Raw genomic sequence first — 144,179 nt, 5'->3', positions numbered from 1 at the left:
TACAAGTAGAAATCACTCAACTCCACCCAAATATATTTTGCGCAATGTATTATTTAGATTTTTATTGCCCTTCAAAGATATCATTTTTCAATCGGGTGTACACTATCCCACGAGGTATGAATTACTTATCCACCCGGTGACTTTACAAACCTGTTTTACTCGAATGAACGGCACTTTATTCACCAAACAAGCGGATTTAAAAAGAAAAACCCAACTAAAACATCCAGAATGTGACAAAGGCAACACAGCCCTCTACGCCTGTTTCGCCAAGACGTGGCACACATTGCGCTCACTTATCTAGAGTACAACTAAGCTCTTCTTTTTTCCCATTCTTCTTCTTCGCTAATAAAACCTTGGAAGTTTGTTTTGCTTTAGTTCCAAGGATTTAATTTTCCGAGAACTCTGCCCATCAAACGTTGGAGTGGAGTGGGGCAAATCCCCTACCCCCCCCCTCCACCCCCCACCTCCCCTCACCCTCCCACCTCCCCTCCCCCCTCCTCCGCCCCCCACCTCCCCTCCCCCCTCCTCCGCCCCCCACCTCCCCTCCCCCCTCCTCCGCCCCCCACCTCCCTCCCCCCACCTCGCCCCACCCCCACCCCCCCACCTCCTCTCCCCCCACTCCCCCTCGCTTGCCAATGCGCTCTGGGAAATGCAAAGGGGTTGGCGCCAGCAAGAAGCAGTCACCCCCACGCCCATCTTTTTCGCGTCTCCTTCATCCCTTCCTCATCCCTCCTCCTTCGCTCTTCTTCTTCCTCGTATCCCCCACCCCATCACGCGGGCTCCTGGTCTATCTCTCTCTCAGTGTTCTTCCTAGTGGTTGCAGTAGCAGCAGCACGTAGAAACGATATCGGCAGGCGTAGTTAGGACCTTCGTTTTGGTTGTTAACCTCTCGGCGTTGCGTTGCTCAGGACAAGCTGTGTCCTCGTCAACTCCACAGCACTCGCCGGACGATTAAGTTGGGTACTCGCTCGGTACATGGATTTTTGCACACGTGCAAGCCTGTAAAGATAGCTTACTCGCTGCACGTATCATCATCACCCCCACCCACCCCAGCCGATGATTGCATCAATGCTTCAAGCGATGTACTTATTCAACGATGGCCCAAGAGTTGCTCGACACTTATCTGACAAATCCACCGCAGGACATTATTGGCTGCTGCTGCTTCTTCTCTCTCGCTGTCGCTACCACCGCCGCCGCTTCTTCTGCTGCTGCTGGTGGTAGTGGTGAGACTCAAGTCTGCGAAGTGGGCAAAGCGTAATCATGTTAAAGAGGCAAGTAAGTGAGAGGGGGGTGGTGGTGGTAGGGGGTGGTGGTAGTGACGGGGGGTGGTGGTAGGGGTGGTAACACCCCTCTGGGCAGCCCGCTGAGAGAGGAGAGGTCACGGCAAAGACAAAGAGGAATGGCGTCCGGCAAGCTGAGCCGCCACCACCACCACCCCCACTAACCCCGGCCGGCGACGAGACGGAAAGCAGCAAGGACATCTCGACATCACGTACTCCAACACCACCACCACCACCACGCCACCATTCACCAACACTTTGACCACTCGCGATCTCCATCGTCCCCGCCGCAGTCGGTGACTTCACATTCTCGTGTGTCCCTCCCACGCACTTTGCTCGTCCCGCTCGTTCCGTCATTGCCATCCGCCACACGATTTGCCACTCGCTACACTATTTGTGATGCGATCGCAATCCGGCACCGTTATTAACACGTGTGTGTGTGTCCACGTTGCTAACACTCGCCCACCTTCACCCAGCACACTCACGAACCAGCCCAAACAACGAAGCCAAAAGCTACGTTAATGCCACACCACATAACCTTCATCTCAACCACTCATCATCATCCACTGTCCAGACATCCTCGACGTTCCCCTTCACCACCACCACGACCACCACCACCATCATCATTTCCTTGGTGTCCACACACCGACCACATGGATGGGACACGCCGATGTATCATGTCAATGTGAAGAGGGGCTACTTTGTGGTTGGCGGTGTTGGTTGCTGCTGCCCTCTGACCGTCGTGGTGAGTTGCGTTGAGTTGACGAATTGTTTATTGTTGTTTGTTGCTCTGTCGACATGTACTCTTGAACTTCTTTCGTGCCGTACGTAATCCACCCGTGCTAATCGGAGGCTCTCTTCCTCGTGTGTTTTAGAGAAGTTGGTCGTCGTTCTTGGGATTGCGACTTGCGAGGCTTGTGTCACCGATGTTGTTGCTGCTGCTGCTACTTCGTGTCCCATGTTCTGTTGCATCTACTGAATTGTTTATTTGTTGTGCCATGGGTATTGTGGTGGGTTGTTTGCGACTGCTGTTGTGATTATGATAGTTTGTAAGCAAGCAAGCAAGTCATAAAATTTGTTATTGCGTACTCTTGTGAGTTAAGTCCATCAGGAAATGCGTATTGATCACACATTGAAGTAAGACTCTCTGGAACAACACAAGTTGTGTTGTGTGACTGCTGATGAACAGCGATTGCATCGAGTCCCGGTGTTTTTGTGACTGCTGTATGGCAGGAATTGCGTTGAGAGAGAGTCGTACGATAGAGATGATGTCAAATGTTCTCCTATTCAAGATGCCTGTCGTTACCTTGACTGCTGCGTTGAAAGAGCTTCGTGCCCTCGTTGTGTGTTGGTCCAGGTGGACCGCGGATGTCATGGCAGAAATTGCGTGGTCACATCGTGTAATTTGTTATTGTATTGACTTGTGTTGTGGTATTAATGGTGACCTGTGTGGTGGGTGAGTGGGTTGTGCGCTTCTGTGATAGTGATTGTGTAGTCTTGTTTTGTTTCTACTTCTGACGGCGATTGTCTTGGCTTTGTTGTGTTAAGCGTTGTGTCGATGTGACGATAGCACAGAAGTGTGTAACCCATTGAGGATTGTAACGAGTGTTATATGCTGTAAATCAAGACTTAAGAACCGGGGCCCCCCTTCCCCTCCGGCTTACTAAAACCATGTAAGAGATGTCCCATATCCACGCTTTCTGGCCAACGATGTGTTAGCGAGGCTTCTGTTGTACGTTGTGTCAACTTGTGTCGTGTCTTTACGTAACTTTTGTCGCCGAAACGTGGCGCTGACGTTCGCATGCACGGTGTCCATGCCGCATGCTCCGTCCTTTTCGCAAAAGCTTCGTGCCCTGCGGGTTGAGAGAATCCAGAGTTGTGTGTGTGTCGAGTGTTAAATGTCGTGTTGTGACTTGTTTAGTGCTCCAATGCCCTTGTAACTCAGTTTTATAAAATATTGTATTGTAATGTTAACGTTCTTTTGACGTTGACTCTTTTTGGTGTTTCCACATTCATATGACGGGGACCAGGCTATCCTTAATACGACAACCAAACATCAGTTTACTCCGCCAATATCTTATTAGTTATCGATATATACAGTTACACATAGGGTATTATAACTTCCAAATGCAAAGACAAGTTTTCCCGTAAAACGAGCCTTGGGGTTGGTGCTCATAATACATTTAATCGGATCGACTGGTGAAAATTCCACATTCCTTTGCCGAGAACAAGTCATATTACAAGAAAGTAAGTGTTGTACTCTAGTGTCAGTTTAAAAATATATATGAATTAAGTTTCGGCACGGATAAACGCCCTTCCCGAGCCCTGTAAGTCGTCAAACCCCCCTCTTTCCCGCCAACTCTGAGTCGTGCCGCGACCCTGATTTGCGGCCTTCCCTGCCCTGCGGGGAAATCCGCCACGCCTTGGGTAGGGAGTCTAGGCAAGGGCGGTGTGCAGGCTGGAGACCGAGGCCCACGAAGCCGAGCTTTTGGCACGATCTCGACTCACGGGTGACTTGAGAGAGTGACCGAGTCACTGACCGAGTTTGTCAATGACCGAGTTAGTTAATGATGAGGGAATTCACTTACTAGAGGGAAACTCGTACGGGGGACGCCCTTTGTGTGGGGCCCTGGGCTTGTGACCTCTGTGCGCAACCTTGGGCAATTTCAATTCATTTGTCTCGATTGTGTTTTTTTATTATCTTCTACCGTGATGAACAATGCGCAATGGCATGCATAGCGTTAATGTGTTCTTGTGTTTAACCTCGTAACGTATTAATTGCTGCCGCCTGAATGACCTCGGCACTGGGTCCGCTTGCAGGTAGAATTTTTTTTTACTTTTTGAGTTTTAACCTTGGCGCTTTAACTTTTTATTTTATTTAAATACTCCACTGGCAACAACACTACACTATAATAATTATAATAGTTGCCAATGTTCATTATCCCACGGCCGGCTAAAACAGCTGTCACATTGCCTTGCCCTTGGGTTTTGGCAATTCCCATGACTAAGAATATAGTACAGCATAAAGCGTTGAGTGTAATTAACGCTTTTGTTAATCCGCAAATGCTTCTGAACATTCACGTTTCGCCCACTATTTGTGTATTTGTTGTGACACATAACAGCGCAGTCTCGGACACGTCTGGCAACATCACAGGTTGATGTTTAAAAATCATCCTATTTTTACGGTAATGTAATTACTGTACCGTACTTACAGGGTGTACAATTTTAAAGGCACGTTTACATAGTTTAATGAAAATATTAACCGTATTTATAGAATAAGTCAATGGGTTGACACGGCCACAAACTTAATGCACCATCGTCCCAGCGTGGACTTATATACAATACTGTACAATTGATATTTACTGTATTGTCTAATTGCAGCAACGGCTTGCAGTTTTCCAGAGTTAAGAGACGATCACAACATTTATGTATTAACTACATCCCTATGGGTTGAATACTATGCCCAAGTAAAAAGCCACTTCGTTATTATACCAATGTTTACGCGATCTAACCCAAACAAAAACAAACCTCTGTTTATCCACATTTAAAATGTGTGAAATCTACACGACTAGTATGTCCAACATTGTGGAACTGCTCCACAACTACCGTGGCTTTGTCTTTATGTGCAGGAGAAGACGCTGTCGTTATGCATGGTGCATCCTGTACAAGTTGGGTCACAACGGTGGTGATGATGGTGGGTGAGTATAAAGCAGAAGTGGTGCTGGGTTTCTTATCCCAGCTAATTATAAGTTTGAATATTCACTGAATTGTGACGTTAAGTAGCCGTGCATTGATGGTGTGTCTCTAGGCGTGATGTGGATGTTCAACTTTGACATTGAATGTGTGCTCCAGTAATTAAACGCCACAACGTTGAGTCGGTGTGTTAGGTCCCTGGGTTTCCAAATAACTTGTTTTGCTTGAATAAGTGCTGCGTGTTGGTAAACATATTTGGAAATATGTATTACTATAGTAATAGCTAACCTCTTTGAATATATCCCATTTAATACCAGGATAAGTATGTATACAGTACCTTATTTTTTTAAACCTAATGCATTTAGAATACAGTACTGTACAGTAGACTACATGTTTGGTAGCAGAGGGCAGTGGTGCAAATTCCATTGTTGCAATTTGTTCCTATGCTCCCACATCTATGCTACCCATGTGAACTGGCCTGCACAGACGAGCTTGGTTAACTACGGTCAAATAACCTGCATGGTGGGGGTGGCCCTCATTCAGCAGTGGATATATAGAGGGCTGCACATGTGCAGTAGAGAATGAGAAATTGAGTTGTGTTTATATAGGGTGGTGCAAAAGTCAGGACACACAGGGTTCTTTCATTTATTTTAACGCTGGCATTAAATCATTTTAATTGTTTGTTCTTTAAGTTAATATTTGATCTGTTATTGTTAATATCTATTTTTATTCTTCATGTGGGGGTCACCTCAAAGCTGTTGACACAATTCTACCAAGAACCCTGAATAAATGGAGACGAAACATAATTATGAATGTTCTAATATTTCACCTGTAAACTTAAAAAAAATCATAAATTTAAAAAGAGAATGAATGCATGCGTTAATGTTAATGTATGTCGTTTTGAACATTTGTTAAAATTAACGAAAGAACCCTATGTGATTGGCTAAAATAAATATAACCGGACGTGTCCTAAATTTTGGGCCACCCTGTATTAGTGAACATTTCTCCTGCCTCAAATTGATAGCAGTTTATGACCCATGTGTTTTGCAACAACTTTAAAAACGTGTAATGTCGACAGTGTTGTTGGAATTTGTTGAGGACACGTGGGTTTTACAGTGTTTGACAAATTCAACGTCTGTTTATATGCAACTCGTAGAGAAAGATACAAACGTTATATGTATGTTTCATCACCCAAATGTAATGTTTAGGTCTATGAACAAATTAGGTTGGTTTTAAAGGAAGACTAAACCCAAAAACATAATACTTAAGCTGTGCTTTGACAGCTTTCCAATTGACTTGATTTTCATTGTTGAACAAAAGAAGTTAAATATTTGATTAATGAAGAAACCCAACTGGCATCACTGACTAATCCAATTCATTGTAAGTGTTAATTCTCTGGTGTAAATACACGATAGCACTGAAGAAGAACCTGACCATACTTTTTAATGTTTTTTGTCTGATCTACAAAGGGTCAAACTCATGTCAAACAGCCTGGTACACACAGCCTAGATCGGCTGTTCATAAGATGTTATCTTTGTTTAAACAACTTTGGCTTTATCTTCTGGCGTTATCTTCATTTAAACAATCTCAAACCAGTTTTCACTTCTCTGTCGTAAATGGTACTGCTGAAATGTTCATGCAGTTACAGTAGTTATTGAACACTGTCTTGTACAATGTATAGTTATTCAATACGTTCTCTGTAATTTAAAAAAAAATTCTGCCTTGCCCTTTGCTATTTCATTGGTTTGATTAGGCCACAGGTTTCTTGTCGAGTGTAAGTGAGCTGTTTTATTTAAGCTCGAATAGTGGTTTTGAGGTAGACTCTTTTGGCGTATCTTAGTCCATACTTCAGTGTATTAATGGTATATAATAAAGACACTTAAAATGTACAATTCTTCTAAAACATGGAAGAAACATAGTTTATACAAATTGAGTTTTTAGAATGAGTTGTGCCACATGTAAATATTGCAATTAAGCTAGTCGGAAAAATATCTGCTTACAGAAATAATTAATTAGCCCAAAAAACTTTTATTTGTAGAAACGAACATGCTTAGCGTCTTGTTGGGACCAACATGAATGCACTATTTTGATAATGAGAAAAATGCTTAAGTATTTAGAAGGTGGGCTCTAGTGAAGTTACTGCGGTATGTCTGCTGTAATTTTAAATACTCCAGAGTGCTCTGAAAGTCACTTGTGTCTGTTTTCTCATTAACTCCTGTTGGGCAGCCAGTTACAGCCTAGATGTGTAGCTAAAAGATAGGCGATATTTGTTTTGTGGGCTGCCTCTTTAACCTCAGAAATGAAATCTTTAAAACAAATATTTACACAGAAAACCTACACCTGAGTGTTTTAAGACTTTCAGAAGGCTCTTTTTTGGGATGTTAGGCAAACATTGAAAATGTGAAGGCTGGTGTTAATGAAAAGTTGCAATGCAGTTCAATTTCGCTTGCAGCGAAGTGTGCTTAATGTAGCGTCAGGATGGCAAGATCCTGGGGGAGTGACTTAACAGCTGTGTTTTGCATTTTTTAAATTCTTCACGAGACAGATTGCCCTCTGGGGCTAAAGATCTGTCTGTAATCAGTAGGTATTTTTTTGCTGGAGACACAATCAGGGAATCTTTGTGCCAACATGTGTGCTTCAAAGCTCTCACTTTATTTTTTAGAAAAAAAGTCAACATCAGCTAGTATGTGAATTGGAGAAGGAATTGCTATTGTTACATGTGTTGTAGAGCAGTTAAAACAGAACTGCGGCAACTGATATGTCTAAAAAAACGTTGGTTATACAGCAGATGGGTGACCTAATGGTAAGTGGTATCAACACTGTCAATTTGCGAATTGATTCTTGTCACAAAGTTGATTTTCAGGATTTGTCCAAGTCCTCTGCTGCATTGTGGACGTTGTAAAAATAATTTTCCATCATAATTTCCTTCCTGTATCATAGTCAAACTTATTTTCTTCATATGTAACATAACTCTTGTAAAACAAACTAACTGCAATTCCTCCTCAAGTAATGGTCACTCTCGTCTTCTGATAAAGGGAATGAAACTCAGTGGCGTGATACAGTTCTCCCAAATTTGGGACGTTGAATCAGATTGTCGTGGAACATATATTTTGTTTTCTATTTACATGTTTATTTATGAAGTGCTCATTTTAGGCTGGCATGGGAAGAGAGGAGACAATGTTCCCATGGCCACGAGGCAGCACTGAAAAGTTTGTGTCTCATGTCTGAGGAGTAGAGGCCGCTGGCAGGGATGGTGTGCGAGCTTCTGTGTGGAGAGCGGGTGTCCAGCTTGCCTTGGCGGGGCGAGCAACTGTAAACATCCTCGACTGAAAGCTGTGCTCCGCTGCTGTGAAAGGGCTTTCAGTCAGATGTTTGCGTTTGCCGCGTGTCAAAAATCGTCTCATCGGTGACCACCCTTGCGCTGCGTTTAATTGCTGTCTCGTCTTCTGCCGATGGCGAGATGTGGGATGATCGAACGTACAGTCATAACGAAAAACATTGCTTCCTGGTAGAGGGGAAAACATATACTGATGTTCCGTTTTCATTCTCTGTCTCCTTGTCAATTGCATACATTTCCTGTTGATGCCATCTATTGATGGTATCTGCTGCTGACGGATTTAAAGCAAGCATCTCAGATTGCATGCTTGCAATGCAACACCATGCCATGCTTGGCTGGAGTTATTTGTGGTGTACTCTGTGTTCCGGCCTTTCAGTATACAGTTGCCGCTTTCTCGAGGAATAGTGTGTCCTCTGTGGCCTGTACTTTTTAAAAGTATGCTTACTGATGTGGGGGTACATTTTTCTGGGCAAACTAACTTGTGTTATCGTGTATGTTGTGTTTGGAAACTAATTTCCGTCTCCATGTTTACTTAGTGTTTTTTTTTTAAGAATGTATGTTGGAACATTCAACGCAAGTGACCACTCCTACAATCTGTTATCCTTGGAAATTATCCACTTAATGTTGGTGTATTTGCAATTTTGGTCCCTTCAAGAAATGTAACATTCACTGGGAGCGTAGCTTTCACTTGCATGCTATCTCTGTGTGTTCTAACCGAAATAAAATGCCTTGGGCCACCCATATAGCAGCACATGTTCAACTTTGGCATGAAGGCATTGCGTAACGTTGAGTAATGTTACATGATGTTACCCAGTAAGTCGAAGAGCAGCGCCATGACAGTTAATTATGTTGTGTTTGCAATGCCAACACAACATTCCTGAGGCCTTGCTGGGAGGGACTGGCATCTCTGTTAACAATTTTACATTTCTAAGTACTAAGTTTATATAAACAGACCTCCAGTGTTAAAATTTACGTGGGAAAGGCGTGCACTCAATGTTCAATCAGCTTCCATACCGTGCAAGTTTGTGTTAGTGTCTTGTCTTGTGCGTTCAGAAAAACAAGTTTAGGTTAGCGTATTTCAGTTTTGCTATCACAGTGGTTACATTAGAGAGTGCATAAAGTTTCTACAAGTTAAATGCAAGCTACTATATATATGGAGGTTGCTTCCCCCTCGCTTACAGGGTGCTTGTGTTATAGCATTTTGTTGTTGGAGTTTGACTGGAACGCAAAGATCAGCCAAACACACAAAGCTCGAGCTCCTACAGATTCAGGGCCACCTTCCAACATACATTTAAGCCAAACATTCACACTGCTCAGATGGCTTTATTTTAATAAGGTGGGCAAGCCTGCTAAAGTTGGCGTGCTAAAGTAGTACCAGCTTGGCACCGAGCACAACAAAGATAATGTTGGATAAACTTAACCATGGTTTCCTATTGTCTTTACTGCAAATATGGAAAAAAATGCAAATATTGCTTGGAAGTACTGTCGTTCAGTTGGCAAAGCAGAAAGGCTGTCAGGATTGAATCAACCTCATCATCATTATTCCCCTGGGTTTGGTAAAAATGTTAAGGCTGCACCATTTGGTAAAATAAAAATAAGTGATTTTTCCTTCGGAAAGTCTGGTCCCCACCTGAAAATTTTAGAATTGTATTGCTTATGGACTGCTGGTGCAGATTGGCGTTACCAAAAGTTAGTCGACTAAAGGTATGACCTTTTTTTACTGGAAATCTCTGCCAATGTGAGAATTGCGTGTGCAATACATTAGTTTGAACATGATGGGTCCAGCCCACAGTTTAATTGCTTACAAATTGTAGCATGTTACTTGCCCGTGAAAGATTGCGGAAGTCGGTAATTGATTCGGCCCTCGGACATGCTCATGCCTGCTCCCACGTTTGACGTGCTGTGTACTGGGTGTGTGTATAAGGAGATGCTGGCACAGGAGTGGATTTTTGACGTTCTGCGATCATTCTTCACACCTGTGATCTCAAGTAGGAAATTACATTTAATTGAGACGCGGCGTCTGGCCAGGCGGCTCTGGTTCCAACTTCCGACTACAAATAAAAGTTCAATTTTCGGGCAGTTGTTGAAACGAACCATTCTCTTAACATTTGATAAAATGCATACCACTGTGTGGGAGTCAGGAGTGGTTGTCCTATGGAGAGACCGGTTCTCATCATGGGAATTTGTAAATTCCACCACTTGATGGAGATGAACGCACAAATTCGATAACTTGTTGAGGGAGACAAGTTGACCTTTGAATGCAGTAGTGGCATTAGCTTTTACAGTAGAGTGGGTATAGCAATCCCCACCGTGTGTGTGACTTGTTTAAGATGACCAAAGAATATTGAATTGGTGACGTGCATTAAGGCAGTTTGTGTCCATGGTCGCCACAGTTTCATACGTGCCCAAGAGGCTACGTACGGTGCAAAATAAGTTCACCATGCATTAATTTTTTCAATCAATGCATTCTTGTGGTTTCATGAGATAAATGAAATCGTACACTTCCTACTCTAAACCATAAACAATTAAGACTGTTCCCACCTTAACTGTGATTGTCGAGGTCTTTGGTGACCGTTTCACATACAAATACTTTGCTGTGATATTTTATTTAAGCATAAAGGACCTCGACTGAGTGTATGCTTTTTTGGGACAGTTATGCTCAAAAAGGGTGTTTTTAAGTGCACTCGTGCATCCAAAAAGAAAAATGTCAACAATCTACTCGATGTACTTCCATTCGCAGACCATCTCACATCTCATGAAATGACTGCCAACCTCGCCTCAAACGTGCTGGATTTCAGGCATGTGCCACCACGCCTTGGTTACATTAAGAACAATGCATCGAGGTTTCTCAGCTTGGCATCCACGTTAAAGCTATAGCGTTGACGTTAATATCACGTTTAAAATGTGCAGTGGAGAGTTTATATTTGTATGGCCGCTTTGAAAACACATTGGTTACAAAATTTGACCGCTTGGGGGAGATGGGGGAAGCGTGTTGTATTGGCACACTTGCGAACCCATATCGTTGTCCGGTCTTTTCAAGAGTGTCGTGGGGCCTCGTTAGGGCCGCACTCGAGCAGACAAGGGAGCGAGCCGAATGCCTCCTCTGAGAATCACGTGCTCTTGACTTGCTGCTGAGGGCCGGTACGAAGGTTCGAAGCGGTGAACCTTGTATAACCAGCGTTTTATGGGCCCTCCAGGAATGAGCTTAAAGATTTTTGGACAAAGGCAGTTGTTCGGAACTGCTCAGAAGCTGCCATCAATTACATTGTGCTGCTGAGTACATAATTGAAAGCCTCCTTGTTTGAAAAGATTGGAATGGGCATTTCCTGTGCTGCCTTGTTTGGGCAACTGGGCCAACTGGCCCCATTTGCAAGCAAAATATCAAAGTGAATATCTGGGCGTGCCAGGGAATTTATATTATCTTAATGAGCCTGGGGATGTCCCACAAGGAAACAGCTTTAAATATACTTGAAGCATTCGCAAACAAACAGAATTACAATTCCTCTCGATTGTAGTTTTCACTGGTCATTTCGCCGAATAACCTGCATAAAAACGATGCTTTAACATCACGAGCAAATTTATGGATTTGCTAAATAGCGTTGAGTGTGGTTTTTATGCCGAGGGTGCGGAGGACTTTTTTTGTGTCTTTTTTTCTTCTCCCAATTATATTTCAGTTGGCTTATTGGCATTATGTTGTGAGATTTGCCTGTTGCATTTGTATCAGGGAATGACTGCAGGATGAATTCACGGAACTGTCGAAGTCACTTAGATGTCTTATCCAAGGTTTTGCACCATTGTGCTCTGAAAAAATAATGGTAAAAGGGGGGGGGGGCGGGAGTAAAACCATACATTTTTCATTGTCAGAGCTAGAATATGCTAAATCAAGTGACAACCAAATTAAAAATTATTGTGTAGTCATTGGTGACCAGGCTGAGAACATGGACTCTGCTACACTTGAGAACCCGTCTTCATCACGGTTGGTGAAACTTTGACTCAAACCCGGGAATCTCAGCGGTGCATGCTCAGTGCCTGAACACAGTATATTAGACCCCCATCCTGAGCGGTCCAGCCACCTCCAGTATGCACACATCTTGATCGCACCTGTGCCTCTTCACTTAGCCCAAGTGAGGGCGACGTGAAAGCTGCAGTGTGGCGTGCTGTATTGGTCGCTGCAGGTGTAAATTCTGGCCAGATGCCACGGCCTAAATTTCCTCTCCCTTCTAGGCCTTGGGGCCGAAATGGAAGCTGCTGTTGAGCCATGTTAATTCAGCGTAGTGTTAATAATATCTCGTTACTTAACCGCCCGCTTTCCAGTGTGGTGTCTATTCGTGGAGTGTATTTATAGCCCGAGGTGCAATAATCCATGCAGTCATTAAGCCGGTTGGGCTGGGCGGGGAAGAACTCGCCTTGTCTCCCCATCCTCTGTAATTGAAGCTGTGAATGCTCAAGGTTCTTTTCATGTTTGCTGCAGACCCTTTTGGAGATGGCCGTGTGGTTCTGGGGGCTAATGTTGTGTCAGAGCGGTGCTGACCTGGCAGCTTTGAGATTCGGGGGTTTGCATTTGTGATTCAGTCGTTCTTGATTATACATGATGTTCTCAGTTTGGTCACCAATGACTGGCATCTTGAGGATTAAACATGTCAGCTAACCATAAGAAAAATACACTGTCAGAACTATTAAAGGTGTGTCCTGAGTGTGTATAAAGAAGCATCTCGAAGTGATTTCATTAGTAAGTTTTGTGACGCCATCTTCTGGGGGTCATTCTCCCCCCCCTCCCCCCTGGCCTTCGACATGATTGGCTCACAAGTGAGGACACCACATTCATCCCTCTATTTAGGACCGAAGCAGGAGGATTTTTCCACAACTCTGGCTGTCTGCCTGATGATGCTAGTTGTATTTGCCTGCGAAACGTCGTACTCAAAATTGTAAATGTTGTTGGTTTTACTCTCCAACACACGGGTGTGCTGAACTAGTAACGAATTGGCATTTTTTGTTTATGTGACAAACCTTACTTATTGGCTGTGTTGGGTGGTGGTGGGTTTAACGACATTTATATTTATGCGTTCTAACACAAAAAACTTATATTATGGACAAGATGGTGCACTGCCCAATTTTCAGATGTCCCCGTTTAAATGCATTTAGCTCAAAACATTGCTCCAATATGAAAAGTGAAATATAATTTTGGGAAAAAATAATTAAAAGTTCCCCATTTTCACCATGGAATATTTGAAGTGATTAATCTATTGGGCTGGTTTTTCACGGTTCTTGAACGGGGTCCGCTTGGTCCTTGGCAGCAAGGGGAATAATTGTACTGTAGCCACTTTGCTTGAGCTAATTCACTGACGTCATCAGTAGTTCTCATCTCGCTTATGAACTAATGCACTGCCTGCTGAAAAAATCTGTTTATATTTACAAATGCGAAGATGAAGGCTGCAAAGTAAATACCTGTACAGTAGTCCCTCGGTTAAGGTTTTTAATCCGTTCCACGAAAACTACCAGTAACCGAAATAACTTATTCGAATATAGGAATTACATGTTAAAAGCATTAACAACAAAGCCAGTCGGGGTCTAAACGCTCAGAAATGGGCATCGCTGATTGGATAACGTAAACATACCGGTAATCTAAATTTTAATGTGAGTTGAAACTATGGGGTCCTATGGGAGGCGAAGCGTTTACCGAAAACCATTAACCAATGTCACTGTTAACTGAGGGACGACTCTATTGGTAATTGTGTTCCATTTAGGCACGTGTTATGTGGCCCCGTGGTGCTGGGCTCGCTGGCAGAGTTCAAATCCCACTCAAATATTAACTCAGCCCTTCCGTCGTTCCTCTACGTTAAAAAATGTATTGACAACCGCGTTGTAGGAATTCCAAGCCATCTTACAGGGAGATTGTCCCCCCAACGATGGGAATGAAGAAATTTCACCACTGGCCCGTTGTTGTCAGTGGAGATGAGCATTATCCGATGTGCGTTTGAGCAGGGAGACACCGACTAGAACTCATTTGCAAGTGGCTAGCTGTTGCTGAAACTGCTGCTGTACTCGCTGTACATTGACCATTATACGGACTGCCACCATAACTGTCTTGTGACTGCTATTGGTTCTTTTGAACCTGAAACTCAAAAGGAAGTGGAAATATGCAGGGACAGATTCTAAAGCAATGGACTTGACTTGCAGTGCACTTGCTGGCCTCACTGAAATTTGGATTAAATACAGTATTTAAAAGATCTGCTCATGCATGTGTATTGACAGTGCTTTGTTGCTTTTTCGAGATTGACCACTCTACCGGCAATAACAACTTTATTGTGTAACCCTTTGCGAGAAAAACCTGGAAAACCAGATACGCATGGACATGTCATTTATTTAAAATACCCCAAAAATAGTTGCAGATATTTCAAAAGAGGAATCGCTTGCATGATAACAATAAAAATATAATTTATCTAGAAAGTGTCGCCGAGTCTCAAGACTTCTTTTTAGAGAGCCCAGCATTACTCTCGATGGCTTATTCGTGTTGGCTTATTCGTGTTTAAGGGGGGGGGGGGGGGTTAATGGTAAAGTGAAATTTTGTGACAAGTCGTGTGTATTCGTAGGGAGCTGTGGGTTAGTGGTGAGGTCTAGGTTCATGACAACCTTATGTTGAAGCCACTCCCTAAGGCATTGAGACAGTTGCCTGCTCTTGTGAATTTATCTACAGCATGCTTAAAATCTATTTTACAAAATGCTGTGCACTTAGGTGATTTTGGGGGATGTCTGTGCACAAAGATCTGCTTAATACACCAACTCAATATTCAAAGCACTGGGTCACAGACGTGTACCACCACCACCATCATCACACCCTTCTTCATAGTCTCCATCGTCCAATATAATATATAAAGTTTGAACATCTGTCATTACTGCCACTGTAAGACCAATATCCATACACAGTGTTTTCACCCACTCTCAATCACTGCCATACAAAGACATATGAAGTGTCGCGCTCAACTGAAACAGATGATGAATGACACTGCTAAATTAGTCCCCGGCATTGCGATGGGACTTCCATGCAGCCCGTACTCAGTGCGTGTGTGACCCTTTCACTTCCTTGGACTATTGATGGCGTTCTACTCTCTCTGTGCAAGTGTGGCTGCACTTAACTGTGCCCTCTGGAAAGCCCATGTTGAGAGTCGAATCCTTGATAGGACGCACTGTGATGTGTGCGTGCGTGTGTTTTCTTGCTGTGTGCGGTCAATGTGCCTCTATTCCTGTCTTGCTGAGCATGCCTGTCGTTCGATTTGCTATCAATCCTGGGGCTCGGTTACTGAGTGAGCCACAGAGTGCTGAATGTGTATGTGGTTTCTTTACTTCTTATAATGTCATGAACGGGCATTAAATGTTAACAATTACAGTTTGACATTCGCTCACCTACCTCGCTCGCAACAAAGTAAAAATACTGGTTAACTAGTGACCTTATTTTTTTCCATTTTATTTTATATTCTTGCTCACTCCATTCGCCCGAATGTAACATTTGTATATAATTTGTATAAATTTTGCATCAACCATAAATACATTGAAATTTCACCTGTCTACTCTCCTATTGTCGACGCTTATTAGCCGACGTTATTATCTGCGCGGGATGTTTTTTTGAATGTGTGAATAACATGAATGCTCCTTGAAGACGGGGGTTTACCACACCCAGACGTGGCCCTGGTGCTAGGAAGTGCGAACCAATAATCTACGCTAGGTTTATGCGGCCTCTCGACTCGGCTCTCCCATTTTGTTTAGTCTTTGTTCGCAATGCAATCATTGATCGTATTAATGCATCGGCTGATCCATCCTCGCCGTACAGTGCAGTGTTCCCAACCTTTAATTCTGTTACTCGTTCATCCCCCCGCGCGGCTGCATTAAAACTGCAGCCCGTTGTGTGGCCGCTCTCAGCTGTTAACATGTCTCACTGAAGCAGGGAGCTGAGTTGATACATTTTTCATGCGCGTGCGAGCGGTGAGGGGGATCTTCGATTAAGTTTTGGTCTTGTTTCAAGCAAACACGAAATATTACGCTCAGTTGGAAAGTGTGGAAGTAAGCGTCTGTAATTTTCTGTGGCTCATTAAAACGGCTGCAACGATCGCAGAAGTATTTTTTTTTACATTTTAATGTTGATTCCTATAATAATTAGATCAGTAGTGTCGTGTTTATTGTGGATATCTTTTGGAGCGTTATATTTTACATTGCTTTACTTCTTGACATTTATTCATAGTGCATTTAGGATAAAAATAAGTCAAGTCTTTGTCCGTTTGTGTTCAAACAAGCCTTGGGGGAGGTGGCCTTGATCCAGTGGTGGAAATTCCTATTTACTATTGCAGGTACTAGTCTCTTCTAGAAGTCATCAAGATAGGCTCCAGATACTTGGCGGCCGATGGAAGGCCTAGAGCCACGATACTAAAGATCAGCTGTGGGCTGCGCAACAGTTTCCGGAATCTAGCAGCAGGGAGGAAGAGATGGCGATGTGTGGTGGAAACAGCGGTAATGCCTGTGGTCGTCTTCTGAACTTTGGGTGACTACTATTGACCTCTTACAATGGTGTAGGCTAAATTATGTACATCAAATCTGCATACTTATTTCCCTTGGGTTTTTTTTATACTGATTTTGATTTACACAAATTTGTTCCACCGACAAATCGTATTGTTTCTTTAAGCTCACCTGTATTGTGTTACACCCACGTCTTTCTAGATTGAGATGTGCCGTCTCAATGGGCTCTCACACCTGGTTTTCACAAAAAGCCTTTGTTTAACTGATGGACCGAATGATGGGCAAAGTGGCTGGAGTGCAGTGCCCTTTTTGACTGTGAGGCTCAGTCAATGTAAACACCCTACACTCTCAGCTGTGCGCCATTGGTTAGCTGGGAGTGGGGTGTTTATGTTGACTGCCTTAAACAAGCTGCACAAACTGCAATGCTCCTGGCGAGGGGGAGGGATGAGCAAGCAGCCCACACAGTCGCTCACAGTGGTGAGGTACGGGACCTGTTTAATCAGAACCTACTGATGCCCATTGTTTATGCTGGTTGATTCGGTAAGTTGCTTGTTTACTTGTAGGTTGATTGGTGGTCAGAGAAGAAGTTGCTTCATTTCAATAGCTCTTATATTTTCTGCGTTGAAAATTAATACGTACGCCTTGTGTTAAGGGCTGCCCGGGACAAAGTTTGAAGCATCACGTGTGGAAAAAAAAGCATTTAAAGTCACGGTCAGCAGAGATGTAGTGATGTCGTTGCAGTGTTGTATTTGATTTTACATAGTGGCACAGCACTGATGTTACCAGCGCACTCCTGGTTAACCTTAAATGCCTCTTATCTCAGGAAGAATAGCTTCAAAACGTGTGTTTCACAGCCTTAGCCGCAGCCTAGGGGTGTAACTACAAGGCAGGAGCTGTTTGTTTTTGGTTGTGTCTTTGTACATTTTTCTGTGTATTCCAAGATTGTGTATATAAATACATAACCTGCTCAGTGTCTGGATATGTTATGCTTTTTTAACAGTGTTCAGCACTGAAATTGTGTTGATCCTCAAAACAGTTTATAAATACGCATATTTTAAAAAAGAATACCGCAAAAAAGTCTGGCTGGCTTGTACAGTGATTTGAGATCACACTAAAAACACTGGAAAATGTGAATAAAGTTGACGGGTTTAAAATGTTGACCGATATAAACAGGTTAAAATAAACAGTAGTTTTTCATTACCAGATATTGTGTAGGAAACAGACCTTTAAACAGCCAAAATGGACATGTATACCATATTAGGATAACAAACCAGTCCCTGTTGATACTATATGTGTGGACCCAGCAGATGACAATGCAGCGTGTATCTTGAAAGTATTTTTAAATGATTCAATCAGCTTCTTACCTTGGCATGTTTACTTCTTTTTTTAGTAGTAGTCTTCCATCACGGAGTCTCTACAGCATTGAAATACAGCAGGGCTGAAAAACACAAGGTACGTATGTATGTGTGTGTGGTGTGTGAGGTGTTTGTGTGAATGTTTCAACAAAAAGCTGGCCAAAAGCTGATAAGGCTTTCAATATGTGCGTGGGACGCACTGGCCAACAAAATTCTTGCCATGCCTCAACCCTCACCAACTTGTCAATCGGACATGGGACCCACCTGACATTTGTTCTACCCCCACACCCGGTGCTTGGCCATGGGCTCATTTTGACTTACATTTTTTAAGTTTTATTGCTTGCAGAACAATGCATTTCACACAATGCATGTCGTGTCCATAATCTGACGCATACAGAACTTTTGCGGTCAGCCGCGGATGGTCAAGGCACAAAGGGGTGCGATCAGCTAACTGTACCTCAATACATTTTGGACGAATCGTCACATCCGCAATGAGAACTTGCGAAGTTTGGGTGGACCTCTAGCAGTTTGTGAACATCGTTTGCTTTGGTGTCTTAACAGGCAACCACAAAACCAATGTTCCCAACAGTTTGTAAGATTATACAGTAATAAGGGGGTCGCAGGTTGATGTAAATAACGATTGTGGTTACATTTCTAGGATTTATTATTGTCGAAATTTTAAAACTGGTACAAAATGCGGAAAATGACACGACATTTATTTTTAAATGTACACCACCAACATTAAACCATATAATCCATTGTTACTAAAATTATTCTAACAAGTAGAAAATTTAGTCTGGTAATTCTATTAATGGTCATGTTTCATGTGAAAATTGTCTTGAGGTTCAATAATAGCAGCACACGTTCACAGTAAGTGTTTAATTAGCAGCTTCAATATGCCGTCTTACTAGGCTTTACTTAAAAATCAGGCTCCATTGCACGTGTTTAAAATGAACAAAATTTTGCACAATTGACACCTTAATTTCCCATGAGACGGAAATCAAAATTGTTGAAAGCCATCCACAAAAACAACAAATACTGCCACGATGGTGTGTAACGGTCAGTACACTCGGCTTGCAATTCAGACGTTACCAGTTCGATCCACCCGGCGCTGCAGTCGAAACAACGATGCAAGTTTCCAAATTCTCTGTCCACCCATCGAGTGGTAGAGATAGGTGCACCGCCATTAGTCGACCACTGGCAGGTCACGTGTTGTGGTGGGGTAAAGTGTGAGGAACTCCCCATCTCATCCAAGACGTCTGGCCAGCGTGGAAGAGTAGACCAAATTCAGGGACTCTCCAGAGCTGCCTCGAGTGGGGAGGCACTTCAGTGAGCAAGCAATTTCAGGGCTGCACCTTTGCCTTTTTAAATTACAAGTAAGTATGGAGATTGTTAAATTATTCTGTAATAAACACCCCTGTAGTTGCAGTGTTAAGTTTTGAGACTGTCACTTGGAGCACGGCAATGTGAACCTCGCACTGAGTATGTGGACCTGCACAAACTTGTTAGTGTTACTTGCCGGATGGTGTGGTCAGCACAGCGTATGGCCCGCAATCAGGAAGGTTTTGTGTTGAAATCCCATGAAGGGGGTTGACCTAAATGTACATAAAATGAGTACCACTTTCTAGGAATTCAACAGAGGTCGCCCGCTCCTGTGGAATAACTTTTCTCTGTCATGTGAATGTGGAATTTTCATCAACGGTGCAGAACTATGAGCATTAAATGAGTACTGCCGCATCTATTTGAGCACAAATCTACTGACATTTATTTTCCACGTCCTTTTCCAAAGGCAATGCCAATGCAAAGTCATTTGCAATGCATTGTCCTATGTCTTACTTCACAAAAGTGCAATGTGTTCCCTGTAGCGCTTGGCATCTGGTACTTGTCACATTTTTACAGTGCGTATGAACTTATCTTAGAATTATTAATTGCATAGAAATAAAGTTTTGCTTTTAAGGGCTGTTAAGTTAAATGCGGAGTGTAATAAATTAGAAATCTTTAACAATGGGCATTTCCTTTTGGGCTTCCAATATTTAAAAGTGGGAAAACTGTAACCTAGCTTGTTTCCAAGTTTTAAGCTTTAATGTTTACGTTTAGCCTTATAAATCCCTGTAATCGCTTTCTGCTGTCGGGCTGAAGCTGTTGTATGGAAGAATAATGTGTCGATGTTAACTGTTGGGCTGGGAGTAAGGGTGAATTATTAGGCTGGCAAATTAATCTCTGTGGACAGGCTAACAATGTGCAGAGGAACAGAGCAAACTTTGGCATGGACTTTTTTCCCTTTTGTGGTATTCAACAATGTAACAGGGTCTTTTGTGTATACATGTCTACACGTGTGTGTGCATGGTTCGCTCATTACGATTTCCCTGATTATTGTAGCTGCTACGATTGTACCGGACTTTTATTCCTGCAACCTGGGTTCAATATTTTGGCAACGGTTCACTTAACCAGTGCAAATTGGAATGTGAATCCGACCCGTTGACTGAACCTAAAATTATTATGACCTGTTTCAGAAATGTGCTAATATCAGCAATGAGACAAAGGCAACTGGGAATTGGCGACGTCGGTCACTCTAGGCGTGTATAAACTCTTGAAGTTGGGGTTGCAAGTAGCCATGGGGGCCATGTAGAGTAGCCAAGGCAGTTGTAAAGGCTATTGAGGGGGGCTCAACATGTGGGTTTGGTCGTCCCCCCCCGTCTTTAAAGGAGTTAAAGTTGAGAGAAGCAACGTCTTTTTCTTCCCTCTTTGTCTCCAAACCCATAGGCCTTAACCTCCTTCTCACTGTGTGCCATGCTGGCCTCAATAGATGCTGCTCGCTAAGAGCCCTTCCTCCGATAGTCATCGAGGCTAAAATGGGACATCTTTGTATTGGAGATAGCTTTCCACTTTGGTTCGGAATGCCGTCTGTCCCTCTATCAGTTCTTTTGTTTGGGCATTTGAGGCATGCTTCTGTGCTGGGGAATTCTTCTTCAGGCGATGATTGAAGAGGCTTGGCCACGCCTTCGGCTGAAAGACATCCGTGGAAGCAAGCACCCTCCTCTGTGTAACGTTACTGAGCTGTGCTGCACAGCAACAACACGTGTTATCAGCACACTGTCCCGCATGGCAACACTATAAGTTTGAGCGGTGGAGTTGATGCGTCACGCAACGCAACCCCTTCTCTGTTGATGCGTTTAGCCATTCCACACATGCCACTTTTCCTGCAACACTCCGACCCTGTGAAATTCCAATATCGCACTTTAAACAAACATTATTTTTTTAATACCTGGCATTACTTGGCCCGCTTTTTCTGCATTACATGTCGGCAGTTATGAAGCCACAAAAAAGCTTGTCTCTGTCTCTAGCTCTTAGAAACTTTCTGGCCTTTGAATTCAGGTGAATGTGGGAGATGCTAGTGAATGTCACATGGCAGGAGAGGGTAAGTGACTTGTACGTTTGGAATAGAATGTCAAAAAATGGACGCTTTATCGGGAGGATGAGGTTGCCATGGGTGGGACACGTACAGGATGGAGGAGGGCTGGCTTTTTTATTTTAACAAAGTTGCTGAGCACCGGCCCAAAATGTCAAGCAGCCAGCAACAAATGACGGTTGTAATAGATAAGGATTAACGCGTTTTTTTTATTTAGCAAGGAAAAGAGAATATGGGAGGGAAATCCCAAGTCAAGCAGTGTGATGAAAGAAGCAGAAGAAGTGTTTTGATTTGCAGGATGGTTGAACGCGGTATGGAGGAGACAAAACAGTCGGTCCTGGAGGAATCAAATAGTGAAGTTCGCGGGAACAGTAACCATGCGAGTAGTAAAACAATAGCGACAAGGAGAAGGCATGGAGTGGCACCCAGAGGATTGGTGACTGAGGGGAAGAGCTCGTGCCAGATGGTGCTGATGAAGCATGCTTACGATGAAGCCAGTGCAAGAAGAGTGCCCTGTACGTGGCGGTTGTCAGCTGTCTAACGACTGAGGGGTCGAGTCGAAGGAAGCAATGGTGAGCTGTGTCAACGGCAGCATTGGTTGCGATGATAACTTAACTCGATGTTTTCAGATTCAAGGAAGCTGCAGCCCAAAAAAATCTAATGATCTATTTTTTATTGTCGGCATTTACCTAATGATCTATTTTTTTATTGTCGGCATTTACCTCGTCTGTGCAGCTTTATTAGTGAGAGTAATTAATCTAAAGTCACTGCCAGGCACCCTACCACAGCACTTAACGTTGCTGAGATAATGACATTAAAGGGTACAGCAGTGACATTGCTCTGTCATGGCACACTTAAAAGTAATGTAAAAACTATTTTTGTCTCAATGAAGCTTAAAACTTTTGTTGGACAATCCCAGGATGGTCAGCTTAGGTACATGTCTACAGAATAAGTGCCGTGTACAGTACTTGTATTGGAATGGATTGCATGATGAAAGTATAGGTTTAAATTGTCACAGGTAAAACCTATTGGGCAATAAACGCTTATGTTCAACGTGGACTCTGTTCCACCATATATAAACGTGGTTACAGCAGCAACAACACAACAACAACAAACCCATGAGCGGCCATGAGTGGCGAGGAGCATTCAGGGGCTTGTTGCAACCCTCAGAGGTGGATGGAAAAGCATCTAAATACCACTCGACATTTTTTCAGGTTCCATCTCGTTGGCCCTTATCCCATCATGTGGGAGGAGGAGCTCTTTCACTCTTCCTGAGCAAGAAGAGAGGCTTTCATCAACATAAACTTGGAGCGGGTTTTTTGGGTCACGTCCGCGAAGAATGTGGCTGCTACCGCCGCTGCGTGCGTTGTGCGTTGCGACGGTGCATGTCGTGTGCGGTAATTACGGGCAGACACTTCACCGCTTTCTCGGTGTACATCTCCTTTCTCATCTGAACACATGGCTTTCACACGTTTGTGTTTCAGAGAGATGCAGGGTGAGGCTGTACAATGTCAAATCTGTCTTGTATGAAATATATGAATAAAGCTTAGGCAACTAACTTAGTCAAATAATAATTGCATATTCCACGTAAGTTTAGAGTCATCTTGTGTCAATATTGTTGTGTTCATGCTGTTTTTCTACCACTACTTAATGCTGTTAAATGCATTTCATTGTTGTGCCTAAATTGCGTAGCTGCACAGCAAATCCTAGCGCATTTGGTTTTCAACATTATAAATAGGGCTAAGTGCGTTGCCATCCTTAAGTGCCGAGGAATGAGTGCGCATCGATATACTATGCTGCATAGTAAACGCCTGTTTGCATAACCGGGCCCTGAGCACTGGTCGCATTAGAGGAATGAAACATGAACGTGCGATAGGACTGCAGGCTATCGTGGAGAGGTGCGACGTCAAGCAGATACCAATAGCCTTCCTCATATTGTGTGAACTTTCATGGAACAGTGCAGGACGTAGTGTAGGTGTATGCAGCACGACAGGGTTATATCAGCAAAAGTATCTCTTAAGTGGGGGAATGGTGGCGCAATGGTTAGCACACTGCAATATTTAACCCAGCGACCCGAGCTTGATTTCCAACCATGGCTACCATCGAGTTACATTTGTACCGGTCCGAGCCTCCCTCTTCACCAACTGACACTGACCAGCGTATGGTCAAACAACCCCCTTCGACCAACACGACATGTGGGGGGGGGGGCTTCATCGAGCAGTAGATGGACGGAGCTGTAGAATTATTTTATTTATTAAGTGTGACTGCGTGAAATCCGATTTACCTGTGCATTCCTAAGCGGAGACGCAATCCAAAAACAAGCAGCCATTACTCTTTGGTTCTTTCGGTAAGTAACGTAGAAATAAAATAAAAAAATAGAATACGACGTTTCGATTGCAACACAAGCAGCCGTCATCAGGTGTGTGTTTATCTCTCTGTGTGTTTCTCTGTGTATGTGTCTCCGTGCCTGTGTTTGTCTCTCTGTATATGTGTCTCTCCGAGCTTGCAGTCACACCTGCTTGTGTTGCAATCGAAACGTCGTATTCTGTTATTTATTTTCTTTTCTTTCTATGTGACTTTACCGAAAGAACCAAAGAGTAATTCCTGCAGTCATGCAAGCTTAACATCAAGCAGCCATTGTGGAAGTGTTACCTGAGCAGCGTGCCCTGGACTCTGACACAAGCTTGTGCTTCTTTGTCGAGGAAAAATACTTTTAAAGTTGCAGTTAAGTGTGCCGACATCGCTGGCGTGTACTATGGTACCGCATTGTTGGAAAAATGCATGAGTGACATCACTAGAGTGCTATAATGGCATGCCGAACTGTTAACGTTGAGTAAATGTCATTAATTTATTCAGAAAAGCCTTAATGAGTCTCGGCGCTTCTCATCTGGCGCGTACCCCTGCGTCGGAGTGTTTTGTTCCTTTTCGTTTCGATCGTTGCTTTGCATGCGTGAGGAATCCGGAGCACCCTGGAACAAAATGTATCCATATGCAGGCAGGTCCATTAAGGCAGGTCAGCAACCCACTTGCTCTACTGCTACCTCCTGCTCAGCTGGCATTCCCAGCGGGTTTGGGATTCTCAGAGCACGGGATTTTAGTCCGCACGGTTCACCTACCCTGCCTGCAAGAGGGCTGGGCTATAGGCGTGCGTTACAACGACCAGCTGCAATGGTTTACAATGGTTTTATGTTGACATGGCGCTGCTAGCTGTAACTGGGAATGCCTCTTTGTTGTGATGTCTCTATTGCAGCTTGGGTTCCATGCTGTCAGACAAGGCTGAAGTGATACTGATGAAGACTGCAAGACAGGAGGAAGACCCCATAGGAGGCACTGCGCCTTCAGGTTCAACCCTGGCGTGAATTGGAGAGAGTAACATAGGCTGTTGCAACTCGTGGCTAATTATTATTATAGCCACCTCGAGCTCGGAGTCTTATGGTGAATGAATAAGTTTTGTACGCATACTTTAAGGATGCGGTATTTTTTGAGCTTATGAAAGAGCAGAATTTTGCCAACGCTGAGCCAAACTATACCACCACAGTGAAATAAGCTTAAAATGTTAAACAAAATATACTGAAACACATTAGCTGGTTTAAATGCTGACGGGAAATAACTGGTTTTGTCACCTACCGTTAGATTCCAGAATTTCCACCACTGGCTCCGTGCTGCAGTGGAGATGATGAGCATTGTCCTGCCCTCGTGTGACTAGGGAGACATGTTTACTAACCCATAGACCTGCATGGTGCAGCATAACCCAGTGGCATTTACTTATCGGGTAATGACTAACTGAAGTTAAAACAGATCTAATTTGCCCTTAAAATTAAAAGTGTTCTTGTGATATGTTATTCCAGAAAACACGATCATGAAAATAAATGCTACTTTATTTTGGTTACTGATCATACACCTGTTTATTCGTGAAAAAAAGTTGGCTTTCTGCGGGCTACATGGCTTCAGCTGATAGCTCTAACGGTATCTTCACTGCCAACTGCGTTCTTTTGTACGGAAATTCGAGTCGCCTAAAATTTTATCGTCGGATTAAACTCGTCACCTCGGTGGTTTGTAAAGAGATTGGGCTCAACCTTAGGAACGTTACAGTTCCACCACTGGCTCATGCTGCGCAGTGCTCGTGAAATCACTTTGACTTAGAATCAATGGAAACTTTACCAATTGTTGCTAGCTCTGGATTTGATTTTGTAAAATTTAACGCGATGCTATAATATTGCACTGAGGTAGCATATGTCACGCGAGATTCTTTTTTTTTATCAGTCGCTGTTTTCCATAACACTGGATTATTTTCCAAATGATTCTTAATTTTGGGACATTTTGTACGGCGCTTTAGTTTGTAAGGCCGGCTTGGCTCTGAACATGGCACTTAGCGAAGCTTAATCTTTGCCTGCCTTACCTGGTTCCCTTGCATAAGTATAATTTGCAAGAAGCAAAACTTGAAAACCTGTTCGTGTACACGCGGTGCCTGGGTATTGGCTCGTGTTGTGATGCACAAGCGCGCTTGTGTGTGTGTGTGCGCGCGCGCGCGTGTGTGTTTGCGCGAGCGTGAGAATAAATAGCAATGTGCTTGCTCTGCAGCGAGCGCATTGACGCATGCGTTGCCAGCTGTGCTCTGCGGAAAAATCCATATGCGCACATCTACTGGCACAGAAGGGAAGTGAAATTGTTATGCTAATTGTGATGCGATAATAACATCAAATTGGACGATGCCGAAACGTGCAACCCCCCCCGTACACTCAAATAAATCTCTTGCGCGGTGTAAAAAAAATAATTTTAGCGGGTAAAACCGTGGAACAGATGACACTGATGTCTTGACCATATTGCGGTGGCAGTTGGTGTGAGTGAGACTTCGCGGAGTGTGGGAAGTGCATATTGGCAAGTCGATGCGCACAGAAGTAGGGTCATTGACAGTTGCGCTGCAATAGAACATGCATGAGCTCTAGCTGCTTGTGGTTATCAAACTAATCATTGGGTCTCGTCAACATTCTTGCTTTGACCTTTTTGGTCATTCCAAGCGTGCACATACCGCACGAGAATTTATTTCATTGATGCATAAGTGGACTGGTGGTGGAGTCTGCTCACGGAGTTTACGAATCACGTGTACAGTAATGTCTTTATAAATCTGTTGTGACCTTATCAGGTCTGTCCTTTTGTATGACATTTTGAAAGCCATTGGACCGCATTTGTGATGATAATGAAGAGTATGGGTTTCCTTTGGTGCAAAAATGACAACGGAAAAAATGTTTACTTGCCCGATAAACCAAAGGGTACATGTTGGAGTTTGCAGCTGTGGTGCAAATTGTATTGACAAGGATGTATCATCCGTCATTATTTGTAATAATAAAATAATGACCGCCTGGAAGCTTGCGTCGTCTCGTGCGCTTCTGTGGTGCTTAATGTGGCTTCTGAAGGGACAGGATTTCACTTCGCTAATGACAACAACAAAAGCTGTTGTCGGTGTGTAATTATCAGAGTGGTTCGAAAGGAGCATTGCTGCCCTTATGCTGTGGCTCAGCCACGTTAAAATCGTACACACTATACTGTTGTACATTGACAACCCGTGGTGTTCATTTTAATAAAGGCAGTTGGATCTTTAACAGTGTGAATGTTACGCAAAAGCGATTTGATCTGGTCATAATGCGACGATTTACCGTGCATTTTGATTGAATCGCCTCCAAAAATCCGAATTGACGTTCGGATTCCGATGCACACAATAACAGTGCATTTGACCATTCCCATTGAAGATTGGAATAACAACGTGCGTGTGATGTTTTTTAGGGGAGAGAAAAAAAATGCATTGTCAAGCTGTTTAATTTACTTCGTGTGAACACGTGGTTTAATCCGATGCTGCAATGGAACAAATTGCAACATACCTCGAGACATGTATTGATTCAATTCCAGCATGAGTCAATTCAAAATTACATTTGTTCAACCCTAGCGGGTGCCTGATTAATCTAGAGTGGAAGTAGTACGGTTCCCAGGAACCAATCACAAACAGCATACAAAAACAGTCGATGACACGTGCGATGTGATATGCATCTCGTGAGCGTCGGGCTGATTTTTTAATTCAATGAATCGTAACATCCCTCATTAATAATGATGCACAGGCAGTAGACAATTTACTGTTTAATTCGCAAGAGTTGCTGATGCGACGTGAACTCACAGACGCGCGTTATTTCCATCCGGGGATTACACTGAGGCCTTGGAAAGGACTGAACGGGCTAAAGGAACAAGGCAGCTTTTATAAAACATGGAAAAACGTATCTGTACTGGGTGAAACTACAGTCTCATTGACTTAAAGATTTCGTGACTGCAGGAATTTATATTCTTGGGTCTTTCGGTAAAGTCACGCAGATAGATTTCTTTGAACCTATCTACGTGACTTTACCGAAAGCTTTAAGCTTTACCGAAAGACCCAAGAATACAGTCTAATTTTTCAGGAGGGTCCTGCTTGAAATGTTTGGCCGATCCCTAATTGAAACCTTCGTTTGTGGAAAAGAACAAGCGAATAGGAACCCGGCGGCCCGAGTTTGATTCCCACTCACGACCAACACCAATGACGATTATCGGAACCGGTCCTGGGCTTATCCTAGGTCAACTCGGCCTCAATATGAGTACCTCGTGTGGTGTGTAAACATCGCCACTCGGGAGACAAAGGCGGCCGGGCGTGCTGCTGGCCGCCCACCCCGTCGTGTGCTGTGCCGGCCTTCATTGGTGCTCGCTAACAGCACTTGCCCGAGCAATCTGTTAAGGCTATACGGAAGATCTTTATCTTTTAGTGTGCAGGATGGAGGAGGACCAATTGACGAGACAGACATTGGGGTGGTCTCCACAGGTATAGCGATCGTCAGTAACACTGCTAAAGCTTAAAAGTCAACGTGTATATAATAGGTGACGCTTTGGGAAATCGCCCCTGGTCGTACGTTAAGAAGTGCATTAATAAGGGCCATAGCCCGAAACGTCACCTAACATACTTTTCATTTTGAGGCAGTGTTGATGTATGCGTTGAATAGTTTTTTTAAAAATGATATTTGTGCTTGTGCACCTCTGCCAACGCAGCATCGCCGACGCATATTTATTGTCGGAGTAGGCATGTATGTTGAACTTTTTTCGCACCGTACCTGACCAACCGTGCACAAAAGCAGTTCTAAAGAAATGAGTTTTCAATCTAGGTCATATTAAGATGCATAGTTCCAGTAGCTTCCTAATATCGTAAGGAAGAGCGTTCCAGATGGCCACAGAAGCGCATCTGAAATAGCGCGATGCAGTGACCGTCATTGTTCGACGGATAGCCAAACGCCGCTGCTGCGAGGATGACCCGAGTTCGCGTGATGGTTTCTGCTCCTTGACAAGATCAGCAAGGTTACCGTACTGTGGTTCATTTGTGGCAAGCATGTGCTGTCCCCTAGCGGATGTCTCTCAGGATGCGTGTGTACCGGCACACTGCGGTTCCAACGGGAAATGCGCGTGCTTGGAATGCTTGCTGGTTCGTGTTGGAATGCTGTACAATACGCGGCTCCGTATCGTTCCTAGAAAGGGGGATTTGGTTTGAGCCCCCGAGGGCGTGTTTTCTTGCGCACAGCCTCCACATCTCACAAAGCTGATATTCGGGCAGAGCCTCAAGGGCAAGAGGTTTGTCATCTTGAATGTTCATTTTCATGATTTGTTTTGTTGCAAAAAACTAACTAACTGATGTCTAAATTTACCGAAGAGAGGACAAATTGCCAAGGAGATGTGTTTAAAGTGTTTGGGCCCAGAGTGTTACCATGCTCCAACTAGCCATGGGGCAGTTGAACATTCTCATGACAGGAGACAGAATATGCATGTAGGGTAATCGCCGTTCATTGGCTTCCCACGAAGCTGAGTCGACCCCAACTTGCATTTAAATTCATGGCATTATGTATTGTGAAACAACATTTGTGAGCCACGTCGATAAAACTCGAAAGTGAAGTTGAAATGACCGTAAGGAAACCGTGCGCTGCTTTCACTTGTATTATGGACCGTGAATTCAGTCGCCCAGGCGTGCTTCTGCCATAATGATGCCTATCGCTGACAAAGAGCGTTACGTCCTGAATGAAACCGTGGGGCCTTTGTGCAAATGCAAATTTGAGCATTCTTACAATGCCATTATCTTGAAGGAAATATAAAATTACACGAGCCGCATTTTAAACGACACGAGGTAAAATACCACACAGCACCGTAGGGAGAAAAACCACAATGCCTTGGAGTGTCCCGCGAGTGAACATGAAGTTACGTGTGGGTGGAGCAGTCGTGCAAAGGTTTGCACATTGCACATGCCAAACTCAGTTCGATTTCTGGCCCTGGCTAACATGATGAGTAAATACCTCAACAACTACTGATTCCCCGTCTCACCACCAACCTGCAATGACCAGCATGGGAAGCTTTGGTCTGACTGGCAAGCGAGACATCTAATATATGATTCACACTCTGCTCAAGAGACGTCGACATCGGGCATAAAATCAGACGTGGAAACGAGCCCATTGTCCTCCACGGACATATCCCACGTGTCCAATGAGAGCGGTCTCCGACGTGAATTCAAATCTGTTCAAGAGGAGAAAACCCATCATGACGGAAAACATTACTGCAGGCTGGAAGAAAATGTACAGCATCGCATGTGAATGATTTATTGTATTGTTATTCAATGCTTTGCTGATCTTATACTATGCTGTGTTGATCTCGTCAAGGAGCATAAACCATCACGCAAACTTCTGTCATCCTCGCAGCAGCTTTTGGCTCTCCATCGGTCACCGCATCGTCACGCTTTCAGGTGTGCTTCTGCGGTCGTCTGGAACGCTCTTCCTTAGGAAGACACTGGAGCTATGCACTTTAAAATCACCTCTATTGAAAACTACTTTCTTTAGAACTACTTGTGTTTAGTTTGTTGTCCTCCCCCCGCACTTCTGATGAGCACGATTGGCTACGTACGGTTGCGAAATATTTCAACATACATACATACATATGGGGCTCCCAGAGGATTATGGCAGCAAGCGAACATTAACGACTATGCTGTACTGATGAGTCCTAACGAGAATGAAACCGATCAACTGTTCTCACTTGGTTTCGCACCTCCAATTAGCACGGTTGGCTCCGTACGGTTGCGAAATAAGTTCAACATGCAGACATCCTGTACAGGGTGATCCAGATGTCTTGTGACCCCAATTAATTGACCCATAACACTTTTTTTTCTTTTGTTCAATTCATTTATGTTTTAAATACAAACTTACTCACAAAACAAATGTGAAGTTTTACATAATTCAATGCGGGTCACAAGACATATCTGGACCACCCTTGTACATCGATTTCACTGCTGCCTGTTGGGAACCTATTTGTACACGGTGAAGGCTGTACGCCGTGGTGTGCGTTGTGAAATCTGTCGCCTTCTAACACCGCAGAACTCCAGGGCTCCCAGGAGCGAGAATGTGGTGATTTGACAGCGATTCAAAATGTCATCTTGAGCGCGGAAAAACGGAGAAAATTTCGCGAACGCAGAGAAATTGGTTGACGAACGACAAACAGGATGGTCGAACGCTAACGTGGAACCTTTGCGGCCACGAGGTGGCGACAGGACACCAACCACATCCGGCCCCTCTCAAGCGAGAACGCTGCCTCTGAATGTACCACGCGTTTGGCTGTCGTTCTCCGGCCTTCCTTCATTTTACCACAACTCAAAACAATCGCTTGCGTCATTGTGGAGAATGTCCATAAATAAACAAACACTTAAGCGTATCTCATACCTGTCAACCCCTTAAGAGTGCCTCCCTTATTCTTTGGTTACTTCGGTAAAGTCACGTAGATAGAAAAAATATATATAATAACAAATAAAGTGAATAAAAATAATAAAATTAATAAAATAAAATAAAAACACTAATGTAGACTGTAGCCTGGTTCTTAATCGGAGTGAGTGTACTGGCAATCTATAATGTAGACTGTAGTCTGGTTATTAAGTTTGGTGAGTGTACTGGTAGTCTATAATGTAGACTGTAGCAATGGGTATTAAGCTGGGTGAATGGACTGGCAGTCTATAATGTAGACTGTAACCTGGTTCTTAACCTCGGTGAGCGTACTGGTAGTCTATAATGTAGACTGTAGCCTGGTTCTTAACCTCGGTGAGCGTACTGGCAGTCTATAATGTAGACTGTAGCCTGGTTTTTAAGCTGGTGAGCGTATTGGCAGTCTGTAATGTTGACTGTAGCAATGGTTATTAAACTGAGTGAGCGTACTGTCAGTCTATAATGTAGACTGTAGCCTGGTTCTTAACCTGAGTGAGCGTACTGACAGTCTATAATGTAGACGTATTATTAGTTCTTTCAGTAATAAAAATAAAATAAAAAAATAAAAACCACGACGTTTCGATCGCAACACAAGCGGTCGTCATCAGGAAAATAAATAACCAAAGAATATTAATTCCTGCAGTCACGAAAGTTTTAAGTAAAAAAATTAGTGCCTTCCTTATTATAGACCAATTCAGACCTTATTGGTCACCCCGTGCCATTATACATCTCAACGTTCATCCTACAAAGTCCAATCACACGGAAGAAACACAAATAGATAAAACATTTTATTTTGTCCGTTTTGAAATGGTTGTACGCCGTTTGGACCTGAAAACTAAATTTCCCTGTACAGGAATACGGGATACACCGTATGGGTTGACAGCCATGGTATCTGTCTCGCCACATGAACAAGTATTTCGAGACAACTCGTCAACCGCCCGGCATTCTGTGAGTGCATCAATTGAGAAGCATTGTGCTCAAACACACTCTGTGCCGGGTCTACAACACGCAGTGTCTCATCGGCGCAGTGAGGCTTGCTTGAATCGCTGATAGTGCCAATGCTCTACTTCACCAAGCGAGACCCGCGTTATGTCCAATTCGCATCCAGCGTTATATATATATGAAAAAAAAGCGTTACCGAATATATTCCTCGCGTTATATCCAATTCGCGTCATGGAATACAGCACACGGCGTTACAGGAGAACAGCACTGCACTGCGTAATAACCTTCGTTGCCGTTACACACACCGGTTGCCTATCTCGGCAACGCGTCGCCGCATGAAGGAGAGAGAAAAACAATTTTTTGCTACCCGTAAGCGCAACACCGCCGCTTCGATTTGTGGGATTTTCTCGAATGAATCGACAACCCTTCTCCCCCCCCCCCACCCGCCGTTGCTCCCCGTGTACGTTTGGGGCAACGCCGACGCTCACTGAGCCTCGGTCACAGCCTCGCCAAATCGGTCTTCAACCTGAACACCGCAGGGGTCGAGAACTTTCCACCCTGCCGATAGCGCCTGGGTTGATGCATCCGACGGGACAGAGCAGTATTCCGTGCCGCCAGGGGTGGCGAGTATTTAACAATACTAGTTTCTGTCTGTGGATAATAAAAGTGGATGATATACTGATAACGCATTTAGTAAATTAGGATCATTGCATCGTTCACTTTTATTTGATCGATGTAAAGATGTTGGTACAACTCAAGTTTTGAAGTCTCAGGTGGTACCAATGAGTCAATTATAGTTGATCTATTTATTATGTGAGAGCCCACCTTCACAAAGGTAAGTCAAATACATATTTACTGTCGTTAACTTGTTCACATGACTCTGTTTCTTTTTGCTTCCTTGAGTTGCTCTGTTGGAATAATGTTTATAATTCCTCTCACTTCAATCAGCTTGGGTGAAAACTTCGTGCAAATACCTACAATATCTTATACAGTATCTTGTGATTTGAGGAAGATGTTTTGGAAGTGGAGGCAGGCGGTCAGACAACACATCTTCGGCCTTCTTTGAAGGTACAACCTTGCCTTTGAATGCTTCATTTCGCTTGTTTTCTTCATCGTACAAAAATATTTCAGTTGTTGTTTCCTGTCCCACATTGTTGAACATTTTTGTTCATCATTGTGAAATAGGGTACAATTGTTTTGAACAACTTTAAATGTAAATCAAAACTACAGTCCTTGTATCACCAAAATCAGTCACGTTCTATTCACTGCAGGATGGAGGAGGCTCCCAAAATGCTCACCATCTCGCTCCTGCTTACGAGCCGATCTTAACACTCAACCTCCGTGGTGGTGGTGGTGATGTGGTGGTGGGTGCATTGGTATGCGTGTTCACCGCTCTGTAATGAAGGCTATGAAGAAGTTAACTTTAGCAGCGAAGGCCTGATGAGATGTTGGCTTCTTCTGGGGGTTCAGCGTCTTTCGGAGGCGTATGCTGTTGTTGGCACGTATGCAGCTCAAAGCCCTCCAGCTCACGCAGCCCCAGCTATGATGACGCATCGGCACTCGCATATGGGCCCATTAAAAATAACCTAATAAAGGCAATATGGATTACCATCATGTAGAAATGTATAGCAAACACAGACTCTAAACGCATGTTGATTCTAAATGTGGAGGGAAAAACCGGAGGACCCGGAGAAAAATCCACGCGACCACGGGGAGAGAGACACGCAAACTCCAAATATACAGCAGGCGTCTGGGCCGGGATCGAACTTACGGCCCCTGTATACCAGGCGAGGTAGTTAACATCTCGCCACCGTGGCCCACACTTTACTATGGCGGGGACAATTATATCCATAGGACAACACACTGGTGACTTCCCTGTGGCATGTGGTACGAATTTGACCAACCCTGGATGGATGATGACGATGGCGACAAAGCCTCTCCGTTAACCCTGGCTGCAATTTTAATCATCACAACCTTGTAGTTCATTATTACGTCAGAGAATCATCACAATGCAAGGATCATGAGAGGCGACGGAGACTTGGGGAGGTCTTCATCCAGCAGTGGATTGACCATGGCTGACGATAAACATTACGATCAAGAGTCGTGCAGCCAACTGAGCTACCCCCTCAGCCAGCATTTTCTGAGAGCTTTGTTGATTTGAGCCATAATAGCAATGCGTATCTGCTCAAACGAGTGTCGTGGTGATCGCTACCATCTGTGGCCTTGAGCCAGTGCGGGTGATCCCACATTTCTCTCGTGCCAGCCCCTACGTAACACGTTGTTACTGAAATGATGAATTTGGTGTTCGTTGATTTGACTTTTCTTCCAAAGGCTTTGATTTTTTTTTTCACCTTTGATGTTCAAGTCTATCTGAAAAGGTTTATATGAATGCAAACACATACCACTGGACGGGCTCTGGTTTTAAAGTCACAATGCCTCCCATTCTCAGTTGCTCATGGTGGGACATCTAAACCACCGGTGGAAACTCCACATTTCAATGCAGTGCGCGCGCGCATGAGTTTACCCATATGCCAGCAACCACTGTTTACATCTCACAAAGTGGTACTAACTTTACCAACCCGCATAGTGCGATGGCGAGCTGAGCTGTCCCCCCCCCCCCGATCTGGGAGTTTTCACGGCCTTCGATGTTGAGTTGAGTCATGGAACCGGAGCAGCAGCAGCAGCAGCAGCCAGCAGGAGCTCACTCTTGAGATGTGAAGAAGTGACTCGCAGAAGAGACTTCACGCGGCTTTTCCAAAAGTCCATACCTGTCACAAAATGTCAAGGAATGTTTGTGGCATTGCAGTGGTGCCTGGAAATGTGGTCAACATCTCCTTGGGGAAATCGCCCCAACATTCTGCTGTTGGTTGAAACTTTTAAAGCTTACTTTTAGCGACATCTGCACTTTGCCTTGCCTCGCCCAGAGTGAAGTTTAAAGATGTTGAGAATTGTTCCATCCACGCGTGAAATCCCGGGGTGCGAGTAAACAGTGTGAGGTATGCGAAAGCTTCGTGCTCCGCGTTAGCTCAAAAATAGGGAAGATTAAAGTTACCGCTTCATTTCGCGAAAAGAAAGACTCGCGCCGAGGAACAATCGGTGCTGGCCACGGAAGTCCAATTCTCTACCTGCTGATACCAATGATAAAATCAAAGAGACCCGGCAGTGCCATTGTCAGCTTGACAATCTCAAATTCCTAATGTGTTTTCGTTCTCAACAGTTGCACTTGAATACTAATCGTGCAGTGTCGTTTTTTGGTTTTTATTACTTTTAAGCCTTTGATGTGTTTAGCCTCTTGCAACCCTTTGATGTTGGAATATTTCTGCAAAAGTAAAAGTGCTCACACCGTGTCCCGCCTGCTCAGTTGCGTGTGGAGCAGTGGTCAGCTCTCTTTATAGCTGTGGCAGAAACTCTACATTCACATGGTGAGGATGGGTTTATTCCAGGGGACAACCGCTGCTGACTCCCATGAAGCGGCGATTATTTTATCCACCCTGGAGAAATCATAAGTCGACGATTCGACCGGGAAATGAACTTGCGTAATTTTGGATTGCGCTCTTTACTACGTTGTACAAATTAGTTGTCGAAATGGTTAAAATAGTACATGTGTAGGGGTGTTAGAGAGAGAGCCGTTATGCATGGCAGCTTATGGGAAGCAAACACAGTGGGCGGGGCTACGTGAGTGCACGGGGGGGGGTGCTCTCAACGACGTCCGCACCAGGCAGCCCGGGGCCCCACTTCTCAGCGGGGGTTGAGTATAAAGGGGGATGTGTCAGAGGGCTCGGGGCAGAATGTTAAAGCTAAACCAGTGAAGACCGAAGATCGTCTAGCTAGAGCCCTGGACTCCCCTGGGACGCCGCCCTTGTCAGGGCCGCGCAGGACCGAGCCAGCGGCGTGGTCCCGAGAACCAGAGCTAGTGCTCTGGGACTCCGGGTACCGTAGCCCAACTTACCAGTGTCGGGCCAGACAGCCTCCCCTAGCCCGTTAGTGGAGGACTAGGAGGTAGGTCAGAGATAGCTAGCAGTGTATTCCCAGCTAGCCGGGTGAGGGGGCTGATACCCCCTCCAGTATTGTATGTCCGCGGTTGTGACAACTGTTGCGGAATAAATACGTGTGCCTCAACCCCGGGTGTCCAAGAGTCCTCAACGGTATTACATCTGGTGTCAGAAGTAAAAATCTATGAACATGGACACGCGCCGGTCAGCTCGGGCCAGGATACCGGGGGCGGAGGACACCGCTGCAGTCGGAGAGCCCGGGACGGGTGAAGAGAGCACGGAGCAGTCGGGGCCAGATACGGCTACGCCGCAGCAACAGGAGGGTGGAGAGGTGTCGGCAGAGGGGCTGAGGCAGGCGCACGCCAAGCTGATGGAGCTGCTGCACGCCGCTGCCAGCATGCTGGACCACATCACTCAGCTGGGGGCTGCTGGACCGCCACGGGGCGACGAAAGCCAACGACCACAGCGCCTTCCCGCCATTTCGGCGGAACACCAATTTGAAAATCCCGCCATCACCGCAGCTGCAGTTGAGGGCGTGGCCGGCCTGAGCATCGCGTCCAACGGCGGGCATACAGTACCTGCCGCGTAATCGCCAACGGACGGGACGTCACCACGGGTGCGACCGGCGATGCCATCGGTCGTGCGCGCCGAAGCAGAGCTGGGTGAGGGGGACGAGGAAGGGCGACCTTCTGCGGCAGCCGCTGCGCTACATCAGCAACTGCCTCCACTCAAAGAATTTGTGGGCGAGGAAGGCGACTGGGGCGGCTTCCAGCAGCGCTTCCTCGCTCACCAGGAGATGGCGCAGTGGACGGACGCCGAGGCTCTCCGCGCGCTGCCAGCACTCCTCGACAGCGACGCCCTCGCCACTTTAACATCGGTCCACCGTCAGACTGTCGCCAACTCTTCTACGATCGCCAGCGGGGGGCAAAGGAGTCGCCTCTGGCATACCGCACAAGCCTCCTGGCACTGGCAAAGGCGGCCTTTCCACGGATGGACAACGAAGGTGTCGACGCCATGGTTACAGAGAAGATACTCCTGCTGGCGGACGACTTGGAGATCATCATCGTCGCACAGGACGACGCGGAGATGTGCTCCCTCCAAGCAGCACGACTCCTCCACGCAAACCTGCTCGCGCAACGACGCAAGGCCAGCAAGGCGGCGAGCGGGCGTACCGTGGCCGCAGCCACCCTCCCGGCGGAGGAGATCTGCGCCATCGACCATCAACGGCGGCAGGGAGCGGGAGTACGGGCGGACCGGGGCGGCTCGAGCCATCCCGATCATCCGTCGTCGTCACCAGCGCTCCCGCGCTGCTACAACTGCGGCATCTGGGGCCATGTCGCCTCGGGGTGCCGCTCTCCTCGGCAGCGCAGGACGACACCTCGACGGGACGCCGGCCCTCTTCCCAAGCTCCATCATCATAACCCGGCGAGTCACGGCACCTCACATGTTTGGCCCACGCACACACCCGCCACACACTCATACACCGCACCGATTGGGGGGCCAATATCGCGCACCATCGCACCAACACGCACCGCTCTGGGTACTCAGATTGAACCCAGCCAGTGGTCCGTGTTGGCCCATCGTGTTGTAGCCGCGTCGTCGGGGTCGTCGGCCGTTGTGGGGCACATCGACGGGGTCGAGGTGCGCATCCTGGTCGATACGGGAGCATCGGCGACAATTATTTCGGAGTTAATTTACAATATTCTCCCTGCCCAGAGCCGTCCTTTAATGCCTGTTAACGTGCCATTATTTGCTGCTAACGGGGGCTCACTTGGCATCATCGGACAGATTCGAGCCCTAATTTGTATCGGGGATATTAAATTGTCTGGGCCGATTTTTGTTTCCTCCTCGCTGGCGGTTCCGTGCCTGCTGGGGACGGACTTCCTGGCCAAAATGCCGATTAGGATATTAATCGACCAGGGATGCATTGAGCTCCCGTCGGGCCGACGCATGGCGTTTCTGCCATCCTCCGGTACGAGTCGGACGGCGTTCGCAACGGTGCCGGCGTTTGTAGATAGAACGGTGCGCGTTCCTCCGGGGGCACAAATGTTGGTTCCTTTGAAACTTCGGCGGCCCTTCGCTAAGGGCATTGGGGCCCAAGGGGTTCTGCTGAGGCCATCTAGGGCCGGGGTTAGTGGACCTCATTTACTTCCGGCCCAGACCATAGTAAGAGGGGACGGAGACCCCTTCATCGCGGTCCTCAATGTGGGCTCGCAGACGGTGGTGGTCCCGCAGGGGACCGTGCTTGCTCACGCGACGCCGGTGCCCTGTGAGGAACCCGTCGCGAATCACGTGAGTGCTGTCCCTGCGCCACGACCACATTCGGACAGAGATGAAGGGTGGCTCGAGGCGCTTTGTGCGGGATCGACGGACCTGTCAAATTCAGAGCGTCAACAGCTTAAAATGCTACTGCGGGAATTTTCCGACGTTTTCAGTCGGGACAAATACGATTTGGGTTGCACTCATCTGCTGCGTCACCATATTGATACGGGTGACAGCGCGCCAATACGCCAGAATCCGTTTCGGTTAAGTCCCGCCGAAAAGGACCATGTCAAATCGGCTATTGATGACATGTTAGCCGCCGACATCATTTCTCCTTCCACCAGCCCTTGGGGAGCGCCGATCGTCCTGGTTAAAAAGCAGGACGGCTCGTTGCGGTTTTGCGTTGATTTTCGGCGCCTTAACAAAATTTCGGTTGCCGACGCATACCCGCTCCCACGGATGGACGAATCGCTGGACGCCTTGGCGGGAGCGTGATTCTTCTCCACATTGGATTTACTTTCGGGATTCTGGCAGCTTCCTCTGGACGATGATTCAAAGCCTAAAACTGCTTTCCGTACACCGCACGGCTTGTTCCAATTCAACCGGTTGCCGATGGGACTCCACTCAGCGCCGGCAACTTTCCAGCGTTTGATGGAATTGGTTTTGGCTGAATTGCAATGGGATTCGTGCCTGATTTATTTGGATGACGTTATCGTCTTTAGTAAAACTTTTGACGAACATCTCCAGAGGTTGCGGGCGGTTTTCCTAAAGATGCGGGCTGCTAATTTGAAATTCAAACCCCAAAAATGTCATCTGTTACGCGATTCGGTGCGTTATTTGGGATACATCGTGGGGCGCTCAGGTATTGCTACCGATCCCGCCAAAACGCAGTGCGTCAGCTCCTGGCCGACTCCCACCTCGGTGGGAGAGGTCAGGAGTTTTATTGGCTTCGCGTCGTATTACCGACGTTTCGTCGCAGATTTTGCGACGATTGCGAAACCCCTACACGCTTTAACATCAAAAGGGGTTCGGTTCCACTGGGGTCAGGAGGAGGAGGCTGCTTTCTGCTCCCTTCGGGACGCCCTGGTAAAAGCTCCTCCCTTGAGTTACCCCGATTTTTCTAAGCCTTTTTTGCTCGACACCGATGCGAGCAACACAGGTATTGGGGGCGTGCTTTCCCAGGTGGTTGATGGCGTGGAACGGGTGGTTGCGTACGGCAGTCGGGTGTTGTCTCCGGCGGAGCAAAGATATTGTGTCACCCGTCGGGAACTGTTGGCAATTGTCTATTTCATCCAACAGTATCGCCCATATCTGTACGGTCGGCATTTCACCGTCCGCACAGATCATGCGGCACTGCAGTACGCCCTGCGAGTTCAACAGCCATCGGGACAATTGTCCCGATGGTTGGAGATCCTCCAGGATTTTGATTTTGAAACCACCTACTGTAAGGGCGTTCGCCACACAAATGCTGACGCTCTGTCGCGCATGCCAACCACCTCCGAATGTGCATGCCTCCTGGGGTCGGGACGTTGCAGGCCAGCAGGGGACATACTGGTTCTGGTCCTGGCGGCCGCCGGCCACGACGAAACATTGGTTCCAAATTCAATCGCACAACAGGGAAAAGATTCCCTTTTGGGGATGCCCGTCAATGAATGGGGGCGCCTCCAGATGGAGGATACCTCTCTCCTCGGGTTGCATCGTCGCGTCGGCTGTGCTGGGCAGGGCAGGGGTGATGCCGACGCATGGGAATTGGTGCATGGTCTGCTGATGCACTGGGACGGAAAATCCCATCGACATCGGCTGGTGGTCCCTTCGGGGTTGCGGGGCAAGGCGGTGTGGGCCGCACATGAGCGCCTCCTACACCTGGGGACCCAAAAGACCCTCGCCTTACTCCAACTCGATTATTTTTGGCCAGGCATGACGAAGGATGTCGGGGATTTACTGGGGTCATGCCCTCGGTGCGCGCAACGAAAACCGCCAGCACGTGTGTCTAACCCACCCTTGCAGTCAATCAAAGTGTCCAGAGTTAACGAACTCGTCGCGCTGGATATTTTGGGCCCATTCCCCGCCACACCCAGGGGCAATAGATATTTGTTAACTGGTGTGGAGTATTTTACACGCTGGCCTATGGCCTGGCCCCTTGCCAACCAGTCGGCAGCAGCCATCGTGGAGGCCTTTGTTCAGGGTTATGTCCTGGACAAAGGTGCTCCGGAGCGGCTGCTGACCGACCAGGGCAAAAAATGTTCCTGTAAATTGCTCAAAGAAGTCTGTGAGCTCCTGGGCATGAAGAAAATTCGTACCTCCCCGTATCACCCGCAGACTGACGGGATGGTCGAGCGTCTGCATCGGACCATCGCGTCAATGTTGTCACAGCAGGTGTCGGACTCACAGACCGATTGGGACTTGCAAATTCAAGGGGTATTGGCGGCGTACCGGATGGCCCCCCACGCAGCTACGGGATTTTCACCCTTCTACCTCATGTACGGCCGCGAACCTGACCCGCCTGTTCATGCCCAGCTGCAGATCCCCGCGCCTCAGGGAAAAACTAAATTGGCTGACCATGTAAAATTTAATTTGGCCAAATTGACAGAGGCACGGGATGCTGCCATGCAAAACTCTGACCTCCGTCAGGAAGCGAATGAGCGGCTCAGACTGGGTCGGGCGCACATGCTGCAGTGGAAGCCGGGGGACAAGGCATGGCTGCACTGTCCCCAGGTGCCACTCGCAACCTCCTCTAAGCTGGTGCGGCCGTGGCGGGGCCCTGTGGAGGTGGTCGAGGTTTTGCGACCGCAGTGCGTGCGCATCAAATGGGGGAAGCGGCGGTGGTTAGTCCACCCCTCTAGATTAAAACCCTTCGTTGCGGTACACATCCCCACTTCACACACGCATGGCCAAACATGTGGGGGGTCGGCCGACTCACTGGGTCCGTCTCCGTCGCGCTCACCTAATGCCTTGCCGGCTGTGCCACCTCCAGGTGCATCAGGAATGATGGGCTCACGCCCAATCACCCCTCCTGGGGATGCCAAGGGTCACGCGGCGTCGGATGAGGACTCACTCCGAGACGGACAGTTGCCACCTGACGGTCCACCACCCGGGGTTACCCCGTGTGAGGGGCCCGCTGCACGGACACGCGCTAAAATGATCAGACTGTTGTGAGGCCGGAAGATGTGTACATAGGTTGTGTTCATTGCGTGTTGTGTGTGTGGTGGGTTCCCTGCAAATTGTGTATAGACTGTTTTTACGGAATTCGTATATAATCGGGGGGGTGCGTCGGGTTGTTTTCTCTTCTTGCTGTTGCGTTCTTGTTGTGTTGTTCTTGTTATTGTTGAAAAATAGTGAGGCACACGCGCGGTCAGGGGGTAAATGCGCTTTTATTGTATGTTGACTCCCATGAAGCGGCGATTATTTTATCCACCCTGGAGAAATCATAAGTCGACGATTCGACCGGGAAATGAACTTGCGTAATTTTGGATTGCGCTCTTTACTACGTTGTACAAATTAGTTGTCGAAATGGTTAAAATAGTACATGTGTAGGGGTGTTAGAGAGAGAGCCGTTATGCATGGCAGCTTATGGGAAACAAACACAGTGGGCGGGGCTACGTGAGTGCACGGGGGGGGGTGCTCTCAACGACGTCCGCACCAGGCAGCCCGGGGCCCCACCCCTCAGCGGGGGTTGAGTATAAAGGGGGATGTGTCAGAGGGCTGGGGGCAGAATGTTAAAGCTAAACCAGTGAAGACCGAAGATCGTCAAGCTAGAGCCCTGGACTCCCCTGGGACGCCGCCCTTGTCAGGGCCGCGCAGGACCGAGCCAGCGGCGTGGTCCCGAGAACCAGAGCTAGTGCTCTGGGACTCCGGGTACCGTAGCCCGACTTACCAGTGTCGGGCCAGACAGCCTCCCCTAGCCCGTTAGTGGAGGACTAGGAGGTAGGTCAGAGATAGCTAGCAGTGTATTTCCAGCTAGCCGGGTGAGGGGGCCGATACCCCCTCCAGTATTGTATGTCCGCGGTTGTGACAACTGTTGCGGAATAAATACGTGTGCCTCAACCCCGGGTGTCCAAGAGTCCTCAACGGTATTACACATGTGTAGTAGAGTTCACGACTCTTGGACGCCGGAGTTGGAGGCACACGGGTTTATTTCACACAGCACGGTTGTGGCATACAACACTAGAGGGGGTATCGGCCCCCTCACCCGGCTAGCTGGGGATACACGCGCTAGCTACTCCTAGCCTGCCTCCTAGTCCTCCACTAACGGGCTAGGGGAGGCTATCTGGCCCGACACTGGTAAGTCGGGCCCGGTACCCTGAATCCCAGACCAGCTCTGACAGGAGCACCGGCTCTGGATCTCGGGACCACGCCGCTGGCTCGGTCCTGTTCGGCCCTGATAAGGACGGCGAACCAGGGGAGTCCAGGGCTCTAGCTAAGACGTCTTCAGTCTTCACTGGTTAGCTTAACATTCCCCTCGAGCCCTCCGACACATCCCCTTTTATACCCAACCCCCCCCTTGATGGGTGGGGCCCCGGGGGATCATAACTCCGAATCAGCCCCCCCGGGGTGCCTGGCGCGGACGTCGTAGAGAGCACCTCCCCGTGCACTCACGTAGCCCCGCCCACTGTGTTTGTTTGCCATAAGCTGCCATGCATAACGGGCTCTCTCTCTAACACCCCTACATCACCCCCCCCCCCCCCGCATAGCTTGCAGCCGTCCCGGCTGCCAACATACAAAAAAAATGACAATAAAAGCGCATTTACCCCCTGACCGCGCGTGTGCCTCACTATTTTTCAACAATAACAAGAACAAAAACAAGAACACAACAAGAACGCAACAGCGAGAAGAGATAACAACCCGACGCACCCCCCCCCGAATAAATACGAATTCCGTAAAAACAGCCTATATACAATTTGCAGGGAACCCACCACACACACAACACATGGCGAACCCAACATATGTACATCCAATGAGCAGGGAACACACCACCCACACAACACACAATGAACACAACCTATGTACACATCTTCCGGCCTCACAACAGTCTGCGCATTTTAGCGCGCGTCCTTGCAGCGGGCCCCTCACACGCGGTAACCCCGGGTGGCGGACCATCAGGTGGCAACTGTCCGTCTCGGAGTGAGTCCTCATCCGACGCCGCGTGACCCTTGGCATCCCCAGGAGGGGTGATCACGCGTGAGCCCGTCACTCCTGATGCACCTGGAGGTGGCACAGCCGGCAAGGCATTAGGTGAGAGTGACGGAGACGGACCCAGTGAGTCGGTCGACCCCCCACATGTTTGGCCACGCGTGTGTGAAGTGGGGATGTGTACCGCAACGAAGGGTTTTAATCTAGAGGGGTGCACGAACCACCGCCGCTTCCCCCATTTGATGCGCACGCACTGCGGTCGCAAAACCTCGACCACCTCCACAGGGCCCCACCACGGCCGCACCAGCTTAGAGGAGGTTGCAAGTGGCACCTGGGGACAGTGCAGCCATGCCTTGTCCCCCGGCTTCCACTGCAGCATGTGCGCCCGACCCAGTCTGAGCCGCTCATTCGCTTTCTGACGGAGGTCAGAGTTTTGCATGGCAGCATCCCGTGCCTCTGTCAATTTGGCCAGATTAAATTTTACATGGTCAGCCAATTTAGTTTTACCCTGCGGCGCGGGGATCTGCAGTTGGGCACGAACAGGCGGGTCAGGTTCGCGGCCGTACATGAGGTAGAAGGGGGAAAATCCCGTAGCTGCATGGGGGGCCATCCGGTATGCCGCCAAGACCCCTTGAATTTGCAGGTCCCAATCGGTCTGTGAGTCCGAAACCTGCTGTGACAACATTGACGTGATGGTTCGATGCAGACGCTCGACCATCCCGTCAGTTTGCGGGTGATACGGGGAGGTACGAATTTTTTTCGTGCCCAGGAGCTCACAGACTTGTTGGAGTAGTTTGCCGGAAAAATGTTTGCCCTGGTCGGTCAGCAGCCGCTCCGGAGCACCTTTGTCCAGGACGTATCCCTGAACAAAGGCCTCCACGATAGCTGCTGCTGACTGGTTGGCAAGGGGCCAGGCCATAGGCCAGCGCGTAAAATACTCCACACCAGTCAACAAATATCTATTGCCCCTGGGGGTGGCGGGGAATGGGCCCAAGATATCCAGCGCGACAAGCTCGTTTACTCTGGACACTTTGATTGATTGCAAGGGTGGGTTAGACTCCCGTGCTGGCGGTTTTCGTTGCGCGCACCGAGGGCATGACCCCAATAAATCCCCGACATCCCTCGTCATGCCTGGCCAAAAAAAATAAAGTTGGAGCAAGGCGAGGGTCTTTTGGGTCCCCAGGTGTAGGAGGCGCTCATGAGCGGCCCACACCACCTTGCCCCGCAACCCAGAAGGGACCACCAGCCGGTGTCGATGGGATTTCCCGTCCCAATGCATCAGCAGACCTTGCACCATCTCCCATGCGTCGGCATCACCCCTCCCCCGCGCAGCACCGCCGACGCGACGACGCCACCCGAGGAGGGAGGTATCCTCCATCTGGAGGCGCCCCCATTCAGTGATGGGCAACCCCAACAGGGAATCTTTTCCCTGTTGTGCGATCGAATTAGTAATCAATCTTTTGTCGTCGTCGGCGTCCGCCAAGACCGGAACCGATATGTCCCCCGGAGGCCTGCAACGTCCAGACCCCAGGAGGCATGCACATTCGGAGGTGGTTGGCATGCGCGACAGAGCGTCCGCATTGGTGTGGCGAACGCCCTTACGGTAGGTGGTTTCAAAATCAAAGTCCTGGAGAATCTCCAACCATCGAGACAATTGTCCCGATGGTTGTTGAACTCGCAGGGCGTACTGGAGTGTCGCATGATCTGTGCGGACGGTGAAATGCCGACCGTACAGATATGGGCGATACTGTTGGATGAAATAGACAATTGCCAACAGTTCCCGATGGGTGACACAATATCTTTGCTCCGCAGGAGACAACACCCGACTACCGTACGCGACCACCCATTCCACGCCATCAACCACCTGGGAAAGCACGCCCCCAATACCCGTGTTGCTCGCATCGTCAAGCAAAAAGGGCTTAGAAAAATCGGGGTAAACCAAGGGAGGAGCTTTCACCAGAGCGTCCCCAAGGGAGCGGAAAGCAGCCTCCTCCTCCTGTCCCTAGTGGAACCGAACCCCTTTTGACGTTAAAGCGTGTAGGGGTTTCGCAATCGTCGCAAAATCTGCGACAAACCGTCGGTAATAGGACGCGAAGCCAATGAAACTCCTGACCTCTCCCACCGAGGTTGGAGTCGGCCAGGAGCTGACGCACTGCGTTTTGGCGGGATCGGTAGCAATACCTGAGCGTCCCACGATGTGTCCCAAATAACGCACCGATTCGCGTAACAGATGACATTTTTGGGGTTTGAATTTCAAATTAGCAGCCCGCATCTTTTGGAAAACCGCCCGCAACCTCTGGAGATGTTCGTCAAATGTTTTACTAAAGACGATAACGTCATCCAAATAAATCAAGCACGAGTCCCATTGCAATCCAGCCAAAACTAATTCCATCAAACGCTGGAAAGTTGCCGGCGCTGAGTGGAGTCCCATCGGCAACCGGTTGAATTGGAACAGGCCGTGCGGTGTACGGAAAGCAGTTTTAGGCTTTGAATCATCGTCCAGAGGAAGCTGCCAGAATCCCGAAAGTAAATCCAATGTGGAGAAGAATCGCGCTCCCGCCAAGGCGTCAAGCGATTCGTCCATCCGTGGGAGCGGGTATGCGTCGGCCACCGAAATTTTGTTAAGGCGCCGAAAATCAACGCAAAACCGCAACGAGCCGTCCTGTTTCTTAACTAGGACGATCGGCGCTCCCCAAGGGCTGTTGGAAGGAGAAATGATGTCGGCGGCTAACATGTCATCAACAGCCGATTTGACATGGTCCTTTTCGGCGGGACTTAACCGAAAAGCATTCTGGCGTATTGGCTCGCTGTCACCCGTTTCAATATGGTGATGCAGCAGATGAGTGCAGACCAAATCGTATTTGTCCCGACTGAAAACGTCGGAAAATTCCCGCAGTAGTGTTTTAAGCTGTTGATGCTCTGAATTTGACAGGTCCGTCGATCCCGCACAAAGCGCCTCGAGCCACCCTTCATCGCTGTCCGAATGTGGTCGCGGCGCAGGGACAGCGCTCATGCGATTCGCGACGGGTTCCTCACAGGGCACCGGCGTTGCGTGAGCAAGCACGGTCCCCTGTGGGACCACCACCGTCTGCGAGCCCACATTGAGGACCGCGATGAAGGGGTCTCCGTCCCCTCTTACTATGGTCTGGGCCGGAAGTAAATGAGGTCCACTAACCCCGGCCCTAGACGGCCCCAGCAGAACCCCCTGGGCCCCAATGCCCTTAGCGAAGGGCCGCCGAAGTTTCAAAGGAATCAACATTTGTGCCCCCGGAGGAACGCGCACCGTTCTATCTACGAACGCCGGCACCGTCGCGAACGCCGTCCGACTCGTAACGGGGGATGGTAGAAACGCCATGCGTCGGCCCGATGGGAACTCAATGCATCCCTGGTCGATTAATATCCTAATCGGCATATTGGCCAGGAAGTCCGTCCCCATCAGGCACGGAACCGCCAGCGAGGAGGAAACAAAAATCGGCCCAGACAATTTAATATCCCCGACACAAATTTGGGCTCGAATTTGTCCAATGATGCCAAGTGAGCCCCCATTAGCAGCATAGAATGGCACGTTAACAGGCATCAAAGGACGGCTCTGGACAGGGAGAATATTGTAAATTAATTCCGAAATAATGGTCGCTGATGCTCCCGTATCGACCAGGATGCGCACCTCAACCCCGTCGATGTGCCCCACAACGGCAGACGACCCCGACGATGCGGCTACAACGCGATGGGCCAACACGGACCACTGGCTGGGTTCGATATGAGTACCCAGAGTGGTGCATGTTGGTGCGATGGTGCGCGATATCGACCCCCCATTCGCCGCGGTGTTTGAGTGTGTGACGGGCGTGTGTGTGGGCCAAACATGAGGGGTGCCGCGACTCGCCGGGTTATGATGATGGAGCTTGGGAAGAGGGCTGGCGTCCCGTCGAGGTGTCGTCCCGCGCTGCCGAGGAAAGCGGCACCCCGAGGCGACATGGCCCCGGATGCCGCAGTTGTAACAGCGCGGGAGCGCTGGCAACGACGATGGAGGGTCGAGATGGCTCGAAGCGCCCCGGTCCGCCCGTACTCCTGCTCCCTGCTGCCGTTGATGGTCGATGGCGCAAATCTCTTCCGCCGGGAGGGTGGCTGCAGCCACGGCACGCCCGCTTGCCGCCTTGCTGGCCTTCCGTCGTTGCGAGAGCAGGTTTGCGTGGAGGAGTCGTGCCGCTTGGAGGGAGCACATCTCCGCGTCGTCCTGTGCGACGATGACGATATCCAAGTCGTCCGCCAGCAGGAGTATCTTCTCCGTAACCATGGCGTCGATACCTTCGTGGTCCATCCGTGGAAAGGCCGCCTTCACCAGTGCCAGGAGGCTTGTGCGGTACGCCAGGGGCGACTCCTTTGCCCCCCGCTGGCGATCGTAAAAGAGTTGCCGACAGTCCGACGGCGGACCGTAGACTGCAGCCAGCAGCTGCATCGCCGTCTGCAGCGTGGAGCGCCTCTCCTTCGGTGCCGATGTTAGAGTGGCGAGGGCGTCGCTGTCGAGGAGTGCCGGCAGCGCGCGGAGAGCCTCGGCGTCCGTCCACTGCGCCATCTCCTGGTGAGCGAGGAAGCGCCACTGGAAGCCGCCCCAGTCGCCTTCCTCGCCCACAAATTCTTTGAGTGGAGGTAGTCGCTGATGTAACGCAGCGGCTGCCGCGGAAGGTCGCACTCCCTCGTCCCCCTCACCCGGCTCTGCCTCGGCGCGAACAACCGATGGCATCGCCGGTCGCACCCGTGGTGACGTTCCGTCCGTTGGTGATGACGCGGCAGGTACTGTACGGCCGCCGTTGGACGCGATGCTCAGACCGGCCACGCCCTCAACAGCAGCCGCGGCGATGGCGGGATTTTCAAAGTGGTGCTCCGTCGAAATGGCGGGAAGGCGCTGTGGTCGTCCGCTGCCCTCGCCCCGTGGCGGTCCAGCAGCCCCCAGCTGTGTGATGTGGTCCAGCATGGTGGCAGCGGCGTACAGCAGTTCCGCCAGCTTAGCGTGCGCCTGCCTCAGCCCCTCTGTCGACGGCTCCCCATTCTCCTGTTGCTGCGGTGTGGACGCATCCGGCCCCGACTGCTCTGTGCTTTCTTCAGCCGTCCCGGGCTCCCCGACTGCAACGGTGTCCTCCCCCTCCGGTACCCTGACTCGAGCTGTCTGGCGCGTGTCCATGTTCGTAGATCTTTACTTCTGACACCAGATGTAGTAGAGTTCACGACTCTTGGACGCCGGAGTTGGAGGCACACGGGTTTATTTCACACAGCACGGTTGTGGCATACAACACTAGAGGGGGTATCGGCCCCCTCACCCGGCTAGCTGGGGATACACGCGCTAGCTACTCCTAGCCTGCCTCCTAGTCCTCCACTAACGGGCTAGGGGAGGCTATCTGGCCCGACAATGGTAAGTCGGGCCCGGTACCCTGAATCCCAGACCAGCTCTGACAGGAGCACCGGCTCTGGATCTCGGGACCATGCCGCTGGCTCGGTCCTGTTCGGCCCTGATAAGGACGGCGAACCAGGGGAGTCCAGGGCTCTAGCTAAGACGTCTTCAGTCTTCACTGGTTAGCTTAACATTCCCCTCGAGCCCTCCGACACATCCCCTTTTATACCCAACCCCCCCCTTGAGGGGTGGGGCCCCGGGGGATCATAACTCCGAATCAGCCCCCCCGGGGTGCCTGGCGCGGACGTCGTAGAGAGCACCTCCCCGTGCACTCACGTATACCTGCCCACTGTGTTTGTTTGCCATAAGCTGCCATGCATAACAGGCTCTCTCTCAAACACCCCTACACATGGCTGAATTTAGTGAGCCGGTTTATGATTACTACACAATGTTCTTGCAAATAAGAATAATAATTAACATTTTTAAACTGGCGTATTTCATCCATAGATCCCAATGCGCCACCGTTTATAGAGAGCAGGAAAATAAACATAACTTGTAGGGTATACACAGCCAGAACTCGGGCGTAAAGGTCAGTTTAAAGAGGTGCGTTTTCAATACAGAATTAAACAGCTCTAAATACTCCGATTGTCTTATTACTAAAGGGAAAGCGTGACCATAATCTGGGCGTACACTGGCAGAAACCCGATCACCCCAGGAACAGAGGCCTTGACACGGAGTACAAGGTAAGGCGAACCGAAAATCCCATGGACTTCTTTGGGAGTTAAAAATGGATCAGTTTCTGCAAATGGACTTTTAATTTGAACCTCGTGAATGTTGGCACGCCTCTTCGTCGCCTAAAAACAAGTCCAGCGCTTTCATCAACATGCGTTCTTGCGATGGAGCTCAAGTTAATGCGCGTGTGTATACGGTAGTGTGGGGAGCGGTGGTGTAGCAGTTAACGCGCTGCGCTAAGAACCTTGCGACCCGAGTTTGATTCCCGCGCACGGCCAACACCGGTGACGATTATCTGAACCGTTCCTGGGCCTCACCTAGGTCGACACAGCCTCAAATGAGTATTTGGCGAGGTGTGTAAACATCGCTACTAGGAAGACAACGGCGGCCGGGCGTGGTGCTGGCCAAATACCCCCTCTGGTGCCGTGCCGGGTCTAATAGGTGCTCGCTAACAGCACTTGCCCCTATAGTCTGTTCAAGGCTATACGGGGGGACCTTTGTCTTTGGTATTACCTTGGCGATTGTTGTTTTTTTGTTGTAATGTTTTTGTTGTTGTAATGTGTGCATTTTGAACAACGCAGTGTTGCTATTCAACGCAAAATATTTCTGGACAACACCTGTACAGACATCGCTTGTCTCTTAAAATGGAAATAGATTGACAGACGTTGCTTCTGCAAATGCTGCTGGTTGTGATGGCATTGTTGTATTGATATTTATTTCAGCGTATAGATGATTTAGAAGATGCCTTTGCAGACGATGGTGTCATTCATGCTGCTCATGTTGATGCTGATACCGTTACAGTTGCAATTGCCAATGATGATAATGGCGATGTTAGTGATGATGAAGGTGTTGATGATGATGGTACTGCAGCTCGCCGATGCTCCTGCTGACAATGAAGATGCTGCAGCTCCTGTTGCTAATGGTGACGATGATGACGCTGCTGCTGCTCCTGCTGAAGATGATAATACCACTGCTGCTGCAGCTGGGCAATGCTAATCACGCTGATGAATATTCTTGCCTTTTTTTCCATACCCAGCTGATGCCTGCACAAAATGAATAATCGCTTAGTTGTATTGTCATTTAAATGTGCGACTTGACGGATATAAATAACTGGTACGCGAGACCTCGCGTTGCGTTCCTCGCGCGCACGCGGGCAGCCCCGGCGGCCGCGATGATTAATTTGCGCGAAACAGATTGTGGCGTCGGAGCCGCTGCTAACGAGCGATTCCACTTCGCAGAGTGACATCTTCCACGCCGCCCCCTCCCACCCGCCCGCCGCCACCCGTCCCTGTTATTGTGCCGCACGTTAAAACATCCGCGCAGGGCACCGTCCGCCGGGTCCCATCGGCTCACGGATCACGGTGCCAGCTCGCTGGCGGCGTAACCGCGCGCTTCTCTTGCCACCGCGTGCTTCCCTTGCCAACAAACGGCGTCGACGCCGCGCCAAACGCCTTGAAACCGGGCGCGCGCATTTGCGACGCACGGTCACTCGTCCGGCGCTTTGGAGGCAGGGTTGGTGGATCACGACGAGAGACGCGTAGTCGTTGTGATGCTTGCAGGTTTTTTACTTGGCTGTGGGCTGGCCAGGAGAACGCGGTTTGGCGAGGGTGATTGCTCGGGCTGAACGATTAATCGATTTCAAATAGAAATCTCAATTTTGAAACAATGCGATTAGCAAATCGCAAAGGCTGCGATTTTTTGCGAATTGAAAAGTCCTATTACTTTCTTATTGGAAATGTTTATTTTTGTATTATAATAACTTTCCGATTACTTTCTTGTTGGAATTGTTTTATTATTTCTTATTCTAACTTTATTTATTTAACTTAACAATTGTTCTATGTTTGATTGTTACATTTTAATTAAAACATTTTAATAAATACATGTTGGAAGCAATTCATATCTTTTAAGTTCTCATCCTTGCATTAGAATATATAGAGCAGTTCATATTTTGATGGTATCATGTGGTAATGCCCTATCACATGTTTTAAATCTATTACACAGTAAATATTGAACTGAAGCTTGACTTAAAAAAATGTAATCGCCTATCAAATCGCAATATCTGTCAGAAAAATCGCAATTAGATATTTCCCCCAAATCATTCAGCCCTAGCCCCACTGGTTAATCGTCCCGCTGTGTGGGTCGTGAGTGTCGATTCGCTCGTGGGGATCTCTCCGCGCACGGCGACAACGCGAAGAGTGTAACGATGGATCGATTCTTACACACAAAGTTCACGTGTAGAATTGTGGGCGTAAGAATGAATTAATTCCATCGTATACTAATTGTATGTCACGATCATGTTAGATTTCATAGAATGGAGCAAACAAAACTGCTTGAGACAAAGCAACGTAAAAAAACCCATTCAAATTAGCTGTAAATATGAGGCAAACTGAACAGATTCTTGAATTGAATTACAACCCTGAATCGTGATATTTGATAGAATCGCTAGATGACTGAAGTGTAGCAGTCCTCCGGCGAATGAGAAAATGGTCGAACGTCTCTAAAGAGGGCCTACATTGGTAGCCATGTGTCTTGAGCCTCGTTCAAGGTTTTTTCTGGATATATCTAACATAGACATATTTTGTATGTCATTTAACTGCAAGTAAGCTTACATTTCGGGATTTGACTCGGGAAACTATTGGGCAAATCTTACAAATAAGGTAATACGATCGTTACATCCGCTTCTCTATACAAATCATGTAAAATATATATAATTTCCCGTATAAATTACCATGTGGCTGTAGCAGGAATTGAATGGCAAATTTGGTGCAAAAGAATCCAGTGGCTAGGCCACATAATACCCACTGCCTTATAACAGATGCCAACCTAATCTGTGAGAGTGGATTCGCGGGGCCTTTGTAATTGATGCTCATCTTTGAAATGAATTGACGCTTAATGAAATAATAATGAGATGGAAATGGGATGAAAGACACCAATAATTAGAAATCATAATCTACCCAAACAGGGTCAAATGTAGATTTTAAACAACACATTTTAAAAGAAGCATTATCAACATGTGACATCACTTTTCACAATTAAGATTAAAACAATGTTTTTTACGTGCACGCTTGTGTTAATTTATTCATATTTGATTTTAATTTGAAGCAGATTTGTGTGGTAGATATTTAAGCACGTGGCCGTGACAGTTTTTTTCGTGCCAAAGATGTAATAACATTTTTTCCTCCTCGCAGTCCCAGCCGTCGCTGATGAACTCGTGATAAACATCCATGAGTTCATACTCTTTGGGTCTTTTGGTCAAGTCACGTAAATAGAAAATAATAGATCACGACGTTTCTATCGCAACACAAGCAATCGTGTTCAGGTGAGAGAGAGAAAGCTGCTGAGACAAGGTCTTATATAGGCCTGAGATGGGTGCATCAAGGTAAGTGGGTGGAGCTAGAGATGGTCCAACCACAGAGGCTGGGGCAGTGGCCTTTGTATTGTGAGAGATTAGCCTGTCCTGAGATGGGTGCATCAAGGTAGGTGGGTGGAGCTAGAGATGGTCCAACTAAAGAGGCTGGGGCAGTGGACACCCAGCCTGGCAATACAAGGACATCCAACCTAGTAATGAAACTAGAGTCAGTTAACATCGGTAGAAAGGATGGAAACATCATCGCAAGTTAAGACTTTACCTGGTTAATCACGTCCCTCCAATGATTGCTCAATTTGTACCCATCTTCTCGGTTGAAGTTGTGTCTATGTTTATATATCTGGATGGCTTGATGAACAAATCTTTGATGATAGCCAGTGGGTTTACAGAGTACCTTCATCTTGGAAAAATCAATATCGTGTGAGCCCACAGCATTAAAACAATGATCAGCCATGGCCGAGATATTGGTCCTGCCGTGTTTCAGATCCGCCTTGTATTCACGAACACGGTCCGAGACATGTCGTTTAGTTTCCCCAATGTAACTACTGCCGCAGACACAGCTCAGTTTGTAGACCCTGGGGTATTGCATGTCAGGGATCACATTCTTCACAGATGGGATCAGATCACGAATATTACGTACTGTACTCTTTGGTTCTTTCGGTAAAGTCACGTAGATAGAAAATAAAAATAATACAATTAAAATAATAGATCACAACGTTTCGATTACAACAACAAGCGATCGTCTTCAGGTGAAAGAAACAGATTGCTGTGGACGAGGCATTATATAGACCGAGAGGGGGGAAGGGGGGGTGCCGCATCGGGCAAGAGAGTGGGGGCTAGAGATTGGGAGAGATTAGCATGTAGGGCATGTGAGAATGAGAGTGCAATCCAAGGGGCATGTGATAGTGAGAGTGTGCAATGAAATGAGACTAAACGAGTGTGCAATGAAACGAGGGCTTGTGGGAAAGAGAGTGCAATCCCACGAGGGCTTAGGTGAGAGAGAGAGAAGAAAGCTGAGACATCAAACTTAGCAAAACTTAACAATGCAATGCAACTCAGAGAGTCGGCTGACACAACAGTTAAAAGTTTACCTGGTTGATCAAGTCCTTCCAATGATTGCTCAATTTGTATCCATCCTCTCGATTGAAGTTATGTCTATGTTTGTATATCTGGATGGCTTCATGAATACAATCTTTGATGGTAGCCAGAAGGTTTGCAGAGCACCTTGAATCGAACCTGGATCTTGTTTCTTCATGATTTTGTAAATATTTTTGGTGACCCCTGCTATGTATGGCAAGGTGATGGTTTTAATTCGGTCATCAGATGTTTTTTTCCCCACGGTTGGGGGGCTTAGTGTACGTGCTCCAGTTTACTGGCTAGGTGGTGCTCGTCAGAGATGCAACGGGACCTATGGTGTAGGGTTTTGATGAGGGAATTCTTCTGAGCTGGATGATGGTGGGAGTCAGGTTTTAGAAAGGTATCTGTGTAGGTGGCTATCCTGTAGACAGTGTCCTAATGAGCTATCTGGTCTCTTTTCGATTAAAACATCCAAAAATGGTAACTTGTCATCCTTTTACACTTCCATGGTGAATTTGATAGCTGGGTGTATGGAATTTATGTGGTTGAAGAATTGGTTCAGTGCTAGCGGGCCATGTGGACAGATGACGAACGTGTCATCTACGTATCTCTTCCACAAGGAAGGACGTAGGGCAGATGCCTGGATGGCATCTGTCTCAAAATTTTCCATGAAAACATTGGCTACCACTGGCGATAAGGGTGAACAAATTTGGGTACCTTCATCTTGTTTGTAGAATGTACCATTTCAGGTGAAGTAAGTGTTGGTAAGACAGTGTCTCACCAGGGTTGGTACATTAGCATTCAGTCCTTGTTGGACCAAATCTTCAATGATTGCAATGGTGTCAGGCACAGGAACTTTGGTGAAAAGAGAGACCACATCAAAACTAACAAGCAAATCACCTGGAGATAGTGAGATGTCTTTAATTAGAGAAACCAAATGAGCTGAATTAAGTACAGCTGAGGTGGTCTTGCCAGTGAATGGAAGAAAGGTCTCAGACAGAAATCGAGCCAGTTTATAGGTGGGTGAGTCAATGGTGGAGACGATAGGACGGAGCGGTGTACCTTCTTTATGGATTTATGGTAAGCCATAAAATCTGGATGGTCTAGCAGCAGAGGGTTTTAGAGAGAGCCGCTTGGTTGGTTCGATTAAAGACGTCGAATCAGTGATGATATTGTTGGTTTTCGTAACCAGGCGGTTGGTAGGATCTCTATTGATTTTGGTATAGCTGCCATCATTGAGTAGGTCCTGAATTTTGTTATTGTATGTGGTTTTATCCGTGATTTTCCAAGACGAAGGTACTCTGCAAACCCACTGGCTATCATCAAAGATTGATTCATGAAGCCATCCAGATAAATAAACATAGACACAACATCAACCGAGAAGATGGGTACAAATTGAGCAATCATTGGAAGGACATGATTAACCAGGTAAAGTCTTAACTTGCTGTGATATTTCCATCCTTTCTACCGATGTTAACTGACTCTCTGAGTTTCATTACTAGGTTGGATGTCTTTGTATTGACAGGCTGGGTGTCCACTGCCTCAGCCTCTGTGGTTGGACCATCTCTAGCTCCACCCACCTACCTTCATGCACCCATCTCAGGACAGGCTAATCTCTCACAATACAAAGGCCTCTGCCCCAGCCATTGACATGCTAATCTCTCACAATACAAAGGCCACTGCCCCAGCCTCTGTGGTCGGAACATCACGAGCTCCACCCACCTACCTTGACGCACCCATCTCTATATAGAACCTTGTCTCAGCAGCCTTCTTTCTCTCACCTGAAGACGATTGCTTGTGTTGCGTTCAAAACGTGATTTATTATTTATTATTTACGTGACTTGACCGAAAGACCCAAAGAGTATGAATTCCTGCAGTCATGAAACCTTGAAATAAAGATGTAAACATCCATGAGGTTCGACACATAATATTCACATCAAAGGATCTCGGGCCCTTGAGAATGCTTTGAAAAAAAACTGCAATAAAAATTTAATTGAATCAAATTGGTTTAGAGCCCCATTTCAATTACGTGAACGCTCTTTAGCCTTGGGCAAAGGTTGCTTTCTCATCCTGCCCATACATTTTGCACATTAAGGGCCAACAAAAGCTTCCGGGTATGCTTTCAATGTCTGCAATGTAATCATTTCCGGGCCGAGGCTCTGACAACCACGAGGTGGTTGTGCATTTGTCACTCACTGGTGGCGGCGCGGCCGCCCTAAGCACCCCCGCCCCCCCTCCCCCTTTAGATTTCTAAACTACGAATGGTTTATAAACTCCAAATGCGATGACAGTAGATATGTAGACAAGACACGGGGATGTAGTTAGATGAGCAAAAATATAGCCGACACCTCCGATTCTCACGGTTGGTTACGTACGCTGCAAAGGAAGTTCAACATACATTATACGACAGAGATTAATTAGATTTCTTCGGTTAATTTGCTGTGTTATACGTTCGTGAGGATTTGAGTTCGATGTTTGATGCACAACAATTTTTTCATGAACACGCACCCACTCGCGTTGCTTGGGGTACTGAAGAGTTTGGTTAGTTTGCTCATGAGTCACGCGGCCACGGGTGTTTGTGATAAATGCAACGGGCTGGATGCACCCGTGGTTTGCTGGACAATGCCTCGTGTATCGCTCCCAACACGATATGCTGCGAGGTCAGGGAATTACAGTACAGCAAGTAACACAAAAAAATTCGACACATTTGTCAATAACACTGCGGCCTTAAAATAAAAATATGTATAATCGGCAACGTTTCGGGAGACGGTCGTTGTTCAGAGAGACAATAGTTGATAAGAATTGCAAACCGCAATTAATACCATGGGGCTTCATGATAATTAAATAAACACAAAATGTTTTCTGATTACCAGTATTTACAAATGCATATGAATAGTTACCTACGAGTAGCTCTTGAGTAAAAGACAAACCCTTAATTAATAAAAAAACTAATTGAAATAATTTCCAGCAAGTAGTTTAATAGTTCAGCAAGTACGTTGCTGAACTATATGTGCGATTGTTTGAGTATTATCCTCTCGCTCGTACCTGGGATTGTTTTCAAATACTGTGGTTTTCAGGATCACAGTGCCAGCATAGCAACATTGAAAGTTACGAAAAAAAATAAGAATAGGTTTTATACTTTCTGGCACTAAAACAGATGTTAAGATGTTCAAACACCAAATAGAAACATTATGCAAGGAATAATGTCTGCATTAACCACACGTACTTGTGGTAAACATGCAAACCAAAACGTGCTCTTATAACATCATTAGACCTCCTTTGCCAGTACCAAAATATAATAATAGGGGGTTTCGCCTTTTTTCTAGCAACAAAACTGAAACATTTTTACAAGGAATCCTGTGTGCATTAACCACAATACTTGTGGTCAAATGCAAACAAAAAACACACTGATAATATATGCATTGTCCTTTAAACTGATTGGTCCACACCAGAGACGGCTTTCTTTTGAGCCTCGTCTCTATTGGTGCTAGACCAGAGGGCGCCAAAAGGCGTACAGCTCAAAGAGAGCCGTCTCTGGTGTGGACCAATCCGTTTAAAAGACAATGCATATATTATCAGAGTGTGTTTTTTGTTTGCATTTTGACCACACGTATTGTGGTTAATGCACACATTATTCCTTGTAAAAAGGTTTCAGTTTTGTTGCTAGAAAAAAGGCGAAAACCCCTATTATGCTCTGATAATATATGTATTGTCTTGGAAACTGATCGGTCTATACCAGAGACAGCCTTCTTAAGGGCCTAGTCTCACCAGTTGCCAGACTAGAGAACGCCAAAAGGCGAACAGCACAAAGACAATGCACGTAGCAGAGCATTTATAGCTCGGGGTGAGCAGCTACAAAATGGGATCTTTTTGCCAGTATCAAAGTATGAAAAAAATTTGATTTTATTGCCAGAAAGGGTAAAACCTATTCTTATTTTCTTTCATACCCTCATACTGAATGTTATGTTGCTGTGCTTGCAGTCGGTGTGATACGGACAGAGGCAGGAGCACACCGTATTCAGTAATCCCACTTGTACGCGACTATCTGGATGGACGCAGATGCTCCCGTGAGTAAAAAATAATTTCCACGACTTCATTTGTAAGAGACTTTCACGAAAAAGTTGTGACAAATTGTGCAGCGTTAACTTTTTACAAAAGGTGACTTTCCTAATCGTCGCCTTGGAATACGCCAACGACCTGACCCCTGGAATCACCCCACAAGGGGGAAGGAGATGTTCATATATTGTAAACTATTTCTACTCCGATGCTATAATTCTATGAAGGCCAATACTTCAATATCAGTGGTTCTCAACCTTTGTTTGGCTACTCCTGTACCCCGTTTTGAATTTTATTTCAACCCAGTACTCCCCCATTCCTAACCCAGCATGGTTCTGAGAAATAAATGTACGAATAATGAACATCAATATTATAACCAATTGCCCACTTTGTGAGGTATCCTAACTATCTGCTAGTACCTGCAAGCGAAATAAAAATAAAATGTCAATGGACGCTCTGCACTCGTGACGTGGTTTGTTCACGCACGCTGGTTACTCTTGGAAAACCAACATAGTTTACGATCATTGAGTTTAGAAAGGTATTTTATATCGTTCTATGGCTGCTTGCGTTGTGGCCGAAACGTCGTGAGAACTGTATTATGTTTTATTATTAGTATTTTATTATTTCTCTTCTACGTGACTTTACCGAAAGAACCAAGAATATATCGTTCTATGTTACCATATGGATTTACATTTTATCGTGGTTATTTTGTATTGCCAGATTCATACATGATTATTCACCAATGGCTCGAATGTGTAATTTCGCACGTTTGTAATTACCCCACGTACTCCCAGTACAGCCAGGTGAGAGCCACTGCTGTATACGCTCTCACACCAAAACGTGGAGATCAATACCGCTATGTTCTTCACGTGAGCGGGGGGGACGCTCAGACTCTTGGCTGATTCATTTTGACTGCGGATGTCAGAGGGCGGTTCCCTTGGCTCGGTCCCTCACCTTTCCTCCCAACTCCTCCTGACTTTCAGCCTCCCGCCCACCGCGTCTCATCGCACAGAACTATTAATTAACCTGAGCACACCTTTCCTGGCTTCACATTTAAATTACCTCCAGTGACCTTTGGCAAATTCGGAACCGAGCCTTTCGCTGTTAATCTATTCGCAGGCCGGCCATTGTCCTGAAAATAACGTAAGCTGGCCACAAAAAAAATAATCTCAAGTTATCAGTGAATTGAATCCCTTTCCTGTCTCACCATTTTGAAATGTGTAATCAATCCTTATCAGCCCGGCTCTCCTCCACGTGTCCTCAGAAATCGTTGTGTGCAGATTCTTGAGGTGCCCTTATCCACGTCTCTCCCACACGCTCCCGGGACGTCCACTTTCATCACCATGTCCTCTGTGTGCCCGTCATGACCGTGTGGTCCTGTGCATCGCTCCCTACTACCCAGCAAAGCATGCTAGTGCTGTGTGATCGGGTGTACTAGTTGTTTGGACATCTGTGAGAAAGAGCTTTATAGCTCATCCGATTCCTCCAGTACAAATATTCAGATTCTGTTTGTGTTGCTGTTGTTTAATATTGCATTATTGTGGGAAGCGGTGGCACAGTGGTAATCATACTGCACCGTGATCCCGGCAATCCGAGTTCGATTCTTGGCAATGGCTAAGACATGTGACCAAGCGATATCTGAACTGGTTTTGGGCCTTCCTCTGAGTCGGCTGAACCTTTAATAAGGACCTTCAACGCAGTGTCAACAGCATCGACTAAACTGTCCATCCCTTCAGGGTTGATAACATGAGTACCACTTCATGGGAAGTCACAAGTGGTTGCCAAAATGTAGAGCTCAACCCTGCCATAGGAATGTGGAATTTCTTCCGAAAGGTGCTGAGCAGCTCCCCATGCTCACGGTGACGAGATGTGAACTACCTTGCCTGGGATGAAGGAGGTCGTGAGTTCGATCCAGACCCTGACGCCTGCTGTATATTTGGAGTTTGTGTTCTCCCCGTGGTCACGTGGATTTTTCTCTGGGTCCTCCGGTTTTTCCCTCAACATTTAGAATGAACATTCGTTTTGAGTCTTGATTTGAAGCTTTCGTGACTGCAGGAATCCATATTTTCTGGTTCTTTCGGTAAAGTCACTTTGATAGAAAAAAGAATAAAAGAACATGACGTTTCGGTCGCAGCACAAATGTCCGTCGGACGCTTGTGTAGCGACCGAAACGTCGTGTTCTGTCCGTCGGATGCTTGTGTTGCGACCGACACGTCGTGTTCTTTTATTATTTTTTCTATCTACGTGACTTTACGGAAAGAACCATAGAGTATTCGTTTTGAGTGTTTGGCTGCAATAATTTTCCACATGATAAGCCACTTCGTTGAGCTATCATTTGTGATAGCCAGGTTGCTTCTGAAAAAAATATAGCTACATAGCTCAGTGGGCCTTAACTGGTAAAATAAAAAAAAATGTTTATTTTATATTATGCTCCTTTGCGCAGGAAGCCACTTTGGTATTTTTACTGCATGCAAGCTTTGCTGTTATTACTTTCTCGAGCATGACATTCCTTAACTGCACTGCCCAACTCACCCTCAGCTAAACTCACACTACCCCCCTCTCCACGATTGACCTAGAGGAATCCGTGCCAAAGCAGCTTAAGGTCCATTGCAAATTATGTGACATTTATCACCATTAGTCCAAGCCAGTGTGAGAGGGCTGGGCAGTCGACTTCATATTTTACGCATTACCCCCAAAAAATGTCAACTCAAAGTGTCGCCTTTGCTGAAGAGCAGTTGCACAGCAGCCGTGAAGCCAGTGAAAACTCCACATTTCCATGGTAGGGGTTAGTTCCTGCGTTGGCAACCAAAATAACAAGAAAAGCCTTTTAAATATTCGGTAGAAAAAATATCGATATTTAAAAAGCCGCAATCAATGTGAATAATAAATGGTCCTTAATAAACAAATGTCACGAAGCAGTCCTTAAAGAGCCGCAAATGCCAATGTAACGTAGTGCCTATCGAATTCGTTCTCTAATTATTAGTTTACGTTATCACGAAACTGCATATATTGAGCTGCCGTTTAATGAGGAACGACTGTACTCAATTTAAAGGAATGTAACGGGTCATCGTATGAACTAAAGTGATGTCACCCGACGCCATGTGACAAAACTTGTGGTGGGAAAATCACGGATGGGACATCGTGTAAATGATGTCACTTCCTGAGATGTCACATTTTCGCATTAATCAGAAACTTTTTTTTATTTGGATCAACAAACATTACGTTTCTAGGCCAAATTTTGGGCTATTTCAGATTAATCCGGGTGGTGGTGGCATGGGCCTGTAGCCCAGCACTGTGGTGTGTGAGGGTTGGTGGATCACCGCACAAATGTTGTGAAACTCCCTTCTCATGGGCGTCGAGGAGGTGTCATACGCTGGCTCGCCAGGAGGAAGCAGAACAGAACAGGTGGACTCCACCTGTTGTCTGTACGGTATCGAGTGTTTCCCCCTCTCATGCGTGCATTTTCTCTGGGTGCTCCGGTTTCCTCCCACAGGTAAACTCTCATTCATTCGCCGATAATTCACTGGTCTACACTTTTCTAGACGTCGTCTGCTTCAGAGATGAAATGTGCTGTTTATTATGGATTCTGATGTGCTGAATTCAAATATGGCAATTAAAACAACTGATTGGTTAATGTTTCCAATTTATTAAAGTTTTTATATTTTACGTCTATGTATCTTGTGTAGATAGAGTTTTACTCATAAATTGTAAACCTAGGTCTTTGCATGTGTTTATGGTTGCTTTACATGATAACATGTCACCTGTCCTGTTCATGTAACACTTAAAAATCAGCAAAAGGTTTATATAAATAAAATGTATTATGAAACAAAAATAAAAAAACTGTTATGTTTTTTAAGTGCATAGTTTAGTCCTTATTCAGTGTCTACTCGGCGCTTCTTGGCTTGTCTCTTGTATTCATTAAATGGAGCATCTCTTGTCACTGTCCAGCAATAGTCTGCAAGCATTGATGGGCTCCATTTGCCCTGATAGCGTTTCTCCATTGTTGCAATGTCCTGGTAAAATCGTTTGCATTACTCGTCGCTCACTGCTCCGCAGTTCGGTGGGAATAAATGTAGTTGATAGTGTAAAAAATGTATCCTTAGTGATATGTTGTAACCAAGGCTTTGTATGCCTTGAGGTTTTCCACCAACTCCCTGTAGTTGTCTGCCTTGTTGTTTCTGAGAAAATTTGCTGGCACTAACTGGAAGGCTTTCCATGCCGTCTTTTCCTTGGCACGCAGTGCACTATCAAAAGCATCATCTCGAAGAAGTTCACGAATCTGAGGACCAAGAAAAACACCTTCCTTTATCTTATCTTGATGCAATTTATATCATGTATGATGCAATACCAGGTTCAGATTGCATCATTCATTGTTCTGCTCAAAAAGCAAGCACTGTCCAAACCCACTCATAGATGTATTCATAGATCCAGTCAAAGATGTATTTTAGTCATTTCTGGTTTAAATTGAGATCCCTTCCCTTTATAATTCACTTATCCTCTGCAATTCCCAAGTCAAGGGTTGTATATACTGACCCAGTAACATATCTTGAAAACTAGAGCCAATCAACAATTTTAAGCATAATTTTCATTCTCAGTGACCTTGAATTAGTAAAGTTGGACTACATTTATTTCGGAAGCATTTTGGCTGTAGACCAGTGTAACACCTTCTTCATATGTAGAGGACCGCAGGGCTTGGACAGCTGTTATAGCTGGCTCATCCCGTGGCTGCCTTGTTCTTCTTCCCTGGTCTCTCGGCCCTCTGAGTAGTTCTTTCTCTATGAGAATGTACGAATGCTGTTTGGTGCATTACAAGTAGAAATGATTACATTATTATGGATTTTTCTCTGGGTCCTCCTGCTTTTCCCTCTACATAAAAAAAGACATGCATTCCGAGTATTTGGCTACTATAAATGTCCACATGACGTTAAACCACTTCGTTGAGCTATCATTTGCGATCGCCAGGTCGCTTCTCAAAAATAGCTATATAGCTCAGTGGGCCTTACCTGGTAAAATAAAACATCGTTTTAGTTTAGTAGTAGAGATATCGTTATACACCATTGTGCTGCCTGGCTGGAAATCCTGTGCTTTGTAGTAAATAATGTATAAACGTATTAATTGACAAATGCTTAAAGATCGTGTCGAGCCTCAGTAACTGAACACCTACACGTGCATTACTAATTAATTCTACCCCACGCGTTCACGCGCAGCCTCGCTTCACAATTCCGTAACCGGGTGGAATTATTTTAGTTTGCTGTTGGTCTAATTCAGGGACACTGCACAATTTCGTGCCAAAACCCTACCTCGTTAAAACTCATTAATATTTATTGAAACTTTTACTTTACTCAGCTCGATGACAACTATCCCGCGTTTGGATAATGAATTATTAAAAAAAGATATGTGTCGGTGCCATATAAGGTAATAAATCACGTGCCCCGTATACCTGCTCACATAGTGTGATTAATTCGGGGTTTATGTCAGAGATCTGTATGGTACGAGACTCGCGTGACTGCGTTGTGATTAGTAGCCGACGAATCCATCGGTGCGCGCTCACAAGTGAATCCTGCTGCCTGGCGCTGTGGTCACGCTATGGCCTCCTCGCAGTCGTGGGGCTGAGAGTTCAAATCCCAGTCACGGGGTCAACGGCTAGGCATGCGGTCCCTCCGTGGGTCATCGATTAAGCGCGGTGCTTTTTAACATCAGCGCTTTGGAGTTACTGGCGCCTCCCATAAAAATGTGAAATTTTCACAATAAAACTATGCAAACCGGAATGATACGATTATTAAACTGTCTTATTTTACCAGGTATGGCCGACCAAGCTAAATGGATATTTTTCAGAAGCGACCTCGCTATCACACATGATAGCTAAACGAAGTGGCTTTTCGCGTGGACATTGATAGCAGCCGAATAATATAAAGGCATGTTAATTCTAAATGTGGAGGGAAAAACTGGAGGATCTGGAGAAACATCCACGCGACCATGGGGAGGGAGAACATGCAGACTCCAAATGTACTGGCGTGAGGGTCGGGATCGAGCCCATGAAGACATGGCTACCGCGCATGGTGGCACGAATGCAATGTATCAATGTGTTGTATTGTTTACCTCGTCTACACATGAGTGAAGCGAACATACATCTGCATCAGGTAACAAAACCCTCCTTAAGCCAGCTGAGAATGTCCTCCTGTAGACACTGCAAGTGTTTGTTTGGATAACGATCACCGAGGAACGGGCAATTCCTTGCCTCCCTGCTGTGGTTTTAATCTGCTGTGCGCTTGGCCAAGTAGCGCTGTAATAAGTGCGTGCACCTCGCCGCACGAGGGCCGTTTCCGTGCGGTGTGGTCCGGTTCCAGCTTTTCGCACGAGAGCAGAGTGACTCGGTTCAGCAGCCCAAGAACGAGAGAGAGAGAGAGAGGATGAGGGAGAGGAGGAGGCACAGGGGGAAGGGGAAGGGGGGGCATGATACTCAGATAATTAATCATTCATTGGCAACGTTTCTCTTTTCGTTTGACGTTTGTTGGGCTATGCTGCTTTCGTGACGGAATCGTAAGTAAGTATGTTTCACTTCTTTCGGAGGTGCGTGTGTGGGACAACAAACTAACCACAAAAATCAGTTCTAAAGAATACATTTGAATCTAGATTTAAAAGTGCATAGCTCCAGTGGATTCCTAATATCGGAAGGGGAGTTGCATGCGCGGCAATGTTTGGGGCGCCATGGTGGCGAGATATTAACTACCTCGCCTGGTATACAGGATGTCATGGGTTCCATCTCTATTGCATTTTTTCCTCGTGGTCACGTGGAATTTTCTCAGGGTCCTCCGGTTTTTACCTCCACATTAAAAACACGTGTTTAGAGTATTTGGATGATGTAATGTACACGCCATATACCACTTTATTGGGCTATCATTTGTGGCCAGGTCGCTTCTGAAAAAGACCTACATAGCTCAACAGGCCTCATCTAGTAAAGCAGCGATATTCTAATAATCATGGTCATACACGTTTTAGACCGCAGACTCAAAAGAGTAAACATTATGGCCATATTAATTTAGACAACAGCAGGTCGAAGATGCGACTGCACACCGGTTTCATAGTTACGAGGAATCATCAGCACAGTGTAGCCATCGCCTACCCGCTGCCTTGTCCTTCAGGAGCTTCATGTGGACGAGTCGTCTCTGACCACAGTGGGGGACAGTTCGGTACAGCCTCAGGGTGACAATGGGTCATGGTTTTAACGATGATAAATAATGTTTCTTGTTGTGTCTCTACAACCTGGCCGTATGGCCCTGTAATCGCACCTCCGATAAGCACGGTTGGCTATGTATGGTGCGAAAGAAGCTCGTCGTACATACATAGAGAGTGGCCACCTCACAACTGTAACGGTTGTGGGCTTAAATCTTTGGCAAGGGTCCATTCAGTTCATCTTCCTTCGAGAAGCAATGCGGAATTGTAGCGTTAAGTGGGAAGTCAACAGTGGTCTTCCGATTTGGAGACTTGCATCCCCATTGATTAAACAACAACAACAAAATCCACATTCCCATGGCAGGGTTAGTTATTCCATAAAGTGACACTGCTGACTTGTCACAAAAGTGACACTGAGTTTATTCACCCCAGAGAGATTTAGATTTTTTGTTGTTGCAATTTTTCGATTGCGAGTCGAATGCTGTGTGTATATCGCCACAGTGCCGGCCGTCCGGGAATGACTGCTTTGAGTGGTCCATGGTATTGGCAACATAAGTTTGTCTGCATGATTTATGGAGTCCTCCATGAGTCCTTGCAGGCCAGTAGATCTGGGTAATTAGCTCAATGCTGCAATGTCAGCTGAATGATCAATGGCATGCCCAGAGCCGGTGACCAGAGCACCGAGAGCATGTGTTCAACACTCTCCCCATCCCTACTCCTCCGGGAAAAAGGATATTCAGCTCACAGAGACGCTCAACTCCATTCACTTTACCTTAAATCTTGATTTAAAGCTTTCGTGACTGCAGGAATTCCTACTCTTTGGCTCTTTCGGTCAAGTCATGTAAATAGAAAATAATAGATCACAACGTTTCGATCGCAACACAAGTAATCGTCTTAAGGTGAAAGAGAGCGAAAGCTGCTGAGACAAGGTCTTATATAGGCCTGAGATGGGTGCATCAAGGTAGGTGGGTGGAGCTAGAGATGGTCCAACCACAGAGGCTGGGGCAGTGGACACCCAGTCTGTAAATACAAGGATATTCAACCTAGTAATGAAACTCAGAGAGTCAATTAACATCGGTAGAAAGGATGAAAACATCACAGCAAGTTAAGACTTTACCTGGTTAATAACGTCCTTCCAATGATTGCTCAATTTGTACCCATCTTCTCGGTTGAAGTTGTGTCTATGTTTATATATTTGGATGGCTTAATGAACAAATCTTTGATGATAGCCAGTAGATTTGCAGAGTACCTTCGTCTTGGAAAAATCAATATCGTGTGAGCCCACAGCGTTTGAAACAATGATCAGCCACAGCCAAGGTATTGGTCCTGCCGTGTTTCAGATCGGCCTTGTGTTCACGAACACGGTCCGAGACATGTCGTTTAGTTTCCCCAATGTAACTACTGTCGCAGACACAACTTAGTTTGTATGTCAGGGATCACATCCTTCACAGATGGGATCAGATCACAAATTTCATGTACTGTGTTGAATGGAACCAGGATCTTGTGTTTGTTCATGATTTTGTAAATATTTTGGTGACCCCTGCTATGTATGGCAAGGTGATGGTTTTGATTGGGTGACACCTTTGCGGATTGTGCAGTCCAAATATCCATTCATCTTGAGGGCTTGGTGTACGTGCTCCAGTTCACTGGCTAGGTGGTGCTGGCCGGAGATGCAACGGGACCTATGGTGTAGGGTTTTGAATAGGGAATTCTTCTGGGCTGGATGATGGTGGGAGTCAGGTTTTAGATGTTGACTACTACTATTTAAATTTCTTCATTTTACAAGGTAAGGCCCACTGAGCTATATAGTTATTTTTCAGAAGCAACCTGGCTATCACAAATGATAGCTCAATGAAGTGGCATAACACGTGGAAATATATAGCAGCCAAATACTCCAAACGCACATTCATTCTAAATTTGGAGAGAAAAACCGACGGACCCGGAGAAAAATCTACATGACTGCGGGGAGAACACGCAAACTCCAAATGTACAACAGGCGCCAGGGTCGGGATCGAATCTACTACCTCCTGCGTACCAGGGGATGTAGTTAACATCTTGCCACCGTGGCGCCAACCTGCACCAACCAGCGTGACGAAGTATGGTCACACGACCCCCCCACCCATGAATGACTATGTAGAGATGACTTCATCCAGCAGTGGATTGACAAATAGCTGAAATTAAAAAATAATAATGTTTGTGGGTGATAGCAGGTGTAGTGGTGATGATGCGACATACTTAAAATCCGGCAACTCGGAGGTGGGTTTTGTGGGTCACACGGTGACAGAGTCATGACGTTATTGAAAAATTGAGTCACCCTGGCAGTTTTGTAGCTGAATATTCGTTCGCTGAAAGTCGCACTTGCAATTGTCAGTAGCTGTTGGTACCGTGGCCAGGAATCGAACTCGGGTTACCGGCGGCCTCCACAGGCAGAATTCTGAACGAGAGCCATAAGGTTTCACCCCGAAAGTATCACCACTGTGCACAAGGTTTTATGATCAAAATTCCACATTCCCATGGCCGAGTCCGCTCTCCCTTATCATAACCACCGTTGTTGGTTTCCTGGCTATGATGCGAGCCTGTGATCTTCCATTTACGAGAACTGTGCTTCCAACTACACACCGCACCTCCGATTTTGTCGTTCCCCCGCTCCTCCGAAGAGCGCGGTTGGCTAGGTAAGGTGCGAAAACAGTTCAACATACACACATACAAACATCATCATCGTCAGCCTTGGTACATCCACTGCTTGACAAAGGCCAACGCAAAACAGTCATCAGCTCCACGGTGCTACGATGCATAAATTCACCGAGCACCCGCACGCGAGCTGCCTTCATTGCTCCATCTCGCCATGGCAGCAGTTACTCATCCTACGAGCGCAATTAGAATGGGACACGCGCGCCCGGGCGCACGTTGTGAAGTGCTCTTGATTGCCGTCAGTGCCGAAACCACTTTCGAAAGTTTAAAAATAAAATGAAGGTGTTAATTACGACGCGAGCCTTTTTACCTGCGGCTCTCCTAGGGCTCTCGTTTCAAAGAACACGTCGCGTTCTGGCTCAAGGTGTGAATAAAAGCTGTAGAGAGAAAGAGAAAAAAAACGAACACGCACGCACACGCAACATAGCAAAACGCACATCCCCACTGCAGAGACTTTAATTATTTCATGCGTTCTTGTATCTTTGTTTCTTGCACGAAATGCAACGTATAAATCGGAAAATGACAGCGGAAGCCTTTTTTTTCTTCCTGCCCCAAGACACGAATATGTTGGAATAATAATTCCAATTCTCAGACCAATTCATTAATTAAAATATGCTAATAACTGCCAACAATGCTTCATGCGCTTGCACCATCAGTGCAATTTTAAATAAACTGGTAATTTTGTACCGAGCACGGAGACGCCCTGAAGAGTGGATTTCAAAACGTTAGTCTTGACACGGACTGCATTATTATTCTTAACTAGCTTTGTTTGCCCGTCCAATGACAGAAGCTGTAATTTTTACGAAAACATTTACCAGAGTATATAACCGCCTTTACGGGGAGGGTTTCCACACAAGCATGATATCTTTTAACAGACTCCTAGACAAAAAGGCTCATCTGATTGAGTCGCTCACTTTTCTGAAGAGATGCCGCGGCACCAAGGTAATAACGATTGCCTTTACACTCACATCTGCTGCTGTCACTTCTCCTAATGCTTAACGGATCTTGTTCAGGGCCGGCCTAGCCCTGATCTCAGAGAGAATAAGATTGCTCCGTTTTGAACTAGATAATTTAGACAAGACTCTCTTACAATCACACTTAGCATTGAGAGAAAAAAATCTTATATCTGATTGGGACCGTGTAGATAACATGACAGCCTCGGGAGCCGTCTCACATTGACATGCTAATCTCTAATCTCGAGCAATACAATGGCTTCTTCAGCACCATAGCCGGGGGGTTACATTAACAGATTAACATGCTAATCTCTAGCAACACAATAGCCGAGGTATATCTAGCTCTACGATCTTACATCTACTTCCAAATTCCATCTCTAGCCCCGCCCACTTACCCTTGGGTTGTACCCATCTCAAACCTATATAACCTTTGGCTGCAGTAGCTCTCTCGCTAGATGTCTTCCTGCCTCAGCAGTCCGCCTGCTGTATTGTTTTTCACCTGAAGATGATTGCTTGTGTTGCGATCGAAACGTCGTGATTTTTTATTTTTTTTATTTCTACGTGACTTTACCGAAAGACCAAAAGAGCAGAGTATAATTGTATCTTGTGAAAATTAATGGCAGTGAATCTTGCACAAAAGGCTGTCATCAAACACATTACTGCATTTCACTGTAGCACTGTATTAATGCCAGTGATTATTGCACAAAACTACGTCATAAAACACCTCACTTCATTTAATTGTAGAACTGTATTAAACTGACCTTCAATTTGTTCAAATTCATTGCTCTGATATGTTACTTTCTTCTGCTTTCGCTCGCTGGGGTTGAAATAAATTTGAATTCGATACAATATTTGGAAAATCGCCAAAAAATGCCTATTTTACCATAATTTAGAAGCATAAATTAGACTTATCTTTTGTCTCAAGTGCTGAAGAAATAAATAAAGACACCAAATCCACTTTGTTGCTGTGTAGAATTGTTTATTTGATTCACTTTCAATAAAGAAACATCAAACTTAAAGCGAATTTGCGAAAAAAAATCCGCTCGACCTTCTGCGTGAGTGTAAAAATCCACCCGCTCATGAATATTAATGACGGGGGGGGGGGGTCTCTTTTGCAGTGACGTCACGTACGGATGTAGCAGTGTGCTGCGTATATTTATTTTCTCCCGTCACTTTTTGGAAAGAAACGTCATATTTGAAGCGACTTTGTGTAATAAATTATTGAATTCAGCCCGACTTTTCTCTGCGTTAGTGTAAAAATCCACCCACTCATGAATATTAATGAGGGGGGGTGGGCCTCATCTGGAGTGACGTCACGCGGGAGGGGCCTCATGTGGTGTGACGTCACGCGAGGGGGCGGGCCTCATGTGGAGTGACGTCACGCGCGGGACACACACACATTCTTGGCTTATTATAGTAGTAATAATGCCTGAAACCTATTGGACATCTGGGAAAAATAACTTTATAGCTCGTCGAATAAAGATTCCGATTCTGATATTCAGTCAGCTTCCTCCGACTAAAATGAGCATTGGCGGTGTCGCACATTCTTCGTCAGTGATCTCTAACCAGCACGAGTAGAAATTCCACATTCTCACGGCGTATTGCAAGTCAGGTGTCTCCCTGCTCAAAGGGGCGTGGGACGATGCTCATCTCTAGTCGTGACCCCTGAGGCGGCACTAACAATGATACCAACCCACCAATGGGTCTCTCTTCCATAGAACGTTTACAGCGCCAGAGTTAAACCATCAAACCACTAATTGACCATACTTCACCACGTTGGTCAGTAACGGGTTAAGTGGAGGTGGAATTTGCTGCATTTCTGCTGCTCACCATGTATGTATGTGTGTATAGTCTGGAAAAAAACAACCCCCTACCTCCTCGTGATGCTGGACGGCAACACTGTGGTAGGCAGTGTCGTGGGGGGAGGGCCAATTTAAATTGTCCTTTCCCCTCATGGCGTTTGTAAACCACCACAGCGGCCAAAGGGGGCTCTGGACGGGTGCGAGGGGCTGGCAACCTCTTCACCATCCTATAATTACCACTAAACCACAAATGAAATGTTTTAATAATAAGCTTGTGCCGGAGGCCTCGGGGAGACAGGCGTCTATGACGTCTTCTGGCTAAATCCCATTTGGCGGAGCCAGGAGACTGAATCCTAACCCTTGGGGTTTCTCCAGAAACCACAAAAACCACAACGTGTGGCCACGTGGAATGTTCGAAAGCTCGCTGCGGAGGGGAGGCTGCCACTCCTCTGTCGGGAGCTGGACCAGTACCGCCTGGATCTCTGTGGTATTCTGGAGGTCCGGTGGACCGGCTCTGGCTCCTGCCACCATGAGGGGTGGACAGTCCTCTTCTCTGGGCAGGAGACTGCCAAACAACAGGGAGTGGCTCTTCTTCTGAACAAAATAATGAAGGGGGCGTGGGAGCATGGTGGTGAGGTGTGGGAAGCTGTAAGCACCAGGCTACTTGGGGCTCACCTTCCCATCAATCAAAGGTGAGGAGTGGTGGTCATGGTTACTTATGCCCCCACCAAAGACAAACATCCATGGAGGGATGCAGGCAAGGCCGATGAGTCAGATGCCTTCTATGACCTCCCGTCACAGGTGCTAGCTGAAGTGGCCCCTCTGGATAGAGTCATCTTGTTGGGTGACTTCAATGCCCGAGTTGGTCATGATGCTGGCACCTGGTCTGGAATGATTAGAAGGCATGGGCCAGATCAGCTCAATAACAACGGCAGGAGGCTGCTAGATTTTTGTGCAGCCCATGGGCTTGTAATTACCAACACGCTGTCCCAGCATCGGCGCATCCACACAACATCACGGATGCATGCCGGGTCCAAGAAAAAACATCTGATGCACTACATAGTGACAGAACAGCGGATGTGGGCCCATGTCCTAAACACAAGGACCTACCGTGGAGCTGATCTGTTCACTGACCATCATCTGTGAAATGCGCCTGCCATTCTTCCACTCCGGTGGTGGGTGTACACCCAGTGGTATGGTCTCAGCTAGCTAATAAACGTTGCAAGCGAGAATTTAATCATCGCTTGCGGCTGGGGTTGGCATCGTCCACCACTCCTCTTGATGTCGAGGGGAAATGGGCGAGGTTTAGGACTGTGGCTCATGCAGCTGCAATAGCTGCTTTGGGTACACGGTCCAGACCTCCCGAGAGACCCTGGCCCACAGAGGAGGTGTTCAAGCTGGCTGAGAAAAAGCGACAGGCCCACTCTCATCGGCTACAGCATCCCATGTCGGAGAATCAGGAGGCTTACCGCAGTCTTCGTTCGGAGGTTCGGAGAGCTGTGAGGCGCTGCAAGGATAGGTGGTGGTCGCGGGTTGCTGAGGAGATGGAGTCTGCCTCAATGACCCGCCATCACAAATCACTCTTTAATTCCATAATAAAAGCAACTTGCAGCGCCACCCCTATTACCATCATTAGGGAAAAGAATGGCGATCCAGTCTCTGACCACCAGGAACAAGTTTGCAGATTTTCAGAGCATTTCTGTGAGGTCCAGGGGGAGGGGTAATCCCTCAGCCTGGAAACCAACGTGGGACAAAGTGGGGATGACCCTGCTGAGGCTACGGTGCCTCAAATATTGGAAGAAGAAGTCACCCCCTGTGAGTGGCTGGCTGAGGTGACCAGGAAAGGCACCGGGCAGAGATGATCTCCCAAGCGAAATGCTGAGGGAGGGTGGCGTTTGTGCACAGACTGCCCTACATGACATCATAATAACAGTCTGGACCACTGGATGGGTTCCATAGGATTGGAAGGATGCCCTGGTGGTCCCCCTCTTTAAGAAGGGGGACCGCACAGACTGTAACAACTACAGGGGCATCTCACTTCTCACTGTGCAGGGAAAGGTCCTGGCAAGGATTATTCAACATCGCCTTGCTAGGTACACTGAATAGAGGCTTGAGGAGCCCCAATGCGGTTTCAGGAAAGGGCGGCCCGGCACAGATGCCATATTTTCTGTCTGTCTGCTACAGCTGAGGTGTAGGGAATTCCAACAAGACCTTCATCTATGCTTTATTGACCTTGTCAAGGCCTATGATACCATCAGTAGGCCTGGGCTCTGGGTTGTTCTTCATTCTTTTGGAGTCCCTGACCCTCTGCTCACGATCATTAAGGACCTTCATGATGGTGAGTGGGCCCGGGTAAAGCTACGTGGCTGGGAGTCGGAGCAATTCCCTGTACACCTAGGGGTGCGACAGGGGTGTCCTCTGGCTCTCACATTATTTAACATCTAGTTCGACCACGTAATTCATTAAGCCTTCAATAGCTGTACCGGAGGAATTTCCATTTGGTAGAGATACAATGGAAGGCTGATCGATGTACGGGTGCGGTCAAGGTATGGCTCCCTCTTGCTCAACCATGTTATGTATGCCAATGATCTGGTAATTGCTGTTCATTCAGAGGAGGCGTTGGAGGTGCTGCTGCTGAACCTGGAACTTGCTACTAAACGGTGGGGCCTTACCATCAGCCCCACCAAAACTAAGCACCTGCCTGGGTATTTTGTCCCATCGGACCCCCACAACTCCCAATTGGTGATAGGGCAGTTGTGGAGAGAGTGGAGAGTTTCCCGTACCTGAGCAGCGTGCTCATTACCGGCTCCGGATTAACAGCAGAGGTCTCACTCCGAATCATTCGAGCGGCATTGTCTTTTCATCGGTTGTGTAACGCTGTGTGGAAGCTACCTGGTCTGTCGCTCCGCACGAAGCTTCAGGTCTTCTCGGCCACAGTCATTCCCTCCCTTCTCTATGCTTGCAAAATGTGGACCCCCCTAATGGAACATCTTCACCGGTTAGAAACATTTAGGCTGGCCTGCCCACGATCCATCCTGGGTTTAACCAGGTTGGATTGTGTGAGGAGCTCACAAATCCTTGAAAGATCTGGACAAAGTCTCATCGGTGAGCTCCTCCGGCAGGCAAGGCTGTGTTGGCTGGGTCATGTAGCCCGCATGCCCAGCCACCGCATGCTTAAACAGCTTTTGTTCGGCCGGATTGAGGGGGCTAAACGGGCTAGAGAAGAGATGGAGTGATGTGGTACAGGAGGCTGTAGAGCTGAGTGGACTTGCCGATGACTGACACCAGCGGTGTCAAGATCGGCCTCTGTGCAGGAGGCTCGTGAAGGACGCCACTGGGCAGTTGGAGGCAGTCGCCCTCCAACAACAACTGAGGGCAGATGAGCGACACTCACAACAACGAGCGGAGCGCCGGGAGGCTAAAGCACAGCAAGTTGCACAGTCCGTGGCACAGGTGGTGCATCAGCCAGTCATCTCAGTCAGTCGACCTGTGGCATCTGGGTCTGCCCCGTGACCTCCTGCCAGTGGGCGTTCGACACTTCACGTGGCCTCAAAGTGCACATAACCTGGCACAAGCGTCGTGGTGATGTCACCTCCACTTAGTGGCGAATGGCTTTTGTTGTTGTTGTTGTGTGTGTATATATTGTGCGGAGCAGTAGTGTAGTGGTTAGCGCGCTGTGCTACGAACCCGGCGACCCGGGTTTGATTCCCGCTCATGGCCAACACCAGCGAGGATTATATGACCTGGTCCTGGGCCTCCCCTAGATCGACTCAGCCTCAAATGAGTAACTGGTGCGGTGTGTAAAAACATCACCACTCGGGAGACAAAGGCGGCCGGGCGTGGCGCTGGCCACACACACCCTCGTGTGCAGTTCCAGCCTTCATAGGTGGCTCACTAACAGCACTGGCCCCTACAGTCTGTTCAAGACTATATGGGTGATCTTTGTTTGTTGTGTATGTGTAGTGTCAGTCATTTGGAGACGAGGTTTGTAGGAGGCGCCATATTTTATTAGGAACATTCACGGTCTCGTCCACACACTCCACAGTCGCTTAGCCTAGCCAGTACACAACACTAGCCATTTAACACTGACAGCGTTGACTGAGACAGCCAAAAACTATCTGGCAGCACAATATCGAGCGAAGAAGGCAATGACGACGTCGACAAGACGACAGCAATGATGAGACGAATCCAATCCCAGAACCGGCAGCATCGAGCCCCCCCCACTCTCGGCTCCTTTTATCCTACCAGTGCGGCCTGGCTCTGCCCTGGCCACGCCTCCCTTCTTGAACCCGCTAGCAGGTTCCAGGGGCTTCCAGACGGGGTCTTCCGTGACCCTTGCCCTAGTTTTTCCGCCCTGGCAACACACCTGTGCACACCCTCACCGACGTGTGTACTGTCTGTCCACCATAGTTGCCGCTAGTGTCCACCAGCCAGCACTATTACACTACACATGTACGTATATGTGTTGAACGTCTTTCGCACCGTACGTAGCCAACCGTGCTAATCGGAGGTGCGAGGAAAATGCATATAACGCCTGCGTTAGCATCCGAGATGGTCACCCATCCACGCACAATCCGACATTTGAGGAGATCGGGCATGCTGAGGGTAAGTGGGGACATTCCTCGTTTGATTCATGGTCATTGGTATTTTGCCGCTGCGTTGACATACATATGGTGAACTTATTTCGCGCCATATGTAGCCAACCGTGCTAATCGGAGGTGTGGAGGAAAGAATCGATTGGCGATCCACGATACCATATATGGGCAAGGATGTGCCCCTTTCTTCCATATATGGGCAGATCTCTGAACTTTAATCTTGGCACTGGCTGCATTATCACTCTAGGATTGAAGCTTTGTTGACTGCAGGAATTACTATACTCATTGGTTCTTTCGGTAAAGTCACGTATGTAGAAATAGAAATATCCCTCGTGCATCTCCCATCTTCTTGCTGTATTTGCCTCCGTGCAGTTTGCCGTTCTCTGTGTGCTCTGAGTGATGTCCCTCTATGTGTTTCCTCGCTGTGTGGTTTATGCCATTTTTACCTGAGGATGAGCGCTTGTGTTGCATTCGAAACGTCGTGATCTATTTTAATTTTATGTTATTTCTACATACGTGACTTTACCGAAAGAACCAATGAGTGCATTGTTACTATTCTTAATAATGCCTGAAACCTACTGGGCATCTGGGAAAAATAACTTCATAGCTCGTCGGATCCCTCCAGCCTTAATAAAGATTCCAATTCTGATATTCAGTCATCTCCGACTCAAATGAGCATTGGCGGTGTCGCACATTATGTACGTTGAAATGTATGTACGTTGAATTTCGTTTGCACCGTACGCAGCTAATCGGTGATGTCGTGGGGCGTCCGCTTTTATTGTATCACACAGCGCCGCTTGTGAGGAATCACCGCCTCGGCTGTGTCCGTGCACGGTTTAATAATGCAGAGAGACTATGCTTGTAGACGCTACGTGGCTTCAAGCCGTTTCTCGACAGCGTCATCGCCTTGTCGAACCTTAACCGAAAGGAAAGTGGAGGCAGCCTGGTCTGCGGCAGGCTGTGTCTCGCCGAACGCTGTGCCCTGGGAACAGGGGAGGGGGGGAATGTAAAGTGTCCGCCTACACGTTCGCTTGCCGCCAGGGCAAAATTGTGACAGAGGCAGAAAGGTGCCTGAGCACCTTCAACTCTACTTGTATCGACACTCAGTACATGCAGCTGTGCGAAGCTTGTAAATTGTACTTGACCACTGAGGGCACTGCGACGTCAACTCACGAGGACTGATTTTCGGCCGGAATTAATTTTGACACGTAGGCTTTCGCGACCATGTGCTCAAATTGTAAATGCTGTGGGTTTACTCTCAAACACACCGGTGTGCTGAATTAGTAACAAATTGGTGTGTTTTGATACCTTGAAAACCCTGACTAAACGGCTGTGTTGGGTGGTGGCGGGTTTTACGACACATTTATATATTTACGCGATTTAACCCAAAAATACCTCTATTACAGAAATTATTTCTCCGTCTTTATTGACAAGAGAAAAAGGCCAGCTGCAGTCGCATTTAGACGCCAATAATATCCTCATGTTATTGTACAGACACACCGTGAACTGACTCATCCGCCCTGCTGGGATGGTTGATGGTGCATCCATATTGTCGTGTTTGTCAAAGCGTGGATTTATTCCCGATAAGGCACATTTCCTGTAGCTGTAGACGATTACCTCCAAAGTAACACCCCTAATATATTGTATTTGGGTGATTTTGAAAATTTGACTGTGAGGTTGCCTGATGTCTGGAACTGCCCTTCACGATGAAAACACTGCGGTGGCGAGATGTCAACTACCTTGCCTGGTATACAGGAGTTCGTGGGTTCAATCCCGACCCCGACGTCTGTATATCTGGAGTTTTCATGGATTTTTCTTCGGGTCCTCCGGTTTTTCCCTCCAAATTTACAATCAACGTGCATTTAGAGTATTTGGCTCCTATAAATTCCCACGTGATAAGCCACTTCGTTGAGCTATCATTTGTTGCCAGGTCGCTTCTGAAATAGAGCTTTCTAGCTCAGTAGGCATTATTTGATAAAATTGTTAGGTTTAGTTTAGTTGTATGTGGAATTTGCACCACTGGTACAGGTCAATTTATAAACATGCATTGAGATTATTTAGATTAATTTGCTGCGATAAATGTCCAAATTATGAACCTCTTTGTTGAGCTATCATTTGTGGCCAGATCGCTTCTGAGAAATAAGTTAATACCTTAGTGGGCTTTGCCTGATAGGATGGGGATGGTTTAGTTTTATTTGTATTTCTTTTGAATGTTGTACATGCTGTAGCTTGGTAATGTTTTTTTTGCCAGACATCCTGTAGAATATTTAGTTGCAGTAATCGAGCCGTTTAAATACTCTGCTACACGTCACCGCGTTGGCTACGTCACGACACACATTCAAAATACTTAAGTGCACTCTGCGAGCACCTATTAAAGGCAAAGAGGCAAACACCACGTACGTTCAGACAGCCACATTCGTTTCCCCGGGTGTTGATGTGCACGTGTCGCGCAGGGTACCGAGATGTGAGTTGAGTCGGTGTGGATGAGGGCCTATTGAACAATTCGGTACATTTAGCAGGTATGACAGGACGTAGGTTGCTTAACTGAATTGTGGGGATTAATGAGTGCGATTCCATTGAACGCGTGGGTTCTCTAACGTTAGGCCCCATCCCACATGCATAATTTTGGCAAAAAACGTCCCTAAATGGGGGAAAAGATGCAATATGTATAGACTCGACAGAGCTCTCCTGGGTACGGATCTCAACGTGAAAGGTATGATTAAAGCAGTCATTAAATTGCTGGGTAAACAAGCGTGTGAACCTTTTGGATAGGATATTATATCTTTATAAATGTGTAACAGGTTCCGGAGACACTTGTAGAGGTAACTTCTTTATTACAATACAACACTCCAACAGTCCAACAGTCCTGATACTCTGTTACAGCCTAGGTACACAGCCTAGCTACACAGCCTAGATACTCTACTCTGGCTACGCTCCGGAACTCGCCCTCACAAGGTCGTAGAGTCGGGAGTTCCAGAGTCCCAGCGCTGGCTCTCACAGCATCCCCGGGTCTTCAGATGGCTGGTCGTGGGTCTTGGGTCTTGAGTTACAACTGGGCCCCGATCGTCCAGGGAGCTCTCCTTTTATGCCTGGTACAACGAGGGGTGGGGCCGTGTGCGCCCCCAGATATCCCACAGAGCACACACAGCCCCCCCCTTTGGCGGCGCCAAGGGGATTAAGCGTTTGGACCCCCTGGGAACCCAGAGCCCCCAGCAGCCCCTCCCTTCTTATGTCACTACATTACCCCCCTCTACGTAGCCTCCAGCCGACCCGGCTGTCAAAAAAAAATACAATTGTACAAGAAATTATTTGTTAACCATCAGAATGAGTGTGTGACAAATCAAGAAAAAAAATAAGAAGAAAGCGCCTCTCCCCCTCCTGTGGTCACCGATGCAGAACAACACTGTATAAACACATATATGCAGGATGAACGCACGCCCCAATCGCCCACTATGCATGATGGAAAGGTGAGTGGCGTCGCGTTGGGACGAGAGTTCGTGGGCGGGGGTCATGAAAATCGTTTGAGTTTTGAGCGAGTCCGAGTGGCAGGTCCATCGGTCGCGACGGAGGCAGGAGGGGACCGACGACCCGCTGTTGCGCTTGTGTCCTGGGTCGCTGATCCCGCGGGCAAGCTTGTTCCCGCTGGGTCGGCCGTGGCGGATTTCATTCCCAAGGCACCTGAGGGCGGGGCAGCGGGACCTGCCCGAGAGTTAGAAGCAGCATCATCGCGGCGCGACTCGTTAGACATGTCGCGCTCTCGGCCCCGGAGATGTGAAGGAGGTGTGTAGGGTTGAATGTAAGGTTTTAGACGTGACGGGTGCACGAACCAACGTCGCTTGCCATGCTGGATCCTGACACACTGCGGGCGGAGAACGCGAATAATAACAACCGGCCCTCTCCAAGGCTTAAGCAGTTTTGAGGAAGTAGCCAATGGTACCTGCGGGCAGTGGAGCCAGGCGCGGTCCCCTTCTACCCAAACGTGGCGGGATGTGCGGAGATTCCGCAACCGCTCGTTGGCAAGCTGACGGGCTTCTGAGTTATTTTGAGCAGCCTCCCGGGCATCTACGAGACGACGCACATTAGCACGGATGTGGTCGGCAATCTTAGCCTTAGGTGCGGGCTGTTTAATGTGCAATTGTACGTCGATTGGGGGGCAAACCTCCCTACCATACATAAGATAGAATGGCGAGTACCCCGTGGCAGCATGGGGCGCCATTCTATAGGCGGCCAAGACACCAGGTATGTGGAGATCCCAATCAGTCTGTGACTCAGACACCTGGTGGCTTAGCATGGAGGTAAGTGTCCTATGTAATCGCTCGACCATACCGTCAGTCTGGGGGTGATATGGCGAGGTGCGAATTTTGTGTGACCCTAGCAGGTTGCACACATCCCGCAACAGGGTGGAAGAGAAATTTTTCCCTTGGTCGGTCAGCAGGCGTTCGGGAGCACCCTTGTCCAGGACGTAGCCCTGGAAAAAGGCCTCTGTAATGGCTGCTGCAGACTGGTTGGGGAGTGGCCAGGCCATGGCCCATCGGGTAAAATATTCGACCCCAACCAAAAGGTACTTATTACCCCGAGGAGTAGCGGGAAACGGACCCAAAATATCCAATGCGACGATCTCATTGACCCGGGAAACTTTAATGGATTGGAGCGGCGGGCAGGACGGCCTAGCAGGTGGTTTCCGCCGTGCACATTCTGTGCAACCTTGCACAAGGTCAGCCACATCGTTTGCCATGCCCGGCCAGAAAAATTCCAATTGGATTTTAGCTAGTGTTTTCTGAACACCCAAGTGCAAGAGGCGACTGTGGGTTTCCCACACAAGTCGCCCCCGCAGGGAGGTGGGCACCACCAATGTGTGGGATTGGGACCCCCCATCCCAATGCATGAGGACGCCTTCCCGGATGACATATAATACGGGGCCCCCCTGCCCCCTGTGACCCTCGGCATCCCTAGCGCGGCGTCTCAATTTGAGGAGGGAGACGTCTTCCATCTGAAGACGTCCCCAGTCGTCCAACCCGAGGCCCAGCAATGCGTCCTGCGGAACTTGCGTGGAGGGAGCCCCGTGGTCCCCGACCCCATCCCCGGCCGCGGCCGCAAGGGATGGGGGCGGTACCCCGTCAGGCTGCCTACAACGCCCCGCACCCAAAAAACAAGCACAGCGCCCATTGTTCGGCAGTCGCGACAACCCGTCGGCGTTCCCGTGTTGAATCCCCTTGCGGTAAATGACAGTGAACGCAAAGTCCTGGAGGATCTCGAGCCAACGCGAGAGCTGTCCAGATGGTTGGTCCACTCGCAAGGCGTATTGTAGCGCCGCGTGGTCGGAGCGTACTGTGAAATGCCTGCCATACACGTATGGCCTGTACTGCTTTATGAAAAAAACGATAGCAAGCAATTCGCGGCGCGTCACGCAGTAACGTTGCTCCGCGGGCGACAGCACCCTGCTGCCATAGGCGACGACGCGCTCCACTCCATTGACAATTTGCGACAGCACCCCTCCAATTCCGGTGTTGCTGGCGTCTGTATCCAGAATGAACGGAGTGGTAAAATCTGGATAAGACAGGGTAAGAGCATCGACCAGTGCTTTTCGGACGGCATTGAACGATGCCTGTTCTAACTCTCCCCATCGGAATTTGACCCCTTTGGCCGTTAATGCGTGGAGGGGCTTCGCAATAGATGCGAATCCCGCAACAAATCGTCGATAATATGAGGCGAAGCCGATAAAACTCCGCACCTCCCCAACAGAGGTAGGAGTTGGCCATGAGCGCACGCAATTTGTCTTTTCGGGGTCCGTGGCAATTTCCCGAGCGGCTGACAATATGGCCCAAATAACGAACCGAATCCCTCATGAGGTGGCATTTTTGCGGTTTGAATTTGAGGTTAGCCGCTCGCATTTTAAGGAAAACTGCCTTCAATCGCGTGAGGTGTTCATCAAAAGTTTTGCTGAACACGATTACATCGTCGAGGTAGATTAGGCAAGAATCCCACTGGAGCCCAGCGAGGACCAGCTCCATCAGGCGCTGGAACGTCGCCGGGGCCGAGTGAAGACCCATGGGAAGTCTGTTGAATTGGAACAGTCCCTGCGGCGTGCGAAAGGCCGTCTTTGGTTTGGATGCGTCATCAAGGGGTAGCTGCCAAAACCCCGAGAGGAGATCCAAGGTGGAGAAGTAATGCGCACCTGCTAAGGCATCGAGCGACTCGTCCATCCTGGGAAGCGGGTAGGCGTCGGCCACAGAAATCTTATTAAGTTTCCTGAAGTCAACACAAAAGCGGAGGCTCCCGTCGTGCTTCTTAACAAGAACGATCGGCGCCCCCCATGGGCTATTTGATGGCGCAATGACATCGGCCGCCAACATATCGTTGACGGCCACCCGTACATGTTCCTTTTCGGCCGGGCTCAACCGGAATGGGTTTTGACGAATTGGAGCGGCATCACCCGTGTCGATGTGGTGGCTTAGCAATTTAGTGCAGCCAATGTCGAATTTGCTTTGACTGAAAACGTCGGCGAAATCGCTCAGCAGCGTGCGTAATTTAGCATGCTGTAATGGTGACAAATCGGCAGAAGTGGAGCAAAGCGCGTCGAGCCATCCTGTGTCAGGACCTGGCTTGGCAACGGAAGAGAACTCGCCCCCTACGTGACCCACGATCACATCTTCTGGCGGGGCTGGCGTCGCGTGAGCAAGCACCATTCCCTGACAGATAACGGCCGTTTCCAATCCCGCGTTAAGGACCTGGATAAAGGGGTCGTGGTCGCTTCGCACGAGCGTTTGTGCACACACGAGGTCCGACACCCGCTCAGCTGAACGCGAAGGCCCGATCACAGCACCCCCCATGAACGCGTCGTAATCAAGGGGTTTACGAAACCGGAGGGGAACTAACATCTGAGAGCCAGGAGGAATGTGAATTGTGCACGCCGCCAACGCCTGCACCGTCGTAGATGCGGAGTGCAACCGAGTGGGTGTGGGTAGGAAGGCCATGCGTCGGCCGGAGGGGAGCTCAATACACCCTTTGTTAATGAGAATTTTAATGGGCATCTTCCCCAAGAAATCTGTTCCGAGGAGGCACGGAACGGCGAGGGTTGATGAGACCAAAATGGGCCCAACTAATTGGACGTCAGCAATGCGGATATGAGCATTGATCCGTCCGGTGATGCCCAACGAACCCCCATTTGCGGCATAGCATGGCACATCAACTGGCTGCAAGGGACGGCATATATCGGGCAAAATGTTATAAATTATGTCTGAAATGATGGTCGCCGACGCACCCGTATCGATCAACATACGAACATCAACGCCCTCGATGGAACCCACTACGGCAGAGGACCCTGCCGCAGCGGCAACGACCCTATGGGCCAACTCGGACCATTGACCCGGTCCGAGCGCCCGGTTGTTCAATGATGGGCCCGAATCCCCCTCCTCCGAAGCATGACCCCCCTGTGTGGTGTGAGGGTGCGTGCTTGTTGTAAGTGGGGGCCGAGAGTGCGAGGTGTCGTGACTCGCCTGGGTATGCCGAGGATACGGTGGTGGCCGAGGCGCCGGAGGTCCTGAAGTCCGGCGTCGGGGGACCCGGTAGCCGGACGCCACATGGCCCCGAAGGCCACAGTTGTGGCAGACGATGGACGCTCCGTCCTGGCGCGAGGTTGGCCGGTCCCGCTGGTGGTGATCTCGCTGGGATCGCCAGTTGGACGATCCGCGATTTTCTGTTGCTGCGAAGGCCTGATGAGGCCCCGAATGCACGTCATAGGCTTGTGCATCAGGTGGGCCTGCGCAGGCGGCGATGGTCGTGTCCTCATCGCAATGTAGGTGTGCTTGGATGCACCTGGCAGCACGTAGCGACGTGAAGTCGTCGTCGTCGGCTGTCGGCATGGCAACTCGAAGCTGGCGGGCCAAGCTCATGAGCTTCTGCAGCACGAGTGACTCCACAGCGTCTTCATCCATGCGAGGGTAGGCAACCTTTGCCATGGCCAGCAGCGCGCTGCGGTACCCCATCGCCGACTCGGAGGCCTTCTTCCTCCTCGCATCGAAGCGGTGACGTGCTTCGGATGGGGGTCCATAAATCAGCCGCATCTGATGAAGGGCATCCGTGAGCGTGGCACGTTTTGCGCGTGGCACAGTAAGGAGTGCTGCGAGGGAGTCGTCGTCGAGCATGGCCGGGAGGCCTTGGAGCGCTTCATACTCCGACCAGCCGGACGTCTCTATAAGAGAGACGAACCGGCGTTCGAACGCTGCCCACTCACCCTCCTCTGAAGAAAATGCCTTGAGTGCCGGCAGGCGTTGGTGGACGTGAGCCAAGCTTTCGTTGCCTGGCAACCCGGCAGAAGCTGGCTTCGCGTTCGCAGCGCTGTCACTCGGCGGTGAGGGACGCAGCGCTGATGACGCGGCGTTGCTTGGTTGCAACCAGCTGTCACCCGGCGGTGAGGGACGCAGCGCTGATGACGCGGCGTCATCGGGTTGGCCCACGCTGGGCCCGGAAGTGACGTCGCTCCCAGCGGCCACTGCTCCCCCCGCAGAAGTGACGACACACCCGGATGTATTTGCGGCGGGAACGGCCGCCATCTTTGTGTGGGAGCCGGCGGGATGGTGCGGCCGCTGCGCCTCCTCTCTCCCTGCTGTCTCCGCCTGTGAGCGACGCATGTCGTCCAGGATGGAGACGGTGGCGTGGAGCAGCTCGGTGAGGCGAAGCAGCGTTTCCTCCATTGCTGCTCCCGACGCTGGAGGAGGATCGGCAGGTATGGTGGACGACTGCTGAGCCAGCGGTGCAGCGTCGCTGTCGGCCCGAGTTGGCTGCCCCGTCGCCGCTTGCTCCTCAACATCGCCGTCAGGACTGAAGGTACGTGGCTTACTTCTTGTCTCCATTGCCACTTCTGACGCCAAATGTAACAGGTTCCGGAGACACTTGTAGAGGTAACTTCTTTATTACAATACAACACTCCAACAGTCCAACAGTCCTGATACTCTGTTACAGCCTAGGTACACAGCCTAGCTACACAGCCTAGATACTCTACTCTGGCTACGCTCCGGAACTCGCCCTCACAAGGTCGTAGAGTCGGGAGTTCCAGAGTCCCAGCGCTGGCTCTCACAGCATCCCCGGGTCTTCAGATGGCTGGTCGTGGGTCTTGGGTCTTGAGTTACAACTGGGCCCCGATCGTCCAGGGAGCTCTCCTTTTATGCCTGGTACAACGAGGGGTGGGGCCGTGTGCGCCCCCAGATATCCCACAGAGCACACACAGCCCCCCCCCTTTGGCGGCGCCAAGGGGATTAAGCGTCTGGACCCCCTGGGAACTCAACGCCTGGCGCCCAGAGGCTTAAGCGTCTGGACCCACCTGGGAACCCAGAGCCCCCAGCAGCCCCTCCCTTCTTATGTCACTACAAATGCACGTCTTACGTTTCAGTTTAGAGCCGAGTTGACGAAGCTTCGCGTGGTCTCCCGGTGGTGCCGTGGCAGCTCTCGCCGCGCAAGCTTGGCCATGAAACCGCCTCGGCACTTCTGCAACGATGGACGCCATCGTGAAAATGTAGCACGCTGGGGATTGCCACTGGCTGCGACAAAAATCAACTCTCAATGCGCCCGGTCTCATCAGCTAAAACGGGTTGAGCCTGGACGGTGCTCGGATGGGCGACCACCGTGCCTCACAGGTGGGGTGGTTTGCTGAAGGGGGGGGGGGGGGCGTCTATGTTGTGTGATGCCGCCGCCACAAAGCCATTCAGCGGGTGCCCCACCCCGACCTCACCACCACCAAGTGACGGAGCCGACCCCCGCGTCCCCCTCACCTCACCTCACATAAACACACCCGCACGCATCTCCCCCCCCCCCCCATAGAGCTCCGAGGGGAAGTCACCTGACCGACCGGTTTAAATCCGAGAAGCCCTTATCGGGATTAACCTTCACGGTTTCCGGCGACCAGGGAATTGGACGACCTCCCCCTATGCTACTTCGCACTGCGGCGCTATGACCGGCATTACGATTGCAGGGTCGCGGCGAGGGGCATTCGGCCACCGCGGTTGAAACGCATCCCCCACACACACCCCCCACGTATCGACGAGACAGGCAGAGGAGGGACTGCATGGCATAATTTAGCATGACAAAATGGGCTCGAGCGCGCAGGCACCATTATTAGGGAAGTTAAAGGATAAAGCTGAAATTACGAATAATCAGCGGTATGCAGCGGTACATGCATAAATTCCCAAGGCATGCATGAGTATGGGAGGAATTAGAATAAGCGCCAGAGGGGCAAGTAAGGGCTCGGGAGGCGGGGCCTGGGTCGGGGAGATAGGATAAAAGCGATCGTAGAAAGGTAGAGGGATCTCGCACTCCAAGAGGCCAGCGTCCAAGACGGCTCCCAGCTCTGCCCTCCGGACGTCCGTGTGACGTGTCGAGACGAGCAGCAAGGAAAGCCCACGGAACGCCGAGTACTTCGAACCGTGAGTAAGAAGGTGAAATAGTATCATAAGCCGATAAATAGGGAATAGGTCCAGGGGTAGCAGAATAGGCCAGCCTCGTCGATTCATACTGATTTAACAGTAAAGCGCAGTCGCCGAGAATAAATCATTAATAGCTGATCGTGGCCTCGTGTGATCTAGCTGAGAAGTGTGAACGCGTGTGGTGCTGTGTATACAGCGGCTCGCCACGTGGGAGCGCTGTGCAGAGCGGCGCAAGAGAGGGTGTCGCGTTTGGAGTGCACGGAGCTGCGTGTGTGTGCGTGTGCGTACGTTCACTACGTGTATGATACAGATTCGCGATCATAACGTGAGTATTCAGTGTTGAGACGAGTACCGTGTGGTGCTGTGTATACAGTGGCTCGCCACGTGGGAGCAACGGCGAGATCGGCCCGAGGGAATGGGCTGCGTTTGGAGTGCGCGGCACTGTGTATAAGTATCCTCGTAGCGAGTGAGTGCTGCGCGAAGCTGCGTGAGGGGGAGTATGGCGTTTGATTGATGATGCTGTGCGTACGTACGCTCGCAGCGAGGGAGCGCGGCGCGAGGCTGTATGAGTAGGGGCGTCGCGTTCGAATGCCGGCGAAACCCTAGCGGGTAATAGGGCGGTGTGGCAACGCAACCAGAATAGGGGATGCGTGAGGGAGAGACCCCGGGGGCCAACGGCCCCCACAGTTGTCAGGAGAGGCCAGTTCAGTACAATCAATTGTTGGACTGTACTCTGCTCCAAAAGTTATGCTCCCCATCTTCACCAACTCGCGCCAACCAGCATGGTTTGGTTAAGCAACCCCCCCCCTCCCATGACTCGCATGCTGTGAGGAGGCCTTCATCCAGCAGCGGATTGAACATGGTTGCTGGTGCTGATGATGACGATGATGATGGATAAGTGAGCACCTCTTTGTGAGAGCCAAAAGGGGGTGTCGCGTGCACTGACTGTCGTGTCCGTCCGTAGAATGTGGAATTTACGCCACTGACCCAGTGCCGGGCGTGGAGATCAGCACTGCTCAGCTGTTGATGGACGAGGGAGACATTCTATGACTTTGGCACGCGTGAGGACTTTCAGTAACTTCTCGGGACAACGTCTCCTCGTGGCCTAAGCGCGTGGAGATGGACTGCCCTAATTTTAAACTAATGCGCTCCACATTCATCTTCTCTGCTGCGGGAAACAAATTGGATAATTAGGCATTTCAGCCTCAAATTATTTTTGGAAAGTCTATTTTTACCATAGCTTCAATGATGTGCTTTAAGTTGTATAAAATTGCCACCATTTTTTTTTATCACCCTGGCATTCGTTTTTAAAAATGTTACTTGCCAGGCTGTGAACTCGTAAAGGATGTGATAATGATGCGCTAGTGAATGAAGAGCTTTGTTCAATATTGGTATTGTGGCAGTGTTTATTCTGTCTTTCTGTGCTGTTGTCTCTCTTTCTGTTACAGTTCAAGTAAATAGATCACCGCAGCCAGTGAGTGCCTTGACACCAAATTCACACCTCACTTCTTCTTGCCAGAATCCTCCATCGCCACACGACCTCCAAAATCACTTTCTAAAATCTCATCACCACCATCACCATCTATATCTAGCTTTGGTTCTTTGCCAACTCCTGGATGCCACTCTCATGCCAGTATCCGACATCCTGCACACATGGCCCAACAAAATGCAACTTCTCCTACACGATTAGATGAACGATCCATTCCTGTCATATTATTATTCGGAAATTCTAACTTGCTTACCCTATCCTTCAATTAAATTCCTCGTGTCATCTGTATGCACCAAGGCCAGAGCATTTTCTCTTCCAGTAGACTTATTGAAGGCCACGTTTCTGACACGTATAGTGATAAAGACGTTTCTCCTGCCTCGTCTACCCTTCTGCCACAATAAACAAAACCATATATATTTTTTTTATTTTACCAGGCAAGGCCCCCTGAGCTTTATAGTTCTTATTCAGAAGCCACAAATGATAGTTCAACGAAGTGGCTCATCATGTGGAAATGTATAGCAAAATACTCTAAACGCACGTTGATTTTAAACGTGGGGTGAAAAAACGGAGGACCCAGAAAAAAAATCCATGCAATCATTGGGAGAGAGAACATGCAAACTCCAAATATACACACACGTCAGGGTTGGGATCGAAACCAACGACCTTCTGTATACCAGGCAAGGTAGATAACATCTCGCCACTGCGGTCGCTTAGGGGCGCCGCAGTGGCGAGACTCGGTAATGGAAATCAGCTGATATGGGTGCACTGTACGAGCGGAGGAGGTCACCTGAAGGTCTCAATGCGGATAGGAGCCCTGAGCGATAATGTTGTGTGACTTAATGTCGTCATCAATCTACTTAACAGGGCTAATGGGGAATATTAATGGCATGCGATTTTTAATTAAGCAATAAATTGAAAGTATATATATGGCTCAATTTGTCAGCCTTGAGGATTTTTGTGTTTTATGCGCAGAAAAGGTGCTGCCATCCTGGGCCCACCATTTTATTTCTCATGGTTGGTCTGGTTTGGGGCCTTCTCAGTAATAAGGCATGACCAGGGCACTTTAATGCAATGCTCAATTTAAGGTGGCCAGATGACTCAGGGGGCTCATCGTGGCTGTGTCAAAGCAATTCGTCAGCACCACTGAGGTTGTGGGTTCAAATCCGTGTGGTGAGTTGATGGCGTCAATCCGACCACCCACCAAATGAATTTTTTGTTCTTGCTCAGATTTGTACTTGCTTTTCTTTTTCCACGTTGGTGACCCGGTTCACTGTTGCAAATGAGACTCGGCTTTTGGTCTCTTGAGTACTGAACCATTTGGCTTAACAAAATCAACTTGAAACTTGAATTTGGTGGCGTGAATGGCATTGGTCATGATGACCCCAACGCGGTATCTCACATTCTCGTGCATTGCGGAAGACTTTTTTGCATTTCCCTATGTGTTGCTACGCATAAAGGGAGAGCAATATATGAATAACTTGCATTGACAGCGGAGCCAGACGATGAGATCTAGCACAAAACACTGCATGCACGGATCCTCCCGGTTTCCCAGTCAATGCATATGAAGGGGTTTGTTATTTATTATTCTTTATTTCTTTGGCATATGATTAATTCATTGAGCCGCCTCTTCTATCATGTGGCCTCTCAAGTTTGCCATTTAGCATTCTGTCTTCTCGGTGACTCGCTCGTTGTGTTCTTATGTTCGTAGATGTGTGCTGTGCTTAGGCTTGAGTCAACGAGTTCAAATGTGTGGGGTGCAAATTGTTTTATGTTAAAATCGGTAGCACCTAAGCCAAGTGGTGTAAATTCCACACTCCTAATATAAGGACGAGTCCATCCATTACAGGGTGAACAATTAACTTTAATATAATGCTCAGGCTTTTGCCCAAAGGCGTAACGTGGTTTGCACGACCCTGGTGCCTATCCAATTTCCCTTTTGTACGTAGCCCAGTACCTGGGAATATGGAATTTCCACCTCTGGCCCCGTACATTACATGGGGATGAGCACTGCTGCGTGCTCGTTTGAGCAGGACCATGCTTTGACTTCTGACCTTTGACTTTGTGCCTCACAGTTATATCAGCATTGTTTCTAGAGACATGGCAGTGAATCTGGATGCTTGAAGGGATGCCTTCCACAAGCACTAATGGCCCAATCGATGTCGTTTTTAGTTGTGATTCTGCCAAAACGTGGTGGAATTACAGCCATTTTTGTGGAAACTCGGCCCCATTCCACACTCTGTTATCGATCGGGGGGGGGGGAGCGGGTGGGGGAGTTCCCTCCATTGGCTGAGACTGAATTCCACTGCGCAGCGGAACGGGTCAGAGTACACGGGATCCCGGCAGGGTTACGGTAAATTTAGGGCAGAGATGGGGCATCGCCGCATCAGGTGAGGACAGTGGATCTCAATTTGGCCCTCCCGCATAGCAAAGAGATGGAGAGGCCGGAGGGATTGGTGAATAGTAATTGGAGACTCCACTATACACCGCAGGGATATAAATACAAAATATAATTACATTTCTATTAGGGCCCCAAGGTGTACAGCATAGTATCCAACTATTAACCACGCTCTGGACTATATTGCTCTACTGTGAAGAAGGGTGCTTTCTCGAAACGTCAGCTATTCTTACGATTTTTTTCATTTCAGGGTTGTGTTATTGACGAATGTGCTCTTGCACCGCTGCCAACGCAGTATTTCACCAAAGCACAAAACATTAACTTAATCTAAATTTGGGGATGTGGTCCCTTGCACGAGGGATGAGGTCGCTGTGCAGACCCCACCCCGCCCTATTCTTGTGCCTATCTTCAGAGCCCCACTCCACGCATCTATTGTCGGAAGTCGTCCGCCCTTTTGCCCCGAGCCAAATTCATGATCCGTTGCTGCTGCTCGGATCAGCGCAGAACGGCACCGTGCACAGTGCTCGCCCGTGTCAACGAACACTCCACACGGATTTGGAGGACGCGTTCAAAAACCGAGTGTGCACGCATCAATCAGGCCCTGAGCATCCGAGCTGCCGGGCATCGTGACGCCTGCGATTGAGGTCGGAGCCCGGGGCGTGGTGCCGATGGTTCATGAGCGCGCGGCCGTGATCCCTCCGTGCAGGAGAAGTGCCAATTAACAGCAGAAGGCGCAGTGCTCTTCCCACCACCACCCGTCGCTCCCCCCCTCCCTTCGCCCCTCCATGAAAACTACAGAGGCTCCACTTGGCTCATTTCTCCGCGTGTAATTAGGATGTTTTCTCACTTAATAAGCAAGAGGTTCTCGCGAAGCAGATGGGCTTCCAATCCCAGGTGCCGCGTTTGCTTCCAGCTTTATTTTATGATCCCCGACGAACCTTTGAAGTTTTTTTTGGGAGGACGGGGGGGGGGTTCGCGGGTCTTGATTTTTTTATTTCATTTTCTGTTCTACAAGCCTCCCCCAGTCGACGGGTACCACGGTCGCTCTCGTTACCGCATTGAGGCGTTCTTCTGCGCCACGGACTGGAAGGCCCCCGAGGCGCCACGAGCTGAGCGAGCCGAGCGCGATAAACGTTCGCGCTGGTGGAAGACATCGGATCAGACAGCAGTGCCAGCGTGGGGCCGAATTTAACGTGTAGGATGACACGGCGGTACAGGCGCACCGCGGTTGGGAGAAAGAGGCTGCGTGTACTGCATGAGAGCAAGGGCACTCGTCGCATTGTGACGGGGCTGCCTGGAATGACGCTTCTCAACCCATGGCTCCTGTTATAAAAGCAGCTTCAGCTGAATTCAAAGTTCAAAGTGCTGTAGGTTTGCTCATTTCCCCTTACAGCTCTCTGATCCAGTGGTGGACATTCCTCGTGAAAGGGGCCGGTGGTTCCATAGCGTGACCAGCTTTGATTGACCGCAAAATGGTACCGATTCTATTGTTTTCTGGGCACCGTGGTGGTGAGATGTATACAGGAGGTCGTGGGTTCAGTCCCAACCCTGACGCCTGTATATGTGGAGTTTAAATGTCTCGCTCCCAGTGGTCGCGTGATTTTTCTCCGGGTCCTCCGGATTTTCCTTCCACATTTAGAGTATTTGGCTGCTATAACTTTCCACATGATAAGCCATTCTGTTGAGCTATAATTTGTGGCCAGGTCGCTTCTGAAAAAAAACAGCTATATAGCTCATTGGGCCTTATCTGATCAAATAAAAACTAGTTTATCGTTGTTTTATCGACTGGGAATTTGAACTAATGAACCTCTGACCGAAGTGCTGGGTTAATCCGATCACACGGACAAAAAAATAACAATCTATTTTGAGCACCCACTAAAAGCAACGTGACACAATGAGAATAACTGTGGCCAACGCCATTCATGCCCAGCCGCCTTTGTCTTCCCAGTGTTGATGTAGGACGACAATCACTGTTCGCTTCCCACAGAGGGGGAACTGACGTTGCCCGGTGGTAGCGCGTTCTTTTCAGAAGTCCACGGGACGAACCGAGTCGGCGTGCCCTGGTTAATACTGCGGTCTGTGTAATAACAGTTATGTAACGCTACTCGCCGTCTCCTTCACAGTGGGCATTCATGATCCTCTCACGTAACTCGCAGGAGTCTGCCATTCTTTTCCTGTCTCAATTCGAATTCGAAAAATGTACCCGCAATTGGAAACGACAGCAATAATTGTAATTGTAATGCGGGACTATGGGCGGCTCTACGATTTGTTTTCGGGTCGCGTGTTTTGTCCGGCGCCACGTCGGGACATTTCGTTCCGCGGACTTCAGCGCGTGGAGAGAAATTCTGGATCTCGTGCCGAACGAGAGGAATAGAAAAATAAACAAAACAACCACCAATCGGAGAGCTCTACCCCATAGCGTCGTCATAAACGCGTTGTGTTCACCGTGCGGCACTTCCCATGAGCACGGTTGTCTTCGTACGGGTGCGAAGGAAGTTCGACATTCATACATAAAAATACAAAGATCCTCCGTATAGCCTGAACAGACTTTTGGGGCAAGTGCTGATCGTGAGTAGCACCTCCGAAAGCCGGCAACGGCACACGACGGGGTGGGTGGGCCAGCACCACACCCGACCGCATTTGTCTCCCCAGTGTCGATGTTTGCACACCGCACCAGGTTCTCATTTGAGGCTGAGTCGGGAATCGAACTTGGGGCGCCGGGTTCGTGGGGCAGCAAGCTAACCGCTACACTACCGCTCCCCATTACGTACACACAAAATACGTAGCTACGTATGTTGAAACCAAGTGCCCTTGATCTCATGCAGTGGACACGTGTTCCCGATGGCTCTCTGGTCACGAGGCAGGCGGTGCAAGGCGAAGTGGAATGCCAGCGACATTGACATTTGTGAAGCTTAACAACGCCGTCTGAAGGAGGAAGCGGTGGTGGTGAGACTAACATTGCCGTACTGAAAAAGCAACAACGCAAAATCACATTTGTACCTTTTAGCATGTATAAAAACACGCAAAAATCAACACGTTCATGAATAACTCTGCCTTAAAGTAAAATATACATATAAGCAATTGTATCAATGGGATGCAACTGTCAGAAGTTGTTGAGTAATATCATGCACAGCGTTGAATGGAAGGTTATGATTGTCGACGACTTTGGGAGATGTCACGGCTCACAGAGAGAGATGTACAATCGGTGACGTTTCGGGCAATGGTCCTTCTTCATAGCACGTGATTGTTCTTGCGTAATTTTTGTAAATGCTGATGCCTCTGCACCACTGCCAAAGCAGGCAGCATCACCAAACATTCCAAGTATGTACTTTCATTTTAAATTCCTATAAATCTCAGTGGAAATACCACACTCCTGTGGCAGGGGTCAAGTTTATCCGGCGAGCCACTGTTGAATTCTTACACAGTGGTACTTGTTTTACTTTATCAACCTCCTGAGAGATGATGGCCGGAGTTGACCTCTGACTCGTCAGACGCCAAGCGGCACACCTTCGTGACTGCCTTTTCGGTCGACGATGTTAATCAATCTTTATTTTAAGCTTTCGTGACTGCAGGAATCCATACTGTCTGATTCTTTCGGTAAAGTCACATAGATAGAACATTTGAATTTTATATTTTTTATTTATCATCTAAGAGGAATCTAAAGAAACCACTGCGGTTGTTGTGCAACCGTTTGTGATGTGTTAAATACCACGAAAGGAACCGACTCTGAGATATTGACATTCCCTTCAATGCCCTCTTATGCACGGGTGTTTTTCGCGTGCAGTGAAATCACAATTTTCGTACCAAATAATAATAAAAATATATATTTAATATGGTCGGCATATTTGCATTTATTTGTGACCGGGCTTGAGACCATCAGCTAGCTTACCCCTGGCTATCCCGGTTCGGTTGCCGGCGACAGAACTCGGGTGCAGATTTTAACATAAGATCTCAGTGGCGCCGACACGGTCGCCACGAGCCGCCCTTGAGCCACCGGGTTACCTGTAAAGAGGCGAGGCTGAGGGCAGAATAATGAAGCTGCCCAAATGAGCAAGAGGCTGAATTAGCATCTCCCCAATTATCGCTTCTCGCGGAATAGGTCAGAGCGCGCTAGATGTTCGTGGTCGCAGAAGTGACGCTTTCAAACCGGGCTTCTCGCTTGGGGCGGTGGGTGGTTCACGATTATCCGTGATTAAATGTCGGAATATAAAACTCCCGTGTAATATATAAATAACTAATTTCAAATTGTAAATGCCTACATAATTGGCAATTTAACCGAGAAGCAGAAATTTATATATTTTTTAAGATACGCGAAAGAAGGCTGTTTCCTGTTAACGTCACACTGAGTGGAATAATCTCACGCAGAATAATAATGCACGTGACACCAAGAGGCAGACGATTTTAATGAGCGCTTCAAAATGAAACAGAAACGCGTGCGATACTTCATTGGCAGAGGTTGCACAAATAGCGAGAACGCAACACATTCATCAACCGCACTGCCCGGGAGAGGAAACGATAATTACAAGTGGCGACGTTTCGGTAAATGGTCGTTCTTCCCTCTGATATGTGGAGGGCCATTGCCCGAAGTGTCACCTGTTAGATTTATTTTCCCTCTTGGGGGCAGTGCCAATGACGAATGCCACGAGTGTGTTTTAATGCGCACTGCTCTCCCACTGTTGACAGCCATAGTTCAATGAAGAATACACGTAACTCTGATAATGGCAGGATGTGATGCAAGAACACCACAGAGTCATTGCCAAGTGTCTGTCGTCATTCATCTCGACGAGTGGGAAAACTCTGAACATCCGGGCGAAAAGTGACTTTAAACAATATCAGTATTCTTCATGTAATCGTTTAACTACTCTTCAGCCGGGTAGCGCTGTGGTTAGTTAGAATGACTGACTCTCAATCAGAGGGCGCGGGTTCATATTCCGACTGGAGAATGGCACGGGTTATAACGTACAATAACGACACAATGCTACCTTCGAATAGGGTTTGTAAGAAACGATTCCGTGCAACTCGTATGTAGGTTCCACACGAAGCGCACGCGCAAGGAATATTTAACCATGACTAAAATTGACACTCCCCTTCCAGCGCTGTGGAGGGAAAGGGTTGGTAGATCTGCCAGATTTGTGAATCTCACAAACCTGCTGGCCCTGTCCATGCGGACCTTTTGATTTGCATGCCCTCGTATGTATAGTGTGGGTTTTCTGTGTCCTTTTGTTTCCTCCCACACGTTAAACGCGCCTTTAAAATGGAATTGGCCAAACATCCCAATGCATGACCCTCCTGAAAGGGTTGTGGGACTTTTATGGAATAAATGAATAGCATTATTATTAACTGTGTAGCTCTGAAACAGACACTCTAAAAATAAAAAAACGTAATTTTACACCTGGTATTAACTGTTAGAATGAGGATAGCTTGCTACAGCATTGACCTTATCATTTCAAGAGTCCATATTCCTGTTGGGGTCAAATCAGACCTACATTTGTCATCATCGTCTCTCTGGATTGGATCAAATGAGTATCGCCTGGTGCGATTGTACCACTCAGTGGAAAGATTGGGCCCTGCTGGAGAAACATGGCTGAGCATCCGTCTCATGGTGTGCAAGAGATGACCATCTAGCTGTTGCTGTACATGTTTATATAATGTACCGAGACGGTATATGGCCAAGTGGTATTGGGGTGAGAGTATGGTGCTCACAATCAGAATGTCAGCCGTTCATTCCCCAGTTGGGTGGTTGTCTCATCCCATCATCCACTCTGCTGGAAGTGAAATGCCAACTGCTACCACCACACTCGTCTGAGCAGAAACACTTTTGGAAATGTAGACCGATCTTTGACGAGAACGATTAACACGAGTAACACCCCCCTCCTCCTCCGTATAAGGCGGCCTCGCTCACAGGTGGCGGTATGTGGAGAGGCAGGAGGGGGTCCTGGCCCAGTGTGGGAGTCTTTATACGCTAATAAGGGCTGAGCTTGCACAGCGCGAAACGTTCAATTGTCTCGTCTCGGCAGCTCGTAGGGCTGGGCTCTGGGCGTGTGGCTCCGAGTTGCTGGCTCGGAGCCCCTACCCGCAACCCTACCCCCACCCTCCCCCTTCTGCCAGCACCCTCTCGTTTTGCCTCGATAGAAAACTATTTACTGGACGTCGGTGATAAAAAGAGCTGAATAGCTCATCGGATTTCTCCGGTATAAATCAATCATCTGATTTTGATATCATGGCTCTCTTCCAAGGTGCATCAGTAGTAGACGGACGGGTTGTAGTAGCAGTAGCAGTTTAACTGTCACCGTGAGGGATTAGCCAGAGTTCATCAATTTAAGGATTAAGGCGAGAGGAAAGGAAGGTTTTGATGAAGGGATATTTGGGCAGCAGTCTGCTTTTGCCTAGTGGCACCTCATTAAAATGTTTCTTTCGCGAGCACCGTTATTATAGCAGGAATTGCGGTTTTACTTCAAATGCTTCCAGCTGTGGGTATTAGATTCTTTTTTTACTGTTGCAGAGAAACCTCGGCCCCTCTGCGATTTCAGTAGTGGGATGAAGGCTCATGCTACCAACCTAAATACATTTATCAGAATGCCCTTTCTATTGGGAATAAAACTTTCTGCTTTGAACAGCAATGCTTGATTCAAATTTGTTTTTGGGTTCGGGCATGTTTAAACAAATATGGATGTTGCATCAGCTATGAAAAACCCAGGTTGCAAGTTATCGCGTGCTATTGCAGCGTAACGTGGAAGCTAACAATGGCGGCCATCCGCCGTGCAGGATTCAAATTAATTTGCGGCCATTTCACCGAGGCGACGGCGTTGGGTATATTCCATTCTATTTCGGATTTATATAGCGCCCTTTCCAGGGCGCTTTGAAATGCAAGCCAACGGCGGTCAGTGAGGGAGGTGACGGATGGAGGGATAGGGGCTGAGAATGGAGCTGATGCTGGGGTAGGAAAGGCGGAATAAGATGGAATGTGATGGTGAGTGAGGGTGTCTGATGGGTGCAATGTGAATGAGAGGTAGTGGGGTATGGGGCACACTCGCGTGAAGTGGTAAAATGGGAATGGATGAGGTTCGGTGAAGGGTGGTAGGGGCAGAGGTCTGGTGGCCTGTCGGTTGAGCTGGTGGAGGAGCACAGTGTAGGGCTGGGGGAGAGATGTGGTTAGGTGCACATAGGGAAAGCGAGATGTGGGAGCCGGGTCAGGAATTAGGGTCGGAGGAGGAAGAGGATTGGGGGTGGGTTAGAGGCGGGGGAAGGAACAGGTAGGGGTGGAGGTAGTGGAAGAGAAACAGTAAAGGCGACCGTTTCCCAGCTGAGTTCTTCGTTTCTTCCACAAAGGAATAAAGAAGCTACACGATATTACTCCTGAAGCCATTTCGTGGCTTGCAGCAGACCTCGACAATGCTATGCTACTAAACTATTAAACAATTTTATTTTAGCAGGTAAGGCCCGCTAAGCTATATATAGATATGTTTTAGAAGCGACCTGGCTATCACAAATGATAGCTCAACGAAGTGTCTTACCATGTGGACATTTATAGCAAACAAATACTCTAAACGCATGCTGATTCTAAGTGTGGAGGGAAGAACTGGAAATACCCGTATAACAATCCACGGGACAACGGGGAGAGGAGAACATGCAAACTCAAAATATACAGGCGTCAGGGTCGGAATATAACCCACGACCTCCTGTCTACCAGGCGAGGTAGTTAACATTTCGCCACCGTGGCGCCCCATGCAGCTCCTGAACTAGATTGGTGCCAACATACGCAAGGATATAAATAGACTCGACCATGCTAGCCACACATCATGTCTGACTGTATAGTATAGTAGTAGTGTTTCTCAGAATATGGCCGTGGTGGAACGTATGTTAAGAATTAGGAGAAAGGGGATATAAAATTACGTGACTTTCACTGATTGTTGATAGTAGGGCTCCAGTGTAGACAAGTTATGACAGAGGCACACGTAACTAAAGATACCCATTGTGTCACGTTGATTAAACAGCGAAGAACACCTTTGGCCTCTGTGTTCTGTGAAGAAAGTCCCATTGCCCAATACATCGCCTATTATTTTAAATCAGCATTGTTGATGAATGTGTTGACAGACACGCGATGCGAGTCCTCAGCCTCATGGGGAGATCACAATCAGAAGATGTCTCTTTAATGGAGGAATCCGATGAACGCGCGCCCACTGAGAAAACTGACATCGAGAAAATTACAAAATAACAAAAAACTACGACGTTTCGATCGCAACACAAGCGGTCGTCATCAAGGTGACGACCGTTGATGACGATCGTTTGTGTTGCGATCGAAACGTCGCAGTTTTTTGCTATTTTCTTTGAAGCTATCTACGTGACTTTACCGAAAGACCCAGAGAATATGAATTCCTGCGGTCACGAAAGCTTTAAGTCAAGATTTGACATTGAGAATTGTGCTTAATCAAAAATGGCGCCCCGTCACCATGGCTTCTTGCAGGAAGATTCGAGTGCACGCCGTGTTGGGTTGCCAATAGCGCTCGGTAATTGCTCGGAGCACTTTAACGAGGGGACTTTCCGCCACGCCTCTCCTCATAAATCCACCCAGCACCTCACCTGTCCCCCGCTCCCCCCCACTTGGAATAATTATGACACTTCTCGTAATCCATCTCGTTCTTAATTCTTCCACAGACGCCATGTTGCTTAGAGGGGAGCAAGCGTCCACATTCGCTGGCCAATGGCCTACGAAGCATCACATGTCCTTTGTAAACTCTTGATGGTAGTTCATTGCCTTGAAGACCATCCGCATAATGTCACTGTCCACCTGCTCCCCTGCGTACCTACCTGCATGCTGTCGGTATTTTAGTCTGCCTGGCTGAATACGATGTTGCTGATTGTATGTTTAGCAACATGCCTGCCTATCTGGAAGATTAATCCTGTTTTTGATTTCGCCATTTGGATGTTTAATGGCTGCCTTGCCCAAATGGATGTTGAGGCACCCATTAATTTTACTTATTTTGATGGTGAGGCACCTGTCCACCTGGCCTAGCTATGTGCTTGATGATACACCTTGCACCTGTTTGCATATTTCGTCATCCACCGGCCTGCCTGCTGTCAGTCGCATGAATAGAAACAAATTTTGAGTCAATGATGGCACAGCAGTTCCCGCACTATGCTCTGAACCCATTCGAACCAACTTTCACCATGTCACACTGACCACTTTGGTGAAGTATGGTCAAACAATCTCTACGACCTGACACGGCAATGGAGATGCTTTATTCCAGCTGAAAGATGAACGCAGGGCCGTAAAATATTGCGATATTCTATTCGCAATGGTTGGATCAAATATAAAAAATGGCTGAAATAATTATCAAAATGTCACTTCATATTATTTGCAGCCTTCTAAACAACATTTTTTCTTATTTATACGTAAATAAAACGACGCGATGTACTTTAGCCATGCGGTTTGGCAAGAAAATACCACGCAGATCGGCTGAGCCCAGCAAAGACAGCTGCTGCGTGTGAAATATGAAGCGTATTTTCGTTCCATAACGATCATTTATTTGTAAACATATGCCATGAGTTACGACAGGAAAGGAGGAGGAAAAGGGTCCGTTGCGATTAAGCCATAATTCACAATTAAATGCGGCGCACAGAGGCAATTTCATGTCAAATTAATGAAAAGTTATGGGATAATTAAGGGCACGTTATTACGAACGCTGACCCAATCTGGACGAGAGAGAGAGGGAAAAAATGATGACCACGCTCTAATTTCGTGGCAAACTTTAAAAGCACGCCGATGATTGTGCTCGGCTGTTTCACGGCATTAATTTGGTAATTTCGGCAATGTCTATAGGTGATCTATCACAATTTACACTCCACGCCGAAGCAGAATTTGCAATTGCAGCCTCAAAAATGCTATCCTCCGGTAAATCCCAGGCAGCAACACATACTGGAGCGTATTGCACGTCGGATGTTGATGTATTACCTGAATTAGGCCAAGTATCAAATTAGATGCCCCGTAAAACAGTGCTGTGGATTGTGATAAATTTCTGAGTCTGTTTAAATAAGAAAAAAAAACGTTGTATTTCAATGATTTGCTTAAATTATGCGCTTCTCGTATTGAATTGTCTGAGTGTAATTTATTTGCGCGTTATTAAAACAATTGCGGTAACATTTTGTTCTTTTCATTATTTCGCAATTGCTTCCTCGTATCGTTTTTTAATATTCCGTCACTCGTTTCACAACATGTGCGATTGGTCAAATACGTTTCAAAATCCTTTATCGTACCGCAGGTCTCCCATTAAAACATATATTTTATTTTTCTCAATGTTTGCCTCAATGCTACGAATACCGATTCAGACGTGACATGTTCGATCTCCTGGCGCAGCAGTTCTCCAATCCCCTCGCCCCTGGTCCATTTAAGCAGTGTAAATACAGAAGTAGTTCTGTGCAGTCATCTTCGGGGAGCGATATCGGTCGGTGGTGGGGATAAATGTGGGTATTCCCACATTCCAAGATGTCTGACCAGCGTGGACGTGTGTATGCCATTTGCCCTCCAGAGGGGGCTCTCTTGAGCTCCCTCTAGTTTAGGCCCTTCTGCCATTAGTGGTGTGAGCAAGGTTTTGCAGTGCTGCGCCTTTACTACTTCTTATTTTTCCGTATGGCTGCTGATGTAGATGCAGAGCAATGACTACAATTTCACATTCAGGTGGTCAAGCCAGACGACCGCGTCAGGAGTAGTGGAGTGTATCGCTGTGATGTCTCCTTCGTATGTATGCATCGGGCATTGTGTAATTGTATGTTATATGGTGTGTTCTGGATGAACACAGTCTCACACTGGAGAGTTTTTCATTTTCCATTTGTGCATCAGGTATCCGCATCTTCCATGGCTTGTGCGGATGCGGTTTAAGATGGATCGTGAGCTTCGTGGAAGATCAAACCCAGGCCTTTACTACTGATACATCTAAGCATGCCTGAGCAGTTGAAGATCAGAAGATCTTAAAGATCTTTATGTAATATTTTTTTTGTATTAGTTCCTGCAAGTGATGTGGGGTGTGCCCTTCTTACTGTATTTAATTGCGTTCACTATATGTTGCAAAATGTGCTAACTTGTATTTTTTTCACCTTGTTAGAAATTGGCTGCATTTGTCAGAAACTAAAATAATACCTTCCACGAAATACTTGTGGATTAATAAAACCAGCTGAAGCAGCATGCACTTAAATTGTCTCTCTCCAGCATCTCATAGACAGACATGTTATAGAACTTCGGGTTGGCGTTCACTTTGTACAGAATTAACTGTTTGACCATTTCAACCCCTTACAACGTCCTCTCGTGTTTCCGTGCGTTGTAAACTAAAAACCGGTCCCATCGACCATTGCACGCTTTGTCGAGTGGAACGGGCCAATGGGATGCTACTAATGGTGACTTCTCTTCAGCGCCATTATCGCCCCCTGGACGTTTATGCGGCCAATTAATGACAATTTATTGCCCTCGTGTAACAGGGCCATTAGCCGTGGCTGTTTAACATCGCCTGCTGGAGAAAGTAGGGGAGCGGCGAGAGTACTGGTTAGCCCACTTTTCGATAAGTTCAGCGACCAGAGTTCATGGCTGTGGCCAACGTCAGGCGGTCTCGTGGCCCAGGTAAGTGCTATCGCCGTCTTTTGCAGAAGTTCACGGTTGGAATTCAGCGACCGCCCTAATACTGCGGGCGTAATAACCACAATACTCGTAGTATTACGCGCTGTCAGCTTCACAGCGGATGTTAAAGATCCCCTGACATCAGGCCAATGTGTGCGGCTTTGGTGAGATGTTATCTGACACGCCTGGTATGAGGAGGTCGTGGGTTCGATGCCGATCCTGACGCCTGCTGCTGTATATTTGGGGGTTGCGTGTCTCTCTCTCCCTTTGGTGGCGTGGTTTTTTTCCTGGTCCTCCGGGGGTTCCCTCCACATTTAGAATCATGTGTTTAGAGTATTTGGCTGTTGTACATTTCCACACGATAAGCCACTTCGTTGAGCTATCACTTGTGGTCAGGCCGCTTCTGAAAAATATCTATATATGGCTCAGTCGGCCTTGTCTGCTAAAATAATAAAAAAACTGTGTTGGCGTTAGGGCCCACATTTTCCTAAATTAGAAAATTACACCGCAAATTATTAAATTGTAATCATACTGCACACAGCAGTCACCACCCCAACTGGACGACTAATAATGCCCCAGAATACTCGCAAACGGCTTCTTGAGTTCTCAGCTGGTTGAACTAAATTTTGATTAAAAAATTTCGTGACTGCAGGAATTTATATTGTTGGTTCTTTCGGTAAAGTCACGTAGATAGAAAATAAAAATAAAATTTTAATTAAAAAATAAATAATTTCTTTAAATTAAAGCAAAAAACCACGACGTTTCGATCGCAACACAAGCGGTCTTCATCAGGCATAGAGATAAGTAATATTAAAAAAAGACTTTTTTTAAAAACACGCTTTAATGAAATGTACTAGTAATGTAAGAACTCCACGACTCCAGGAAGTGTCCCCGAAGCTTGCCATAATGTAAGGGATCGTGGCCAATTACAGCCAACGTCAGTTTACCGTGGACAATTAGAGCCAAGCCGAAACATAATATATAAAGAAGATTGTTTAAAATTGTTTTATGATAGAATATAGTATTGTCATCAGTATGACATAGGTATACCAAGTTTGCAGTCGATACCACATTGGGAAGTGGGTTAAAATTGAGTTACAAGATTTGAGGATACAACAACGACAACAACAGACAGAGTGAGTTAAATAAAAGCGTGTAATAAAAAGAGGGGGCAAGCCTCCAAATGCAACTGCTTATATGGGCTTTCAGAGTGAGTAAAGCTGTGCGGCGTCAACAGCATGGGCGGGGCAGCCAACGCCAATGTCGGAGCAAAGCACCACAAGTACAAATAGTACAAGTAAAGCGAGTGCTAATTGTGTTTTTTTACCCTTCTATCTGGCAACAAAACTGACACCTTTTTACAAGGAGACTCTAAGGAAAGCTGTCTCGGGTGTGGACCAATCAACTTCAAGGACAGTGCACATTATCAGAGTTATGTCTTTTGTTTGTATTATGACTGCAGGTATTGCGGTCTATGCAAACATGACTCCTTGTAAAAAGGTGTCAGTTTTGTTGCCAGATAGAAGGGTAAAAAAAACACAATTATCATATTTTTACTGGCAAATGAGGTTCCCATAGTGTAGATGCTTACCCCGAGCTCTCATACTCTGATGGTGCATTGTCTTTGAGTTGTGCGCCTTTTGGCGTCATCTGGTCCAACCCATATGAGACTAGGCTCTAAGGAAAGCTGTCTCAGGTGTGGACCAATCAACTTCAAGGACAGTGCACATTATCAGAGTTATGTCTTTTGTTTGTATTATGACTGCAGGTATTGCGGTCTATGCAAACATGACTCATTGTAAAAAGGTGTCAGTTTTGTTGCCAGATAGAAGGGTAAAAAAACACAATTATCATATTTTACATCATCCGCACCTAGTTTACACAACAAAGGCTCATTCCTAACAGCGTGCTTCAGCCGCACCGAACCTCACAAAAATAATATTCAGGGACTACCTTGGCTCCTCCCACCCTCAACCAGTATATATACAAGGACAGTTTTCTTGGAATTTCTCTCACTTGATACAGCTATCGTGCTGTGACGGTTTCACCTGAAGACGGAAGCTTGTGTTGCCTCCGAAGCGTCGTGATTTTTATTTTATTTTTATTTTATTTTACTTTTATTAATGAAAATTTTTTTTTTACCTACGTGACTTTACCGAAAAACCCTAAGAATATGGTCAAACAGCTTCCATGACCAAGACGGCATGTTGAATCCTTCATCCAGCATTGCATTGGCAAAGAGTTCAACATGGTTATTACGTTGATTATTGTTATTGTTAGTGAGATGGTGTGTGGATTGGTCGAGGGAAGGAAAGCGCCCAAGAGCACCTCTACCACAGAGACTGGGCTATGACAGCAGCTAATGTGGTGGGTTGTTGGTGAGAGATGATGAGGGCTTGTGGGGGGGGGGTGGCTTCATTCATCCAACAGTGGATAGCTCATAGGCTGATGGTAATGATGAGTATGTTGCCAGTTAACATTGTGGGACAATAGGAAGACAATGAGTTTCAAATCTCGGTCGTGGATTAGACCACTCTCTCATTTCCCTTTCTCTCACAAGGTCCTTGTATGTACTACGTCGAACTTCGTTCGCACCGTACGCAGCCAACCGTGCTAATCCTGACTTTCCCTTGTCTCCCCCTAGCCACCCTATCCTCTGCCGCAACCTTCACTCCCCGACTTCCCACGTCTCCTTCCTTCAATCGTTGACGTTTCCTCCCTCCACCCTGGCTCCGCCTCTTCTTTCCTCTCTATTGCACTACTATCCTCTTCCCTTAACTTCCCCTCCGTTCCCCATCACCTAAGCCCCCCCACCACCTCCCCCCACACCGGTCAACTCCCTTGACCGTCGTTCTTTCTCTCCCCAAAGCTGACCGACTGTAAAAGTCCTCCCCATCTTCTTCAACATCCTTTCACTCCCTTCTCTCCCACTTCCCCAGCCACCCTAGAAGCAGCCAAGCGCGACTACTTCTCAACTCTTAATTTCTTCCGCTGCCCCTCATGCCCGCCAACTCTTCTCAACCCTTAATAACCGACTCCATCCGCCCCTCTCAGCCCCGCCTCCCTCTTCTTCTACCCCACAGCCTTTGAATTCGCCCACTGCTCCACGACTAAAATTGAGACAATGCCCACGACTCTTCTGCCAGCCTCATCACCTAGCCCCCCCCCCCTCTCACCCACGTCCACGTGGTAACGGTTCTCCCTTCACTGATTTATCTCCCACATCATTATCCGAACTCCCCTCCATCATATCCAAAGCCCATCCTACCTCCTGTCCTTAGGACCCCATCCCTCGCTTCTCTTTTACCTCCTCTCCTCCCTCTTACTCTTCCCTACACCTAGTCTCTCTCTTCAATTATTCCCTCACCTCTGCTCTTTTTCCTGCAATCTTCAAGGCAGCTTTATAATCATCACCCCCCTTCTAACAAAAACCCTCTCCCGGCACTTCTAGTCCTGGCCAACTATTGGCCAATCTCTCTCCTTCCTTACTTCTCTAAGCTTCTTGAAAGTCTTGTCCACTCCCGCCTTACTCACTACTACGTCTCATCCAATTCTCTTTACCCTCATCTCCAATCTGTATTGCGCCCCTCCCATTCCACTGAAACTGCCCTCCTCACTCACTCCCATCTCCCTCACTCCTCCTGTCTCCTCTGCTCGCAACCTCGGGGTAATCTTCAACTCCTCCCTCTCCCCTCTCCATCCGCGTCTCTGCCACTACCCACCCTCGCCGCTTTCAGCTTTCTTTAATATACGTCCCTTCATCTCACTCCCTGCTGCTGAACTCCCGGTTCACTCCCACATTTTCGCTCACCTTCACTTTTGTAATTCTCTTCTTCTCGGCCTTCCCGCCTACGCCTTCAATCCTCTCTAACTACACAATCCCACACCTCCCATTAGCACGGTTGGCTGCATACGGCGTGAAAGAAGTTCAACATACATAAATTGTTATTATTTTTATTATTTTATTTTTATTATTTAATCTATCTACGTGGCTTTACCGAAAGACCCAAAGAATATTTCAACATACATACTTCTGCTCTACTTTTCCAACTCCACTGGCTCCCTGTCTACCTTGAAAATGTCTCACTCTCGTCGACAAATCTCTCCATGGTCTTGCCCCACCATATTTTGCATCTCTTATCTCTATGATCCATCCCGTCCTCTACGCTCCCTCTATCGCCTTGCATGCAGTCTCGCTCGCTCTCGTTCCTTCTCCCTTCTCGCTCCCCATTCACTGGAATCAACTCCCACAGCAGCACACAGAGCAATCATCTTCACGGACCTGCTTCTGTCGGGGTCGCTGGCCCCCGAGATCCCTCCCTCGATAATGCTAACGGCCGGGCTAACATCATCACTCGCCCCCCCGCTGCTAGACGAACCGCTGCTGGGTTCCTCACCCATGGTGGGGGAGCCGTCGCTCGCGGATTCCCCTCCACCGCGGGTCCGCGTAGTAGGCATGGTTAGTTACAGAGTAGTATTATGCCCCCCTTGACGCTACCACGATACCTCCCTTTCCTAATCGCGCACCTGTAACCCACACAGAGCGAACGTACGCACACCCACACACACACACGCAGCTCCGTGCACTCCAACTCAACACTGACTACTCACGGTATGATCGCGCACCTGTATCATACACGGAGTGAACGCACGCGCACACACGCAGCTCCACAAGCGACACACACTCTCGCGCCGCTCTGCGCAGCGCTCCCACGAGGCGAGCCACTGTATACGCAGCACTACACGCGTTCACACTGCTCAGCGAGATCACACGAGGCCACGATCAGCTATTAATGATTTATTGTTTGCTACCTGGAACTGGTTGTTGAGTCAGTATGAATCGACGAGGCTGGCCTATTCTACTACTCCTGGACCTATTCCCTATTTATCGGCTATGATCCTAATTCGCCTTTCTTACTCACTGTTAGGTGCCCACGGCGGTCCGTTGATCCCGTGCTCCAGCGTACCTCGATGCGTCGCACGGACGTCCGGGTCGCTGGGCTGGAGAGCGTCTTGTCGCCTGGTGCTGGAGTAAGAGAGAGATCTCCCCTTTTCACCCCCCTTTTTATCCTTCCTACATCAAAGGGATGCGGCTCCGAGCATGGTGGTGGCTCCCTCCCAGTTTTTCTTTAACAATGGGCACGCGCCCGTCAACGCGCGTGTGTCGGTTTCGGGCGCCCTTCTATGCTAATCAGATGCGCTCCGTGTGCGGCGTTAATTCTAATTAATCCCTTTCTCATGCATGGCGCCTTGGTCGTGCACATTATGCAGCGGCGTCCATCACAACGGCCTGCTGTGGAAGTTAAGCGCGGAGCCTCCGCATGTCTCCACCACCTGCCCCATCAATTGCGCACTATGCGCCCGAGTCGCCTCTCTGATTATTTGCAATTCCCGCCCTATCCTTTAACTTCCCTAACAATGGCACCTACGCACTCGAGCCCGCTTTGGCACGCTAAACTATGCCGCCCCGTCCCTCCTCTGCCTGTCTCGTCGACCCGTGTGGGTGTGTGTGGGGGGATGCGTTTCAACCGCGGTGGCCGAATGCCCTTTGCCGCGACCATACCATCTTAAGGCCGGTCGCAGCGCCGCGGTGCAAAGTAGCGTCGGGGGAGGTCGTCCAATTCCCTGGTCGCCGCAAACCGTGAAAGTTAATCCTGATAAGGGCTTCTCGGATAAAAACCGGTCGGTCAGGTGACCTCCCCTCGGAGCTCTATGGGGGGGGGGGAAATGCGTGCGGGTGTGTTCATGTGAGGTGAGGTGAGGGGGACGCGGGGTCGGCTCCGTCACTTGGTGGTGGCGAGGTTGTAGATGGGGCGCCTGCTGAACGGCTTCGTGGCGGCGGCATCACACTTCCGCTCCTCCCTTAAAACAACCCCCATCTCTTCTCCCTTGCCTATCCTACTGCTACTCCCTGCCCCGGACCCCAGCTATGACCAGGCCTAGCCAAACCCCTATCGCTACCCCTACCCCAACCCCTATCACTACCCCAACCCATTTTACTACCCCTACCACTAACCCAACCCCTATCACTACCCCAACCCCTATCACTACCCCAACCCCATTTTACTACCCCTACCCCAAATCCTATTACTACCCCGACCCCTATTACTACCACTACCCAAACCCCTATGACTACCCCAACCCCTATCACTGCCCCAACCCCTCCTCAAGCACTCCCACCTGTCCTCCTTACTGTCGCCACAGCTATACCAACACTTTTAATAACCTAATTGAATATACAACTTTTATGACTATTGAAAAACATCTTGGACTAAGGCGGTATATGAATCTATGTCAGGTAAAATCGTCCCTCCAGTGTCGATTAAACGAGTGCCAGTTGTCTAAGGCCCCTGCAACCCTCGTCCCGACTCCCCGTCCATCCTTCGAGCCCTTCATTGGCTGCCCATTTCGACCAGAATCACCTTCAACATCGCTTGCCTCTACTACCACGCCCTAAAATCGGGCTAAGTTCTCTGCTGACGCCTTCCACAGGTCAATGAATCGTAGACATCTTAGAAATGGTGTCTATTCCCAGGACAAGGACTGTCATTGCTTCTTGTCGTTTCTCCGTCGCAGCCCCCGTCATCTGGAACGCCATCCGTAACGATCAATTGTTTTCTTCATTCAAAAACCATCGAAAGGCGCTTCTCTTCAGCTCAACATTTAACCGCGAGCATCCCTGGAGCCGCGCGATGCGGTCTGACACTGAGCTCGGCTCCAAGTCTCCGAATTGCGTCTTGGACCCGCTACATTTCACGCATTATAAATTGTATTATCGTTCACCATTGGAACCTTCTTTGCCAGTAGCAAAATATAATTGTTTTTTTTATCCTTTTATCTGGCAACAAAACTGACACCTTTTTTTTTACAAGGAGTCATGTTTGCATTGACCACAATACCTGCGGTCGGAATGCAATCGTTATTATTAGTTCATGGGAAGTCAGCAGTGATCATCCTATGGAGAGACTATAACCCCTGTCATGGAAATATGGAATTTCCACCACTGGCTCAGGTCCGCCCACAGAATTGAGAACCACCACACCCATGTACAATTGAGCAGGGAGATGCTGGAATTTAAATGTTGACTCTGTCTCTGTCTCGCTTTCACACCGACTCGAATTTAATTGAGGAGGAACAATAAATTGACGTCTTGCGACAGTTAGATGAAATAAAAATCTATTCATACGATACATATATTGTGCAATATATGATGCACTATATATATAACAAATGATATAACTGCACCACAATGTTCTCTTGGTTAAATCCCAATAATTCTAATTTGCTTTATTATAAAAATGTTTCAATGGTATATTTCTTTTATCACATTGTGTAATCTTGCATAAAACTAATTTGTATATGTTTTGTTATTAAACTCAATTGTGCTGCTGAAAGCGTTATCTAGTTCATATGAAGTCGCTCATGGTATTGCAAGAGATTTTTTTCTTTAATATAAAACTACGTAACGTTCTATTATTGTGCTGTACCAGATATATAGGCTCAATTGACATGGTACAGTATTAGAACACCACACGTTGCATCAATTAGTTAACGCAGAAATGTGAACTAGGGTATGATTCTCACATAGGGCGCCACGGTGGTCAGATGTTAACTACCTTGCCTGGTATGTAGGAGGTCGTGGGCTCGATCCCGACCCTTATGCCTGTATATTTAGAGTTTGCATGGCTCTCTTCAAGTGGCCGTGTGGATTTTTCTCCGGTCCTCCGTTTTTCTCCTGTATAATATAGGGGTAAGGCACAGTCCACGATAACACGTGAGATGCGTACGCAGGCTGAACAAAGACTGAGGCGCGTGTGTAGCATCTAGAAGTATCCAGCAGCATCCCAATGTCTTGTACGAAGCTACGCCAGGGCAGCCGTACAACTGCTTCATCCTACTCGCGCGACGTAGTACTGTTCACTCAATCGTGTTAAATCTACTTCGCACCCGTGTTATAAAATGTGTCCCCTAATATGTGTATCGCATTATATAAAATTCGCGTCATAACAACCCGCATTGTAGGAGAACATGACTGTAAGACAAAAATTGCAGTGCTGTGAGAAATACCGACGGCTGACACGAGGAGGCCTTCATCCATGAGTAGACAAATCACGGTTGATGATGGCGGTGAATTTGCAAGATGATCTCACATACCACAGCAGACAACACTGAAATATCTCCACAGATGTCAGCAACCCTTTCCATACCTCTCTTTCAGCCTGGATTCTGCAGTTTAGAAAAAAGGGTCCACTATTGAATCCTTACGTTAGTTTCCCACTTTCATTGGACTAGCCACTGAAATGTTAGTTATCGCATCGTTTCGAGTGGAGACAATCGTTACATCATTTTGCTTCTCCCTCGAGATTTAAATCTGGAGCTCAAAAGCAGTCTCAATTCCCCAACAACTCGAGCTAGATAGTTGACGTTCACAGTCCTATCCTCGCCTGTAGTGAGCTTTGTCCTCTGGCGATGTGCGAGCATTGCTTAAAACTACTAAAACTATTTTTTATTTTACCAGGTAAGGTCCACTGAGCTATAGAGCTCTTTTTCAGAAGCGCCCTGCCCACAAATGATAGCTCAACGAAGTGGCGTATCACGTGGACATTTATGGCAGCCAAATACTCCAAGTGCATTATTCTAAATGTGGAGGAAAGAAAACGTAAAACGCGGAGAAAAATCCACGCTACCACGGGGAGAACATACAAACTTCGAAATATACAACGTGCGCCAGGATAGGGATCGAACCTAGGACCTCTTGCAGACCAGGCGACGGAGTTAACATCCCACCACCGTGATGATGAGAGAGCTAGACACCGCAAACTCGAAATAAACAGCAGGCGTCAGGGTCGGGATCGGGATCGAACCCACGACCTCCTCCATAGCAGGCGAGGGAGTTAACATCTCGCCACCGTGGCGCCCGGCTTGCGTCGAAAGGGACGTGGTCGAAGAATGCAGAGTAGGCACACGTGTCTAGGGCAGTTATTGAAGTTTGATCAATCATCCGAAATGATTAAAGAGATGGGTTGGAGTGGTGCGTTATAAACATTGCATTTGATAATCAAAAGCATAGTGCAAATTGTGCCTGACGAAGACCATTTCGAAACTGTGCATATTACAAACTACCACGACATATTGAAGGTGACGAAGGAAAGCGTGTCGAATTTTGTGATGCGATGTTACAGAACATGAAAGACAACAGCTTCTTACCGCGTTTTATTTTTAGTGATGAAGCAACGTTTAATCTCAGCGGTAAAGTTAACCATCACAATGTGCACATATTGGGATTAGATAATCCACACGAAACTGTAGAGCATGAGCGTAATTCCCCGAAAGTGAACGTGTTTTGTGCTGTTTCTCAAATAAAGGTTTATGGCCCTTTCTTTTTCGAGGGAAACACAATTACGGGGCAAGTGTATATCGAAATGCTGCAGAAATGGCTCTTTCCACAACTTGATGAATATTCCGATGACTTCATTTTTCAGCAAGACGGAGCACCGCCACATTGGCACCTGCAGGTTCGACGTTTTCTAGTGACACACTGCCTCAATGTCGGATAGGTCGCATGGGACCCCAAGACTTGGCGCTACATTCTTGGCCCCCAAGATCCCCAGACATCACACCCTGCGACTTTTTCTTGTAGGGATACGTCAAAGACCGTGTTTTTGTGCCACCATTAGCAACTAATCTGGATGACCTCAAAAACAGAATCACGGCAGCGGTGACTTCAGTGGAAGAAGACACTTTGAGAGGCGTTTGGGACGAATTCAACTATTGTCTCGATGTTGTCCATATAGCAGGTGGAGGACACATAGAGCATTTTTAAAATGGTTAGTAAAACTTGAAAACTCATTAAACCGTTTGTAACTTTTTGTGTAATTGTAACATGTTGCCATTGTGAAATATACTGCTTTGAAATTGGGTCGATTTTTTTTAAACACCCTGGTAGTGTAATTTTGTACAGGTGGGTTGGGGTATTCATGTCGGGTTATTCTTGTTGTTGATGATGTTGAGGCACACATACTTTTGTTATGTTATTGCCATGTTCTTGTGGGGAGAGTTGGCAGCTGGGACAGCTGGGTGCTACGAGGGGGGGGGGGGGGTAATGTAGTGGTATTGTTGGGCGGATCGCCACTACTCATAGCCGGTAGTACCGGCCCCGTGTCAACAGGGGGCGGAAGGCAGGCTGAGCCGGCAAGGTAGATGAAGTGGGGCCGTTGGGCCAAGGTAGTCCCCGGGGAGCATCGTGACCAGGGGTGCGGACCTGTTGTATATATAGGCCTTTTTCCAAAACTTCATATTAAGAATAATTCTGTCAATATTTTTTTTAAATAATAATCAATCGGGGTGTAGCAGGGGGCATGAAAGGGTGAGGCACACCCCACCCTCACACCCCAGCTGCCTTGCCACATTAAAGCAACTGGAGGGAGGAGGTCATAAAGAGCCATTAAATAATAAACTCCGGGGCAAAGGGACATTCCAACTGGCGCCTTTTTTACCAACGGTAAAGTTCTAAACTTAGCGACAAGAATACATTTACATTATAGACTGCTACGACACTCTCAGATTAATAATCAGACTGCAGTCTGCATTAGTGGCTTTTATTATGACTTATTTTACTTTACTCTATTCACCACATACATTGTTTATTTATTGTTTCTTTCTATCTACGTGACTTTACCGAAAGAACCAAAGAACATGAATTCCGGCAGCCACGAAAGCTTAAGTCAATACTTAGTTATATGTTCAACCTCAGGATATCAAAATACAGTAGAACCTCGGAGATCGAACGCACCAGAACTCGAACAAATCGGTTTACGAACAATATTTCTTTAAAAAAATTGCCCCGGAAACCGAACAAAATTCGGAGGTCGAACGGGCAATCGCGACTTGAAAGAACCTGTACGGCTGAGATGCGTATGGCCAGCGTGCATGACGTTTGCCCAGACAAAGGTTTTACCATATGATAACCTCTATAGATAAGTTTTTAGTCAGAAACAGCTCAAGTGACTCACAGTTAGTGGCAGAAAAGAGACACAAAAGAGAAAGAACCCCAGAAGGGCAGTTACCCGACATTATTATGGAAAGGGACTTCCCTTCCAAACAATAACACCACCACCTTCTCCTCCTCAGCACCTTCCACTCAAGCCATAAACTCTCCTTACTACAGGTAAAGTGAAGTTCAATGTTCATTTATTTAATTTATTCCATATATTTATTCATTTATTCCATTTATTTAATGTGTTTCTTGTTTTTGTGTATGATTTATGCATGTAATTACTGTAAAGTTCATGTAAAAATGCTTTATAATGAGAGATTTATTGTGTCTGGAACCAATTAATGTCATTTACATTAATTCTTATGGGGAAAATGAATTCGGTGTTCGAACAAATCGGTGTTCGAATGGCCTTCTGGAACGAATTAAGTTCGATCTCCGGGGTATCACTGTATTACTTCAGAATAAAAAGCACGGATCCCTGTATACAGACGGGGAACAAAGGTTAATAAAACCCTCGGAATACCTGTGGTAACAATTATGGTAGATCACAAATCTTGGCTAAATATAAACGAAATAATAATTATGAAGTATTAGACCGAGGGCCATCCAGAAGAAATAAAATGCGAAACAGGTCAATCACACACGATCAAGATAATATGTATTCCATAGACTCAGAGTATCCACACCGCCTTTGTCTTCCAGAAACACGTGGTAGCAATGAATCACACATGCAGGAAGGGCGCCTCCCCTTGAAATATCAAACACCATGAAGAAATTCCAAACCACGCGTACTGAAAACACTGCTCAAAAACATACAGTGAGTCACTGACAGAGTCAACACCGCAAAAAGGGATAAATACTAAGATAAGGGGTGGAAAATAATGTTTTTTTCTCTCAACTTACAACCCATAAGAATAAACGGAAAACATGGTAACACTTCAAGAGACGGCACCCCTCTTTGTGAGAGACAAGAAAATTTAACACCTCCAACCGGGAGGGAAGAGGGGGGGAGAACGCAGCCGGACAAGAAGAACCCCTCCTCCTTACAGATTAATTATTGCAGGAAGTTGAAAAACTAGGAAGTTGAAAAACTGTTTCCATTGATAGTGGGGTGACTTGAGGAAGGGGACAGGAACCAGGCCTTGATGAGAGTGTGCTCCTAATCTCAGCTCGTTACCTGTATAAAAGACACCTGGGAGCCAGAAATCTGATTGAGAGGGGGTCAAATACTTATTTCCCTCATTAAAATGCAAATTTTTGACATGCGTTTCTCAGAATGTTGTTGTTGTTATTCTGTCTCTCACTGTTCAAATAAACCTACCATTAAAATTATAGATTGATCATTTTTTTGTCAGTGGGCAAACGTACAAAATCAGCAGGGGATCAAATACTTTTTTCCCCTCACTGTATATTCAATAAAATTAGAACACACACACACACATCGGACAAAAAGCTGTTCCCACAGGCTGAGATCGAAATCAAAGGAATTCCGGTCCGTTGTGAGAAGGCGAGCTGAGGTGGGCGAATTTCACATATAAGCAAGGACACAGAGCATGCAACTCAGTCTTGCAAGGGTCAGGCTCCGGGCCATGGCCTCGAGATCAACCATGGGTGTCGTGTCTCGCAGAGAGAAGGGAAGATGTATTGTTCAGAGCTAAGTTCGACATGAACCGACGGTATCGCAGAAAGTTTTATTCTACATTTATCCTGATGTTATGAGTCGCTTGCAGAGTCAAGGATTGCGATAAGTTGTATTGTACTAAGCTATCAGAGTTGTGTAAGAGGTGTGCTAATACAATTTACAAGTTTTGAGAGTGAGTGATCCAGCCAGCGACGAGCAGCTCACAGCAGGAGCCCTTTTGGAAGAAAGACGGAGAGCACGAAAGTTGAGCAACGACTAAGCGAAGCCCTGCTGGAAGGGTGGGAGAGGCAACACTGAATGCCAGTGAGAAGCTGGAAGCTGCCCGCCAAAGGAGAGAGAACGGAGCAGTAGAAAGAGCCTGAACAAGCACAGCCCTGAAGTAAGGACGGGAGAGGCACCAATGGGTGCCCATGTGAAGCTGGCAGCTGCACGATAAAGGAAAGAGCACGGAGAAAGCACGGAGAGAGAACGGAGTAGTGGAGAGAGCATGGAGACAGCTGGCGCAGCCTGAGGTAAAGGCGGGAGAAACACCACCGGGTGTCTGCGCGAAGCTGGCAGCTGCACGCCAAGGGCGAGAGCACGGAGAGAGCAAGGAGAGAGCACGGAGCAGGGGAAAGAGCGTGACCAGCCACCCATGAGGAGAGCGCTGGCGAGAGTGCTATGGGTTCGACCCACACACACACCGACAAGGACCAGCTGGGAACCAAGACAAGAGTGAGGAACGGCGACCAGCAGACGAGCTAGCTGCGAGCGCTATCTGACGACGGAATCATCGCGCACCTCCGACGGCGAGCATCGCACCAACTCAACCAACCAGCAGTGGAGAGAGCTGGCAACGCCAAGAGGAAGAGTGTGGCACAGGCAAGAGCGCCGTGTGTTCAATACACACACACACGTCGTCCCAGCGGCCCTGCTGGGAACCCGTGGTATTTTCAGTACAACGAGCGCTGTACCGCCTAAGCCGCCAAGTCAACAAGTGTCAAAGAAGACACACACACATAACACGCATATTGGGAGTAATAAGATTGTTCCACAAAGTTATCATTGTGTTTAAAAAACGGTGGCCATTCCAAGGTGGTACGTTAAATATCAGCTGATCGTGAAAAGCATTGCTGCCCGTCGAGTTACAAGTGTAATGCGGGCGTAAACGGCCTCGCGGATATGACGTCATGGGGGGGAGGAGTTAGGTCACGTGTGAGAGAGGGGTGAGGTCTTAAGGGAGAGATACCGGAAGAGACGGGAGAGTGTGGGAGATAGAGATAGAGTGAGGCCACGCAGGGCGGAGGTTGGAGAGTGGCGAGATCGCCACACACACAGAGTAAGACTCGGCACCGTCGGCCAGCGGTGACCGAACACGGAGGAACGAGGAGCAGCGGTGGAGCTGCAGTGAGGGCAGCTGGAGGACTGCACAGGGGACCTGCAGCGGAGCTGCAGAGGCGAGGAGGCTACGGGAGCGAAGGCAGCTGTGGAGCTGCCAAGCGGAGAGGCTCTGAGCGAGGGCCGTGTGGGACAAGTGTAAAGAACCCAAATAAAGGACATCGGATTGGGATTTGCATATCCCTGGGGTACTTTCGGCATACCGGATGACGCCGCATGCGGCTACAGGATATTCGCCGTTTTTCCTTATGTACGGTCGCGAAAACGTGCCGCCAATGGATGTGCAGTTGGGAACTGGAGTGAGGGGACCTGCTAAGCCTCTTCCTGATTACATTCAGGATACCGTTCGCCATGTTACTGAGGCGCGGGAAGGGGCCCGCATGGCTACTGCCAAAGCCCAGGCCCGGAACGAGCGGTGTGCTCGACCCTCAAAGGGGGAGTGCCCCTGGAAGATGGGGGACATGGCCTGGCTCCATTGCCCGCAGGTGCGGCCAGGTACCCTCTCCTAAATTACACAAACCATGGCAAGGGCCGGTTCGCCTCATCGAAGTTCCCAACCCACAGTCCGCGCGTGTTCGGTTTGGATCTCGGCGTTGGTTCGTTCACACGTCGCACTTGAAACCATATGTGGCCCCTAGAAACGATGAGTCATCTCCTGATGTTGCCTTGCCGGGGTCTCTTGCTGCCGACTCATCCTTGCCTGTGCCTGTTGACCTTGCAAGAGCGCCTGTCGTGCCTTTTACAGACAAGCCGGCTGTGACATTGCTGGAGACAGGAGACTCTGCTCGGGGTGTACCTACCACGGCTGCGGGGACTCCGAGCCCCGCCGCCCTTCCGACCCCGCCGCAGACACGATCGCGACGCACCCCCGACGCTGGGCCTTCAGGGACACGGGACCGGGACGTTGACGGGCCTCCAATAGCGACAGGAGGACTTCATCCTGTCGCTCCTAAAACCCCGTCACGTTCCCGGTCTGCAGGAGGGCCGCCGCCCGTCCGGGACGGACCGGCGACCCGCACGCGCTCAAAGTCCCTTACATTTCGTTGAATTTTACTGTTGTGTTTTGTTGTTGTTATATTTATTGTATGCTGCGTTGTCCTTGCATGTGTGATGGTTGTGTTCGCTCGCATTACTTGTGTCGTTATTGTTCAGCCGAGGTCGGCTGGATTTTCTCTATGGGGGAGGGTGGTGTAATGCGGGCGTAAACGGCCTCGCGGATATGACGTCATGGGGGGAAGGAGTTAGGTCACGTGTGAGAGAGGGGTGAGGTCTTAAGGGAGAGATACCGGAAGAGACGGGAGAGTGTGGGAGATAGAGATAGAGTGAGGCCACGCAGGGCGGAGGTTGGAGAGTGGCGAGATCGCCACACACACAGAGTAAGACTCAGCACCGTCGGCCAGCGGTGACCGAGCACGGAGGAACGAGGAGCAGCGGTGGAGCTGCAGTGAGGGCAGCTGGAGGACTGCACAGGGGACCTGCAGCGGAGCTGCAGAGGCGAGGAGGCTACGGGAGCGAAGGCAGCTGTGGAGCTGCCAAGCGGAGAGGCTCTGAGCGAGGGCCGTGTGGGACAAGTGTAAAGAACCCAAATAAAGGACAACGGAGACAGACCCAGTGATCGAGTCCTTTATTACACATGAATACGATTGTTTAGAGGTATTTTAGTCATTCGTTTTCGTTAATTGCATAATCTTACCAATGAATTAATGATAATTACTTTTACTTTAGGAACATGTTTCTTTATTACTGTTCGTATGAATATTGTCACATTAATTTTTAAGGACTTTTTCCCATCACTGTGTATGCTTGCTTTACTCTGAGGAATTAGCCAATTGTTCTGTTACCCAGTTTAACAAACTTAACCATTAAGGGTTAAATGTACGGATCAATGAGTAGGACATCTCGAGGAGTACTGTGTTGACAATTCTGAGCATAAGCCTTCGCATGTTAGAGTGTTTTAGATATTAAAGTTGCTAAACACAGAAGAGTCTGAGTGGTGCCTAATCTTAATTATAAGAACTGTATCCTGCGGAAAGATCTGAATTTTGAGACCTGACATTAACACTAAAACATAATCAGTAAAAGTTAAAGCGAGAATCATTGTATTATGCCGATTGATAATACAATCCTAGACTACGAAGCCGAGCTTAATCAGCATACTTACATCACACTTGCATAACTTCATACAAGTACACCTTCTTCATTCTTTTATCCCTATTGATAATGTAGTGCTCAACTTGACATGACAGCTTCTTCCTTTTCTCTCTCACTTTATTTCGCTAATACCGATCAACATTCCTCCAGCTAACACCAATCAACATTCCTCCAACTCGCGCTCTCTGCTCGCTCGCCGCGTTCCGCCGGCCTCGCTCGCTTCGCGTCTCTCCTCCGTTGACTCTCCTCTCCACTTTCTCCGTCACAGTTCAGCCGCTATTTATCGGCTCTCCCGTCACACTCAGCCGTATCACTATCGGCTTCTCAGCCACACTCCAGCCGCTTTCTGCTGGTTTCGCCGTCACACTCCAGCCGCTTCTGCTGGCTTTTCCATTGCTACCAATATACTGCTCTACTGCTACCCTACACTTCTGCACTGCTACCCTACGCTTCTCCACTGCTACCCTACACTTCTCCACTGCTTCTGGCTCCACTGCTTCAGCTCCAACATCTCTCTTCTCTTCCCAGGCACGAACTCCCGTCTCCTTCAAAATCCCCTGTCTTTATCCCCAAGCCAATTAATTTCCAATTAATCGGTGGCGTCCCCCCGTGACGCCCATCGCCCTCTAGCCCCTGCTGGCACCTGACATGTTTTCCCAGACAATGCGGTGCCACTTAGCGACAAAAACAACTTCCCGTCCAATCAGTGCCCTACGTCCTTAATCGCCCCCTATCACCTGTTACTGTCCTCAGACAGCGTGGCACCACATTTGGACAATAACAACTCCCAGCCAATCAGCGTCCTGTGTCCTTAATCGCCCCCTACCCGTCTCTGGCCTTCTCCTCACGCCTAGCAACAATAACAACCTCGACCTCGTTTGCTCCCACCGTACTCTGCGCGCGCGTACACCCACACCCGCGTGAGGCGCGTATTTCAGGCACTACAATAATACAACCCTAGACAACGAAACGAATCATAATTACATACATTAGCATAATTACATACATTTGAATAATATATTGCAATACCACCTTCTTAATTAGCATAATTGCCTATTTTAGCATGGTTTCGGATAATTACACATTTTTAAATTTCAGTTAACTTTTATTATTCTTATAATTTTCAAGATCCAATATATACAACAGTACCCAGACCCCAAGAAGGGGGCTGGGGGGATGACGTCGCACTACTGGTCACTCGGGAAGATTCCAGAAGGAAGGTGTGTATAAAAGCCAGGTCCCTGAACGGGCCCAGCAGTTATCGTCCACTCGAAGACTCAAGACGCCACCTGGAAGACCTGGAGCCGGGGGCCGGACCCGAGGATCTTGGCTGGGTCGGGTCAGGTTAGCCTCCCTAGGTCCCACTAGCCGGAGGACCCTTAGCGGACAGCTCTCTCAGTGTGTAGGGCACGCTAGTGAGGAGGACATACCTCCTTAGAATATCGGGTGAAAGGGGCCGTAACCCCTTTGTCTTAAGCTGTATCGTTATTGAATAATAAACGTGTTGCCTCCAGAGAAGCCTCCTTCCATTTGTACCCACTACATTTCTAAATGTGGAGGGAAAACCCAGAGGACCCGGGGAGAGAGACATGCAAACTCCAAATATACAGCTGGCGTCAGGGTCTGGATCGAACCCACGACCACCTGCATACAAAGGGGAGATAGTTAACATCAAGTCGTTGGTATCTGAGGTCGTAAGTTCCAACTCTGTGTTGTGTGTTGTCCTTCACCCCGCACCTCGATTTAGCATGGTTGGCTACGTCTGTTGCAAAATAAGTTCAACACACCAACATACATAAAGGGGGGTTGATACTACCCCATAGTATTAATCATCATCCCTGTGTATTCAATCGATAATATTAGCACCACCTTTGGAAAGTCAACGGTGGTCATTTTTCTTTGGAGTAAATTCCCCCTCTCGCCATGTGAACGTGGATTTCCCGACCCAATGATGATGCAATGACGCCAGAGCAGTGAACGCCAATTTCGCCTCCGAGAAGTCAAATGAGCTGAGCCCAAGCACTCAAAATCCCCACTCACCGCTCACGTCCACGGCCCAACATTCTCGGACTCAAAATGCACCACCCACCCCCTGCCCGCCCCATTCCTGTATGTGGAGGCTTTTACGTGGCTCAATTAACTAATTAAAGTAAGCGCCCACTTCATTATCCCATTAAAGTAAGTGCTGTTTAATTAACCAGTTGAAGACAATGCTGGATTCGCGCCAACGTTTACCTTACGTGATTGGCGTGTGCGATGAATAATCTTCACGACTGCCGAATATTTAGTCTAAACGTGTCTGCGCACAATAAGTGAGGCAATGGTTCTCTCTGTTGGCAGACCCCAAGCGGTGCTTTGAATTCAACATTCTCACGATGGGAGCCAAGCCCATTACAACTTGGTACCAATTTTATCATCCCCCATAAGGAGGATGGTCTGCATCAACCACTTAACTCAATACCTTCTGATTGTGAGCTCCATAATTTAAACCAGCTCCAGCCAGACATATATATTCTCTCAGTATGAAGCATAATAATTACACTGCCCTTTGCCAATACATTTCTGGGCGAAGGCCTGCCTGCACCGTCAATGATGGAGGCCTTTCCACAAAATTTTACCACATCAGCTATCATGTCTTGAGATGCTTTCATTAATTTAGGAGCCATGTGCTCGGAGACCCCACTGCAACAGCATCTCCCTTATATACGGTCCGAGGACACGCCCCCATTCCTGAACCTTCTCGCTAGTTCTAGACGCTCGCTCTACTGGCGGACTTTACCATCCTCTTCCGTCACCTGGCCACGCTCCTATTCTCGATCATTCCCGCAGATACCAGTCCACTCGTACTGCAAGCTGACTCCCCTGTCATTACCTCCCATGGCCACTAGTCCAATCGCACTGCAGGTTGGCTCCCCTGTCATTACCTCCCGTGGCCACTAGTCCACTCACACCAGAGGTTGACTCTACTGTCATGTTTGTTGAACTTTTTTTGCACGTATGTAGCCAACCATGTTAATCAGAGGTGAGGGGGAGGGCAACAAACTAAACACAAAATCACCTCTTAAAAAATGAGTTTTCAATCCAGATAATTTAAAAGTGCATAGCTGCAGTGGCTTCTTGATATGGGAAGGAAGAGCACTCCAGACGGCTGCAGAAGCGCATTTGAAAGCGCGCGATGCGGTGACCGTCTTTGTTTAATGTTGAGTCAAAAGCTGCTGCTGTTAAGTTCACCGAAGTTTGCATGATGATGTATTCTCCTTGACGAGATCAGCAAAGTATTGTGTTTCATTTTTGGCAAGAACTTTGTGTGTAACCTTATCACAATGTATTCTCGGCGAGCACCGGACACGGTCGAATTTTGCCGTACCTGTCACAATGACACGCTATGTCAGTCTCATAACACGAAGGCCATCACGGAGGCACTATCTTCATGCCCTGTGAGCGGTGCACCAGTCGAGGGCTTCACTAGCAGCTCCACGCATCTGAGGAGGTCGTCTGTATCCCAGTGCTGTGGAGGCGCATGGGGGGAGGTGAATCACGCAGATGTCAGGTGCGAGCCGCCAAACCTATCGAAGATACATACAAATAGCAGTGCAGAGAGTAGGATTCTGAACTTGTGACCCAAAGTTTAAGAGATATCCACGCGTGTGTGTTTTGTTGTTGTTGGGCACGCTGTTTGCTAATCCTCCTGGCAAAGAAAATGATAGATATAGACAGAGAAAACTTTTGTATATATATATTTTTACATTTTACCATTTAAGGTCCACTGAGCTATGTAGCTCTTTTTCAGAAGCGATCTGTTTATCACAAATAAAAGCTCAACGAAGTGGCTTATCATGTGGAAATTTATAGCAGCCAAATACTCTAAATGCATGTTCATTCTAAATATGGAGGGAAAACCCACGACTTCCTCTATACCAGGCGAGGTAGTTAACATCTCGCCACCGCGGCGCCCAATGTAATACTGTAATGCGGGCGTAAACGACCTTCCTGAAGTGACGTCATGGGGGGAGGAGTTACGTCACGTGGGGGAGAGGGTAAGGGTCTATAAGGGGGGTAACCGGAAGCGGTCGGGAGTGATCGGGGACTAGGAGAAGTGAGAGGCCACGCAGGGCGAAGGGTGAGAGAGAGTGGCGAGGTCGCCACACACCCAAGCCAGGAGGATCGGCACCGTCGGTCAACGGTGACCGGCCCGGGGGCAGGAGGAGCAGCGAGGAGGCTGCAGAGAGCAGCGGGTCTGCAAGGGAGGAGTCGGCAGCAGGGGTCTGCACGGCGCGACAGCAGCCTGGGGCTGCAGAATGTGGGCTACGGGAGCGACAGCAGCCTGGGGCTACAGGGTGGAGAGTATATAGGGGAGTACCGTGAGGGAAAGAGATCGAACCCAAATAAAGGACACAGGACAGAGAGAAGCGTCCGAGTCTTTTATTACACTGGTGTCGAAGTGTAACGGTATGGCTAAACAATTGAGAAAAAAGAATATTCCGTCTCCGGCATCGGCTTCATCTTCCGACGACGATGACCTTCCTCCTGCGGTGGATCCGACTCTGGCAGAGGAGGAGATCCGTGCTGGGACGAGTGCGGGTCCAGGGGTCCAAGATGTCGCCACGTCGGCGGACCAGTCTGCACCAAAGGACGCGGATTTGACATGGAGTCAGATGGCGGAGCAACTTGAGACTCTCAAGAACGTGCTTGCCCAGTTGTGTGCGCTTGTTACGCTGAGGACGGCGTCGGAAGGCGATGTTGGTGGTCCGCAGGAGCCCTGGTTGTCTTCAATGTCGACGCCATCAGCCACGCGGCATGAAGACGCCATCTTGGGCGTGGCGCACGACGAAAGGCGGGAAGCCGCCATTTTGGGCCCTCCGCGACGGAAGGCCGCCATCTTGTCGACACCACGCTGCGACGCCATGTTGAACATGCCACCGGAAGAGTCAGCGGCTGGAGGGAACGCGCCAAGGCGTAGCAGTCGTCACCTAACGACTGTCAAGGAATTCTCCATCGGGGGCGATTGGAGTGCGTTCGCCTGCAGATTTTTGGCAGCGGTGCGCTCGGCGGGGTGGACTGACGCCGAGGCATTAGAAGTTCTTCCGACTCTCCTTGATGATGAGTCCGTTAGATTCTTTCGCTCTATAAAAGCCGCGAAGAAGAAAACATTGCGTGGTGTGTTCGACGAAATGGCTGACGCTTACGAGCCGCCGGATGACGCTCATCGCCGGTTTGCGCAACGACAACGCGCACCCGAGGAGTCTCCTGTGGCGTATAGGGGCGCGGTACTGGAGCTGGCAATGGCCGCATACCCGGAGATGGAGCCTGACCTGTTGGAACCTCTCATCCTGGGGAAGATGTTGGAGTTGTCCCGGGATCTCGGCATTCCCATGCCGGTGTGCGGTCATGAGAAGCTCACATCCCGGGCTGCGGCTAAGTGTCTGGACGCCCAGTTCAACCTGCGCCGGTGGAAGCAGGTCACGGCGTGGATGGGTGGGCCCATCGTCGAAGGGGGAGCCGTGGGTTGGGACCCCAAGAATGCGGTTTATGTGCCGGACGACAGGAGCCCGCAGGAGCTGTCGGCTGCCGCTGCTCCGTGGCCGGAGCCGCGGGCTGCGCCGCCGACACGGCCGCGTCGGGACGGGGCACCCGCAGCAAGGCGCAATAACATCGACTGCTTTCGCTGCGGGCGTAAGGGCCATTATGCCAGGGACTGTTGGGCCCGCGTCCCGGGTCCGCCCCAGCAGGAGGCCTCGACAGCGGCCGCTCCGAGGAAGGATTCGCCAGCACAGGCAAGTCGGTGCGCACCAGACACCCGGCAAGGCTTGACACCTCACTCATCACCGTTGTCATGCGATCCGGGTGTTTTTAATAACGGGAGACCATTGACTGTGCCTTGTCGTTCGGTAACGCAGTGGCGTAAGTTGGCTCGGCGGGTCGTCGCGGCCGCTACCGGTTCGTCCACCGTACCTGGGTCGATACAAGGGGTGGACGTACGGATTTTGGTAGATTCCGGGGCATCCGCGACCATTATTTTGGATGTTATATTCCATCTCTTGAACATCCCACCAGGGTCCGTGAGTCCGGCTTACGCTTCCTGCGTCGCCACGAACGGGGGTAGCATGGGCATTGTGGGCCAGGTGTATGCTACAATTGCTATCGGGGGAGTGTCGGCCTCGGGTATTGTGTTAATTTCGAGGTCTGTTGCGGTTCCTTGTTTATTAGGGACCGATTTTCTGGCCAAAAAGCCCATTTTAATTAGAATTAATGATAACTGCATTCAATTACCGGAAGGCCGTAAAATTGCCTTTTTGCCGTCGCCCTGGGGGCGACCTGCTCCCGTCGGACAACGCCTGCCCTGGTGCAGGCGTTGTCCGAAGTGTCTGTGGATATTCCACCTGGCTCACAGATTCTCATTCCTTTGCATTATCGGAAGCCTGTACCTGGTCGTCAAGGAGCGATTGGGGTTTTGTTGTCACCGTCCGCCACCATCACGGGTGGATCGGCGCTCGTTGGGGCACAAACTATTGTTAGGCCAGACCAGCAGCCGTTCTTGCAGGTGCTTAACGCGAGTGCCGAAAGCGTGTGTGTGCCGGCGGGTACCGTGGTGGCACATGCCACCACTGCGTTTACAGCTCATGATGATCTGTCCGGCCGGGGGGTTGTTGGAGGTGTTTCGGGGCCCGGAGCTGTGGATGACCGCTGGATTGCTGAATTGTGTGGGGAGAATTCAGCTCTTTCTGGGGAACAGCGTTGTGCGATTCGTAAATTGTTATCGAGCTATTCTGATGTGTTTAGTTCCGATGATTTGGACTTAGGACGCACCTCCTTGCTTTACCATCATATTGACACAGGGGACGCTGCCCCTATTCGGTTGAACTCGCATCGGATGAGTCCGGCTGAGCGAGAGCATGTTCGAGGGGCAGTGGATGACATGTTGGCTGCGGACATAATATCTCCGTCTAACAGCCCATGGGGCGCACCTGTTGTTTTGGTCAAGAAGAAAGATGGCAAATTGCGATTTTGTGTAGACTTTCGTAAATTAAATAAGGTGTCGGTGGCGGATGCGTATCCCCTGCCGCGTATGGACGACTCTCTGGATGCCTTGTCGGGGGCGAAGTTCTTTTCAACGCTAGATCTCTCTTCGGGCTTCTGGCAGCTTCCCCTCGACGAGTTCTCGCGGGAAAAGACTGTTTTCCGTACGCCGCAGGGGTTATTTCAATTTAACTGTCTTCCGATGGGGCTGAATGCAGCCCCTGCCACTTTTCAGAGGTTGATGGAGTTGGTGTTAACGGGGTTGCAGTGGGAGACATGTCTTATATATTTGGACGATATTATCGTTTTCAGCCGCACATTTGACGAGCATTTATCGCGGTTGGAGGCCGTGTTCACCAGGATGCGTTCTGCTAATTTGAAATTTAAGCCCAAGAAATGTCACCTGCTGCAACACTCCGTGCGTTATTTGGGCCACATCGTCAGTGCGGATGGGGTGGCCACGGATCCGGACAAAACTGCGTGCGTCCGTGACTGGCCAACCCCTGCCACGGTGGGGGATGTGCGTCGGTTTTTGGGGTTCGCCTCATACTATCGGAGGTTTGTTCCAAATTTTGCTACGATCGCGAGGCCTTTGCATCTCCTGACGGGTAAAGGACGCAAGTTCGCTTGGGGACCCCCGGAGGAGGCGGCGTTTCGAGGCCTACGCGATCTATTGGCTACGGCACCGACGTTGGATTATCCGGATTTTGCGCATCCCTTCATTCTGGATACGGATGCGAGTGACACGGGTATTGGGGCGGTGTTATCTCAGTCCAAAGATGGTGTAGAACGCGTGGTCGCGTATGGTAGCCGGGTTTTGTCTCCCGCTGAAACCCGCTACTGTGTCACTCGCAGGGAACTTTTGGCTATTGTTTTTTTTCTCCGCCAATTTCGACCGTATCTGTACGGTCGTTCGTTTATTGTTCGCACGGATCATGCGGCCTTGCAGTATGCTCTTAAAATGGACCAACCATCCGGCCAGCTGGCGCGATGGTTGGACACGCTGCAAGAATTTTTCTTCCAAATTCACCATCGGAAGGGAGTGCGTCACGCTAATGCGGACGCACTTTCCAGGCTGCTGCAGCGATCCCCTTGCGCATGTGCGTCGGGGACGCACAGGTGTGGCCCGATTCAGCACCCCCCTCCGCCTGTCGCGCTGGCAGTCGAAGTGCCGGAAGCTCCACTTGAGCCGGGGCCAGCTGATGGGGGACCAGCTGATGGCATTCTACATCTCCCGAGGTCTGTGTGGATTCGGGAACAGATGTTCGATGATTCCTTGGTAACGTTACGTAAGCGGCCTGTCAAGGGGAGTGGGCGACTCGGTGCGGGCGGCGTGCCGGAAACCGCTCTCCGTGATGGCTTGCTGATGTGGAGGGAAGGGATGCAGGAACGCTGGCGTCTGGTTGTACCGGCATCATTGCGGTACGAACTGATTAGGACTCTGCATTGTGACACGCTTTTACATCTGGGGGTGCAGAAGACGCTATTGACGCTGCAGCGAGACTACTATTGGCACGGCATGACGACGGATGCCGTCGGGCACGTTCGCGCGTGTCCCGATTGTGCCCGCCGTAAGCCGCCTAAACATCCATATGTACCGCCGATACAATCCATCCAGGTGTCTCGAGTTAATGAGTTGGTGGCGTTAGATATTTTGGGACCCTTTCCGCCATCCGCTAGGGGAAATAAATATTTGCTGGTAGGGGTGGAGTACCTCTCCCGCTGGCCGGTGGCCTGGCCTTTGCCTGACCAGTCAGCGGCGTCTATCACGGACGCCTTTCTTTTTGGGTATGTTATGGACAAAGGGGCGCCGGAGAGGCTCCTTACAGACCAAGGCCGGAATTTTTCCTCCAAATTGTTGGGGGAAGTGTGTGCGGTGCTGGGTACAAAAAAAATACGGACATCTCCCTACCACCCACAAACGGATGGTATGGTGGAACGGCTTAATCGGACCCTGTCCGCCATGTTGTGCCATACGGTTAGTGAAAAACAATCGGATTGGGATTTGCATATCCCTGGGGTGCTTTCAGCGTACCGGATGACGCCGCATGCGGCTACAGGATATTTGCCGTTTTTTCTAATGTACGGTCGTGAAAACGTACCGCCGATTAATGAACAGTTGGGAACCGAGGCGAGGGGACCTGTCAAGCCTCTTCCTGATTACATTCAGGACACCGTTCGCCGAGTCACTGAAGCGCGGGTGGAGGCTCGCATGGCTATGGCCAAAGCCCAGGCTCGGAACGAGCGGTGTGCGCGACGTTCAAAAGGGGAATGCCCTTGGAAAACGGGGGACCTGGCCTGGCTCCATTGTCCACAGGTGCGGCCAGGTACCTCTTCTAAATTACATAAGCCATGGCAAGGGCCGGTTCGCCTCATCGAGGTTCCCAACCCACAGTCGGCGCGTGTTCGGTTTGGTTCTCGGCGTTGGTTCGTCCATACATCTCGGTTGAAACCATACGTGGCCCCTCGACCGGATGCGTCATCTCCTGAGGTTGCCTTGCCGGGGTCTGTTGCTGCCGACTCGCCCTTGCCTGTGCCTGCTGACTTTGCTAGAGCGCCTGTCGTGCCTTTCACAAACGAGCCGGCCGTGACGCGGCAGGGGAAAGCGGACCCAGCTCGGGGTGCGCCTACCACGGCTGCGGAACCTTTGAGGCCCGCAGCCCTTCCTACCCTGCCGCGGACACGATTGCGGGACGCCTCTGGTGCTGCGCCTTCAAAAACAGGGGACCGGGACGTTGCCAGGCCTCCAATAGCGACAGACGAACTTCAGCCTGTCACTCTTAAAACCCTGCCACGTTCCCGCTCGGCGGGAGGGCCACCGACCGTCCGGGACGGCCCGGCGACCCGCACCCGCTCGAAATCCCTCACATTTCGTTAATTATTGTGTTGTGTTCTTGTTCTTTCCGTATATTATCGTGTGTTCTGTGTCCTTTTACGTATTCGGTCGTGTTCGCTCGCATTGCATATTGGAGTTGTGTTCAGCCGAGGTCGGCTGGATTTTCTCTACGGGGGAGGGTGGTGTAATGCGGGCGTAAACGACCTTCCGGAAGTGACGTCATGGGGGGAGGAGTTACGTCACGTGGGGGAGAGGGTAAGGGTCTATAAGGGGGGTAACCGGAAGCGGTCGGGAGTGATCGGGGACTAGGAGAAGTGAGAGGCCACGCAGGGCGAAGGGTGAGAGAGAGTGGCGAGGTCGCCACACACCCAAGCCAGGAGGATCGGCACCGTCGGCTAACGGTGACCGGCCCGGGGGCAGGAGGAGCAGCGAGGAGGCTGCAGAGAGCAGCGGGTCTGCAAGGGAGGAGTCGGCAGCAGGGGTCTGCACGGCGCGACAGCAGCCTGGGGCTGCAGAGTGTGGGCTACGGGAGCGACAGCAGCCTGGGGCTACAGGGTAGAGAGTATATAGGGGAGTACCGTGAGGGAAAGAGATCGAACCCAAATAAAGGACACAGGACAGAGAGAAGCGTCCGAGTCTTTTATTACAATACTATAATAGCCTAGAAATGTGTGTAACGCGCGTGATGTCACTCCACATGCCGCACCCCCCCCCCCCCCCGTCATTCACGCAGAAGAAGGTCGAGCAGAAGGACATTTTTTTTCGCAAAGTCGCTTCAAATATCATGTTTGTTTACAGAAAATTACGGTAAAAAATAAATATTCGCAGCACAGTGCTACATCCGACCGGGACGTCACTGCCAAAGAGCCCCCCCCCCCCCCACCGTCACTATCATAAGCAATACATTTTTTTACGCAAATTCGCTTTCAATTTGACGTTGCTTTATTTAAAGTTAATCAAATAAATAATTATACGCAGCAACAAAGCGTATTTGGTGTCTTTATCTCTTCAGCACTTGAAACAAAAGGTAAGTCTAATTTTTGCTTCTAAATTATGATATTTTTTTTACATTTCTCTGTGATTTTCCAGACATTGTATCGAATTCAAATTGATTACAACCCCATCGAGCGAAAGCAAAAGAAAATAAAGTATCAGAGCAGTCATTTTTAACTAATTGAAGGTGAGTTAAATGCAGTGCTACAATGACATGAAGTGAGGGGTTTTATGACGTAGTTTTGTGTCAGAATCACTGCCATTAAGACAGAACAAGAGATTCACACAAAATATCGTATACTGAGGTTTCATTTTTTAAGTTAAGAAAATTTTATTTACGTGCAACAATTCCTAAAAGAAATTACAATCACGCAAGAAAACGTAAATGTACATCTTTAATATTACAGCTTCCGTCCTAGGATGGGCAAAAGCCTAATTGAAGGTCACTTAAATACAGTGCTACAGTGACATTAAGTTAGGTGTTTTATGACATAGTTTGTGCAAGCATCACTGCCATTAATACAGTACTGCAGTTAAATTCAGTGACGTGTTTGATGACGTCGTTTTGTGCAAGATTCACTGTCATTAAATTTACACAAGATACATTATACTCTGCTCAATTTTTTCGTAAATATTACAGCTTCCGTCCTAGGAAGGGCAAAAGGCTAGTATAATATAATGGCTCAGCCTGCATCTGTGTATGGCGACAAGCCCTAATCAATGCGATTGTGGCCATGTAACCAAATCTATGGACCACCGAATAAACCACTGTGATTGTCTGCGCTCCTTCAGTGGAGGAGAGGGAGGAACAGCAAAACCACACGAACTCTCTCCTGAAGCCCTCTCGTCGTGGCCAGAAGACCTCGACATTGCCATTTATCTCCTGAACATATTGCTGCCCTCACGCGCAAGAAAAAAAAGAATGCACTAACAAAATGATCTAAATAGGTGCCAGTCGCTGAGTGGCAGTGTGCGTATGGAGCCATGTGTAGCTGTATCGATTACAAACAAAGCAAAACACGTACGTTAACGTGACACCCTAATAGAAAACACTGGCCGTGCTGAAACAATCTGGGCAACGTGGCAGCATTAACCTGTTAGCTGGTGCAGCGTTGCTAATTGAAGACGCCAAATTGCCAATTTTAGGACAATTTGATGCCATGGGGTAATTTACGTGGTGTGTCGAGTCAATATCACGAAACGCACGGGGAAGGACATGAAGTGCTTTGCAGTTACATTTGTTGCAGAAATTGAACTCATGTGTCCAGGCGATGCATCTGAGTAAGCGAAACTCAGTTCAGCCAAATATGGATTCTAACACTGTCATATACCCCCTGCGCCAGCACCACTGAGATTCTGGGTTTTAATACGGTTGTCAGCGGAGGTAGTATGTTTGTTTTTGAACTAACCGCCTGCTGCGCACGCCTTGTGCATCGCATTGACAGATGCCACTTGGCTAGACTGCCACAGGGCATTGGATATTCGAGATGAGATGTTAGGGGCTTCGAGTTGCTGAGGCATTTCAGCAAGAGTCAGGTGCTTTCACAGTCTTCTTCTTGTGTTTTATATTTTCCTTTTATTCAACTAAATTTGGCATAATCCAATTTTTTTCCGAGCTACGTTTTTAGACCTAATATTAGTAATCCCAATAGATCACTGACGTTTGTAGTAAACCACGATTTCACAGAGGATCTAAGAGCATGCTACTTGAGAATCTGCTGCTCCTGCCAGGAGAAGTTCCGGAAGAATTTTCTAAACGTCTGGCTGTGACCCATATCATGTAACATGCGTATCTAAAGTTATTGATGATACATTCGCAAAAGACATATTTACAAAACTGGCTTTTCCATTACCTTACGTGATTTAAAAACACACACATAAATAAAACATAAACATTCATTTGGGAAAGCGGTTTCTTTTGTGCGGAGCAATCCGTTTGCCACGGATTTGTCAAAGGGAATCCATCGTTTTGTGAAAACCAATCGGTCCTCTCTGTATGAAGCCCATTTTCGGAGGATAAGCCACCATTCTTGTTTTACATCGCTACCGTTTGAGGGCAATTTCACAGTGGCGTGCGGTGTCGTGTCTCCTTTGTGCTCCCCACGGCCCGGATATTTCCCTTGGGAGGCGCACGCTGTTAGACAAGCAGACGCCGCATTTGATGGTAAAAGCAGCCTTTGCCTGCGTGCTATTACCATAACAAGCAAGTATAAACATCGGAGTGAAGGCAAATATATTTTATTTTAATGAGCAAGAGTGTGGGACAATAAACGTGGAGGAGATATTGAGACATGTGGGGGTAACTGGAGAAGAGATTGAGCGAAAGGTTAATGGTGAGATTATTAATGGAATTGTGGTGGCAGCATGGCAAGAAACTTTTAATTGCGGTTCAACGATAATGCAGCTGCAAATGTCCAGCACTAATTGTTCCACCGATCTGCAGGCTGCGATGAGCGAAGCGGGAGAGTGGCACTGTAGTCGGAGCACTTTGACCCGCAGTAGAGACGACGTGAGCTCAATGCGGATCAGTCACTCGTCTCTCCGGGGGGAATTGCCGAGGCACCGCGATGTGGACACTTAACACCCATCAACAATAGCGATATCAACGGAAATTAACATCATTATAATCAACGTAACTTCATCATTAACAACATATTGAACATCAACAACATCGTAAATAATAATAATAATATTAGCAACGATAACAACAACCGCAGTATACTCAACAACATCAAGTGAAACCTGGAGAGTAAAGTCCACCATGCCCCTGTGCCCGAGTAAATGCAGTACCATAGCTATTCAGCTCTTCACTCTGCAAGCCAAATCCCTAACTCTCCTTTCCACCCCAAATCCTCTCCGTCAAGAGCCACTAACGCGACAGATGCTGCTGCTGCTGCTCACTCAACCGCGTTCAAAAAAAGTTCACATTTGGCGGAGGTTCCGAGTTCTGGAAGAAAACCAAATAATTCCCACGTGCCTGCTGAGGGACCGCCTTGTTGCTTCGTTCGTGCGATGGCTTCGGGCAGCACAGGCCGGCTATAGCGATGCAGGTCCGATTTACTCAGCGTCAGCATTTTCCCGGCTGATGGAAGTCACACACACACACCTCGCGGCGGTCGTGTGGCATGCTGTTATAAAAGTAAGTCGTGCAGTAGTTGGCCGGGTGGCTCTGAGGTCAGAGTGCTTGAGTTGGCACCGCTCAGACCCTGGGGATTGAATGCAGGTGACCCAGGTGTGATTAAACCGGGCCCTCGAGTGCAGTGAGTTGATGGTCTCGGCCCGATCACCCACGTGACGACGAACATTACTCTCAGTGGCAGTGGGTGTAAAAGTGATTACCCCCTACCGTGTGTATCAGAAATTACTTGAAGGGATCTCAGAGGTGGCCCTGTATTATCCACTTCCGTGAGCCACTCTTATTTGACGCCGGGTCGCACCTATCGGCGATAGATCCGAGTGGGTTCTGGGTCTCATGAACACATGACGCCGATAGCACAATCGGCATTGCATTGTGGGAAAAGATTTTCACAAATGTGATAGAAAACCCAGGTTTAACAAAAAAAGATTTTTGTATATTTTAGGGATACACTTACATGTGACCTGTCCGGGGGTGTTGTGTAGTAACATTTGACTTGAGACTTTTTTTGCCAGTTTTAAAGTATGACAAAATAATAAGAGGTTGCCACAAAGGGTAAAACCTATTCTTATTTCGTGATAACATTTGACTTTTTGCACCCACAAGGTCACCAGTCCCAGTTGGGGACAACTAACTCAACCCATCATTCTTCGAGTGTCAATAAAACTAGTACCAGCTTTTTTGAGAATAAAGTGAGCATACCAAATGTGCCCTGCCTCGTCTGGACAAGAGGCCTACTAACCCAACTTTCAGACATAATTTTGTGAAGCCAAATTTCCAGAACCATTACCTTCCACGAGGTGTTGCACTGCCCGCTGCGATAGTTCTGAACGGATATTTGTCTTGTGAGTAGAATCCAATAGCATGGGCGAAACATAATTGTGAGAATTTTGTTGTTGTTACCTGGTAAAAAAAAGTTAAATATATCGCAATTAAGACTGAATTCTAATTATTTCCATCCATAAACTTGGCACCCTTGCGAACGAGTCTCTCCTTCTCAAGGGACCGTCCATGTAAACCAGGGGCGGGGAACCTTTTTTTCTGCCAAGGGCCATTTGGATATTTATAACATCATTCGCGGGCCATTCAAAATGATCAACTAAAAAATTAGCCCGTTATATTTGGTCAAACATTTAATTAACTCACCCCTAATGTGATGCCTGGAACTGCTTCTCTTTGGTGAGGCGTGTGATGTTAGCTGGTATTGATGATGTTGCTACTCGCAACTGCTTTTACAGGTTTGCTCCTAGATTTATTGAATTTCGAGTCCCGCCTGCGGTTGCCTTGGCAGGGCCAGACCAAATGATTTTGCGGGCCTTATACGGCCCGTGGGCCAGATGTTCCCCACCCCTGATGTAAACGATTGTATTAATAAATATTTAAACACTCCACGCCTCTGCACGTGTGTGTGTGTGAAAGTTCAGTAAATGTCCCGAAAAATTATAATATGCAAAGAAAGGGTGCCTTAATGTGAGCACGCTTGATCGGGAGGTGTCCATCCTCGTGTGACTAAGTGGCTCTGCTCCTCGTGTAAGTGGGGGTGTTTATGGGTCTGGCCTCTGGGAAATTGTTTCAGCAGCAACGAGATGATGGCGCTAATTGGGGCCGTTACTATGCAGCAGCACATCTGATCTTGTTTTATTGCTGCTCTTCCAGTGCACGCGTCGTGTCTCCGCAAATAGCCACATTTTTTTGCTCGAGTTTAAGAGCTCAGAAAGAGTGACAAAACGGCCAGGTGGCAACTGCGGTTAGCACACTTTACTCGCGATGTGAAGGTTCGAGAGTGAAAATTCCTCCTTGGGGAATTGACTCAAGCCATCATTCCTAGGGGGCAGATACAATTTTGTTCCAGAAGAAGCTCCAGCACCTGGAGCGAAATAACGGACATTCCGAAGACTCAACGGAACGCTTAACAGAAACACAATGAATGATACTTTGTACGGGTACAAATTAAATGAGTGATCCATTGTATCATTCATATCTCCATGTTTATACGAGCACTGGGCAATCTCCAGATGTGATTATTTTCAAACGAAACATTTTTTTTTATTTTACCAGGTAATACCCAATGAGCTGTATAGGTATTTTTCAGAGGCGACGTGGCCACAAATATTAGCTCAACGTTGTGGCTTATCATCATGTGGACATTTATAGCAGTCTGTTTATAAATTTAGAGGGAAAAACAACGGAGGACTCGGAGAAAAATCCACGTAGCCACGGAGAGAACGTGCAAACTCCAAACATACAGACATCGAACCCACGATCTCCTGTATACCAGTCGAGGTATTTAACATCTAGCCACCGCAGCGCCCTTCATATTCACAAGGCTGGGCCAGTTACTGTACACCAGAGAACAATCGCTATCAAATTCCAAACACTGAATCCAATCTGCTTTCGTCAATAATTACATTGAAACGAGGGTGAGGAGACAGTGACGCCAATTTTCATTAAAACTACGTCGAGGTACAAATGAAATATAATGCCAGCGGCTAATTTGTTAACAAAGCAGAGCACAACGAGTGTGTCACGAACGAGCTGTAACGGGAGCGACGCTGCGACCCTAACCCTTGCGCATGGCACATTTATTCCTCTGCTTTAACGACGCAGTCCTCCCTCGCTGAGCGTGTGGTAACGCCGAGATGGTGGCTCGCAGCTCGCCAAATCGTCGGTGGCTGAGCCCGAGAACTGCCATCGCCATCGCCGCAGCCGCCACTGCCACCGCCGCCGCAGCCGCACACGCGCGTGAAAAAACATCACGGCGGTAATGAGACTCGCATCAGCTCGTTGTTGAGGTCATTTTTCAACATTAATGTGTGGCATGACCAAGGCTTGCTGCGGGCACTTGAGAAAATAAATATAAATATTTCCGTCCGTTAGCCGTGAGAAGGGCCATGCGTGACATTATGGCTCGTCCTCGCAATCGTCTGGAGCGCGCCATCGGTGGGGTTAGTCGGGGTCAAGGGGTCGACGCAGTCGCGTAACGAGCGTGGGACAGGCTGGGGGTGCCTTGCCCCACGCCACCCCCTGGTGGCCAATGCTACGAGTCGGGGCCCCCTTAACAACCACTATGAGATATGGTTTCAACAACAAGTTTAAAAGAACAACAACACTGATTTAAAACGCGGTTTAAATGTATTGTTATGAAAATGCTTTCAATTTGCGTTCCACGTTGAAGCGTTCGTGACTGCAGGAATTACTCTTTGGTTTTTTCGGTAACATCACGTCGAAAGAAAATACATTAAATACTAGAATACGATGTTGTGATTGCAACACAAGAAATCGTCATTAGGTAAAAAACAAACCTAGTGAACTTAGAAATACAATGCAATCCAACACAGAGAGTCGGCTAACACAACAGTCAGCACCTTACCTGGTTGATTACGTTCTTCCAAAGATTGCTAAATTTGAGAGAGACAAAACACAGACACGGGAACATACAGACAGACACACAAGCAGAGAGAGACAACACAGAGACAGAGAGAGACACACAACATAGACACACAGAGACCCAACGCCTTTGTGCCGAGGCCTTAAATAGAGAGGGATGGGGGGGGCAGAGAGAGAGGTGGGTATGCTGGAGGAGCAGAGAAATTAGCATGTCAATGAGAGAGTTGTGTGGAAATCCACCCCGCGGCGGCTGGGGGAGAGAAAGACCCAATAAGCCTGGTAAATTTTAGAGAGAGTTAAAGGAGTAACGTCATGTTGCAAAAGGTACGACTACGGAGCTGCAGTGGATGCATTTTGGGAAGACAAAGCACCCCTACAGCGGTAAATGTTCGAGACCGTGAGCGTAATGATGTGATTAGGCAAGAGGAGCCCGCGATATATAATAGCCTAGGTATCACCATGCGAGACAAATCAAACATTGGGGCCCCACATGACCAATTGCCACACACACTGAGCTGATAATATTGTAACTACAACAACCGCCATTCGCCACTAAGTGGCGGTGAAGTCACCACGGCGCTTGTGCCAGGCCATGTGCACGTTAAGGCCACGTAAAGTTTCGAACTCCCGCTGGCAGGAGGTCACGGAGCAGACCAAGTTGCCACCGGTCGACATGACTGAGATGACTGGCCGATGCACCACCTGTTGCCCCCTACATGAACGTCGACGCCACTGGGTCGACGTTCACGACGCTGTTCCCCATCACCGCTGCCTTCCTTTGGCTAGACCCCCCCGGCTGCTGCGCGGTCGACGCCGTCCCTCGCGGGGTCTGCTCGTGCAGCATCCAACAGTCCGGGTGGAGGACTCCCACCTTGGGCCACGTGCGCCACATGCATAACTCGAGTGTCAATCCGCTACCAGATGAGGCCCCCCCCCCGCGCCCTGGGATGGCTATCTTGACCATACTTCATCAAACTGGTCAGGTGTGTGTTGGATAACGCAAGTATATCTATTTTTGACTTAAAACTTTCGTGACTGCAGGAATTCATATTCTTTGGCTATTTCGGTAAAATCACGTAGACAGAAAATTATAATGAAAAAAAAAGTGAATGAACGTCGTGGTTTTTGTTTGTATTTCTATTTTATTTGTATTCTTTAAATTTTTATTTTTGTCTATCTACGTGACTTTACCGACAGAACCAAATAATATATATTTTTGTGTGTGTGATACAATTAATCAAGTGATCGAGCAGATAATCGTGAGAGTAATAGATAAGTTCAATAATCGGAAAGGCCGGCTCCAGTGGGCGTCGTGCTAGGCCAGTGGTTCTCACCCGGGGGTTACACGCGGACCCCTGGGGTTACACGTGACAATGTCCCACTGGGGGAACGTGAGGTGATTTATAAATGTGTGAAATTATATCATACATTAGAGTCATTGGAGAATAATGATGTATGAATCTGCCAATTTAAAATAGCCTGGAACGATAACAAAAAATACCTTTCTAAATATTCTTAGGTTTTTTCGGTAAAGTCACGTAGGTAAAACATCAAAATTAATAAAAATAAAATAAAATAAAAAATAAAATAAAAAATAAAAAATCACGACGTTTCGGAGGCAACACAAGTCTCCGTCATCAGGTGGGACCGTCACAGCCGGATTAGCTGCATCAAGTGAGGCAATGATTCAAGATGTAATCCCTTAAAAGCAAGTTGAGGGGGGAGGAGAGGGGGGGGAGCTCATCAGAATGTGGTAGCCAATGAATGGAACGTATCGGGAGGGAGGGGGGCGGGGCTGAAAGACGGCATGGAGTGCCACGTACAACGCATCGGGAGGGGGAGGGGGGCGGGGCCAAAAGGATGGACGACGGCTTGGACGTGGTTGCTGCTGCACACGCCAACGCATTGGACAGAGAGGGGGAGGGGAGGCCTGATACACATGATAGAAAAAGAACGAAAATGCCCATGTTTATACCAATGCTGGCTGAACAATGAAGAGAGTACTGTTAAACACTGGGGATGTTAACACTCGGTAAAGTAAAGTAAAATAGTGCCTGTCAGATAAGATGGTCCAAAAAAGTGAAATTAAGTCTTTTTTGTGTGGTTGATAACATCTTTCCAATGATTACTAAGTTTGTACCCATCATCACGGTTGAAATTATGTCTGTGTTTGTATATTTGTATGGCTTCGTGTACAAACCTTTGATGGTAGCCGGGAGGTTTGCAGAGAACCTTGGTCTCGGAAAAGACAATTTCATGAGAGCCCACCGATCATTGCTACAACTCGGTGGGCTCTCATGAAATTGTCTTTTCCGAGACCAAGGTTCTCTGCAAACCTCCCGGCTACCATCAAAGGTTTGTACACGAAGCCATACAAATATACAAACACAGACATAATTTCAACCGTGATGATGGGTACAAACTTAGTAATCATTGGAAAGATGTTATCAACCACGCAAAAAAGACTTAATTACACTTTTTTGGACCATCTTATCTGACAGACACTATTTTACTATACTTTACCGAGTGTTAACATCCCCAGTGTTTAACAGTACTCTCTTCATTGTTCAGCCAGCATTGGTATAAACATGGGCATTTTCGTTCTTTTTCTATCATGTGTATCAGGCCTCCCCTCCCCCTCTCTGTCCAATGCGTTGGCGTGTGCAGCAGCAACCGCGTCCAAGCCGTCGTCCATCATTTTGGCCCGCCCCCCTCCCGCTCCCGATGCGTTGTACGTGGCACTCCGTGCCGTCTTTGAGCCCCGCCCCCCTCCCTCCCGATACGTTCCATTCATTGGCTACCACATTCTGATGAGCTCCCCCCCCCTCTCCTCCCCCCTCAACTTGCTTTTAAGGGATTACATCTTGAATCATTGCCTCACTTGATGAAGCTAATCCGTCTGTGACGGTCCCACCTGATGACGGAGACTTGTGTTGCCTCCGAAACGTCGTGATTTTTTATTTTATTTTTTTATTTTATTTTATTTTTATTAATTTTGATGTTTTACCTACGTGACTTAACCGAAAAAACCTAAGAATATGAATCCTTGCAGTCACGAAAGCTTCAAATCTAGAATTACCTTTCTAAACTCAATGATTGTAAACAATACGAATTTCCAAGAGTAACCAGCGGGCGCATCATGCACGCAGATCTTTCGTTGAATTTGAGTTTTATTCGCTTGCAGTTCCTAGCAGCTCGTTAGCGTACCTCACAAAATGGACAATTGATGAAAATATCGATGTTTATTATTCATATATTTATTTCTCAGAACCATGTTGGGTCAGGCAAGGGGGGGGAGGGTTACTCGGTTGAAATACAATTCAAAAAGGGGGGTGACAGTGGCAGCCAAACGAAGGTTGAGAGCCACTGCTCGAGGTGGTGCGTTTAAGCGATTCCGTGCACACACTTTTTTCGTGCAGTCCAATGTCCTTACGAAACAGAGGCTCCCTTGTTATTTATTATTACATTGGTATGGCTTCTCTCACCGTGCCGCTCCTGTTGTTATTTTTGTTCAGTCAGATCTGTCAACGCTACGGTTACCGGGGCAGGTTTTAACCGGCTGCCATCATTGAGGAGCATATTAATTGTGCTTGCCTTCCATTTGCTAATTGTGGAGCCTCCTCGGCAACACAGACGAGATCGCTTGTAAATGACACTAATGAGGGGCATTAGAAATGCATCGCTTCCGCGCGTGCGTTGTGACAGCCCGAGGATGAGTGAACACGCGGCTTGCGCTCACGCTGCAAATGCACGACTGGCGGTGCTTTGCATTGAGGGCGTTCGTCTCACAAGAGAGGGAAGGTGCTGCGTTCCAATCCCAGTCAGAGCTCAGTTCCATCATCCTTCCAGAGTCGGTAAAATGAGCACCGCTTCATATAAAATTAAGTGGTCATCCTTTAGAGAAATTGGTCGCCGCGATGGGCACGTGATATTAAATGTTCTATGTTACTGTGTTGGTGTTCGCAATTGTGCTGTTTAGCGCTTTGATGTATTTTGCGTTAAGGTAGCTGTTGTTTGGCATGATGTCTACACGATGGAGGCTTCTTTCAGGAACTAAGTAGTTTTTTTTTAATTTGTATTTTATCCCCCCAGCCTCCCCCTTGCCCATTATATTTCTATTGTGCTGTCATCATCGCGAAATGAAGTGACCATTTCCCTCAAAACACGAACCCATATTCTGCACACGCAAAGCACTGTCACACTAATAACCTCCTATCGAATGAGCGCAAATGCACATCGTAATATGTTGCGCGTACCAGTGCGCGCGGCCTCGACGTGCAGAGCAACCCTTGGAGGTCGTGCGGGGCTGCTAAGATTCTTTGGCGAGAGGCAGCGGCAGCATCGGCACAGCCGCGCCTTTCAAGAGTCCGCACGGCCTCGCCTGCCCCGCCGTTGGATTGTGGGTAATTGGACTTGTTTTTGTGCCGCCATAGCCGTTGAGAACAAAGCGAGACAGAGGCGTCTGCCCGTCGAGCTTGAGGGCAGCCTTCCCTGCTGTGACACATGAACATTGAACTACAAAGCCCTGCGTGTAATGGGGTCACAACATCGCGCAACCTCGTTAGCGCCTGCGTAAAATAGAAAGTGAATTATTCACGGCTTTTTTGGGCCACGGTATTGGCTTGACCTCACAGCGAATTCGGCCGGGTGGCCATTTGGTGAGAGCGCTGTAGCTCGCAAGCTGAAGACTGCGAGTTCAAATCCTGGTTTTCATGCCACTTTGTGTTGTATCTGGCTGGGGATCCAATCCAAGATTTTGGACTTATATTTCAGCGCGTGAACCGGTGCACTGCTGCTCCCGACCCACCCACACAAACACACCATAGCACACAGAGAATAATGGATTTTCTCTGCAATCCCTCAACATGATTAACAGAGGAATTTGGACCGGACCAAAAAACTAAATCAGTTTTATGCATTGGAATTCCCAATTTAAATCGGTTTACCAGAGCCGAATGTTGATATTGCATTGGACAAATTCATCTCTTTAGCTTCATGGATGTTTGTGAGTGGCTATCCAGTCACGTGACACGATAGAATGCACATTAACGGCTAAAATAAAATTCGGCCCTACGATTCCCTTTGCAAATTAGATAATGCATTTCTTTGGGCTGTGATCTGGTTAAATAAAGGATATAGAAATGAATGGCTAAAAGGAATGCATCTTACATGTCGAAACATAGCGAGGCACGGTGATGGATGGATGTGGTGCAGCACTTTGGAAGCAAGACTTAGTGGATCGTGTAATTTGTGAAAATCTCAAACCTCGTGACCTGCCAGATGGCCAGGAGATGTGCAGGCATTACAGCCCATGGGTTTGTGTGGGGTTTCTTCCAGGTACCGTGGGTTTCTCTCACACTTAAAAAACTCCCCACGATCTATTTGACCAAATGTTCCACTTGCAGAACCCTCCTGAAGTGAGTCTTGCGACACGGTGACGCCACCGTTAAAAGTCGTCCTCTGAAAAGACTGGTCTCCACCATGGGACTGTGGAATTTCCCGCATCGGCTCAGGAATGTGCCAGTGGGCTGCAGTGACCATCATCGTCACCATAAACCACAAGGTGTAACATTCGCGTGCTGTTAGATCCACAACCGGATTCCTTCAGGTGCAACCAGCTGAGAGCCAATCTCTTTTGCAAGGGCCCTTGTCGAGCAGACAGAGCGCTCTCGCCAGTAACGTCTGGAAACCCACAGGGCAACATCGCTCCCTTACTGAGAAAACTTGGCATGAGCCTCCTGGCACAGTCTTCAGAGTCGGTGAAGCGTTTTGGGTACATGATAATGATAACAATCGATGATACCAATTTAATGTATGAGCGGGGTCTGGAGAAATGTCCGGCCACGCGTTAGGGTTAAAAACGGCGGAATCAATGCAACCCTAAAAGCGTGGCCGAGCCAAGGCACTCGGGCCGCTGAACGTAGGTGGAGGTAAATCGGTGTCCCGTCCCAAGGTGTGCGCTCGCTTCAATAAATGCCCCATATTTTAAGCGTAATGCAACGTTAAGTCGTCACCCGATTCCCGCGGCGCATTACTATGACCGAGTGGGTGACCTTTCCGCGGCGGAGCGACGGAAGGGGTATTAATCTACGAGTCGGCGCAGTGTTTATTGCCACCGATCGCGGGGGGGGGGGGGCTCCCCTAAGTTGAGCGCTCCGCGGCGCACGCCTCGTGCTAAACGCGGCCTCGGAACGAGCCCAGCGACGCTTGTTCCTCGTGCACTCACTCTGTCTCGCAATTAATCTCTTCTGTGCGCAAGTGAATTGTTTCTTGCGGGACGCGTTACTTTTGCTTCCATATGCGTATGGTGGAGAGACATTAACGACTTCGCCTGGTATACAGGAGGTCGTGGGTTCGACCCCGACCCTGACGCCTGCTGTATATTTGGAGTTTGCGCGTCTCTCTCCCCGTGGTCGCGTAGATTTTTCTCCGGGTCCTCCGGTTTTTCCCTTCACATTTAGAATCAACGCCACGCGTTTAGAGTATTTGGCCGCGATAAATTTCCACGTGATAAGCCACTTCGTCGAGCTATCATTTGTGGCCAGAACGCTTCTGAAAAAGAGCTACATAGCTCAGTCGGCCTTACATAGTAAAAAACAAAAATAGTTTTAGTTTAGTAGGTGTGTATTTGTATTTGTGTTCACATATGTGCGTGTGTGTATGTGCATAGTGTAGTTATCACGCTGCGCTCCGAAACCGGGAGAGACCCGAGTTCGATTCTCGCTCACTACCACCAACACTAGTGATGAAGATCTAAACCAGTCCTGGGCCTCCCCTAGATCAACTCAGCCTCAAATGTGCACATGTTGCGGTGTGTAAACATCGCTACTGGGTAGACAAAGGCGGCCGGGCGTGGTGCTGCTCCTTCACCCCTCTAACATCACTTGCCCCAAACGTGTGTTAAGGGGATATTTTTAAATCCTTTATATTAAGTTCGCTTGCTTGCTTGCGTGCTTGCTTGCTTGCTTGTGTGCTTGCTTGCTTGCTTACGACCGTGCAAATCTTTCGGTCGTTTTTTAACCCACTTCCCGTGATCCAATCGAGCTGACATTTTCCACACAGACTCGTTGTGCGAGACAATTAATGTTCGTGAAAAAAAATTCCCAAAATTTTACGCTTTTTAGGCAAATTTTTTTTATTTTACATATATTAAAATTGAACTCATTCATGGCTTTGGCTGAACGTCACAGTGTAAGAGCCCAGAGCGCAACCCCTCCACAGGCCGTGGCGGAGTAGCGCAGTTGGTAGTGCCCTCGCTTCCCATGCCAAAGGTCGCGGGATCGATCCCCGCGTCCTCCACAGGCGAATATATTTTTAAATCCTTTATATTAAGTTCGCTTGCTTGCTTAGGACCGTGCAAATCTTTCGCTCGTTTGTTAACCCACTTCCCGTAATCCAATCGAGCTGACATTTTCCACACAGACTCGTTGTGTGTGACAATTAATTTTCGTGAAAATTTTTTTCCAAAATGTTACACTGTTTAGGGAAAACAAATTAAATATTTAATTACCAATTGTTTAATACTGGCAGACAATCATCTGACCCATAGGTGGCAGCCATCTCAAGCCAGAGGACGAGAAGACTCTAGCCGCCACGCATATAAAGGATTTATAGTGAAAAACTTTGTTTTTACGGGTTTACTTGTTATTTGTTATTAGCCCATTCAAGACAAAGATCTCTTGTCCTGCCTTTACAGACTGTTGGGGCAAGTGCTGGAATCGAGTACCAGTGAAGGCCATCACGGCACATGAGAGGGTGGGTGGCTAACACCACGCCTGGCCACCTTTGTCTTTTCAGTGCTGATGGTTACACGCTGCACCAAGCCATATCATAACCCAGGTAGCCTCAGCCTTAAGTTTTACGAATTACTCGTTACAAACACAAAGGTGGCCAGACATGGTTCTGACCACTCCTGTCCTCCTTAATAGGTGCTCGCTAATTGAACTTGCCCTGAACATCTAAATGTATACACAAATAATCTTTGTCATTTGTGTTTCCATGCATCTATATGTATTTGAATGCATTTGTATATATATATACATACAGTATGTATTATGGATGTATAGTATGCTTGTATATGTGTATGTGCATATGGATGTATGTTTATGTATGTGTGAATTTGAATGACTTGTATTTTCATACGAGCGGATATGTTTGCATAGATCTATGTGTGTGTGTGAATGTGCCCGTGTATTTATTTGTGTATGAGTGCGTGCACGTTAATGTGTATGTACTGTTATGAGTGTGTGTGTGCGCACGTGGATGTGGATTTACTGTTATGTGTGTGTGTGTGTGCGTGTGCACGTGTACGATGGTGGAGGTGAGTGTACGAACCCGGCCACCCGAATTCTATTCCCGCTCACGGCCAACATCGGTGACGATTATCTGAACCGGTCATGGGCCTCCCCTAGGTCGACTCAGCCTCAAACGAGTAACTGGTGCGGTCTGTAAAAACATCGCCACTGGGGAGACAAATGCGACCGCGCGAGGTGTTGGCCAGCCACCCCCTGGTGTGCCGTGCCGGCCTTCATAGGTGCTCGCTGACCACACTTGCCTCAACAGTCGGTTAAGGATCTTTGTGTGGGGTGTGCAGGGAGATATGAATGGGTCATAGAGGTCGCGACATTGCGATCTTAATTAATAGGTTACATTGAAAGTTAGTTGTTAATATTGCAATCCATTATAAACATTTCTATTCCACGAACGTTTAATTTCAACCAAACAATTCCATTGCCCTGTGACCTCTTGTTTGTCGTTCCGGTTCCATTAAGACCGCATTTAACAATATTCTCTCAACGTTTGCACGAAAGGGATGCTTACAGACACCGACACAGGTTGGGCGCGGTGTACACGATGGAGATTCACAAAGAGTGAACTCCGCCACGCGCCACTGTGGCCTGACTCGTAATTGAGGCTGTTAAGCACTAACAGATACACCGGTAACCTTGTGTTATAATAACGCAAAATAAATAAACGATTTGTAACAACCCCGTCCTGCTCAAGGTCAGTAGAGTACCACCAGTAGAGTACCACCGGTCTCGTCAGATCTCCGAAGCTCAGCAGCTTCAGGCCTAGCCAGTGCTTGGATGGACCGCCAACACCACTCATGCCATCCTGTCATAGACAGCCGACTAGTTCGTGTTCATATGCTAACATGAATATGGCCCCTTGGCTTCTCCAATCTGCGTTGACCAGTGTGGTGAAGTATG

At 48.0% G+C, this 144,179-nt stretch overlaps 1 protein-coding gene and 1 long non-coding RNA gene across 3 annotated transcripts; one reads left to right on the top strand and one right to left on the bottom strand.

Moving 5' to 3' along the window:
• The first annotated feature begins 33,344 nt into the window (after positions 1 to 33,344).
• LOC144931322 (uncharacterized) lies at positions 33,345 to 106,431 on the top strand. Of its 2 annotated transcripts, none has more exons than XR_013636560.1 (3): positions 33,345 to 33,383; positions 58,240 to 58,325; positions 106,364 to 106,431. It is a non-coding gene; the product is annotated as an uncharacterized LOC144931322 (long non-coding RNA). The 2 variants fall into 2 exon arrangements; XR_013636559.1 differs by lacking the exon at positions 106,364 to 106,431 and adding an exon at positions 61,808 to 61,829.
• Positions 79,004 to 83,757, bottom strand: LOC144931321 (uncharacterized). The gene is made up of 2 exons (XM_078855123.1): positions 83,025 to 83,757; positions 79,004 to 79,227 (listed from the first exon to the last, which is right to left on the bottom strand). Exons 1-2 carry the CDS (start codon positions 83,670 to 83,672, stop codon positions 79,192 to 79,194), a joined length of 684 nt encoding a protein of 227 aa, XP_078711249.1. The 5' UTR covers positions 83,673 to 83,757; the 3' UTR covers positions 79,004 to 79,191.
• Positions 106,432 to 144,179: the final 37,748 nt, after the last annotated feature.

This window comes from Lampetra fluviatilis, chromosome 4, assembly GCF_964198595.1.
Source record: "Lampetra fluviatilis chromosome 4, kcLamFluv1.1, whole genome shotgun sequence".
In the NCBI taxonomy this organism is placed as follows: Eukaryota; Metazoa; Chordata; class Hyperoartia; order Petromyzontiformes; family Petromyzontidae; genus Lampetra; species Lampetra fluviatilis.
This window is presented reverse-complemented; position numbering and strand designations above follow the sequence as displayed.

Coding starts and splice junctions, on each gene's coding strand:
- LOC144931321 (XM_078855123.1), bottom strand. CDS start 83,672: ATGCTCGACGACGACTCCCTCGCAGCACTCCTTACTGTGCCACGCGCA. Junction 79,228..83,024: donor CGTATCCTCGGCATACCCAG/GCGAGTCACGAC, acceptor ACTCTCGGGCAG/GTCCCGCTGCCCCGCCCTCA.